Below are 131,934 nucleotides of genomic sequence, written 5' to 3' on the forward strand. Positions count from 1 at the left end.
CAAACTCCAACTTCCTGCAAAGCCACAGAAATTTGGTTTTAAACTCAAGGCGGTTTAGAGTTAAAGAACGGAAACTGAACTCAAACCTCTACTGCCTTGCCGGTATACTCACTCATGGCTGTGGATGCTACGTAGCCTCTTCCCAGATGGGACTGGGACAAACAGTCCATCTTCCGGCACATCGGTCCTCGATGGTAGGCTGGTGCCAGTGATGCAATGGGCACTCCTGACAACCCACAGTGGAGCTCTCCTGTCCGTGGGTGTGCAGTTTCAGTACCAAGCTTTGTTGTGCATCTGTAGAATGACATGAACATAGACTTTATCCAGTCCATGCAAAAAGGCCAATATTGGAATTGGTGAATTATTGTCACGTGTATCAAGATACAGTGGAAAAACTTGACTTACGTACTGTTCATACAGATCAAACCATTACATGGTGCAATGAGATAGAACAAGGTAAAACAACAACAATGCAGAATAAAGTTACTGTGAAAGTGCAGTACAGGTAGACTATAAGATGCAAGTTCATAATGACCAAAATCTACATCATGCTAGGGAACAATGGAATAGAAGTTCTTCCTGAGCCTGCACGTTCATTCTTTCAGGCTTTTGTATCTTTTGCCCAAGTGGAAAAAGGAGAAGGCGGCGTGTCAGAGGTTGGTGGGCACAGTATCAGGCCAAGCCCTGCCTTTTGTTTTTGATCAGGACCTTCATGACCAACAGATACACACCAGGCTTAAAGAACCAAGTTAACTCATCCTAGCCACAAACTGCTACCTATGGGCCTGTACTCACTGCAGTTTAAAAGAATGGGTGGGGCGGGGGGGGTTCTCATTGAGAGCCCAAAATGTACCAACCAACACAAATGTACTCCATGATCAATCTAACCCTTTACTCCTACACAGCCGATAACCCTCAATTTTCTCTCGCATCCAGATTGGACTATCTTAGTCACACGTACTTTGAAACAGTCAAATGCGTAAACTCCCAACACGCTGAGGATGTGCTGGAGGTAGCCCACATGTTTTATCATGCTTCTGCCATCAACATCACAAGCCTATTATTCACTAACCCCGACCTGAACGTCTTAGACTGTGGGAGGAAAATGGACATGGTCGGGGGAGAATAAACAAACTCCTTACAAAGAGCGGTGGGAATAGAACCAGGGTCAGCGATGCTGGAAAACATTGTACTAACCACTGCACTACCACGCTGACCTAAAAAACAAGTATTGAATGCTTCATGAATGTGGTCCTTTAAGAATCTTTTAATGACCCTATTGTATCAACATTTACCACCTCTCCTGGCATCCACCACAAAAACACCCACTGACATCTCCTCAAACCTTACTCTCCTCAACTTAAATGGATATCCTCTGGTATTGGTCATTGCTGTGCTGGGAAAAAGGCGCTGGTTCTCTGCTTCACCTATTCCTATCAATCTGGTCATTACCTTTGCCAGAATTACCCATAAATGTTGTTAATGACATTCTGTTCCATTTCATTAGCGATAATAACTCCATGAATTACAACCCATGGAGGAACCTCGCTGTGGAAATCCATCAGACCATGAACCCAGCAGGATATTTTGTTAACGATTTATTTCCTTATGATGTAAACTATTTCACATGAACAAAACAGATTGGGCAGTGTCAGCTGGATCTCTGCAATAACCTTACCTTTGCCCAGATTTGCAAGTGAATGTACATGCTCATGCAAAAAAAAAAGCAAGCAGGATAAGGTCAAAATGTAATTAGTATAGAATAATAATGAAACGAAAAGTTGCAATAATGAAGCAGGCATGGAAACCAATGTCCAGAGGTGTAAATTATTGCACAATACCAGGTGAGGGACAGAAGGAGAAAAACTGGCAAAGAGCTTTCTTAATCACCAGAGGGGTGCAGAGAAAATACCCTGTGTACTTCATGTAATTTAAAATGTGCACCAACCAAAGACTCTGGAGACAACAAAACTTGCGACTGAAGGAGGAGACTTTAAGGAAAGTTTTGTTTCTCCAACCAGTTGGCTCTGCTTGCTAATCTATCTTCGTTCCCCAATTATATTACATTTCAATTTTCCTTCCTTTAAAAGGTCACTTCGGTCTTGCTTTTCCCGCTGGTGTAGCTGGGCCGTGATGCCCTGTGGATGAACTGTGTTGGGGCTGAAAAACAATACCTCACTGGTTGCCTTGGGTGAGCAATTATTCCCACCCTCAAATAGATGGTGCAAGCCAGTACTCTGTTTCTAATTATGCATTCCATTCAGTCCAAAGAGTTTTGTACACAAAAAAAAATCAAGTTTTCACTGAGCATATTTAAGGTATCACCATTGCACAAGAGACCACATAGTGAATGTAAATTTGGGATGATCTGGTGCTGCTACTTCAGATTCCAGCGACCTGGCGGCACGGACTAGAAGGGCCGAGATGGCCTGTTTCTGTGCTGTAATGGTTATATGGTTACTCACCTCTGATTCTCCATCACACCAAAGTGAAAAGCCCTAGAACCTATCAACCTCCACTTTAAATGTACCCAACGACTTTGCCTCCACATCTGCCTGTGGCAATGAATTCCACAGTTTCACCATCTCTGGCTAAAGAAATTCCTCCTCGTCTCTGTTCTAAAAGAATATCCTTTTATTCTGATCCTGTCCTCCGGTCCCAGACTCTCCAATTTCCTCTTCAGGTCCACTATCAATATTCAATGAGGATCTTCCCCACTTTCCTCAGACTGTACAGCTACTCAGACTAGTTTCTCATCCAAGCTGCTCCAGTAACTCCAGAGGGGGACAACGGCAGCACATTCAGGGAACACGACCCGCAGGCTCTCCTTCAACTTGTGTACTGTCCAAATTTCAACACTGCTGGTCCTTCACAGTCACTGATCCAAATCTTGAAATCCTAGAAACGTAGAAAACCTACAGCACAATACAGGCCCTTCGGCCCACAAAGTTGTGCCAAACCTGTCCCTACCTTAGAAATTACTAGGCTTTACCCATAACCCTTTATTTTTCTAAGCTTCATGAACCTACCCAAAAGTCTTTTAAAAGACCCCATCATATCCGCCTCCACCACCATTGCCAGCAGCCCATTCCACTCACTCACCACTCTCTGCGTAAAATACTTACCCCTGACATCTCCTCTGTACCTACTCCCAAGCACCTTAAAACTGTGCCCTCTCGTGGCAGCCATTTCAGTCCTGGGAAAAAGCCACTGACTATCCACATGATCAATGCCTCTCATCACCTTATACATTTCTATCAGGTCACCTCTCATCTTCCTTCGCTCCAAAGAGAAAAGGCTGAGTTCAACCTGTCTTCATAGGGCATGCCCCCCAATCCAGGCAACATCCTTGTAAATCTCCTCTGCATCCTTTCTATGGTTTCCACATCCTTCCTGTAGTGAGGTGACCAGAACTGAGCACAGTACTCCAAGTGTGGTCCTATACACCTGGAGTATTGTGTGCAGTTTTGGTCTCCTAATCTGAGGAAAGACATCTTTGCCATAGAGGGAGTACAAAGAAGGTTCACCAGATTGATTCCTGGGATGGCAGGTCTTTCATATGAAGAAAGACTGGATGAACTGGGCTTGTACTCGTTGGAATTTAGAAGATTGAGGGGGGATCTGATTGAAACGTATAAGATCCTAAAGGGATTGGACAGGCTAGATGCGGCAAGATTGTTCCCGATGTTGGGGAGGTCCAGAACGAGGGGTCACAGTTTGAGGATAGAGGGGAAGCCTTTTAGGACCGAGATTAGGAAAAACTTCTTCACACAGAGAGTGGTGAATCTGTGGAATTCTCTGCCACAGCAAACTGTTGAGGCCAGTTCATTGGCTATGTTTAAGAGGGAGTTAGATATGGCCCTTGTGGCTACAGGGGTCAGGGGGTATGGAGGGAAGGCTGGATTCTGAGTTGGATGATCAGCCATGATCATAATAAATGGCGGTGCAGGCTCGAAGGGCCGAATGGCCTACTCCTGCACCTATTTTCTATGTTTCTATATAGCTGTAACATTACCTCTCGGCTCCTAAATTCAATTCTACGATTGATGAAGGACAATACACCGTATGTCTTCTTAACCTCTCCAAATATTTCATGTTCAGGTTCTTTATGCTGGGTTGGAGCAGCCATTCAGGTGTAATCACATTTAAGGTGAAACAACTTACTTACTCAATCACCCCGGGGCATAGGCCACTGGCGGTAGCTCACCACAGCCCTGTCCTGGGCCAGTCTTTCCCACTGATTCCAGCTGTAGTCCATCTTCCAGGGAAAGATCCTTCCTCTTCTAGTCATGAGGTCTCTGGAGCTTCTGTTGGCATTTCTGTAGCACAAGGTGACTGAAGAATGTACTGTATAATAAATACTGTAAATTCAAATCACCAAAATGTACAATTCCAGGCTTGCTGGATGCCGGAGGCCAGAGAAAACAGAACATCTTAGAGTTAGAGGACCATCTGTGTGTGGGTGTTGGGAGAAAAGGGAGGGGTAGAGACACTACTCGAGGTGTGTTGTTTGTTCATGCAAACGAACTTCATGCATTTCACTGCCTGTTTTGATGTACGTGATAAATATACTAGAATCGTCAGCAATATAAGTGTTCAGACTGTTGTTTAGAGTATTGTGGATATAGAGTTGCTGAGATAGTGAGGGTTCTTGTATTAATTGCCAAGCCCCTTACACATCTCAGACATGAAGATGGAGCTTGTAATGTGACATCTTATTCAAAACTGATGCCCTATCCAAGCTGTTGAATGAGTGAGGACAAGGACCGACTTTTCTCCAGATATGTGCTTCTCACCACCACACTGCGATGAGAGGTTCACAATGGCAGCCACACTTCATTACAGTTCTGCTTGTTTTTAAAGCTCGCAATGGACTGGACCGGAGTGCATCACAGTATCACTTTCGTTTTATAATCCTGCTTGAGCTCTCAGGTCTTCTGTCGGTCTCTTAAACATAAGGAATCTCCCTCAAAAGAAAATTGGCAGGTCAGTTTTTTTTTTAGAATGACACTCCTAAACTATGGAACTCAGTACCTAAATCTAAGACTCAGTTACACTTTTAAACACATACTTAGAAACTATTTATTTAATGTTGGTTTTAACTAACATCTTTTTGTCTTTTATTCTTATGTTTGGACTTTTTTTTTAAAATAGGCATCCGTTAGTCTCGTGAGACCATGGATCTGTGCCTGGAAAGTCTTCAGGGCGCAGGCCTGGGCAAGGTTGTATGGAAGACCAGCAGTTGCCCATGCTGCAAGTCTCCCCTCTCCACGACACCGATGTTGTCCAAGGGAAGGGCACTAGGGCCGATACAGTTTGGCACCGGTGTCGTCGCAGAGCAATGTGTGGTTAAGTGCCTTGCTCAAGGACACAACACACTGCCTCAGCCAAGGCTCGAACTAGCGACCTTCAGATCACCAGACGAACACCTTAACCAATTGGACTTTATCCCATTGTAAAGCACTTTGAACTACATTGTCTGCAATGAAAAGAGCCCTGTAGATAAGTTATTATTTTCTTCACCAGGTGCTATAGGTTACAAATCACATCAGAACATTCCTCAGAGATCCAACATTACAATTTTAATATAATAGAAAATTTATACAAAATAGTATTTCATGTGTTCATGACTTTCTAGACAAGATTGTAACATTCACTTGGATATCCTCCATTGCCATGATAGAATGCACAGATACCTCCATTAGACCACAGGAGCAGAAGGTGTAGAGAACATCCCATCAATGGTCCCAGACACTTGGTCAGTTTTACTACAGGAAGCTCAGTCTTACTTATGCAATGTGCATTTGTAATCCTCCCCCTCCAAACCACGACCCAGTCATGGGCTGCTGTAAACTTGTCAGGCAGTGTTGGACTTCAGCTGAAGAGGATGGAAAAAGGCTACAAATATCTTACTAATAATGTCTATAGCAACTTTCACTCAAGATCCCTGCGCCATAGGGCAGTGTTAATATCTTAACCAAAAAAAGTTAATAGAACCTTATAGACCTAATCCTTAAAGCAACATTAAATACTAAAGATCAAAATTTCTAAAAGTTATTTCTAGTTAACGTAGTACCAAGGTCAGAAATATTGTTTTAGAAATTCAGTGAGGTATTATTGTCCATTACACTGCACATTTCTAATATACATAGCTGGTCTTTGCAATATTCAACCTTTATTCCTGAGGGAGGAGAAGGAAAGTTTCATGTTCTCAGAATATGCTTTGTAACAATATTAACAGTGTGCACAGGAGCCATCAGATTTAAACCCCGTGTCTTGCAGCACTTAGTATTCCGGCTCCAAAAATCACTAAAATTCTAAATCTATAGGACAGGTGCAAGTCTCACCCCACGAGTCAGTAAATCAGTCAAGATATTCCAAAGAAAATTAGCTCATTGTAAACGTTCAGAAGTTTCCTTGACGAAATCAACTCAGAAAGGTCCACCTTTACACCTGGTTACACGACAGTGGCAGGTCTCACTGCAGAAGGTGCAGATATCCCTTCACTCGGTGTTGCTTGCCTATGGGCTACAGGAGCAGAGGGGTTTGTTCACCTCTAGGTGGTGGCTTGACGAAGATCTGCTTGAAAGCAGTCAGTTTATTCCGTAGCCGATCTTTCAGCGGAGGGATGTGATGACTGGGGTCCAAGACATTCGTTTTGCGGCGTTCCTGTTTACACTTCCAGGTTTGATACGGATGTGGCGGGAAAACCGGCTGGTCTTTCTCACGTACGAACTGGAAGACCATTCCGCTCGCCAACAAGACCACCCACACTGACAGCAAGATGTAATCTGCGTGAAGAAGCAAGCACAAGTTCATCCGAGAGCAAGGCCTCCTGTTCAAAGTAAATTTACAGAGCACCTATATTGTATGTCAACATTCCTCCGCCCAGGGCAGAAATGGTTAATACAAGGCGTAATTTTAAGGTGATGGAAGAAAGTATGGGGGGGGGGGGGAAGAAGAGGAGGAATGTCAGAAGTAGGTACCTCCACCCCTCCACACAGTGGAGGGTGTGTGGGATACCCTGCCAGGGTTGATGGTAGAGGCAGATACATTAGGGACAGTTAAGCAACTGACATAGGCACATGGATGACATATATAAAAAAATAGACGGCTACGTAAGAGGGAAGGGAGGATGTTAGAGTAGGTTAAAAACTCAGCACAACATCATGGGCCTGTACTGTGCTGTGAACATGCAATTTTTGCTCCATCACAATTTAATGTAATTTGCTTAAAAATCCTAGTGTTTCAATTAAGATCCTTTAATTCAGAGGGACTGTCTGACCCAAACCAAGCTTAGTTCTCTCCTCTTCCTCCATAGATCTTTAATTAGATTCTGCTCCTGGTCTTCAATGTTCCTTGTGCAGTTCACCAACATTCAGCAGAGTTCTTCCTGCACCTTCAAAGACACTGCAGCAAACTCTGGTGAAATTCCTCTTCTCCACCGGCACTCAGACCATGGGTGAACACTTCCTCCAGCACAGGGAAGTATTGCCACAACCTGTGATGGAGCTCACGTACAGTTTGAAGGATCACTGCACAGTACTCCAACCTGGAGGATGTAACAAACAAATCCACTAAGGATTTCCAGACTTTCAAAGACATCTCCCAACTATCTGGTTTGGGGTGGGGGGGGGGCGGGGGGCACAAGTGATCCTGCAGATGCTGGAAATCTGGTTCAACATTCAACATGAAATGCTGGAAGAACTCAGGTCAAGCAGCGTCTATGAAGGCAAATGAACAGTCAACATTTCAGTCCGAGACCCTTCGCCAGGACTGGAAAGGAAGGGGTCCCAAAATGTTTCCTCTTCATTTCCCTGCACAGATGTCGCCCGACTGAGTTCCTCCAGGATGCCATGCTGCCAGTTCATCATCCAGTGTCTGCTAAAGATCCCCCACAACACAGTCCAAATTAGATCTGTTTTCTGCCAAGCTGAGAATCAACACTTCACCTACGAATCTGCTGGGTCATCTATTGTATTCAGTGCTCCTGATGTGGCCTCCTCTACATCGGTGAGACCCATCGTAAAGCTGCTTCGTCAAGCACCTCCACTCGAAAAGCAGAACTTGTTGGTGGACAAACATTTTAAATCCCATTCTCATTTCAACCTGTTGGTCCATGGCCTCCTCTTATGCCACGAGGCCACCTTCCGGGTGGAGGAGCAACACTTTATATTCCATCTTGTCAGCCTCCAAACTGATGGCATGAACATCGATTTCCCCTTCCGGTTAAAAAAAATCCTTCCCCGCTCTGGCATTTTCCCTCTCCTCACCTGCCCATCACCTCCTCCTTCCTGTTCTCCTATGGTCCACTCTCCTCTCCTGTCAGAACTCCTACCTCTCCAGCCTTTCACCTTTCCTACCCACCTGGTTTCACCCATCATCTTCTGGCTAGCCTCCTTCCCCTCCCCCCATCTTCTTTATTCTGATGTCTTCCCCATTCCTTTTCAGTCCTGATGTGAAGGGTCTTTTCCCAAAACATTGACTGTTTATTCATTTCCATTGATGCTGCCTGACCTATCGAGTACCTCCAGCATTTTGTGCGTGTTGCTTTGGGAATCTGGCAAGTCGAATTTATGTTTACCCAAGGATCAGACAAGGCTGTTGCATGTTTCATGAAGATGGCAATAACCCGCATTGGACAGTGAACGCAAATGTGCGCTTTAGCCTTAGGTGACTCACAACTGACAGCCCACCCAAACAGCACCAAATCTCAGTCCACATTAGTCTAAGACACTGGATTACTTTGTTTGCTTCATAATGCTAGACTCCATCACTTGCCTCTTCCACCCCAGTTTTGATAAATTCAGTTATTATTAAGGTAGAACGCAAAGCTCACCTTGCATACTGCTCACAAGACAGCAGAGCAGAATCAGGCCACTCGGCCCATTGAGACTGTTCCACCATTCCATCATGGCTGATACTTCTTCCCTCTCAACCCCATTCTCCTCATAACCTTTGACCCCCTGACTAATCAAGAACCTATCAACTGCCATTTATTTATCTAGTGATACAGCGTCGCTCATCAACCCCGATCTAAATCTAACCTAATCACGCAACAATTCACACTGACCAATTAGCCGGTCTTTGGACTGTGGGAGGAAACGGGGGAAAGTCTATTCATTCCATGGGGAGGACAGATAAACTGCTTACAGAGAATGCTGGGACTGAACTCTGAACCCTGATGCTCTGAGCTGTAACATGGTCACGCTAACTGTATGCTACCATGACACCTCCTTTTCTGGTGTGCAGAGATGTAACAGAACAGAAAAATGTATCCAGTAAATTTAAATAGACCCAATGACTTGACCTCCACAGCTCAACAAATTCCACAGATTCACCACCTCTGACTAAAGAAATCCCTCCTCATCTCTGTTCTAAATGGACAGAACCTCTATTCCGAGGCTGTGTCCTCTGGTCCTAGACTGTCCCACTGTTGGAAACATCCTCTCCACATCCACTCTATCTAGGTTTTTCAATAGTCGATAAGTTCCTTCCCCACCTCAATCTTCTAAACTCCAGTGTATACATGACCAGAGCCATCAAATGCTCCTTATATGTTAACCCTTTCATTCATGGAATCATTCTCATGAACTTCCTCTGGACCCTGTCCAATGCCTGCATATCTTTTCTTAGGTAAGGGGCCAAAACTGTTCACAATACTCCGTGTGGTCTGACCAATGCCTTATAAAGCCTCAGCATTACATCTTTGCTTTTATATTCAGGTCTTCTCAAAATGAATGATGACATTGCATTTGACTTCCTTACCACTGACTCAACCTGAAAGTTAACCCTTACAGATCAAATTATAGTGCATCAATGTTAAACAAGGGAAAACAACAACAGATGCAGAATAAAGTATTACATTTACAGAGAAAGCACAATTCTGGTGGACAATAAGGTGCAAGATCATGATGATGTAGATTGAGAGTCAATTGTCCCCTTGCTACGAAACCATTCAACAGTCTGATAACAGTGGGGTAGAATTTGTCCTCGAGCCTGGTGGGATGTGCTTTCAGGCTTCTGTATCATCTGCCCAGTAGGAGAGGGGAGAAGAGAAATTGGGGTCTTTGATTGTACTGGCTGCTTTACGGAGGCAGCTAGCAGCCCAGGGAGGTGGTGGGGGTAGGGCAAAGGCTGGTTTCCATGATGTGTCCAGCTATGTCCATAACTCTGCCGTTTCTTGTGGTCACGTGCAGAGTCACTGCCATTCCAACACGTGATGCAACCGGACAAGATGGTTTGTATGTTGCATCAATAAAAATTAGCAAGTTTTGGAGGGGACCAGACGGATTTCCCCTTTCCCCACTTCACCTCCACAAATACCTCGAATCAAATGTCCCACAGTTCCACCTGAGTGAATCAGTCATCGCCCCAGCTGAGAGGGTAGAGTGGAACTGCAACCCCCCCCCAACACAGCTGACAGGGGGTGGAGTGTAACCCCCCCCAACAGCTGATGGGGTAGAGTGCAAGCCATTCCCCATTTCCCCCCCCACATTGACAGAGGGTGGAGTGCAACTGACTGCTTCCCACCTTCCCACAGCTGACAGGGTCGGAGTGCAGCCATGCCTCCCCTCCTCCCTCACCCCCAGCTGAAAGGGGTGGAATACATTTTAAAGATTTGACAATTTCAGCAAAATAAAAATATTAAGCATAACTGTACTGTGGCAGATTACCAAATGAAGCCTCATTCATGAAATGGTGGGGGGGCAAGGGTCACTGTGGATGTCCTCTTTACCCCCCACCCTGCAATCACGTTCATCCCTCACGACTTCGGTGCAATGATTTCACTGGGAGCACACCTCGCACAACCTCTCATTGTGGGAAGTGTTTTGGGACAATCAGGGAAAGCTCAGAAAGTAGAGATGTTGGTGAGAAGTTCTAGACCTTGCACATCTATGCTCACATCATTCTATAGGTGTGCTGTGTTGAGCATCCCAATAGGCTGCATCACTTCATGGTACAGAAACCACACTGCAGTGAACAGTAAGGCTCTACATCTGGTGGTCAAATCCCCCCAACACATCACCGGCATCAGCCTACCCGCCAAGGACCTATCTGTACAGAAATATACCAATCATGAAGGAACCTACCCACCTGCTCATGGACTGTATTTCACTCCCATCAGGGAGGAGCCTTTGTAGATCCACACCAGGGACACCAGACTCAAAAACAGTTACTTTCCCCGAGCAGTAAGGCTGATCAACCCCTCTACCCACCCCTCCACACCCCCAACACCACTACTTCATCATTTCCTGTCAGAGTACAGACACCCCTGTGCCTTGTGCCACTTTATGGACATACAATTAATGTACATAAGCTATCTTATTTATACAATACATTCTATTTTTTATTTTTATTTTATCTTGGTGTGTTATTTTTGTTCTGCATCGGATCCACAGTAACAATTATCTTGTTCTCCTTTACACTTGTGTACTGGAAATGACATTAAGCAATCTTGTCTCTTACCATTCAGCTGGAAGGGCACATTCGTGAAGGCAGCTTTGAAGTCATCATCCAGTGCGTGCTTGAGAACATTTAATGCGATGTAGGCAAGGCTGGTGAACACAAAGGCATGGATCGCGAGGATGACTGTGTAGGAGCCAATCAATCCACAGGCTGTTATATTCAACTGAAAAATATTCACAATTCAGTCAGCATGAAAACGCCAGCTCAATTCTTGCTCAGTTTAAAACACAAAGTGTATGGTATACACTCAGTGGCCACTTTATTAGGTACACCTGCTCATTTATGCAAATATCTAATCAGCCAATCATATAGCAGCAACCCAATGCATAAAAGCATGCAGACATGGTCAATTCAGTTGTTGTTTAGACCAAACATCAGAATGGAGAACAAATGCGATCTGAGTGACTTTGATCATGGAATGATTGTTGGTGCCAGATTGGGTAGTTTGAGGATCACAGAAACTGCTGATCTGGGATTTCCATGCACAATTCTCTGGAGTTTACAAAGAATGGTGTAAGAAACAAACAAAAAAAATCCAATGGGTGGTTTGCCTGTGGGCAAAACTTCCTTGTTAATGGGAGAGGTCAGAGGAGAATGGCATGACAGTAACTCAAATAACCATGTGTTACAGCATTGGTGTGCAGAAGAGCATCTCTGAACACACATCGAACCTCGAAGTAGATGGGCTACAGCAGCAGAAACCCATGAACATACACACATTGTGAAGCAAAAGCTAATACAGAAAGCAAGAGCAAGCAAAGCAGCCATTGTCTAAGTGGATAGAGTCGGGGTGGTGATCCTGAGGCTTCTGTGAATAGAGGCTTCAATCAGAGAAGGAAAATGCCTGAATATAAAGATGGTGGGGTGGAGGGGGAGGAAGATAGCTGGTGATAGGTGAAGCCAGGTGAGTGGGAAAGATGAGGGCTGGAGAGGAAGGGATCGGATAGGAGAGGAGAGTGGACCATGGGAGAAAGGGAAGGAGGTGGGGGACTCAAGGGAAAGCAATAAGCAGGCGAGAAGTGTAAGAGATCAGAGTGGGGAAGGAAGAAGGGAGGGAAAAATGTTTTTACCAGAAGGAGAAATTGGTATTCATGACATCAGATTGGAGGCTATCCAGAGGAAATATTAAAGTGTTGCTCCTCCATCTAGGCACAACAACATGGACCGACACGTCGGAATGGGAATGGGAATGGGAATGGGAACTAAAATGTTGGGCCACTGGGAAGCTCTACTTTAGGCAGATGGAGTGGAGGTACTCGAAGCAATCCTTCAATTTACGATGGGCCTCACCAATGTAAAGGAAGCCACATCAAGAGCACCGGACACAATAGAGGACCCTAGCAGATTTGCAGGTGCAGCATTCAGGGCCCAGAATGGAAGTGAGGGAGGAGGTGTAGCACTTTGGCTGCTTTAAGGAAGAAGTGCCGGGGGAGGGACAAATGGACGGAATCACAGGGATCCCTGTGAAAGTATGGCAGGGGGAGGAGGAGAGGAGGTAAAGATATGTTTGGTGGTAGGGTCCTGTTGAAGATGAAAGTTGCAGAGACTGATGTGTTGGATGTGGAAAGACAAGAGGAACTCTATCATGTTTAACACAGTTAGAAGATGGGGTGAGCACAGATGTCTGGAAAATGGAGATGTGGGTGAGGACAGCATCAATGATCTGCAGAGAAGGGAAACCCTGTTCTTTGAAGGGGGAGATCTGATGTTCTGGAAAGGAAAGTCTCTTTCTGAGAATAGATGCGGCAGAGACAAAGGAACTGAGAAAAGGAGACAGGGTGTGAAGAGGTATAGTCAAGGTAACCATGGGAATTGGTAGTTTATAGAAGATGTTGTTAGAGTTTGTCTCCAGAGAGGGAGAAAAGGGTAGAGAGGTCTCCAACGTTGACCAAGTTACTTTAAGGGCAGGGAGGAATCTAGAGGCAAAGTTGATGAAATTGATGAGCTCAGCATGGGTGCAGAATGCAGTGCCAAAACAGCTGTCATTACATTAATATCAACTTCGTTAAACAATGATTGAAATGTCTGGAGGAACTCACGGCTCGTGGACAACTGAAGGACACCAGAGGTACAAGTAAAGCCAAACATGTAAACGACACCCAGAAGACAAAATCATCCTGGAAGACTTCAATGTTTCCTGAGAAGTGGAGAAGTTAAATTCATCAACACCTAACTCATTTATGTGCTCCAATTTGACAACATTTTATTAAAAATAATTGTAGGAAATTTTATGGGATTTCTTCACACTTTATTATCCACGAACCTTACTGGGACACTGCCTCCTGTCTCATCACTAGTCATGGCCCCAGACAGTCCCTCCGGGTGAGGTGACACTTTATCTGGGAGTCTGCCGAGTTCTGGTGTGGCCTCTTCTATGTGGTGAGCCCCAGATATAGATTGAACACCTTCACTCCATCTGCCACAAAATGTAGGATCTCTCTGCACAAACACCTACTACTGTAACTTCTAGTGATTTCCCTCCCCCCTGGCCTTTTCTTTTTCTATTTCTCAACCTCTGACTCTTTTCCTCACCTGCCTATCACTTCCCTCTGGTCTCCTTCCTCCTTCCCTTTCTCCCATGGTCCACTCTCCTCTCCAATCTGATTCCTCCTTCAGCTCTAACTATTCCACCCATCACATCCAACCTTCTTAATGCACCCCTCCCCCACCCACCCTCTGCTCACCTGTTACCTGTAACCTTCAACCCCTCCCCCACCCACCCTCTGCTCACCTGTTACCTGTAACCTTCAACCCCTCCCCCACCCACCCTCTGCTCACCTGTTACCTGTAACCTTCAACCCCTCCCCCACCCACCCTCTGCTCACCTGTTACCTGTAACCTTCAACCCCTCCCCCACCCACCCTCTGCTCACCTGTTACCTGTAACCTTCAACCCCTCCCCCACCCACCCTCCACTCACCTGTCAGCTTCTACGCTGCCCCCTCAGGATCTCAGCTGTCAGCTACCCCTCCCTCACCCATAGATGCTGACTGATTGCTGAGTTCCTCCAGAGTTTTTGACCACAAGACACAGGAGCAGAATCAGGCCATTCAGCCCATCACATCTGCAGCCAGTCCATCATGGGTGATTTATTATCCCTCTCAAATCCATCCTCCTGCCTTCTCCTCGTAACCTTTGACGCCCTGACTAATCAAGAACACGTCAACCTTTGCTTTACATATACCCAATGGCTTGGCTCCACAGCCATCCGTGGCAATGAATTCCAGATTCACCATCTTCTGGCTAAAGAAATTCCTCCTCATCTCTGTTCTAAAGGGACATCTGTCTATTCTGCAGCTGTGCCTGCAGCCCCTAGACTCCCCACAATAGGAGACCCCCTCTCCTTGTGTGTGTCCTGCAGATACTCACCCACTGGTGTGAAGATGACCATCGAGAAGAGGAAACCGAGAACCAGGCCAACGAACAGCATGGAGAAATGAACAGATCCAAAACGCCACCAGCAAAGTACCAGCAGTGTTCCCCCAACAAGGCCCAGGATGGCAGTCAGACTCAGCATCACTGGGTGAAACCAGAGGAGCATTCATGAACACCACACCAACAGGAAAAAATGTACAACCTGTGATACACTTATAAACCACATGAGGGTGTATGGGGTGTCCAGGGAGGGGTAGCACCACAGGTGAAGGGGCTTGTCATGTCCATTCTGAGGTAGCTCACTTAGGGCCCCACTAGATCCTCAACTCTCATCTGTGGCTTCAAGTAGCTGTTTGTACGCGACACCAGCCGTACCCCGGTACAACACTTTGATGGGTGGGCTAAACCAGGTGAGGGTAGCCAGTGGGCCACGTACCCTGGTGAGACTGGGACAGGCCTGTCCTAGCATGTGCAGTCAGCTCCAGCAAACTGGGCGGATGAGATCTACGGTGAGATCCGATGGCCAGGAAGGTGGCTCTGTGACACCACGTGGAGAGCACGGGGCATGACAAGGCACAGAAGTAATCACAATCGTCCGCTGCAACCATGGCGGACCCCAGTCTGTGACGACTACTCATACCAGTGGACCAGACTCCAGTGTCGAGAGAGTAGAACTGCCCCAGTTCTCCACTTTAAAAACACTCCTGCACAGGTCTGCTGTCAGTGGATGTGATGGACAATCTTCACCAAACTCCAGGGACAAGCAAAGCTTTGTTTGGTTAGATTTAATGGGGTGAATGCTGATGGGTTAAAAGGTCCACACAATAGTAGTTATAGACATAGTCATACTTTATTGATCCCGGGGGAAATTGGTTGATGGGCCATGATGGGCCAAGATACAAGGATCAATTCACAAATGGGAGAAAATCTGCAGATGCTGCAAATCTTAGCAACACACACAAAATGCTGGAGGAACTCAGCAGGCCAGGCAGCATCTATGGGAAAATAAATACAGTCGACGTTTCGAACTGAGTCCAGCCGAAGGGTCTCGGCCCGAAACGTCGGTGTATTTCCCCCCCCCCCCCATAGATGCTGCCTGGCCTGCTGAGTTCCTCCAGCATTTTGTGTGGGTTGCTATTAGGATCAATGACGGTTAAGTGAGGAGGGTCACAATGTTTCACAGAACATAGAATAGTACAGCACATTACAGACCCTTCGGCCCAGTGTTGTGCCGACCCTCAAACCCTGCCTCCCATATAACCCCCCCCCACCTTAAATTCCTCCATATACCTGTCTAGTAGTCTCTTAAACTTCATTAGTGTATCTGCCTCCACCACTGACTCAGGCAGTGTATTCCACACACCAACCACTCCGAGTAAAAAACCTTCCTCTAATATCCCCTTTGAACTTCCCACCCCTTACCTTAAAGCCATGTCCTCTTGTATTGAGCTGTGGTGCCCTGGGGAAGAGGCACTGGCTATCCACTCTATCTATTCCTCTCATTATCTTGTATACCTCTATCATGTCTCTTATTATCTTGTACACCTCTATCATGTCTCCTCTCATCCTCCTTCTCTCCAAAGAATAAAGCCCTAGCTCCCTTAATCTCTGATCATAATGCATACTCTCTAAACCAGACAGCATCCTGGTAAATCTCCTCTGTACTCTTTCCAATGCTTCCACATCCTTCCTATAGTGAGGCAACCAGAACTGGACACAGTACTCCAAGTGTGGCCTAACCAGAGTTTTATAGAGCTGCATCATTACATCGCGACTCTTAAACTCTCTCCCTCGACTTATGAAAGCTAACACCCCATAAGCTTTCTTAACTACCCTATCCACCTGTGAGGCAACTTTCAGGGATCTGTGGACATGTACCCCCAGATTCCTCTGCTCCTCCACACTACCAAGTATCCTGCCATTTACTTAGTACTCTGCCTTGGAGTTTGTCCTTCCAAAGTGTACCACCTCACACTTCTCCGGGTTGAACTCCATCTGCCACTTCTCAGCCCACTTCTGCATCCTGTCAATGTCTCTCTGCAATCTTCCTCCATCTTTTCCCAAGGGTGGGGGAAAATCAAGAATTAGAGACCATGGATTTAAGGCGAGGGGAAGGATTTAATAGGAACTTGAGGAGCGACTGGTTTTTAGAAAATGAGCATGGCGTCTATGTAGAATGAGTCACTGAGGGTGGTGGTAGAGGCAGATACATTAGGGACATTTCAAAGACTCTTAGATAGGCACATGGATGATAGAAAAATGGAGGGCTATGTGGGAGGAAAGGGTTAGATTGATCTTGGAGTAGTTAAAAGGTCAGCACAAAATCATGGGCCAAATAGCTTGTACTGTGCTGTAATGTTCTATGTTCTACTTTGGATTGAAAACAGGAGGTCTTATTTAACCTGTGGATGCTACAGGGTGAGGGAAATGGTCAAGGTTATGGAGCAGAAGTAAAAAAGACTGAGATGTTGACCAGCTTGCAAGGTTCATTAACAAGTTCAAGTTTATTTTCATCTGACTATACATTATATACAACCAAACGAAAGGACGTCCTCTGCACCACAGTGTATCCACAAAACACATCACACACGGCACACAAACCAAAATCTATCCATAAATAAAAGTTCAAAATGTATGTAGTGCACAGCACAGTAAACTGTAAACAGCTCGCTGTCCTGGTGATGAGATCTCAGGGTATTCATTAGTCTCACAGACTGAGCAAGGAAGCTCGAAATGTGGTTTAACTACTTGAAATGGGAACTGGGGGTCGGGGCAGCCTCAATGGATGAAATGCTCCCATCAGTCGCACCTCCCCTCCATGCAGTGGTTTAGCTTAGAGTTTGCCAAGATTAACAAAAAGCAATACGTGCACCCAATGCAATCCCTCGAAACTGAGAGCACCAAATCTTCCCTGACCATTTAATAAGATCTTTAGAATTATCAACTCGTAAACACAACCATTGTGAAGATCAAAAAGCTGAAACTGACTGAAGTAGCATCATACAGAACCACAGACTCACCTCAGATGAACACCGCATTCACCGCACAGAGTGCGCGCGCATACGTATGGCTTTACAGCACAGCACAGACCCTCCGGCTCACAATGTTGTGTCAGGCTTTTAACCTACTCTAAGATCAGTCTAACCCTACCCTCACACTTGTGTCTCCATTTCTCCCTCAGTCACGCGCCTATTTGAGTTGAGTTGAGTTGCTCCTCTCCACGGCTTATGGCACATCAGGCAGCAACCTTGCTGTTTCTTTCGCAATTGTCTTTTTTTTTGTTTTTTTTAAAAAAAAAAGGGCCAAGTTGCGAGCTTGACGCTCATCCAGCATGGATGAAAAGCACGCAAGGAGTTGTCCGAATTCGAACCTGAACCACTCGCCTTGAAGTCTGGTGCGGATGCCACTGCACCACCAGCCGGCTATGTGCCTATTTAACTCTCCTAAATGCCCCTAACGTACACACCTCTTCCACCACCCCAGCAGTGGTTTCCACGCACCCACTGTGAAAAGAACTTACCTCTGACATTCCTCCCAATACATTCTTCCAATCACCTTAAAATTATGCCCCCCTCATATTAGCCATACCTGCCCTGAGGGAGATGCAAGTCTCCGGTTGTCCACTCGATCTATACCTCTAATCATTCTCAATCAGGTCACCACCCATCCTCCTCCACGCCAGAGAAACCTTTGATTTACACTGAATTCAATCTGGATTTTCATGACTTACCATCATAATCCAGTGAAAATGTCCGCATGAAAAAAATGAAGGATAGACATCCCAGGATTAAAAATCCCATGAAGAAGAACTCTGTGAGGCAAAGAAAACAGAATAGCAATTTACTAAGGTAAATCCAGAAGTACACACTTGTTCAAAGACCTTGAGATGTCACAGAAACTGATGAAAAAAACATTTCCCACCGATTAATAGTGACAGCATCATCCACTACCTGGGCCAGACCATCTTCACACAGCTGCCATCGGGCAGGAGGTACAGAAATCCAAAGCCCCACATCGCCAGACTCAGGAACAATTACTTCCCTTCAACCATTCAGTTCTTGAACAAACTGGCACAACTCTGATCATCCCCCAGTAGAGCAACACTGACCAGTGGACTTGTCTAATTGTGTTCTTTTTGAAAAGGTGCACGATCTTTTGATGGTGGTATGTGCCTGTGATGTTGCTGTGTTTGTCACATACTGTACTGTACAAAGTCTTGAGCACATGCTCTGAGATGGATTAGGTGAATGGGCAAAGAAATAGCAGATGGAATATAGTGTTAGGAAGTGTATGGTTTGCAGAAGAAATGGAAGGGTTGATTATTTTCTAAATAGAGAGGGAGCTCAAGACTTTTGCACAGTACTGTAGAAATTTCATGTTTTGCACTGTACAGTTTTTGCTGCCAAAAAAAAAAATGCAGACAGACAAACTTCATGACATGTGAGTGATAAACCTGATTCTGATATGGGTCTCTATTGTGGACTGATTTCCTGAAAGAAAATGAATCTCAGGTTGGTATATGGTGACGTAAACAAGGTTGTTACAGCCAGGAGTGGTAATGGAGACAAGCTCCCACTACTTATTGAACGCTCCTAATGACATGCGTCTCAGATAGCCCCGACAAACAAATCCAGCTCCTGGCGTTCATATGTGGCTGAGTTACTAAACCCAGCAGAACCATTTTTTTTTTTTTAAAAACGGACAGGAGAAGGGATAATGTTAAGTTACGGGTGCCCGAAAACCAGTTGCTTTGGGCAGATGGGACTCACCATCCGCAGTTGGCAGCTCATCTGGGAGAAGGAAAACTCTGATCTCAAACCTCCACTGCCTTGTGGCTATACCCACTCATGGGGAGGGCTTCGGGAGTAAACCCTGAGGAAAATTCTGGAGCTGGAACCAATTCTCTACACTGAGCTCAATGTTGACGGGTAACTCCTGCAACGCTGCTGGTGCCAAACTGTATCCGTCTCGCTGTTCAGCTGTGTGCACGAGCAACAGCTGGCATCCATATCGTACTGCCCTGGCTTGTGTGCTAGCTTCCCTATCGCAGGGGTCCCCAAACTTTTTCACACCACGGACCGGTTTAATACTGACAATATTCTTGCGGACCCAGGGGCGGGGGGGGGGGCGGTTTGTTTTTCAGTTAGCCTTAAACTCACCTCAACATGTCTTTTACAGTTAGGGTTGCCAACTTCCTCACTCCCAAATAAGGGACAAAAGTAGCAGTCAAATCCCGGGACACTTGTGTTTACCCCAGGAAAGACTACCATGACCATGAAGCCTTGCACGGGCACCTGTGTGCGCATGCGTGACGTGTGCATATGTGATGTGCGCGTGCGCATACGTGCAGATTTTTTTTTCCCCACAAATCGGTTTTGGCTTAATCTTCCCGACTATACTGTACATACATTATTTCTTCCTTATATAGGCTGTGTGTTTATCATATCATTCCTGGTTTTACTATATGTTCGTGTTGTTTAGGTTTATGTGTTATTTGGTATGATTTGGTAGGTTATTTTTTGGGTCTGGGAACACTCAAAAATTTTTCCCATATAAATTAATGGTAATTGCTTCTTCGCTTTACGCCATTTCGGCTTACAGACGGTTTCATAGGAACGCTCTACCTTAGCGGGGGAAATACGGGACAAGGGCAGTCTGGTATGGGACAAAACAATTTAGCCCGATATACAGGATGTCCTGGCAAATACGGGACAATTGGCAACCCTATGTTCAAATTCAACAGTGCGTGACAGGGAATGAGGAAAGGTGCAGCTGACTCCTATCATTTCCTCGCAGATCAGTAGCACATGCTTTGCGGCCCGGTGGTTGGGGATCGCTGCCCTATCATGTAGGCAGCTGGGATGCAATATCCACAGTCAACCCAATCAATGGAGGGCCTCAAATACTTACAGTACTTGGATAATAAATTTGCTTTGAACATTGAAGCCTCGCCCCACCCTGCTATAGAGAGCTGCTCAACAGACCAAATATCCAGAGTGCAGCTGCTCTTCCACATGAAACTCAAGATCGTTCTCAATCTGCTTTTCCTCCAATTGCTCCTCAAACTCAATTTCCAGAATATACTTGAACTTAATCTAAGATACCCCAAATACAGCTCTCAAAACTTTTCCCAGGACATACAACCTCCAAATCAACACTCATCTAATAATGAATTGAAAGAAATCAAGGACTGTCATTAGGTGTTACGGCAGCAGAAGAATGCTGTTGACATATACAATTAAGCAGTACTTTAAGGGTGGACAAACAGGAACTCACCCGTCTTCAGATACCTATGCCCAAAGAAACAAACAAACAATCCGACAAGTCCAACTACAACAAAAAAGGCTTTCGTTGAATTTCTTCCTAGAAAGGAAAGACATCCAGGATTAGCACTTTCAGTGTTTTTCCCCATCAGTGCAGCAGCTCCAACTTCCCAACGGCAGCTTTGAGTATCTGGACAGAGGCTAAACACAAGAGATCAAGAATGGGAAATGGGGAAGTAAAGGGGGAGGGGTGGAGATTAGAACTTGGAGAAATCAATATTGCCATCAAATTGGAGGGGGTTCAGACAGATGACGTGCTGCTTTCCCCACTGGAATTTGGCTTCACTGTGGCAGTAGAGGACTGACGTTTCGGAATGAGAATGGGAAGTTGAATTCAAGAGGGTGGACAAGGGGAAACAGTGCCCAAGGCTGCACAGGTACAGATTTCCTGAGATGATCTTCCAACAGAGATCATGAAAGGTGCAAACTCACCTGAGGGACTGCAGAGCAAAAAGGCGAGTACATAGGATTTGGGTACAGCTACTGAATGACTGAGTGGTCAAGGTTAAAGGGATGAATGAAATACGCAAGGGATAATACACACAAAATTCTGGAGGAACTCTGCAGGTCAGACAGTATCTGTGGAAATGAATAAAGAGTCAACATTTCAGGCTGTAAAACTTCTTCAGGACTGAGAAAGGGGGAAAAAGATGCCAGGGAGGGGAAGGAGGCTAGCAGAAAGGTGCCGGGGGGTGGGAAAGGTCAAGGGCTGGAGAGAAAGGAATCTGATAGGAGAGGAGAGTGAATCACAGGAAAAAGAGAAGGAGGGGCACGGGGGGTGGGGAGTGATAGGCAGGTGAAAAGGGGTAAAAGCTCAACGTGGGGAATGGGGGGGGTGGATTTTTGTGAAAATGGTAGGAGAAACCAACTTTCATGCCATCAGGTTGGGAGCTACCCAGAAGGAATACAAGGTGCTGCTTTTCTGCCCCTAGGATGACCTCAAATTCCACCCCCCCGGTTAGGGTTTGCGAGTTGTGGGCAGGTGATTTTATCACCAGAAGCATGGGAATACTTGTGGGCTGCTCCCAGCAGAATCCTCGCCGATTTTACGCAAACAATACATTGCACTGTATGATTTGATGTACTTGTGACCAATAAAGCAAATCGCTGATCTTTGGAAGCAGGGGTTGGAGGCAGGTATCCTGCCTACAGGAAGCTGTCAGGCAATGTGACTGCAGACGCACCAAGTTCATAGTTTCTCTGAGAAGCTGCATTTGGAACAAGATGGGATATGGAGGATGGCAGACAGTGCATGGCTCTGCACAAACTTGCTGCGTTTGTTATGCATTACAACAGCAACGCTGTTTTTATTCGGAAAGAAATGTGGGCTGAATATGTTAATGTCCTGAACAGGGAGGAAACCACAGGCTGCCAAAGTCAAACTATTCAAAACTTTAGAAGCAGTACATACTCAGCGTGTGGCAGCTGTCCAGTTGGGCTGTGAAGCTACACCCATACGTGTGAACGAGTGTGTAAGCTGCAGACGTATTCAACTCCAGATCCTTAACAACAACATTATAAATCACCCCTTGGCCACGTATCGAGGAGACGGTGAACGTGGTCTTGTCTTGTGTACCCAGGCTGCACAACTGAAATGGAATGAAAAAGATTGTTTGTTAATGGTTTCAAAATCAATGTCAGGCTCCTGAACTAGCACGGATAATGTCACTCACATCAACAATGAACTGACTCCACAACCTACTGACTCAGTTTCGAGGACTCTGACTCCAAGAGTACAGCATTAGACCATAAGACGCAGGAGCAGAATTAGGCCATTTGGCTGTAACATCTGCTGACATTCCATCAAGGAACACCTCTTTCTCCCCACAGTCCAAAGACACACAGGTTAGTCGGTTATTGGTCATCGCACATCGTCCTGTGGTCAGCCTGTGATCAGTAGGTGGGTTGCTGAGTAGTGTGGCTGGTTGGGCTGAGAGAGACTGTTCCACGCTGCACGTTCAAGTAATCTCTTACCCCTGTCCAGCCCACTCTCCTGGCTATCGCTCTACAAGTCACGTTCACACCCCTACTTATTTATTATTTTGGTTTCTTTTTTGTATTTCTCAGTTTGGCTTTTGCACATTGGTTGGTTGTCAGTCTGTGTGTGTAGTTTTTCATAGATTCTCTCGTATATTTTTGTTCTACAGTGAAGGCCTGCAGGAAAATAAATCCCAGGATTATATGGTGACATACACAGTATATACTTTGATAATAAATTTACTTTAACTTTGAGTAGTTTGCATGTCTAATGAGGATAGGTTGAGTGAGCTCAGGCTTTTCTCTTTGGAGTGAAGGAGGATGAGGTGACTTGATAGCAGTGTACAAGATGATGTGAGGTATGAACAGAGTAGACAGACACTTTTTCCCAGAGCAGAAATGGGCAACAGGAAGGGGCATTATCTTGAGGTGATCGGAGGAAAGCATGGGGAGGACTTTCACAGAGTAGTGGTGTGTGGAACACCCTGCCAGGGGTGGTGGTGGAGGCAGATACATTCGGGACATTTAACAGACTCTTAGATAGGCACATGGATGATAGAAAAATGGAGGGTTATGTGGGAGGGAAGAACTAGATTGATCTTAGAGTAGGTTAAAGGTCAGCACAACATCGTGGGCTGAAGGGCCTGTACCGTGCTGTAGTTTTCAAGCTCTAACAGTGGAAAAGTCAATAGGTACAGGTAAAAGGCTCAGAATGCTGGTCTTCAATATACTGTAGGTGCTTCCATGTAGATAACCCACAGTAAACACCCTGATCCCACCAGGCCAGATATTGTCCCATTTTCATACAAAGATATAGTTGGATCTGCAGCTCCCAACATTGCACTTTGGTTTGGTGGGGGGGGGGGGGGAGAAAGAGAGAGAAAAAAAAAAATCACAATGACAGGACAAATCTACCGCGCCAGATTTCAGGGTTCAATTCCGCCATTGTCTGTAAGGAATTTTATGTTCTTCCCGTGATGTACGGGTTAGGGCTAGTAAATTGTGGGTACGTTTTGTTGGTGCCAGAATCATAAGACAAAGGAGCAGAACTAGGCCATTCAGCCCATCGAGTCCGCTCCATCATTCCATCCCGGATCCCACGCAACCCCATACACCTGCCTTCTCACCATATCCTTTGATGTCCTGACCGATCAAGAAATGATCAACTTCCACCTTAAATAGACGCATGGACTTTGCATCCACTGCAGTCTATGACAGAGCATTGCACAGATTCACTACTCTTTGCAAAGAAAATTCCTCCTTACCTCTTCTAAAAGATCAACCATAAATTTTGAGGCTGTGCCCTCTAGTTCTGGATACTCCCAGCACAGGGAACATCCTCTCCACATCCACCCTATCTAGTCCTTTCAACATTCGGTAGGTTTCAATGAGATCCCCCCCCCCACCACTACATTCTTCTAAATTCCAGTGAGTACAGGCCCAAAGCTGCCAAACACTCCTCATATGTTAACCCTTTCATTCCCAGAACCATTCTCGTGAACCTCCTCAGGACTCTCTCCAATGACAACACATCCTTTGAGATATGCGGCCCAAAATTGTTGACAATACTCCAAGTGTGACCCAACTAGTGTCTTATAAAGCCTCAGCGTTATCTCCTTGTTTTTATATTCTATTCCCCTTGAAATAAATGCCAACATTGCATTTGCCTTCTTTACCACATGCTCAACCTGTAAACTATCCTTCTGGGAGTCTTGTACAAGGACTCCCAAGTCCCTCTGCAGATCTGACATTTGAACCTTCTCCCCCCATTTAGATCATATTCCACACTATTGTCCCTTTTACCAAAATGCATTATCATACATTTCCCACTGTATTCCATAGCCACTTTTTTGCCAATTCTTCTAATCTGTGTAAGTCCTGCAGCAATCATATTGCTTCCTCAGCACAACCTACCCTTCCATCTACCTTCGTATCATCCGCAAACTTTACCACAATGCCATCAATTCCATTATCCAAATCGTTGACAAACAGTGTGAAAAGTAGCGGTGACAGTTGCAGACTGCTGTGAACTGTGGTCATTAGCACAAATGGCACATTTCACTGTATGTTTGGCTGTTTCAATGTTCATGTGACAAATAAAGCTAATCTTTATCTCCAGTATTGTCCTGTAATTGGCATATATCAAGGACAGGAGGTCCCAGGATGGAACACAGTTAGGATGAAATCATAATTCCTTGTAGCAGAAAAATGAGGAGCCAGGTACAGGCACGGACCATAGGCTGAATGGTCTGCTTCTGTATATAAAGATGTAGATAATCTAGTCTTCTAAACCAGAGTAGAATCCTCAGCCCTTTTCCCCCTCTTTCTGGCACTACTTAATTAATTTAATATATTGTAATTTATAGTTTTTTTAAAATGATGTATTGCAATGTACTGCTGTCACAAAACAGATTGCACGACCTATGCCAGCGGTATTAAACCCGATTCTGAAGTCGTGGATACTTGCTACACCAAACCATTTACGGGTGAAATCCATTCACGGGAAGAAACAGATAACAGACCTTGACTCCATTTTCTTCCATCTTCTGAACTTCAACCATCTTCTGGAGAGACGTGAAGAGGGCGTCTTCCGACAGGTCGCCCTCTGGAAGGAAATACTGATAGACATCATATTGGAGTCTCCCAGTGTTTGCACATGGAGGTGGAGGTGCTCCCCTGCAACACAATTAATGCTCAGTTTATCGATCCCAGCACAGTCTAGAACAACCGCCGGGCATCACTAGCAAACCAACATTCGCTGATCTTCGTCCCTGATTACGAGAGCAGCAATGGTGGTGAGCTACTGCATTTAATCACTCCAGAGAAGGCATTCCCACCATCCAGAGGAACTGCTGCAGCGGTGATAGAACGTGAACATAGAACAGTACAGGCCCTTCAGCCCATGGTGTAGTGCTGACCTTTTAACCCTTCCCTCCCGAAGCATGCTCAGTGAGGTACATTGAGGAATAACTATTGGACAGGAGATCTGAGGAAACTCCACTATTCTGCTTTGGGATCATGGAACTAGGGACTTAGAGATGTTTAGATAGCTACATGAATTTGAGAAAAGTGGACTGATATGGGCACTGCATAGGAAGAAGAGATTAGTTTAGTTGGCAAGTTGATCACCAATTTATTTGGTTTGGCACAACATAATGGGCCGAAAGGCCTGTTCCTGAGCTGTACTGTCCTGTGCTCCATGAATTTTTTTACATTCCCATGAGAGGACAGTCACGGTCTCCATTCACACCTGATCCAACAGGCAGCACCTCAGTGCAACACCAGCTGTCTCGCATAGAACAGAGAACAGTACAGGCCCTTCAGCCAATGTTGGGCCAATATTTAACCTGGGTTGGTCTTCATTAGTCAGGCGATTGCATTCAGAGCTGAGGTAATGTTCCAGATCTACAAAACCCTGGCTAGACCACACTTGGAATATTGTGTTCGGTTCTGCTTGCCTCGTTATGGGAAGGTTGTGGAAGCTTTAGAGGGTGCAGAGGAGATATACCAGGATGATGCCTGGATTAGGGAGCATGTCTTGTGAAGAAAGGTTGAGTGAGCTAGGGCTTTTCTCTTTGGAGTGGAGGAGGATGAGAGGCGACTTGATAGAGGTGTACAAGGTGATAAGAGACATGGATAGGGTGAACAGTCAGCGACTTCCCCTTCCATTGCCACCCCCCCCCCCAAGAGTGGAAATGGCTGAAACAAGGTGGCATAATTTTAAGGAGATTGGAGGAAATTATAGGGTGGGGGGGGGGAATGTTAGATGCAAGCTTTATTTTAATACACACACACACACACACACACAAAGTGATGGGTGCATGGAACTCTGAACACTCAGGCATAGTGGTGGAGGCAGATACATTAGGGGCATTTAATAAACCCTTAGATAGGCACATGGATGACAGAAAATGGAGGGTTATGTGGGAGGGATGGGATAGATTGATCTTGGAATAGGTTAACGGGGGACTGGAGGGCCTGTACTGTACTATGTTCTACAGTAACAAAGGATTTTTTAATCTCCTAGTGGACTTGCCAGATACAAGTACAGTCCTGTGCTGTTGCACTGGGCAGATGCCTAACTCATTAGTTATGTGTGGACAGATGACTGGAGGAAAGTCTGACTGACGCAGTCACAACCAGCGAGTTTTATGGATCACAAGATCAGAGCTCACATTCCAAAGAATGTATAAATTATACAACCCTGAGATCTATCTGTCAGCTGGACTGAATCCAGTTGACAGTTCAGGAACATGGGTTTTCAGAATTGTGCAGCCACAGCAAACTACTTGCCTGGCAGAGGAGAGAGCAGCTCAATTGTTTGAATAGCGAGGCAGGACAGACAGCAAACAAGCAAAACCAGCTCATGACCTCCAGTTACAATCGAATAGGCTGGAAAATATCAATGTTTAAAGGATTATGTTAATAATTGTGCACCTTGGCAATGTGAGGGAAATCAGAGCCAACATTCCAAGAGATGAATCATTCAGAACATTGTACAGTTCAATTGAACATCTGATTTCATTTACATATGAATTCAGATTGCATTTGGAGTGTTGTGTTCAGTTCTGGTCACTTCATTATTGGGAGGATGGGGACACCTTAGAGAGGGTGCAGAGGAGATGCAAGGATTAGAGCATGCTTTATGAGGATAGGCTGAAAGAGCTAGGGCTTTCCTCTTTGGAATGAAGGAGGAGGAGAGGTGACTTGATAGAGGTGTACAAGATGATAGGAGACATGGATCGAGTGGACAGATGATTGGAGGAAAGTATTTAAGCATGTTGTCAGGACTCGAGGACATATTTATAGAGAAAGATTGAACAGGTTAGGACTTTATTCCCCAGAGAGAAGGAGAATGAGAGGAAATTTGAAAGAGATATACAAAATTAGGCCAGCTGGTAGCGCAGTGACATCAGCACTGGACTCCGGAGCGAAGGTTCCCGAGTTCGAATCCAGTCGGGCCGCTCCCGGGCACGCCTTCCATCCGTGCCGGGTTGAGTGTCGAGCTAGCAACACGACCTCGTAAAAAAAAACTGCGCTGTGAGAAGGACGTGGGGGACCACTCACAGAATCTTTCCTCCAAGACAACCACTTGAAAAAGTGACCGCAGAGGCTCTGGCAGAGTATGGCACGCACAAAAAAAAATACAAAATTTGAGGGGTATAGATAGGGTAAATGCAAGCAGGCTGTTTCCACCGAGGTTGGGCGAGTCTAGAACAAGATGTCATGGGTTAAGGGTGAAAGGTGAAATGTTTAAGGAGAATCTGAGTGGGAATTTCTTTACTCAGGCGGTGGTGAGAGTGTGGAATGAGCCATCAGTGGAAGTGCTCGATGTGGGTTTGATTTCAACATTTAAGGGAAGTTTGGATAAGTACACGGATGGGAGGGCCATGGTCTGGGTGCAAGGTGATAGTAACAGGCTGATTAATAGTTTGACATGGATTAGTTGGGCTGAAGGGGCTGTTTGTGTGTTGTAGTGTTTTCCGACTCTACGGAACATACATGCTCAAAACTGCAGCCACAGCCAATTGCCTGGCCGAGGAGAGGGGCTGTTTGAACAGTGAGCAGGACAGACAGTGAATCAAAACTAACTCATGACGCCAAGTTACAGACCAGCAGACTCAAAAATAGTGCTGCGATCATGTTTAAAGGGTTAATTGTGCATCTTAGCAGTGCGAAGGAAAGCAGAGCTCACATTCTCAAGAGATGAATCATTTGGAACATTACATAATAATTTGGAACATTACATAATTCAACTAAACTACTTATATAAGTTTAGACCACATTTGAAATACTGCCCCAACATTGAACTGTTCCTACAACTTATAGACACTTTCAAGGACTCTAAAACTTTGTCCGATATTTATGCTCATTTATTTATTCTTGTACAATTTGATGGCTTTTGCATATTGGTTGTTTGTCTGTCTTTGTTGTGTGTGGTTTTTTATTGATTCTATTGTGTTTCTTTGTATTTACTGTGAATGCCCACAAGAAAACAAATCTTAGGGTTGTGTATGGTGACATACATGTACTTTGATAATAAATTTACTTTGAACTATGAGCTTGTTTTCAGTTCTGGTCACCTCATTATAGGAAGGATGTGGAATTTTTAAGTGTGCGCAGAGGAGACTTACCAGGTTTTTGCCTGGATTCAGAAGCATGCTTTATGATTATCAGCTGAGTGAGCTGGGGGCAGTCCACTTTAGCAAAGGAGAATGAGAGGTCACTTGGTAGAGGTGAACAAGATGGCAAGAGACATAGATAAAGTGGATAGCCAGGGACTCTTCTCCCCCCAGGATGGAAATTGCTAATACAAGGAGACATAATATTATAGTGATTGGAGGAAACTATGGGGGGGGGGGGGAAACACCAGTGGAAAGTGTTTGGTGTTTTTTTTAAATAAAGAACAGAGCGGTGAGTTGATGGAACATGCTACCAGGGATGGGTGCAGAGGCAGGTACATTAGGGAGATTTCAGAAACTCTCGAATAGCAGGATACTTGGTAGTGTGGAGGAGCAGAGGGATCTGGGGGTACATGTCCACAGATCCCTGAAAGTTGCCTCACTGGTAGATAGGGTAGTTAAGAAAGTTTATGGGGTGTTAGCTTTCATAAGTCGAGGGATAGAGTTTAAGAGTCGCGATGTAATGATGCAGCTCTATAAAACTCTGGTTAGGCCACACTTGGAGTACTGTGTCCAGTTCTGGTTGCCTCACTATAGGAAGGATGTGGAAGCATTGGAAAGGGTACAGAGGAGATTTACCAGGATGCTGTCTGGTTTAGAGAGTATGCATTATGATCAGAGATTAAGGGAGCTAGGGCTTTACTCTTTGGAGAGAAGGAGGATGAGAGGAGACATGATAGAGGTGTACAAGATAATAAGAGGAATAGTTAGAGTGGATAGCCAGCACCTCTTCCCCAGGGCACCACAGCTCAATACAAGAGGACATGGCTTTAAGGGGTGGGAAGTTCAAGGAGGATATTAGAGGAAGGTTTTTTTTACTCAGAGAGTGGTTGGTGCGTGGAATGCACTGCCTGAGTCAGCGGTGGAGGCAGTTACACTAGCGAAATTTAAGAGACTACTAGACAGGTATATGGAGGAATTTAAGGTGGGGGGTTACATGGGAGACAGGGTTTGAGGGTCGGCACAACATTGTGGGCCGAAGGGCCTGTACTGTGCTGTACTATTCTATGTTCTATAGGCTCTTGGATGATAGCAAAATGGAAGGTCATGGGGGAGGGGAGGGTTAGATTGATCTTAGAGTAAGTTAAAAGGTTGGCACAACCTGTAGACCCTGTACTGTACTATAGTGTTCTATGTTTTATCTTCTTAATTGTCCAAGTGTTTACATGGAGGGGAATTCCCTCCCCTCCCCTCCCCATTTACCTTGCTTAAATTCACTCTGAGCTCTAGGTTGCCAGTCTCAAAATCTGCTCTTCTCTGCCATCTCCCCTGCGGGTTAAGATGCTCACTTCTAGTCAGACTCCCCGTCCTCAAAAAAACAATTACCCACTCACAAGCAGTCAGGTAGCTCGGGGAGGTGAAGTTTACCATGGATTCTGGCTTTAACTCCTGACAAGAGCCAAAAGCAGTCAGCTGCATCTTATTTAGAGTACAGGGCGGAACACGCCCTTCAGGCCCAATGAGCACACCACCCAGCAACCCACCCATTTAACCCCAGCCCAATCACAGGACAATTTACAACGACCAATTAACCTACCAACCAGTACATCTTTGGGATGTTGGATAAACCAATGTGGACACAAGAAGAATTACAAACTCCTTACAGACGGTGCCAGAATTGAACTCTGATCTCCAAATCCCTGAGCTGTGATAGCATTGTGTTAACTGTTATGCCACCATGGCAACCCCCCTCCCCCCATTCCTCCTCGAGTCCAGCTCCAAAGCAGGAGAGTGACATGGCTGAGGGAGAGATGCACAGTTGTCAGCACTCTAGTCTCAGACTAGAGGGTACAGCCTCAGATAAGAAGAACGTCCATTTAGAATAGATGAGGCGGAATTTCTTTAGCCAGAGGGTAATGAACCTGTGGAATTCACTGCCACAAGACAACTGTGGAGGCCATGAAACATCTACGTTGACTAGATGTTGACGTCGGGGGCGGTCAAAGGTTACGGGGAGGTGGCATCAGCAGATGCTACGAAAATGCAAGACCCTTTTGCAAAGCGGTGATGAGACCGCAACACACAGGAGCAGAATAGGGCTATTCAGCCCATCGCGTCTGCTCTGCCATTTGATCTTGGTTGATTTATTTGCCTTCCTAATCCCATTCTCCAGCCATCTCCGTGGGGCAGCATGGAGGCGTGGTGGTTAGTGTTGTGCTTTCTGGTGCCAGCTGACAATGGTGTCTGAAAAGAGGATGCTGTCCAAGTTGCATGCCATCTTGGACAATGTCTCCCATCCACTACATAATGTACTGGGTGGGCACAGGAGTACATTCAGCCAGAGACTCATTCCACCGAGATGCAACACAGAGCGTCATAGGAAGTCATTCCTGCCTGTGGCCATCAAACTTTACAACTCCTCCCTTGGAGGGTCAGACACCCTGAGCCGATAGGCTGGTCCTGGACTTATTTCCTGGCATAATTTACATATTACTATTTAACTATTTATGGTTTATTACTATTATTTAAGGTGCAACTGTAACAAAAACCAATTTGCCCCGGGATCAATAAAGTATGACTATGACTACTACTACTACTACTATGAGAACAGGGGTCCGTTCCCACTGCTCTCTGTAAGGGGCTCCTACATTCTCCCCTTGACAGTGTGGGTTTCCTCCAGATGCTCACGTTTTCGCCCGCTTTCCAAAGACGTGCGGGTCAGTGTTAGCATGCTAAGATGGCATTGGAAGCATAGTGACACTTGAGAGATGCCCAGTACAATCCTCGGCACTTCAACGCTACCAAAGGCAATGCCCTGAAGACCAGTCACAAAGCAATTCCTTTCATTTTTTTTAAAAAAACATCTTTCTATTTCAGATGTGGTTCTGCTACTGTTAGAGCTTGTAATTTACTTTGAGGTGGCGTGATTTCAGGCCGTTCATGCGATCTGGCGCTTTCCTGCCTGCAAGAGGGTTCCACGAGACTGTGACCAAAGCATGTGGCCTGGAGGTCGGGGAGCGGGCCCATGACTGACTCCATCTTTCACCGACTAAAGCACCAGGTACAGAAGTCAAATGTTCAGTACGGTCTACCGGCCTCCCTCTCACGGCTACTGGAGAAAGATGTCTGCGTGTGACGATCTCTCACTTGCTGCTCCCGAGGGAAGGTCCTTGTGTTCGAGTGACCTCTCTTCCCCCTCAATGCTGTCGATAGATGGGGCCAGAACAAGGTTTCATTGGCGTGGAATGTAGATTTGGATTCTCATTCAATGTTTGTGACAAGTTCTACTTCTAGTTTTGGTCGCTCTTTTTTGTTACTACTGTTGGACAATTTTTGAATCAGGTGGCATGCAGATAATGAACACAGAATGAACCTGTCACCTTTTTGTTTCTCCCTCCTCTCCCCTATCTCTTAACTCTACTCATCTTCTTTTCCCTCTCCAGTCCTGCTGAAGGGTCCCGGTCCGAAATATCAACCATACATTTCTCCATAGATGCTGCCTGGCCTGCTGAGTTCCTCCAGCATTTTGCATGTTGCTCCACTGTCACAATGAGGTCACACTCAGGTTAGAGGCTTAGATGAACAACACTTTATATTTCGTCTGGGTAGCCTTCAACCCAATGGCATTAACATCGATTTCTCAAATTTCTGGTAATGCACCGCCCCCACCTCTCCTTCACCAGTCCCCATAGTCTTTTCCCTCTCTCACCTTATCTCCTTGCCTGCCCATCGCCTCCCCCGGTGCTCCTCCCCTCCTTTTCTTGCTTCCATAGCCTTCCCATTAGATTCCCCCTTCTCCAGCCCTGTATCTCTTTCACCAATCGACTTCCCAGCTCTTTAATGCACCCCCCCCCAGTATCACCTACACCCTGTGTTTCTCCTTTCCCTCCCCTCACCTTTTAACTCCACTCATCCTCTTTTCTCTCCAGTCCCACTGAAGGGTTTCAGCCCGAAATGTCGACCATCCTCTTTTTCATAGATGCTGCCTGGCCTGCTGAGTTCCTCCAGCACTTATGTGTGTGTTGCCGAAGTATGCATTTAGTGTTTGATATTCTGTGTGTTTTTCAATTATTTTTTGTTGCCGTTTAAGAGATTTTTTTGTGCACTGGTGGTGAGGAGGGGAAATTGAGCAGGTTGGTTTCATGGTGGTTCTTTATTTTGAGACTGTCTGTGGGGAAGATGAATTCCTGAGTTGCATACTGCATACATACTTTGATAACAAATGTACTTTGAACATGTGACAAATAGAGCTAATCTCTTTCTCCACGTAACCTTTGACACTCTTACTAATCTAAAACCCATCAACATCTGCAGTTATATATATCTATTGTCTTGGCTTCCACAGCTGCCTGTGGCAACCGATTTTGCAGATTCACTACCCTCTGACTAAAGAAATTCCTTCAAAACAGATGAGGAGGGATGTCCTTGTAGGTTTTAATGAGGATCACAGAGACAAAATTTAGTAACCTTACCACATGAAAATGTGACTGTACCTTGCATAGCCAACATTGGCTGGAGAAAAACTAATTGTGGCTTCATACAGGTCGTATTCCAAGTATAGATTGGGATCAATCGCCATGTTTGACCCCAAATTGCATCCACCTGGGACTGGATCTGCCAAAGGATTGATAGGTATTAGTGACAGTCTTGCATTCCACGTACCAGAAACAAAAAGGTTCTCGGAAAACATTAGTGGCTAAACGTGCCAGAAATGTAGGTGACATACGTGACCACGCGGGTTTCATCCAGCTGCTCCAGTTTCCTCCCATGTTCCAAATACGCACTACAGTACAACGGTTAGGATTAGTACCTTATGGGTTTGCTTTAGCGGTGCTGGAAGCACCAATAAAGCATTTACCGGCTGCCCCAGCACATCCTTGATACAAATGATTTATTTTGCTTATGTTTTGATATAAATGCAGCAAGATTGGTGTTTGATTCCCACCGCTGTCTATAACAGTTTGCCCATGACAAAGATGTATGGATTAGGGTTAGTAAGCTGTAGGCATGCCATGTTGACTGTGAGACAGACAGACAGACACACACACACACACACAAAATACCCAAGACTTTTGCACAGTACTGAGGTTATTTTGCAAATTGCACTATAGTGCTGCAAAAAAAATCATGACACATGTGAGTGATGATAAACCTGATTCTGGTATGGGTCTCTTGTGGATTGTAAGTGGAAAGGAGGCAGGGAGAGGGGAATCATGGTTGGGAAAAGGGGAAAGGAGAGGGGAGGGAGCAGGAAGCACCAGAGAGACATTCTGTAATGATCAATAAACCAATTGTTTGGAATCAAATGACCTTGCCTGGTGTCTCAGTGCTGGGTGAGTCTGCACCTGTGCCACCTCCATCCTGGCACCACTCCTCTGCCACCCATCCCACACCCCTCCCATGGCATTCCACTTTCATCATTTCCAACATCCTTTGCTCTCGCCAGATTTTAAAACTTGCTCCCCGCTCCATGTGGACAAATTCCATACTGTGCAAAAGCCTTCATCGCCCTATGTGTCCACGTACCTAATACTTTTGCACAGTACTGTACATGTGATAAAGAAATCTGAATCGGTGATAAATGATGTGTATAAAACTGTAGATGGGCAGATTAGCAAGTTGGCAGGTAACAGAATTTGGAGTTGTGGTTGATAGAGGCAGTCAAGAGAGAAGTTGGCGATATGGGCAGAGAAGTGGCAGATGCAGTTTAATCCCAAGTGTGAGGTGTTGCATTTCACGTGCAAGGCAAAGTGTTTCCGGTCCCTTAGTAGCACTGACACACACAGAGACCTTGGGGTGCAAGTCCGTAGCTGTCTGAAAGTAGCAACACTGGTAGATAGGGTGGCAATGGCAGCTGTACAAAATTAACTTTGGTTGGGCCACATTTGTAGTATTATGTGCAGTTCTGGTCACTGTTTACAGGAAGGATACGGAGGCAGAAGAGGTTCACCAGGATGCAGCCTTCATTAGTGTTAGTTCAAGGGGAAATTGAACAAACTTCGATTGCATTCTGTGGGTTGTTGGAGGCTGGGGGGAGACCTGATAGTTGAAAGTTGAGAGGGTTAGATGAGATAGTTCAGAGCCTTTCTGCCAGCGTGGAAATGTCAAATACCAAAGGCATGGACTTCAGGTGCGAAGGGGAAAGTTTAAAGGAGATGCAAGGGGCAGCAAGGCAGTGTAGCATTCAACAGTTACAGCACCAGCTATTGTGATCGAGTTTCAGCCGCTGTCTGAGTTTGTATCTACTCCCAGTGCTCTGGCATCTTCCCACATCCCAGAGACACACGGGTTAGGATTAGTAAATAGTGGGCATGCTATGTTGTTGCCTAAAACATGGTGACATTGCAGCCTGACCACAGCACATCCTCTGACTGTGTTAGTCATTGACACAAACGAGATATTTCAACAGATGTTTCGATGTACATGTGACAAATAATCCTTCATCTTTAATCACAGTTATTATTTTTATACACAGTGATAGGTGATTGGAATGTGCTGTCAGGGGTGATGGTGAAAGTAGATAAATTCACCATTGCAAGTCCGGGCAGGGAATGGGGGGGTGGTGTGGGGAGAAGAGAGAGAGGGAGGTGGGGGAGATGGAGATCCGGACCATGTCTAGACAGGGAGCAGCCGGGGGTGGGGGGAGGGTGGGAGGTGGGGGAGAAGGTGATGGGGGAAAGAGAGGGGGAAGATTCAAACTATATCCAGTGAGGTGGATTTAAATTTAGTTTGGCATCATGGTCAGCACAGACATGGTGGGCTGAACAGCCTGTTCCTGTGTTATTCTATATTCCATATCAAATTCAAAGTAAATTTACCAAGGTACATATATATACCATATTCTGCTTTCCAATTCATTTGCTTGCAGGCATTTACTGGTAAAATGCAATGATTTATAAAAAAAATTTAAACAAACTGACAACCAATGTGCAAAAGTCAAACTGAACAAATAATGAAAACTATAAATATTGAGAACATGCACTGTTTCACACGCTACCCGTCATCAAGGACATATATACAAAAAGGTTCTGGAAAAGGGCCAGTAACATGAAGGCTCCCATTCACCCTGCTCATGGACTGTTCGTCTCACTCCCATCAGGGAGGAGGCTACGTAGCATCCACACCAGGACCACCAGATGCAAAAACAGTTACTCTGATCAACACCTCCACCCACTAACCCACCCCTCGACATCCCTAACCACCACTACTTTATCATTACCTGTCAGTCATCTTATGTATAAACACTCCTTTACCTAGCATCACTTTATGGACATAGAATCAATGCATAAAAGCTTTTATTTTTTATTTATTTTGTTTTTTATTATTGCATTCTTTTATTGTTTTTTTGGTACAGCATCAAATCTGGAGCAACAATTATTTTGACTCCTTTACACTTGTACTGGAAATGACATTAAACAATATTGAATCCAATTTATGTCCATTGCTTTATGGGAAATCTTATTAAAACTACTCAGATACTTCATTCATGAGGCAATCTTTTAGAACAGGGGTTGCTGATGTTTTTTATGGCTTGGACCCCTACCATGAACTGAGGGTCTGTGAACCCCAGGTTTGACACCCTGATACACAACAAGGCAGTGAGGGATGTCTATTTGAAGGACCAACTCCAGCAATTGTTCCACTGGTCTGCATTCTCCCCTTCTCTACCCAATCATCTGCCACATTGCCGTTGGTATTGTCTCACTGCCCAAATGTCATCCCAAAACCAACACGCTTTGCACAGGGTTTCTGCCACCATTTTCGTTTTAGCCAGATTTGAATCAGGTTCAGGTTTAATATCACTGGCATGTCATGAAATTTGTTACTTTACTGCAGTAGTACATTGCAATATGAAAGCAAGAAATACACTTTAAAAATAAATTAAATAAATGAAATAAAAAGAAAAAAACCTGAGGTAGTGTACATGGGTTCATTGTCCATTCAGAAATCTGATGGTGAAGGGGAAGCTGTAACTAAAAGGTTGAGTGTGTCTTCAGTCTAATTCAACTCTTTGCCAAACCTCTGGCCACGCATCTACTTTGCAACGTCCTGCATCTTAACTTTCATATCCTCTGTTCTTTTGCAACTTGCCCACAAAGAGCAATTTACAGAAACCAATTAACCCAGCACCATGTCATTGGGATGCAGGGGGTAGGGAGATTGACAAATATCAAGGCACGCACACTGGGGAAACCCCCACTCTTGGGAAAAGCTTGTAAAATTCCACACTAAACACTTTGTCCGTATCATTGATGCTCTCGAGATAAGCCAAAGGCCCCAAAACAAATCTCCACATGGCAACTTCAATGGCTGCTGTTCATCTTCTGTTCTGGTATCCACAACTCCCCAAGTCCTGTCTTCAAAGGGGCCTCTGAAGCACTTTAGAGTGTAGAGCGTAAACTGTGTAGCACAGAAACAGGCCCTTTGGCCACAATGTTGTGCCAAATTAATTAAATTAGTAATCAAATGGCCAACTAAACTAATCTCTTCTGCCTACACAATGTCCATATCCCTCTGTGTCCCTCACATTCATGTGTCAATCTAAACATCTCTAATGTATCTGACTCTACCGCCACCCCAAGCAGCACGTTCCAGGCACCCACTACTTTTAAAAAACTTGCCCCTCACATCTCCTTTGAAATTACCCCCTCTCACCTTCAATGCATGCCCTCTGGTACTAGACATTTTGACCCTGGGAAAAAGATGCTGTCGGTCTATTCTGTCTACCTCTCATACAGTGTTCCCTCTAATTTCTGATGACCAGTGTGTGAAAGAAACTTGTGCTGTGCAATTTTTTTTGCCCAGTGACAACAGTATGTGCGTACTGAATAATCTATTCAATAAAAACAATATAAACAAGCCAGTTCTAAAATCTGCAGACAAATCATCAGAAACTTCACGCCGTCAACAACACCCACATCAGAAACTGGAAAAGGAAACGTGATTGTGTACAATCCTGAAATATACTTAACAAGTCGGAGGGAGAGGGTGACAAGCTTTTGTGTGCAGTTTGAATTCCTTGTGTGCTAGTAGCAAATGTGCACACACACACACACCCCTCAGAGGGAACATTGCTCTCATAATCTCATAAAGCTCTATCAAATCTCCCCTCAGCCTCCTGCCATTCCAGAGAAAACAACCCAAGTTTGTCTAACCTTTTGTTATAGCACATGCCTCTAATCCAGGTAGAATAATCCTCTTCTGCACCCTATCCAAAGCCTCGACAGCCTTCCGACAAAGGGGTGTCCAGAACTGGGTGCAATACTCCAGATGCGGCCTAACTGGAGTTTTATAAAGCTGCAACATAACTTTGAGACTTTTGAACTCAATACCGCAACTAGTAAAAACGAGCGTGCCTAGTGCCTTCTTAATCACCCCATCAGCCCATGCAGCCACTTTTAGAGAGCTATGAACTTGGAGCCCAAGATCCCTCAACTCATCAACACAGTTAAGGGGCTTGCCCTTAACGCTGTACTGTTTCTTTCACCATCCCCATAGATCTTAAAACAACTCTGACGTTGTACTCCATGTGCTTGTTGAAAGTTTGAATGTAGAGCTTGGGTCAATGTTCCTATGTAAGCATTTAAGAACCATAAAGACAGGAGCAGAATTAGGCCATTCAACCAATCGAGTCTTCTCTGCTATTCCATCATGGCAGATTTATAACCATATATAACCATATAGCAATTACAGCACGGAAACAGGCCATCTCGGCCCTTCTAGTCCATGCCGAACTCTTACTCTCACCTAGTCCCATCGACCTGCACTCGGTCCATAACCCTCCATTCCTTTCCTGTCCATATATCTATCCAATTTAACTTTAAACGACAACATCAAACCTGCCTCAACCACTTCTGCTGGAAGCTCATTCCACACAGCTACCACTCTCTGAGTAAAGAAGTCCCCCCTCATGTTACCCCTAAACTTTTGCCCTTTAACTCTCAACTCATGTCCTCTTCTTTGAATCTCCCTTACTCTCAATGGAAAAAGCCTATCCATGTCAACTCTATCAATCCCCCTCATAATTTTAAACACCTCTATCAAGTCCCCTCTCAACCTTCTACACTCCAAAGAATAAAGACCTAACTTGTTCAACCTTTTTCTGTAACTTAGGAGATGAAACCCAGGCAACATTTTGGTAAACCTCCTCTGTACTCTCAATTTTATTGACATCTTTCCTATAATTCGGTAACCAAAACTGTACACAATACTCCCAAGTTTGGCCTTACCAATGCCTTATACAATTTCAACATTACATCCCAACTCCTATACTCAATGCTCTGATTTATAAAGGCCAGCATACCAAAAGCTTTTTTCACCACCCTATCCACATGAGATTCCACCTTCAGGGAACTATGCACCATTATTCCTAGATCCCTCTGTTCTACTACATTCTTCAATGCCCTACCATTTACCATGTATATCCTATTTTGATTAGACCTACCAAAATGTAGCACCTCACATTTATCAGCATTAAACTCCATCTGCCATCTTTCAGCCCACTCTTCTAACTGGCCTAAATCTCTCTGCAAGCTTTGAAAACCTACTTCATTATCCACAACGCCACCTATCTTAGTATCATCTGCATACTTACTCATCCAATTTACCACCCCATCATCCAGATCATTAATGTATATGACAAACAACATTGCGCCCAGTACAGATCCCTGAGGCACACCACTAGTCACTGGCCTCCAATCTGACAAACAGTTATCCACCACCACTCTCTGGCATCTCCCATCCAGCCACTGCTGAATCCATTTTACTACTTCAATATTAATACCTAACGATTGAACCTTCCTAACTAACCTTCCGTGTGGAACCTTGTCAAAGGCTTTACTGAAGTCTATATCGATAATTTATTATACCTCTCAACCTCATTCTCCTGCTTCCTCCCTGTAATCTTTGACACCCTTATTTATCAAGAGCCTGTCGACCTCCGCTTTAAACGTACCCCATGACTTGGCCTCCACAACCATCCATGGCAATGAATTCCACAGATTCGCCACTCTGGTTAAAGAAATTCCTCCTCATCGGGGTTCAAATGGGATGTCTTTCTATTTTGAGGCTGTGCCCTCTGGTCCTAGTCTCCTCCACTATAGGAAACATCCTCTCCACGTAGGCCTTTCAATAGTTGATAGTTTTCACTGAGATTCCCTCAATTCAATGGTACAACGTTGGACCCCTGCATGTTAAGGTACAAACTGATGATCCCAGTTAGCCTTTTTAGCCCGTCCTCCCCTCCCATGGCATACTCCTCCATAGCTCGGCAGAGTTCTTGGCGGACCAGTCTTTCAATTGGTCTCCAGGTGCGGCCCACCACAAGTGTTCTAAGCAAAGATCCTTTCTCTCCCAGGGATGAGGTCTCTAGAACTTCTGATGGCATTTCTGTAGCTCTAGGTTTTTACAGGCCGCTAGCCCCATGATCAACCCTCTTCCTCTCACAGCCGGGCTTGGGACCATCCCTGGCAAGGCAAGCCAGCCTAGTGTTGGAGTAATGTTCCAGTGTGCAGTGCAGTTCAAGCTGGAGAACATCCAGGAAAGATGCTGAAATGTAAAAACAAAGGCACAAAATAGGTATAAAAATTAAATGGCCCACCTTGTGCACTGTACGGGAGAAGGACTGATACTGCGGAAGCACTTTGAGCCTGTGTGTAGAGATGCCACTTGAACACACTCTGTCTTGGCTTTAGGTTCAGCAACAAGCCAAGGTCAGCACCCATCACCAACGGGCCTCTTCCAGAGCTCTGCAAACAACGGGAAGTCACAGGACCATTAACATGTCAAACACAGCACCACCTAATGCCTGAGAGAGTTTGATGACCAGTAAATATTCCCCAGTCAGTGGTCTCTCAAAAAACAAAAACACAAAATAAAAATCAGGCCCTTCAGAGGGAATGACTGTGCCCTCTAGTTCTAGACTCTGCCATTAATGGAAATATCCTCTGCGTGTCCACTCCATATGGGCCCTTCAATCTAAGCCAGCTTAATTGGCACAGTTGAGTTGGAGGTCCAGTCCAAGTTTCATTAACTTGTGGTAATATTTTGATTTACTTATGCGGTTAGTGTGACATTTATTGGGAACATTGTTTTATTTGTTTGTAAAATGTACAATCAGATGACATTAAACTGGAACTAAAGCCAATTTAGAGGAAAGAGATCCTGCGGATGCTGCAATCTTGAGCAGCACACTATGTTCCTGCCACTGTCTGTAAAGAGTTGTACGCTCTCCCCGTGACTGCAAGGGTTTCCTCTAACAGTCCAAACACACACAGGGTAGGGTTAGTAAGTTGTGTACGTGTTACAGCAGCATTTGCAGGCTGCTCCTAGCATATCCTTGGGTTGTAGTTGGTTGTTGATACAAATGGTCAATACATTAAAAGAGACTTAGATAAGCACATGGTTGAAAGAAAAATGGAGGACGACGGAGGATGGAATGGCTAATGTTGTTTTAACTGTAGGTTAAAAGGTTTTCAACATTGTGGGCCGAAGGGCCTGTACTTTGCTGTGATGATCCATGTTTGCATTTCAGCAGGCTGGTGTTTGTCCACCTCTGCAATTACATACGTCACTTCTGCAGAACGGAGCACGTGTAGGAAGGTGGTTGTTCATGGAGAACCGTGTGCCAGACTCGGCAACTCCTCCTCGGAGCTGGCCAGAGCCTCACTGTTCCAAAGTGACCGGCATTCGGCCCGTTAACTGCAGCGGGCAGCAGCAGTGGTGTAGATCACGCTGCGACCTCAGCTCCGGGAAGGAAAGTGCGAGTTCAAACTTGCAGTGCGGAGTCTGCATGCTCTCCCTCTGACTACGCACGTGGCCTCTTCCCAGCTGTTCCCATTTCCTTCCACACCCTCACAGACATCCCACCCCTCCCGGAACTTCCGGGAGTCTCCCACATATTAATAGTGGCTCCCTGATGCCTGCAAATTATATACAATATTGTGGCGACCCACTTTCTGGCACACACGAACCAGCTCACAACAGCGCGCGCGGGCAGAGGGCCGGCCCCAAAAAGGGCGCGCCAGGCCATCTTCACCAGCAGGGGGAAAATCCCGCGCGCGGAAAGGGTCTGGGAATATGCATTCCCCACAGCAAACCCACCCAGGGAGGGCGGGAATGGGAAGGCTTTAAAGCAGGCCACGAAGTTTGAATAAATCTCTTTCATTGCAACTCTAACTCACCGACTCCGTGTGGTTATTCTAGCGCTGTGTGTAGCACATCGCTACAATATCATGGAAATCAATTTTTTTGAGGGCGAGCGAGAGAAAAGCAAGAGAGAGCGCGAGAGCGAGGGAGGGAGCGAGCGAGAGCGCGCCACGGCAAGGTGTTCCAATAAAATATACGTCACCCCAGACTACACTAAAGTGTACCCATGCCTAATAGGGGTGAAAAATAATGAGTGTTGCTCACTGCACTGTTTGCAACAGTGACTTTTCTATTGCCCATGGTGGGTTAAGACTGTAAAAGACATGTTGAGGTGAGTTTAACAGGTGTCATTCGTTCATTAGCATAGCTAACGTTATTTAAACTAGCTGGCTGGCTGCTAAGGAGCTACTCTATTGCAGACATCCCACCTCTCCCGGATGTTCCGGGAGTCTCCCGCAAATTGATGGTGCTACGTCCCTGAAATGAGTTTTCGCAGGGTGGGATGTCTGCCCTCAAGACGAACTCTTGGTGGTTAATTGCTGCTGCCTGTGTAGGTGGCTGGAAGCAGACAGCATTAATAACAGCGTGGTAATATAGCAGTTAGCGTAACTCGGTTACAGGGCTAGTGCCCCAGGTTCAATTCCTGCTACTGTCTGCAAGAAGTCTGCACACTGTCCTCGTGACCGTGTGTGTTTCCCCTGGATGCCCCAGTTTCCTCCCACAGTCCAAAGTCCATGTGCCAAACTCGGCGTTGCCTCGGTAACATCTCCTCGGAACTGGCCAGAGCCTCACTCCCATGGTATCATGGGTAACTGGTCACATGGGTGTAATTGAGCGTTTCAGGCTCATTGGGTTGGAAGGGCCTGTTACCACACCATCTCGAAAGTTGCAACAGAACAGTACAGTAACGGTCCAATGGGTCAGCAGCTTCATGTTCCTGGGCTCCAGCATCTCAGAGGATCTACTCTGGGCTCAACATACCCAGGCAATCAAGAGAACAAGCTGGCGGCTGTACTACATTAGGAGTGGGGACTTAGTACAGAGCATTCTGACCCGTTACTTCACTGCCTGTTTAGAAAGGGCCAATGCACAGGACTGGAAAAAGCTGCAGAAGGTTGTAGGCTCAGTCAGCTCCATCATGGGCACTAGCCTCCCAACCACCAAGGAGGCATCCATCATTAAGGACCGCCATCACCCAGGACCTGCCCTCTTCTCCTTGCTGCCATCCAGGACGAGGTACAGGAGCCCGAGGACATACTATCACTGTTTTAGTAACATCTCTCCCTCCCCCATCAAGGGGTTCTTGAACACCACTCATTATTTTTCTCTTTCTGCATTACTTAGTTGATGTACATTTCTCGCTGTAGGTTACAATAATTTTCTGTCTCGCACCAAACCCTTCCAATTACACCAAATAATGGGGCAGACTTGATGGGCTGAACGGCCTAATTCTTATCCTAAGTCTCAGTCCTCTGTCTGCAGACCCCATATCCCTCCATTATCTGCATATTCATCTACCCAGGGGCCCCAAATGTCATCCGCTAAACCACAACCCTGGTAACGCTCTCGACGCACCCACCGCTATGTAACACCGCCCCTGCATGGCACATTCGGTCTTTCCTCCCTACCCAAAATGCACATCCTCTTGTACTTGACACTCCTGCCCCGAGAAGATCAGCTTGCCCACCACCTCCGAATCTCATCAACCTTTATTAGGTCTCCCTGCAGCCGCTGCTGTTCCCAGAGACAACTGAAGCTTGCCAAAGCTCCTACCACGGGCGGCACGGCAGCGTAGCGGTTAACTCAAATGTTTTATACTATCAGTGACCCAGGTTCACCAACCCAGGAGGTTGTACGTTCTCCCTGTGAGCGCATGGGTTTCCTCTGGGAGCCCCCGTACTGTACCGCAGTGCAAAGACGTACCGTTTTGTGGGTTAACTGGTCATTGTAAATTGCCCTGTGATCAGGCTAGGGTTAAATCGGGCCTGTTCTACGTGGCATCGCTAAATAAAGAAGTGCTGGAACAGAACTGCTCAAACAGCCAGCTCAGACTTGATGGGCTGAATAGCCTCCCACACTGAAATATGAAATACAAGATACACCAGTGTAACAAATTAATGCACATTGGGTTGAGAAAGTATTCGTGAAACAACATAGTACAGACACTTTGGGCTAAGACCTTTTAACCTACTGTAAGATCCCACGCAAACCTCCATTTTTCTTTCATCCATGTGACTATTTAAGAGTCTCTTAAATGTCCCTATGTATCGGTTTCTATCAGCACCTGTCAGCATGTTCCACCCACCAATATCCGTGTGAAGAACTTACCTCTGACATCCCCCTGTACTTTCTTCTAATTACCTTAAAAATATTCTCCCTTGTTTTAACCATTTCCACCCAAGGAAAAACTGATAGACCATTCAACCTATGCTTCTTACCATCTTCTACACCTCTGTCAAGTCACATTTCATCATCCAGGGAGGTTTCCAACTTCAAGTGAGGCAGTAGGGTCGGGGGCAGATTTGCAAAGGGAAAACTTGGAGATGTTTTAAATTAAGTGCAAAAAATACCCAGAGGACCATAACCACAAGATATAGGGGCAGAATTAGTCCATTTGACCCATCGAGTCTACTCTGACATTTCATCATGGCTGATCCATTTCCCTCTCAGCCCCAATCTCCTGCCTTCTCCCCGTATCCCTTCATGTCCTGACTAATCAAGAATCTATCAACCTCTGCCTTAAATATACCCAATGACTTGGTTTCCACAGCCGCCTGTGGCAACGAATTCCACACATTCTTTGGCTGAAGAAATTCCTCTGCATTTCCACTCTAAACACAGACATGTGTATGCCAGGAGCAAAGGTCCAATATTCACAGCAAGATGTGATTAAGGACAAGGAGGAGCCTGAGGAAGGCAAGTGATGAGATTGACACTGAACTGGAAATCCAAGCAGAACAAGTTGAATTCTTAGTGAAAACATACCTCCAGCGATAGAGTTGTATTAACGTACTGGGTGTGCACTTGGATGTTGATGAATGTTACATTGTTAGGAATGTTCCACAAAGAGGCTTCAAACGATGTGTTCCCTATTAAAGGTATTTCCTGAAATCTTCCAAGTTTAAATTCTGTTTGACCTGCAAAGAGAATTAAAGCAGATGGTTTCACTCAAGTTTCCTCTGGAAAGCGTTCACAACCTCAGGATGACACTCAGGGGCGAGATAATGAGGAGAACTCCCATGATCCATCATAGATACAACCCTCTCAACCACTGAGGACATCAAGGGGTGGCCTCCATCACCAAGAACCCTCGTCATCATGGGATGTGCCCTCATCACTGCCAGAAGGAGAGGAGGTACAGGAGCCTGAAGATCCCCACTCAGTGACCCAGGATCAGATTCCTCCTCTGCCATAACACTAGCTACCACGGTGAGTTACAGTCCAGGTGCTCAGCAGAACAACAATTTGACATGGACTAGATAGGCTGAAGAGCCTGCTTTGTGCTGTGGTGGCCTCTGTAACGACCTGTTTGTACACTGTTTTTGTGGCAGTAATACAGTGCAACACCAACATGACAAAATCACAACAATTTATCACATCTAGTAACATGTTGGCGATAATAAATCTGACTGAATTCCAAGTCCAGTTTTGTTGTGGGTATAGCCAATAAAGATCCCAGATTTCAATGCATGGACCATGGGATCAATAAAGTCATTTTGCCAAAAGCAACTTCAAATCCAAAAAAAATTGATCCAAAGGGCCTTTGTCACAATAACAAAATGTGCCGGTGTTCTGACAGAGGTAATATTAAACTCAAAATCCAAATCACCTCAGTTTTCGTACCCACACCTTAACTAGCAATCCTTACGAAATTTTGAAGATAGAATGAGTCTATGCAAAAACTGACCCACTGTACGGGCACCACGGTAACGTAGAGGTTGTTACAACCTGGAGTGTTTCAGCGTCCAATTCCAGTGCCGCCTGCAAGGGATTTGTATGTTCTCCCTCTGACTGCTTGGGTTTCCCTCCTGGGGCTCCAGTTTCCTCCCAAGGTCCAAAGATGCACTGGTTAGTAGGTTAATTGGTCATTGTAAACTGTCCTGTGATAAATTGCTGGAAAGTGCAGTTCCTTGGTTCAGAAGGGCCTGTTCTGTGCTGTATTGCTAAATAATTAAAAATACTAAAAACTTAGCACCACATTGGTGTTGGTTTGTTATTGTCACATGTACTGAGATAGTGAAAAGCTTGTCTTGCAAACTGGTTCTACAGATCAAATCATTATACAGTGCATCGAGGTAGAACAATAATGCAAAATAAAAAATGTACCAACTGCTGAGAAAGTGAGATGAAGGTAAACTATACAGTGCAAAATTACAATGAGGTAGATTGCGAGGCCAAGAGTTCATCTCATCGGGCATGAGGTCCATTCAGGAGACCGATAACACGGATAGAAGCTGTCCTTGATCCTGGTGGTTTGGCCTTTCAGGATTTTGTATCTTCTTCCTGATGGGAGAGGAGGGGAGGAGAGAGAGCACTCGCGTGGGAAGGGTCTTTGAATCTGCTGGCTGCTTTACTATGGCAGTGAGAAACATTAAATAAGGGCATCGCTGGCCAATCATCCTGCAATGCATTTTAAACTCCCCCCGTTACACAGAATGATCCCTGTAGGACACAGGAGACAAAAGCATACGAATGCAGACTGACATACTTTCACCTCAACATTAACAAATCTCTCAGTTTTAGATCTCAGCAATGCTTGGATTAGTATGATCATTTCATCAAATACATCTCTGTACAAACATGGCAGGAACTGCCAATGCTGGAAATCTGAAATAACAACATTGGAAAGACCCAGTCACAAACAGGAGAAAAACCTGCAATGTTGGAAATCGAAGTAACAGATGAGTTCCCCCAGCACCTCCTGTGCACTATTTGGAAATACCCAGGTCCTTGTTTCCTGAAGGTTAGCATAATCCGGGAGAGATTGGTGGGGGAGGGAGAAGTGGCAATAAGATCCCACTACCTATTAAATGTTCCCAATGACGTGCATCACAAATAGCCTCTGATAACTGTTCAGCTCCTGGCATTTGTGTGCGGCTTAGCTGCCAAGCCTAGCTGAAACATTTCTACTGACAGGAGAAGGGCCAAGGCCTTAAAACCAGTCACTCTGGGCAGATGGGGCTCGTCAGCCGTGGTTGGCAGCTCATCTGGAAAGAAAACTCTGATCTCAAACCTCTGCTGCCTTGTGACTATACTCACTCATGGGGAAGGCTTCGGGAGTAAACCCTGAGGGAAAACTCCAGAACGGGAGTCCCTAAGGTAGTCCTACATCGAGTTCAACGCTGACTGGCAACTCCTGCAACTCTGCTGGTGCCAAAGTGTATCGGCCTCTGCTCTTCCTGTAGATTGACCAGTTGTGTGGAGTGGGGGGAGGCTGCTGTGTGGGAAACAGCTTGCTCTCCATGTTGTACTGCCTTACGTACTGAACGCAGACAGCTGGAACGCAATATCCTTGGCAAGCCCAACCAACGGAGGGCCTTAAACTCAGGTGACAGAGCAATCCTGGAACAGTTAATGTTTCATGCCAGACCCTTTACCAGAACAAATTCTGTACCCAGAATGCTTCTCTCCACAGATGCTGCCTGACCTACTGAGCATTCAGCTGAAGAAAGATTACAGCACAAGATCAGAGCCTTTGGCCTACCACACTTGAGGATGAGCTGGGGACAGTCCAAGTGCAGCCACACATTCTGGTGCCAACATAACATGCCCACCATGCTCAGCAGAACACAGCAAGCAACTTCAGTAAAACAAGTCCCTTTCTTCTCCCTGCTATCCACCCATATGGGCAGTCCTTCAACTGCAGGACAGGCTTCCAGCCATTGACACACACCCCCGCCCCCAAGACTAGCCGATTATAGGACCATGAAGTCCAGCCTAAACAGGATGCTCAATTAAACAAAACCGTCTCTACATGCACATGTCCATATCCCTTCATTCTCTACACGAGGCCATTCAGCCCATCAAGTCTGCCCCAACATTTCATCATTTATTATCCCTCTCAACCTCACCCTGCTGCCTTCTCTGTATAATCTTTGATGCCTGACTAATCAAAAGTTCAAAGATCAAATTAAATTTATCACCATGGACGACCCTGAGATTCATTTTTCTTGTGGACCTACTCAATAAATCCAAGAAACACAACAGAATCCGTGAGAGTCTGCACCCAACAGGATGGGCAACCAGTGTGCAAAAAACAACAAACTGAAAATTCAAAAGAAAAATAACAATAAATAATCAATAAATATCAAGAACATAAGATGAAGAGTCCTTGAAAGTGTGTCCATAGATTGTGGGAACAGATTAGTGATGGGGGCGAGTGAAGTTATCCCCACTGGTTCAAGGGCCTAATGGTTGAGGGGTATAACTGTTCCTGAACCTAGTAGTGTGAGCATGATGAATTCTGCAGATGCTGGAAATTCAAGCAACACACAAAGTTGCTGGTGAACGCAGCAGGCCAGGCAGCATCTCTAGGAAGAGGTACAGTCGAGAAAAACAGGTACAGTTGATGTTTCTGGCCGAGACCTGACGAAGTGTCTCAGCCCGAAACGTCGACTGTACCTCTTGCTATAGATACTGCCTGGCCTGCTGTGTTCACCAGCAACTTTGATATGTGTTCCTAGTAGTGAGAGCCCTGCAGGTCCTGTACCTACTTCCTGATGCAGCAGCAAGAAGAGAGCATGGCCTGGATGTTGGGGGTTCTCGATGATGGATGCTGCTTTCTTGCAACAGTGCTCTGTATAGATGTGCTCAATGGTCAGGAGGGCTTTACCTGTGATGGACTGGGCCATGTCCACTACTTTTTGTAGGATTTTCCATTCAAGGGAATTGGCATTTCCATACTATGCCATGATGCCACCAGTCAATATACTCCCCACCACACATCTATAGAAGTTTGTCTAAAGTTTGAGATTTCGTATCGAATCTTCACAACTCCTAAGTAGAGATGCTGACATTCTTTCCTCGTACGTGCTGGGCCCAGGACAGATTCTTTGAAATGATAACACCAAGGAATTTAAAGCTGCTGACCATCTCCACCTCTGATCTCCCGATGAGGACTGGCTCATGGACCTCCGATTTCCTCCTCCTGAAGTCAATAAATAACTCCTTGGTCTTGCTGACATTGAGTGAGAGGCTGTTGTTGTGGCTCCACTCAGCCAGATTCTCAATCTCCCTCCAGTATGCTGAGGCATCACCACCTTTGACAGTGATGTCAGCAAAGTTAAATAAGCACAGCCATCAACCTCTGCTTTAAATATACCCAATGACTTGGCCTCCAGTTATCGGTGAAGAGGAATTCTACAGCTTTACCACCCTCTGGCAAAAGAAATTCCTCCTCCTCACTGTTCTAGAGGGTCATACTTCTGTTCTGAATCTGTGTGCTCTGGTCCTAGGACACCCCCCCCCCCCACTATAGGAAAAAGCCCTTTCCATATCCACTCCATCTAGGCATTATAATGTTCAATAGGTTTTATTAAGATTGCTCCCCCCCCCCACCCCATTCTCCTAAAGTTCAGTGAGTACAGGCCAAGAGCCATCAAATGTCACCAGAACAGTAACCCTTTCACTGCCTGAATAATTCTCATGAACCTCCTCTTGACTCTTTCCAATGCCAGCCCACTCTTTCTTAGAAAAGGGCCCAATACAGTTTGTAAACTTCCGTAAGATGGCAGCGCACCTGAACACAGCAGCCTCCCAGCGGCCTACAAAAGGTGCTTTTCTTTTGTAATTGTTTTTTATATAAATAATCACAAGACAATTTTACTCCAAGACCATCGGGTACTGCAGCCTACTCCATCGGTGAGCTGCTGGTTGATTGGAGGAGCTGGACTGGTGTCAGCAGTGGGGCTGGCTGGGACGTAGGAGAGGCTGACCTGGCTGCAGACTAAGGTTGCCAACGTTCTCACTCCCAAATAAGGGACAAAAGTAACAGTCAAATACAGGACACTTGTGTTTACCCGGAGAAAGACTACCATGACCATGAAGCCTTGCGTGGGCACCTGTGACGTGTGCACGCGTGTATGTGCCGATCTTTTCTCTACAAATCGGTTTTGGCTAAATCTTCCCGATTCTGTTAAGTGAAACTACACTGTACATACATTATTTCTACTTTATATAGGCTGTGTATTTATCATATCGTTCCTGCTTTTACTATATGTTAGTGTTATTTTAGGTTGTGTGTGTTATTTGGTATGATTTGGTAGGTTATTTTTTGGGTCTGGGAACGCTCAAAAATTTTTCCCATATAAATTAATGGTAATTGCTTCTTCGCTTTACGCCATTTCGGCTTATGAACGGTTTCATAGCAACGCTCTACCTTAGCGGGGGAAATATGGGACAACGCTGGTCCCGTATGGGACAAACCAATTTAGCCCAACATATGGGATGTCCCGGTTAATATGGGACAGTTGGCAACCCTACTGCAGACCGTATTGCTGCCAACTACTCAGATGTTTTGAAGTTGGTGCAGTATAACCATGGGAGATTGCCTCTGACATTTCACTTGCAACTGTAAGATGCTGTTGGACAGTGATAACGCAGGTTGCCGCAGGCCTGTTACTCTTGTCCGGTGGTGGGACAGACAACATGGGAGCTGTGTAGCCTTGGTTGTAACAAAGACTAGGCCCCAAGCCTCAGGCTTGGCTGCGGCTGCAGACCAGGTGAGGTGACTCGGAAACGTTACAACATGGCGTCTGTGCTGAGCTGGGACATGGCCTCTCCCATCGGAGCTGCCCTCATGTTCAAGCCACAGAATGACGGGTTGGATTGAATGAATCTGCACACTGCCAGGAGACTGTACTACTGATTGCAGGACATTGTTGCTCAGGATCTTGGATTATACGTTTCCTTTCTCTCAAGAGAAGGTGCTCTTTTGCGCCTGTTTTGAATTATGTTACTTGCTATTTTTAATGTTTTGCATCCTAGCCTGAGAAGAAAGCTGTCTCGTTCAGCTGTATCAATGTATGGTTTGAATGATAATTAAACTTGATTTGAAAACTACTCACAATGCTCCAAGTTAGGTCTCACCTGTGCCTTATTAAGCCTCAACATAATATTCTTGCTCTAATATTCTAGTTCTCCGAATGCTAACATTGCATTTGCCTTCCTTACCACCAACTCACCTGCTTCATCAACACTACCTGCCCCTCCACCTATCTTTGTATCATCTGCAAATCTGGCCACAAAACCATCAATTCTGTCATCCAAAACATTGACAAATAACATTTAAAAAGTCCCAACACAGCCCCTGCACACAACACCACTAGTCACTGACAGCCAACCAGGAAATTCCCTCCCCCTACTAGTCAGCCAATGCTCTATCCGTGCTAGTGTCTTTCCTGTAGTACCATGGGCTCTCATCTTGTAAAGCAGCCTCATGTGCAGCATCTTGACAAAAACCTTCTGAAAATCAAAGTACACAGCATCCATCGATTCTCCTTTGTCTATCCAGCTTGTTACTTCCTCAAAGAATTCCAACAGATTTTCCCTTAAGGAAACCATGCTGATTTTGGTCTACTTCATTAAATGCCTTCAAGTACCTGAGACCTCATCCTTAATAGAGGTGTACAAGATGATGAGAGGCATTGATCGTGTGGATAGTCGGAGGCTTTTTCCCCCAAGGCTGAAATGGCTAGCATGAAAGGCCACAGTTTTAAGGTGCTTGGAAGCAGGTACAGAGGAGATTTCAGGGGTAATTTAAAAAAAAAATGCAGAGTGGTGAGTACGTGGAATGGGCTGCCAGTGACGGTGGTGGAGGCAGATACAATAGGGTCTTTTTTTTTTTAAAAAAGAGACTCCAGGATAGGTACATGGAGCTCTGAAAAACAACTCTAGGTAATTTCTAATCTAAGGACATGCTTGGCACAGTTTTATGCGCTGAAGGGCCTGTATTGTGCTGTAGGTTTTCTATGTTTAATAATAGACTCCAGAATCTCCCTAGTTAGGTTAACTGGCCTATAATTTCCTTTTTCTTTTGCCTCCCACCATTCTTGAAGAGCAGAGTGACATTTGCAATCTTCTACCAAAATGATTCTAGAATATAGTAATCATTGAAAGATCATAACTAATGCCTTCAATTTCTTCAGCTACCTCTTTCAGAACCCTGGGTCCATCTGGTTCAGATGACATCTACCTTCAGAGCTTCCAGCTTCCTAAGCACCTTCTCCTTAGTAATAACAACTGCACTCACTTCTGCCCCCTGATATACTTGAATTTCTGACATACTGCTTGTCTCTCACAGTGAAGACTGACAAACTACTTAAGTGTGTCCACCATTTCTTTGCTCCCTCATTATTACATTTCCAGAGTCATTTCCCAGTAGTCCGATATCCACTCTCGCATATTCTTTACATACACACATTTGTGTGGATTTAAAATCTGGTTAATTTTCAATCAGCAGAACTTAATGAACATTTCCCCCCCCCACCCCCCATTGATGGAAGTGGGTGGTTTATGGAATCTAATGTCTTTCTTTTAATAAGCTCATCTGAGAAAGTGTTCAATAAATAGTTTAAAAAGTGTCAATTCAAATTTGTTAGATGGAAGCTTTGCGCTGTCATATTAAATACTTTTTGGCAAGAACCAGAACCACTCCTCGTCATGTCATTACTGGTCCAATCTTAATTTTAGTCAAAACAACCCCTTTATATAATCAGGTAACACCTAGCACCAAGGTTAACGGCACACAGTTCAAGAACAAAACCAAGATTTGTCAGAACTCAAGAAATCCTAACATCTCTGCTATATTTTAAAATAAAAGTTGAGGTCTTAGATTAATTTTTGATGCACCCACGATGAATCAGTTTGAGTCAATCTTCAAACAGAAAGGCAACAGGAAAAAGTGGTTTCAAAACCACGGAGATCAAGCTAGCCTAGCCCTCAGAGAAAAGGTCAACATGGAAAACATAAACTTGTGACAGATTTCACATAATTGGATTTCACTGCATCTTAAAACAGCCTAAGAAATTAATTTAGGAAACAATGCCCTTGATTTAGGATTACGCAAACCAAACTTCTAGCTAAAATGTCACAAGTCTATGCTTGATCATATGCCTTTAGAAGCCTGAACAAGAGAACATTATCTCTAGGTCGCATTGCATTTATGGGTGAATTTGCAACTGTCAGATTGGTGTGAAGTAGTTTCATATTTGCATATAGTGCTAACTGGGAATTGGTTTCACACTAAAACACGCAGTTACATAAATTCAGGTCATGGCTGGGTGTTCATTAGTACCAGAGTTTAGTTGAGCAAGTTCTGGACACAATCATGTTCTAGCAGGTCCAGTAAAAATTCTAAATTCAAAGTTCAATGTAAATGTGTTATTACATGAATCACCAAGATTCATTTTCTTGGAGGCATACTCAATAAATCCACAATAGAATAATAACAGAATTAATGAAAGCATTCAACCAGCGGGCAAAAGACAAAGAGTGATAATAAGTCATATATATCAAAAACATGAGATAAAGAGCCCTTAAAAGTGAGTCTATGGGTTGTGGGAACAGTTCAGTGATGAGACAAATGAAGTTGAGTGAAATTATCCCCACTGGTTCAAGAGTCCAATGGTTGAGGGGCAATACCTGTTCCTGAACCTGGTGGGGTGAATCTTGGGGATCCTGTACCTTCTTCCTGATGGCAGCAGCGAGAAGAGAGCACGCCCTGGGTGGTGGGGGTCCCCAGTGATGGATGCTGCTTTCCAGTGACAATGCTTTGGTGTAGATGTACTCAGAGGTGGGGAGGACTTGAGCCATGAACGACTGGAGCGTATCCACAACATCTGGTGGGATTTTCCATTCAAGGGCTTTGGTGTTTCTATACCAGGCTGTGATGCAACCAGTCAATATACTGTCCACCACATATCTACAGAATGTTGTCAAAGTTCACAATCTCCTAAGGAAGTAGAGGCGTGGCTATACTTTCTTCATAATGGCACTTGCATACTAGGCCCAGGACAGATCCTCTGAAATGACAACACCGGGGAATTTAAAGTTGCTGACTCTCTCCACATCTGATCGGCTCTTGGTTTCCTCCACCTGAAGTCAATAATCAGCTTCTTGGAGTTGCTGACATTGAGTAAGAGGATGGTGCTGTTGTGGAGTAGCAGAGTACAAAGAGCAGAATGATGGGAAACCATTATGAAACTGGGTGGCACTGTAGTGTAGTGGTTAGCTTAATGCTAACCATCAGCGGCAAGCTGTTTAATTCGGACTGTAAAGAGGTTGTACATTCTGTGCAGGTTTCCGCTGGGTGCTCTGGTTTCCTCCCACATTCCAAAGATGTAAAGGTGGGTAGGTTATTGGTAACACGGCTGTAATTGGGTAGCATAGTCACATTGGGTGGAGGGAGGGCCTGCTTCCGTACTGCATCTCTAAATAAAACAATGTAATACAAAACCTATCCAGATATGATCAGAGGTCTGTGGGAAAGCTGCCATGCCACTCAAACCTGCAATTATCTGTAAATTTACTCATTAGACCATCTACTCCCAATTCCAAAGATATACGGGTTAATGTTAGCAAGTTATGGACGTGCTACGCTGGCCTCAGAAGCGTGCCATTGACACAAATGACACATTTCATTGGATGTTTCGATGTACATGTGACAAGTAAAGCTAATCTTTATAAAAACTAATCCTAGTGTTCTTGGTTAACCACACGCCTCCTTTAAGGAAGCCAGCACAGAGGCAGAATTCGCAATGGAGAGGGAGTGTATAACTTGTCAAGTTTATGCTTTCGCTGTGAATGTTGTGTGTTTGACACTCCGAGCACGAGATGCTGCTGCGAGCGAGTTCATTGCACCTGTGCAGTGATGTGCTCGTGCGGGCACCTCAGCAGCAAAATGCTATTACAGCTCAGCTGGAGCCAGCGTTCATCTCCAACGTCACCTGAAAGGAGTTTCTGCAATGTGCGGATTTCCACAGTTTAAAGACATACCTGTTAGCAGGCTAATTAGTCATTGTAAGTTGTCCTGTAATTAGTCTAGGGTTAAGCAGGTGGGTTGCTGGTCTGTGCGGCTCGTCGAGCTGGAAGGGCCTATTCCATGCTGTGCCTCTAAATAAAAGGACAACAAACTTGACCTTGAACCTTTGCAAACATGGGATAGGAGTAATCTTGGATTGTCTAACTAGTCTAAAAGCAACCAAGAGCCGTCAACAGAAGCAACACACACAAAATACTGGAGGAACTCAGCAGGCCAGGCAGCATCTATGGAAAAGAGTACAGTCAACATTTCAGGCTGAGACCCTTCCTTCTCAGTCCTGATGAAGGGCCCCAGCCTGAATCATCACCTGTTTACTCTTTCCCATAGATGCTTCCTGGCCTGCTGAGTTCCTCCAGCATTTTGTGTGTGTTGCTGGATTTCCAGCATCTGCAGATTTTCCCTTGTTTTTGCCAAATCAATAGGAAGTCCTATAGAAAGGCCAATTTGTCTGTGATACAAGGGATTGTGGAATGGAATGCCTCCTCCTGATTGTTGAACTTGCATGTTGAGCCTGAATTCCTAATGTTCACAATCTCCATTTGTATCCCAGACTTCACCAGCTTCTTCTCCCATTCATATTTTGGCCCAAACCAGTTCCTGCAGGAAAACATTCCACATTGGTCCCACTGACTTGATTTAACAATCAAATTTATTTATCACATGTACACTGAAACATAGTGAAATACATTGGGTCTAGGTTTAACATGTCGATGCAGTTACAAAAAAAAGCACGATAGTAGGTACATTTCATTAGGAGTTGAGGAGATTTGGTGTGTCACCACAGACATTCGTAACTTTCTACAGCCGGACCGTGGAGAGCATTCTGACCAGTTGAATCACCATACGGTATGGGGGGGGGGGGTACCACTACACAGCATCAAAATAAGCCGCAGAAAGTTGTGAACTTCGTTAGCTCCATCACGGGCACCAGCCTCCCCAGCACCGAGGACATCATCAAGGAGAGATGCCTCTAAAAGGGGGCATCCATCAAGGATCCTCATCAGCCAGAGGTCCTCTCCCATTGCTACCATCAGGAGGAGGTAGAAAAGCCTGAAGGCACACACTCAGTATTCAGAAACAGCTTCTATATATATTATAATTCAGTTTTCATCATGTATTTCAATGTGGGGCTGCACATAACAAATTTCATGACACATGCCTGTGATATTCAACCCAATTCTGATTCTGCAGTAACAGCCAGCATCCAGAGGCGTGCTGGGGGCAGCCGGCAAGTGTTACCACACATTCCAGTACTAACATATCATGCCGCCAATGCTCGGCAGAACACAAGGAACAAACAACAGCAAAAACAAACCCTGATTTTCCCTCCCATCCACATTTTCCCCAAACCTCTAACCCCATGCAATACATTTTCATTAATATTTATTTTACACTTGCCCAAAGAGTCATAGAGCACTATAGTAACAGGCCCTTCATCCCATCTAGCTCATGCTGAACTGTTATTCTGCATATCATCAACACACAACTGGACCATATGCCTCCATATGCCTCCCATCCATGTACCCATCTAAACGCCTTTTAAATGTTGAAATCGAGCTCGCATGCACCACCTGTGCCAGCAGCTCGTTCCACTCTCACAGACCCTCTGAGTGAAGAAGTTTCCCGTCATGTCCCCCTTAAACTTTTCACCTTTCACCCTTAACCCAAGACCTCTAGTTGTAGTCCCACCCAACCTCAGTAGAAAAAAAAACTGCTTGCCTTTACCCTATCTATACCCCTCATAATTTTGAATACCTCTATCAAATATCTCTTCAATCTTCTATATTCCAAGGAATAAAGCCCTAATCTATTCAATCTTTCCTTATAAATCAGATCCTCCAGACCTGGCAACATCCTTGTAAATTTTCTCTTTCAACCTTACTTACATCTTTCCTGTAGGTAGGTGACCTAAACTGCACACAATACTCCAAATGAGGCCTCACCAATGTCTTTACAACTTCATAACATCCAAATAAAAAATAAGATTAGTTTTATCTTTAAAGATCAGCTTTGTGTGTCACATGTACATTGAAGCATAGTCTATTCTCTGGCTCTTCAACCATCTCCTCACTCAGACTTGCCCATCAGGTTCCTTCTGCAGCCTTTCACCTTTTCCGCCTGTCACCTCCCAGCTTCTTACATCATCCTCCTCTCCCTACACCCCTGTATTCACCTATCACCTCCCAGCTTCTTACATCATCCTCCTCTCCCTACACCCCTGTATTCACCTATCACTTTCAAGATCCTTCCCTTCCAGTCCTGATGAAGGATCTTGGCCCAAAATGTCCTCTCCATAGATGCTGCCTGACCTGCAGAGTTCCTCCAGCATTGTGTGTGCATTGCAGTGAAATGCACTGTTTGCATCAATGACTAACAGTGCGAGGACGTGCTGGGCAGCCCACAAGTATCAGCATGCTTCTGGCACCAACATAGCATACCCACAACTTACTAACTCTAACCCACGTCTTTGGAATGTGGGAGGAAACAGCAGCACCCGGAGGAAACCAGCGCAGTTATAGGGAGAAAGGACAAACTCCTTACAGACAGCAGCAGGAATTGAACCCGATTACTGGCAGCGTAAAGCGTTACGCTAACGGCTGCTCTACCTTGCCGTCCACATTCTTTGTCTCAGTAATAATCTGCAGCTTCCTGGGGTGCGGAATTCAGACTATTCATTACCCTTTGGATAAGGAAATCTCATCTCACTCCTCAATGGCCAACTCTTCATTCTGAGAAGGTGTTTCCTAGCTCCAGACACTCTAGTCAGAGAAGACAACTCTGCATCTACCCTCAGCTCCAAGTATGGCAGTGTGGATGATCCTGTTGTTCCACTCAGAGGCCAATGTGAGAGCATCCTCCAAGAGGGTGAACCTACGAAAAGCATCTGGCTGAATACTGAAGACTTGTGCTATTAACTGGCAGAAGTCCTTACTGACAACCTTCACCTCTAGCTTTGGCATTCTGAGGTACCACCTGCTTCGAGGGTACCACAGTAGCATTATAGTTGGTGTGATGCTATTAAAGCACGAGGCAGAGTTCAATTCTCTGGCATTCTCTGTATGTTCTTCCTGTGAACCCATGGGTTTCCTCCGGGTGCTCTGGTTTCCTCCCACAGACCAAAGACATACAGGTTAGCAGGTTAATTGGTCATTATAAATTGTCCTGTGACTAGACTAGTGTTAAGTCACTGAGCTGCATGAGCCAAAAGGCTGGATTTTAAATAAATAAGCAATAAATTTTTAAAAAGGCTTCAATTATGCTGGTGCCAAAGAAGAACGTGGTAACCTGCCTTAATGACTACCATCCAGTAGTATATACAGACACTGCGATAGATCGCTTTGAGAGGCTCATCATGAAATACATCAGCTCCTGCCCAAGGAGTGACTGGGGTCTGCTCTAAATTTGCCTACAAGCACAACAAGGTCAGCGGCAGATGCCATTTCATTCAATCGCAGGGCTCTGCAGAAAGTGGTGCGGACAGCCCAGCACATCTGTAGATGTGAACTTCCCACTACTCAGGACATTTACAGAGACAGGTGTGTAAAGAGGGCCTGAAGGATCATTGGGGACCCGAGTCACCCCAACCACGGTCTGTTCCAGCTGCTACCATCCGGGAGACGGTACCGCAGCATAAAAGCCAGGACCCACAGGCTCCGGGACAGCTTCTTCCACCAGGCCATCAGACTGATAAACTCATGTTGATACAATTGTATTTCGATGCTATATTGACTGTCCTGTTGTACATACTATTTATTACAAATTACTATAAATTGCACATTTGGAGATGTAACAAAGATTTTTACTCATGTGAAGGATGCAAGTAACAACTTCAATACTATTTGTGTTGTTTTGCACATTTTATTGATGGTCAATCACTGCTATTTATAGATTTTCATAAATTCTATTGCATTTCTTTTTTTCTGTAAATATCTGCAAGAAAATGGATCTCAAGATCATACATGGTACAATACAGGTACTTTGATAATAAATTTGACTTTGAACTTTGAAACAGGCCCTTTAGTCCATTAATACCCAAGATGGCACTGGTGAGACATGGCGACATTTTGTAGGCAGATAACAAAACCTCCAACTACTCTACTAAATATAATTATTCTGGACTACGATCACTGCAATCCAGAGCCTGTAATTTCCCTCTAGGGGTTGCTTTTGAACTGTCTGAACGACTGGGCATTTTTGCAGCATTCATCAAACTGGGCTCTCATGAATGCAGGTACGGGTGTGGTGGCCAGTGATGGAACTTTTTTTGGGTCAGGTTGAAACTTTGGGTCAGATTGAAGGAAAGGGGCCCGTCCCCCAGAGCAAAGGACAAACTGATGTTTAGCCGATTTAATTTGGTTCAGCACTTTAAAAGTTGAAGGTGCCAAGGGCGAAGGATGTTCAGCTCATTACTCTGAGGATTTACATGTTCGAGTGCTGGACTGACTGTGACTGTGGACTCTCTATTGGGGACTCTGCATTTCATGCTCTGAGTGTTGTTTGTTTATTCAATTTGATTATTTCCCCCCACACATTGGATATTTGATAATATTTGGCATGTGGGGATTTTTTTGTGGATTCCATTGTGTTTCTGTTTTGTTACTGTCTGTATGATGAATATGGTATACACACATTGAACTCTGTACCAACCTTTATTACCACCAAAATTACCCTGCCACACTCCCATGAACTCTCTCCAGATTCCCCCATCACCTACACAGCAGATCAGGGGGTAGATGAGATCAGACAGTTAACCCACTCATGCACAGACCCAGGGGAGGTTAGATCAGACAGTTATCCCACTCACCTACAGACCGGGAGTAGTTTAGAGCGGACAGTTAACCCACTCACCTACACCAGGGTAGCTCAGATCAGACAGTTAACCCACTCATGCACAGACCCAGGGGAGGTTAGATCAGACAGTTAACCCACTCGCCTACAGACTGGGGGTAGGTTAGAGTGGACAATTAACCCACTCACCTACAGACCAGGGGGTAGGTTAGAGTGGACAGTTAACCCACTCATGCACAGATCCAGGGTAGGTTAGAGTGGACAGTTAACCCACTCACCTACAGACCGGGGGTAGTTTAGAGCGGACAGTTAACCCACTCACCTACAGACTGGGGGTAGGTTAGAGCAGACAGTTAACCCACTCACCTACACCAGGGTAGCTCAGATCAGACAGTTAACTCACTCATGCACAGACCCAGGGGAGGTTAGATTGAACAGTTAACCCACTCACCTACAGACTGGGGGTAGGTTAGAGCGGACAGTTAACCCACTCACCTACAGACTGGGCGTAGTTTAGAGTGGACAGTTAACCCACTCACCTACAGACCGGGGGTAGTTTAGAGCGGACAGTTAACCCACTCACCTACAGACTGGGGGTAGGTTAGAGCAGACAGTTAACCCACTCACCTACACCAGGGTAGCTCAGATCAGACAGTTAACTCACTCATGCACAGACCCAGGGGAGGTTAGATCAGACAGTTAACCCACTCACCTACACCAGGATAGCTCAGATCAGACAGTTAACCCACTCATGCACAGACCCAGGGGAGGTTAGATTGAACAGTTAACCCACTCACCTACAGGTTAGAGCGGACAGTTAACCCACTCACCTACAGACTGGGCGTAGTTTAGAGTGGACAGTTAACCCACTCACCTACAGACTGGGGTGGGGGGGGGGAAGAGGTAGGTTGGACAGTTAACCCACCTACCTACAGAGCAGGGGTAGGTTAGAGCAGTTAGCCCACTCACCTATGGTGGGGGGGGGGAAAGAGGCGGGGGGGTGGGTGTGTGTGTGTGTGTGTGTGTGTGTGTGTGTGTGTGTCCCTCGCAGTTAACCCATCCACCCTCTGCTGGTCTGAGCAGCTCAGTGGGCACTAGGTAGCACAGTTGTCAATGTCATCCTCCTACAGCTCAGGACACCAGAGTTTGAAGGGTCAGAGCCGTCTCTATTTCCTGAGGAGACTGAGGTCCTTTAACACCTGCCGGACGATGCTGAGGATGTTCTACGAGTCTGTGGTGGCCAGTGCTATCATGTTTGCTGTTGTGTGCTGGGGCAGCAGGCTGAGGGTAGCAGACACCAGCAGAATCAACAAACTCATTCGTAAGGCCAGTGATGTTGTGGGGATGGAACTGGACTCTCTCACGGTGGTGTCTGAAAAGAGGATGCTGTCCAAGTTGCATGCCATCTTGGACAATGTCTCTCATCCACTACATAATGTACTGGTTGGACACAGGATTACATTCAGCCAGAGACTTAATCCTCCGAGATGCAACACAGAGCGTCATAGGAAGTCATTCCTGCCTGTGGCCATCAAACTTTACAACTCCTCCCTTGGAGGGTCAGACACCTTGAGCCAATAGGCTGGTCCTGGACTTATTTCCTGGCCTAATTTACATATTACTATTTAACTATTTATGGTTTTATTACTATTTAATTATTTATGGTGCAACTGTAATGAAAACCAATTTCCCCCGGGATCAATAAAGTATGACTATGACTATGAAATTCAAGTCCAGTGTACTTCGGAAGCAGGTGTGTATGTTCCTTCTCATACAGGTGTGGGTTTTCTCTGGGTGCTCCGGTTTCCTCCCACAGTCTAAAGTAGTACTGGTTGGTAGGTGGATTGGTCATTGCACATTGCGCTGTGACTGAGCTAGGATGAGATTTGTGGGTTGCTGGGCAGCACGGCCGAAGTGTAGGGAGGGTCTGTTCAGCAATGTATCTCCAAGACTCGTCACCCACCAACCCTCAGCTGATCTGAGCATCCAAAACCCACAGGCATTAGAAATAAACGTTTTCCAGAGATGCTGCATCATCTGCCCCAGGTTCCAGGAGACGTAGGAGCGGAATTAGGCCATTCAGCCCATCGAGTCTTCTCCGCCATTCCAGCACGGCCGATTTATTACCCCCTCAATCCCATTCTCTGGCCTTCTCCCCGTAACCTAGTGATTAATGCGGTATCGGTTGCTTCAAGCGTTTGCTGTTTTGATTTTCCGAGGATAATATAACAGCAAAAAAATCTCAGTCAAGACATTACCCATGCGATATTTGAACAGATATCTTTACAACGATATATATCGTTGCGCCAGTCTCATACTGGATACAGTTCAGTCATCGCCTCGCCTCCGTGTGCGCATGCTCGGAGCCGCTGGCTGCAGAGCATGTTTGTTACAAAGTTTAACCAGATTCTCAGGAGGCAGTCAAACACGGAATGGCAAAAACCGGGGATGATTGTGAGGAGAATTCCTTCACCGTCGGAACTTTGCCATCAGAGAGAGCGAGAACCACCCCCCGTCTCTTACAGATCCTTTCACTAAGTTCCAGAATTGGTGAGGGAGCTCTCCAAATTCTCCGTGATTTCATTAACGAGCGCGGGTGGGGGGCTGTTGTCTGTATCTTGTTTTACGGCAGTTGGCATCCAGCTTAATGGTGCATTACCGCTTGGGGGGCTGTTGGCGTGGGGAGGAGTTTATGAGGATCCCATTATGTATCACGGCGGAGCGCCCGGAGGATAGAGGAGACTTCATCGCAAAGGTGGGGAGAAAATGGACTCACCTGGTACGGGCTGGCACAGGACGAGCTCTAGGCACAGGAGACCGGCCCAGCCCTCGCTTCTTAACCCGAGGAAGGGCGACATGTCACTGGGCTAGCCGAGTTCTACTTCACTCCACTCCACTCCACTCCACTCTGCCACACGCCCGACTGCGGGGTGAGAGCACAGATTCAACCTCGGTCTCCTTACATCGAAACGAGCCCGCCTCCTGCGAGACGTGACCTAATTAACCTCATCGCGGCTGAGTTTGATAAGCGAATTCCTTGATTGGCCTTTTGAGTGGGACGCCCCGGTAATTATCGTCCTTTACCGCGTAAGGCTGGTTTGATTCGCGAACAGACCACGACAGATACACAAGAGATTCTGCAGATGCAGGAGATCGTGAGCAACGCACACAAAATGCTGGAGGAATTCAGCAGGTCGGGCAGCATCTATGGAGGGGAATGAACAGACGACGTTTCGGGCCGAAGCCTTTCATCAGGACTGGAACGCAAGGAGGTTGGGGAATAACCGTGCCAGTCCAGATGAAAGCTCTCAGTCCGACATCGCTGAGACATTTTCAGATCACAAACGAGAAAATCTGCAGATACTGGAAATCCAAGCAACACACGCAAAATGCTGGAGACATTTTCAATGTTTTGTTCACCAATTATGAAACCTTATATAGTGTTAAATTCCCAGTCGGAGTGGAGGGGCATTTGTTAGTTAAATAGAAATCAAAACGCAACCTGTTGTTGTCGCAAAACTAACATTAAGACGGACACAGGTAAATTAGTTTATTATTGTTATCTGTACCGAGGTACGGTGAAAGACTTGGATCTGCATGCCGTCAGTAGGTATCTCTGTGTATTGGGGTAGTGTAAGGTAAAACTTGGAGCGGCCTGGTTCAATTCTCTGTAAGGAGTTTGGACGTTCTCCCCGTGACCTCCCACACTCCAGAGAGGTACCAGTTAGAGAGCTAATGGGTGTAATTGTGTGACGTGAGTTCCCTGGGTCAGAGGGCCTGCACCATGCTGTATCTCTAAATGAAAGATAGAATGCAGTACAGACAGACAATAGGGGCAAGGGTCAACTTTATCACATGAATTGGGAATTTGGTATGTTGACATGACATGCAACAAAAAAAAAACATTCAACCATTACAAAGAACAAAATTATATAAAAATGAAGTTAGAAACATGGATATGGAATAAAATGTGCATAAATACATTAATACTAGCATGTATTTGCATGTAAATGGCATTATAAAATCTATAGTGAAACTACTGTCTTGACTATACCTCTTCCCACCCTGTCTCCTGTAACAATGCTGTTCCAGTTCTTTTGTATCCACCACATCTGTTCCCAGGATAAAGCTTTCCCTTCCAGGACATCAAAAATGTCCTCGTTCTTCAAGGAACAACATTCCCTTCCTTCACCATTGATGCTGACCTCACCTGCGTCTCCTCCATTTCTGGGACGTTGGCACTCACCCCATCTTCCCGCTGTCTTAACAGTGATAGCGTTCCTCTTGTCCTTGCCCACTGCCCCATGAGCCTCTGCATCCAACACACCATTCTCCACAACTTCAGTTTTCAATGAGATTGGGAATCAGAATTAAAATATTCGACACCACAGCACGTCTTTAGCTCCGCCCCCCCCCCAATTCTCCACTTTCCACAGGGAGTGCTTCCTCCACTAACCTTCCTCTTGACATACATTCCTGCAAGCAACAGAAATGTTACAGCTGCCCTGTCACCTTCTCCCTTACATCCATTCGGGGTCCCAAACAGTCCTCCCAGGTGAGGCAACATGTCTGCGAATCTGCTGGGGTTGTCTGTTGTGCCCAGTGCTCCCCATGGGGCCTTCTCCACATTGGCGAGACCCAATGTAAATTGGGGAACTGCTTTGATGAGCACCTCTGCTCCATCTGCCAAAAGCAGAACTTCCCAATGGCCAAATATTTTAATTCTGATTCCCATTCCCATTCCAATGTGTCAGTCCACGGCCTCCTCTTGTGTCACGATGAGGCCACTCCCAGGGCAGAGGAGCAAAACCTTATTTTCCGTCTGGGTAGCCTCCAACATGATGCCAACCTGGTAAGTTTTTTTCTCTCCTTCTTCCCTCTTCTATTCCCCACTCTGGCCTCTTCCCTCTTCTCCTCACCCATCTATCAGCTCCCCCTAGTACTCCTCCTCATTCCCTTCCTCCCATAGACTACACTCCTATCAGATTCCTTCCTCTCCAGACCTTACCTTTCCCACCCACCTAGCTTCACCTACCACCTTCTAGCTAGTCTTCATTCCCCTCCACCCCCATCTTTATATTCAGGCATCGTCCCCCCCTCCCTTCCAGTCCTGATGAAAGATCTCGGCCCGAAACATCAGCTGTTTATTCATTTCCATAGATGCTTCCTGACCTGTTGGGTTCCTCCAATACTTTGTATTGCCAGCATTTTAAAAAGTGGGGTAAATTGTTTACACTGCAGTGCTGGGGGTAATAGATAAACGGTGGTGGGTGGTCACTAGTATTGTTGATCAGATCAACTATCTGAGGGAAGAACTTTTAAATGCTGTGATTTTTTGTTTTAATAGCCCTTTTGAATAGTATTAATAGTGCAAGGTCATAACGAGATAGATTGTGAGGTCAAGAGGCCACCTTATCATACTAGGAGACCATTAATTAATCTGATAACAGTGCGATAGAAGCTTTGAGCCTGGTGGTACGTGCTTTCAGGCTGATGTATCATCTGTCCAATTGTGATGGTGGGGGAGGGGGGACATGAGAAAGAAGTGGTTACACCCGGTAGGTTAGGCAGCATCTGTGGAGAGAGAAAAAGAGAGTTCACAGTGTCCTTCCCCTCCCCCCACCTTTTTATTTTTGCATTGTCCCCCTTCCTTCTCAATTCTGATGAAGGATCTTGGCCCAAAACGTCAACTGTTTATTTCCCTCCATAGATGCTGCCCGACCTGCTGTTCCTCCAGCAGTTCTGTGTTTTGCTTTCAATGACCGTGCGTTATAACAGCCGTCCGGCAGTGCTTGCACAGTACCAAGCAGAAGGAGAAGCAATGTTTCAGGCTGATGGTTCAGCAGTTCTGATGAAGGATTTTTAATCTCAGATAATCTGGTGGCACCGAGTTGTTCTCCGATCTTGGCAATCCATGTGCAAACATTTCATCACCAAACGAGGAGACAGCATCAGTGTGCTGTTCATTTGTGCTGTGTCCTCAATGAAATGATGATGTCTCCTTGTATGGTGACGAAACATTTGCAAATGGATTGTCAAGATCGGAGAACAACTCAACACAACCATCAACCCCCCCCCCCCTCAACTGAGCTACACATTTTCCCAGGTACTTCTCAGATAATCTGTGTATCTCCGCAGACACCGTCTGACCTGCCTTTCTTAGGTTGGAGGAGCAACATCTTATATTCCATCTGGGATGGCATAAGCATCAATTTCTTAAACTTCTGGAAATTTCCCCCCCTCCCCTCACCATTCCCCACCTTACCTCCTTGCCTGCCCATCACCTCCCTCTGGTGCTCCTCACCCTTTTCTTTCTTCCATGGCCTTCCGTCCTCTCCTATCAGATCCCCCCTTCTGCAGCCCTGTATCTCTTTCACCAATCGACTTCCCAGCTCTTTACTTCACCGCCCCCCCAGTTTCAACTTGTCCTTCCAGCATTTTCTGTTTCTATGGAAGTTTTGCTTCAGATTTAGATTCACAGAAGGTGAATATTCAGTCTTTCATGATTCTGCGGGTGGTATCTCAATTGGATCAAGGCACACCAGTGGCTCAACTTCATTAGGAGTTTGAGGAGGCCCAGTATGCAATCAAAGGCTCTTACAAATTTCTACAGCTGTACAGTGGAGGGCATTCTGACTGGCAGCATCACAGTCTGGTACGGAGGCTCCAAAGCTTGGGATCACGAGGCTGCAGACCTAGTCAGCTCCACGTGGGCACCAGCTTCCCCACCATCGAGGACACTTCAGCACGCAGTGCCTCAAAAAGGCAGCTTCCATCCCTAAGGATCCTCGCCTTCCAGGACGTGCCTCTTCTCCCATCGGGGAGGAGGTACAGGAGCTTGAAGACCCTCACTCAACGATTCAGCAACAGCTTCTTCTACTCCGCCATCACATTTCTGACTGGTCCATGATCACTACGTCTTTATTACTTTTTTGGCACTATTTATTTTTGTAACTTATAGTAATTTACATATTTCACTGTACTGCTGCCACAAAACAACAAATTTCACATCATATGTCAATGATAATAAACGTGATTCTGACTCTGGTTTTGACCACTCGACAATGTTTCAGTCACACTTCTCTTGCCTCTGAGTCAGGTGTTTGTCACTTTGAGACCCGATGTGAAACCTCTAGTAAGCTTCAGGAATGCTGCCTGATCCACAGTGTTATTTATATTTAATGCCAACACATTGTTTGGATAAGTAAGATAGTTTCCTCCAGTGCACTGACCAATATTCCTCCATCATCAGAGGCAGTGTGGGAGAGAGCAGTGGTGTGGTGGGCATGCTGGAATCCACATTGGGTTGGGGGCTGGCCCCCGCGGCGAGCTCTCCCGTCAGTGCTGCCCTCTGGTGTTCATTCCCTGGAGAGCAGCCTGACAGGCTGCATCACTGTCTGGTACTGGGGGGAGCCGGGTGGAGTGGGCTACTGCACAGGACCAAAAGAAGCTACAGGGGAATGTAAATCTAGTGGGCTTCATCTTGGGCACTAGCCTACAAAGTACCCAGGACATCTTTAAGGAGCAGTATCTCAGAAAGGTACCGTCCATTATTAAGGACCCCCAGCACCCAGGGAATGCCCTTTTCTCACTGGTACCATCAGGTAGGAGATACAGAAGCCTGAAGGCACACACTCAGCGATTCAGGAACAACTTCTTCCCCTCTGCCATCCGATTCCTAAATGGACATTGAACCCTTAAACACTACCTCACCTTTTTATGCATAATTATTCCTGTTTTTTTTCCACAATCTTAATCTAGTTAATTTACGTATACTGTAAGGTGATTTATTAATTTTTTTTTCTTCTGCTATATTATTATGTATTGCATTGAACTGCTGCTGCTAAGTTAACAAATTTCACCACACATGCCGGTGATAATAAACCTGGTTCTGAAGACAAGCTGGATGGCCTTTGTCTGCAGCCGACCCAGTGCAAGATGAGGAAGTGCTGCATGCTTGTTCTTGTAGAAACATGGCTCTAAGACAACATCCCATTCACCATCAGGGAAGGTAGTGCACCCATGGCTGACAAGGGAAATTTGGGATAGTATCAATTCCAAAGAAGAAACATACAAATTAGCCAGAAAAAGTGGCTCACCTGAGGACTGGGAGAAATTCAGAGTTCAGCAGAAGAGGACAAAGGGCTTAATTAGGAAAGGGAAAAAAGGATTATGAGAGAAAGCTGGCAGGGAACATAAAAACTGACTGTAAAAGCTTTTATAGATATATGAAAAGAAAAAGATTGGTTAAGACAAATGTAGGTCCCCTACAGACAGAAACCGGTGAATTTATTATGGGGAACGAGGACATGGCAGACCAATTGAATAACTACTTTGGTTCTGTCTTCACTAAGGAGGACATAAATAATCTTCCAGAAATAGTAGGGGACAGAGGGTCCAGTGAGATGGAGGAACTGGGGGAAATACATGTTAGTAGGGAAGTGGTGTTAGGTAAATTGAAGGGATTAAAGGCAGATAAATCCCCAGGGCCAGATAGTCTGTATCCCAGAGTGCTTAAGGAAGTAGCCCAAGAAATAGTGGATGCATTAGTGATAATTTTTCAAAACTCTTTAGATTCTGGATTAGTTCCTGAGGATTGGAGGGTGGCTAATGTAACCCTGCTTTTTAAAAAAGGAGGGAGAGAGAAACCAGGGAATTATAGACCGGTTAGCCTGACATCGGTGGTGGGGAAACTGCTAGAGTCAGTTATCAAAGATGTGATAACACCACATTTGGAAAGCAGTGAAATTATCGGACAAAGTTAGCATGGATTTGTGAAAGGAAAATCATGTCTGACGAATCTCATAGAATTGTTTGAGGATGTAACTAGTAGAGTGGATAGGGAAGAACCAGTGGATGTGGTATATTTGGATTTTCAAAAGGCTTTTGACAAGGTCCCACACAGGAGATTAGTGTGCAAACATAAAGTACATGGTATTGGGGGTAAGGTATTGATGTGGATAGAGAATTGGTTGGCAGACAGGAAGCAAAGAGTGGGAATAAACGGGACCTTTTCAGAATGGCAGGCAGTGACTAGTGGGGTACCGCAAGGCTCAGTGCTGGGACCCCAGTTGTTTACAATATATATTCATGACTTAGACAAAGGAATTAAATGCAGCATCTCCAAGTTTGCGGATGACAAGAAGCTGGGTGGCAGTGTTAGCTGTGAGGAGGATGCTAAGAGGATGCAGGGTGACTTGGATAGGTTAGGTGAGTGGGCAAGTTCATGGCAGATGCAATTTAATGTGGATAAATGTGAGGTTATCCACCATGGTGGCAAGAACAGGAAAACAGATTATTATCTGAATGGTGGCCAATTAGGAAAAGGGGAGGTGCAACGAGACCTGGGTGTCATTGTACACCAGTCATTGAAAGTGGGCATGCAGGTACAGCGGGCGGTGAAAAAGGCGAATGGTATGCTGGCATTTATAGCAAGAGGATTCGAGTACAGGAGCAGGAAAGTACTACTGCAGTTGTACAAGGCCTTGGTGAGACCACACTTGGAGTATTGTGTGCAGTTTTGGTCCCCTAATCTTGCCATAGAGGGAGTACAAAGAGGTTCACCAAATTGATTCCTGGGATGGCAGGACTTTCATATGATGAAAGACTGGATTGACTAGGCTTATACTCTCTGGAATTTAGAAGATTGAGGGGGGATCTTATTGAAACGTATAAAATCCTAAAGGGATTGGACAGGCTAGATGCAGGAAAATTGTTCCTGAAGTTGGGGAAGTCCAGAATGAGGGGTCACAGTTTGAGGATAAAGGGGAAGCCTTTTAGGACCGAGATGAGGAAAAACTTCTTCACACAGAGAGTGGTGAATCTGTGGAATTCTCTGCCACAGGAAACAGTTGAGGCCAGTTCATTGGCTATATTTAAGAGGGAGTTAGATATGGCCCTTGTGGCTACGGGGATCAGGGGGTATGGAGAGAAGGCAGGTACAGGGTTCTGAGTTGGATGATCAGCCATGATCGTACTGAATGGCGGTGCAGGCTGGAAAGGTAGAATGGCCTAGTCCTGCACCTATTTTCTATGTTTCTCTCAATCTTCAGGCCGTGCTGTTCATGCCACTCATGGACCTGTGCTGATATCATTGTGTGACTGTATCTGCTGCTGTAACTGTTGGGCAGATGGGGCTCATCAGCCGTGGTTGGCAGCTCATCTCGGAGAAGGAAAACTCTGATCTCAAACCTCCGCTGCCCTGCGGCTATACCCAATCATGAGGAAGCCTTTGGGACTAAACCCCAAGGAAAAATCTGGAGCTGAATTCTGTAAGGTAGCCCTATGTTGAGTTTGAAGTTGACTGACAACTGCTGTGATGCTGCTGGTACCCAAACTGTTTAGGTCTCTGCTGCTTCTCTGGGTTCATCAGTTGTGTGCAGAGGGGGAGCTTGCTCTCCACATCGTACTGCCCAGGCTTGTTTACCTAGACAGCTAGGACACAACAACAAACAACAGGAATTCTGCAGATGCTGGAAATTCAAGCAACACACATAAAAGTTGCTGGTGAACACAGCAGACCAGGCAGCATCTCTAGGAAGAGGTGCAGTCGACGTTTCAGGCCGAGACCCTTCGTCAGGACACAGCATCCACGGTCAGCTCTGACTGACAGAGGCCTCGGAACTATAGGCTGGCATGGTGGTGTAGTGGTTAGCACGATGCTTTACAGGACAGGTGACCTGTGTTCAATTCCTGCCGCTGCTGTGGTCTCCCGATCGGGAGTCAGGGATTCAATTGCAGATGGAGGGACAGAGGTCCAGGTTTTGAATCTGTTTTTTTGATTTACCACCTCCGGTCAGAGTGCTGTCTTTCATAAGACTTTTGTGTGTTCTCCCCGTGACCAGATGGGTTTCCACCACATGCTCCAGTTGCCTCCCACAGTCCGAAGATGTTCTGGTTATGAGGTTAATTGGTCATTGTAACTTATCGTGTAACTAGGCTAGGGTTAAATTGGGGACTGCTGGGCAGCACGGCTTGAAAGGGCCTGAAGGGCCTATTCCTTTCTTTATCTCAGTAAATAAACACGCTCTGTGTGCTATGTGTCACTGTATGTACTGTGGTTTGCACTTTGGCCCCAGAGGACACTGTTTTGTTTAGTCATATACATGTGTATGTTTGAATGGTAGTTAAACTTGAAAAGGAACTTGAACTTTTCAAATTCAAATCCTTCGAGTAACTAAAACAATGCCCAGGAATGAATGATCAATAAGGCAAAAATATTGCAAAGGATGAACAAGTAAATGAAAGACAGCATTCTGACTAGAGATGGTAAACCAAAAAAAAAGATCCAAAACCTGGACCTTTGTACCTCCATCTGCAATGGAACCCTTGACTCCTCATCGGGAGACCACAGACAATGTGGATTGGAAATAACATCTCCTCCTCACTGACGATCAACTCAGATATCCCTCAAGGACGTGTGCTTCGGCCACTTCTGTATTCTCTCTACACCTATAACTGTGTGGCTAGGCACAGTTCAAACATCATCGATAAATCCACTGATAAACGCGACTATTGTTGGCATAACTTTAGACGGCGAGGAGGAGGCTTACAGGAGTGAGGTAGACCCGCTGCTGGCGTGGTGTCACAGCAACAAACCTGCATTAGCAAGACCAGGGACTTGATTGTGATTGATTGTGGTCTTCGGGGAGGGTAGGAGAAGGGAACATGCACCAGAACTTACCGAGCGATCAGCAGGGGGAAGGGTGAGCTGTTTCGTTTTCCTGGCTGTCAACATCTTTGAAGATCCATCCTGAGCCCAACTATTGATGCTATTACAGAGAAGGAATGACGGCAACTATATTTCACTAGAACTTTGAGGAAATTTGCTCTCCCGATGAGGAGTCAAGACTAGCAAAGTCTAGCAAATTGCAACGGGTGTGACGTGGACAGAATTCTAACCGGTTGCATCACTGTCTGGCACGGAGGCTCCACTGCACTGCAGAGAGTTCTAAACTCTGCCACACTCACAGCACACTGGAGGAACCCGGTAGGTCGGGCAGCATCCGTGGAAACGATGAGTCGACACTTCGTCCTGACGAAGGGTTCCGGCCCGAAACGTCGACTCATCGTTTCCACTGATGCTGCCCGACCTGCTGAGTTCCTCCAGCGTGCTGTGAGTGTTGCTTTGACCCCAGCATCTGCAGATTATTTTGTGTTTCTAAACTCAACCAGCTCCATCATGAGCATAGCCTCCCCACCATCAGGAATAGTTTCGAAAAGTGATGCATCAAGAAGGCAACATCCATCATGAAGGACCCCTGCCATCCGGGAAATGCCCTCCACTCATTATCACCATCAGGGAGGAGACACGCACACTCAATGATTCAGCCACCGCCTCCCCCCCTCCACCATCAGATTTCCAAATGGATAATGAACCCATGAACACCACCTCAGTGTTTTGCTCACATTTTGCACTGCTTGTTTATCTTTTACATTCCGTATTGTAACCTAGAGATTTTTAAATGTATTGTATTGTACTGTTCCCAGAAAACTACAGATTCCATGATATATGTTGGTGATAATAAACCTAATTCTGATTCTGAGTGATACACAAAAAAAGGCTGGAAGATCAGCAGGTCAAACAGCATCGATGGAAATGAATAAATAGTCGACATAAATGGTCAAAATGTATCATGCAGACGAAATGGGTTGAGCAACATCTGCTGAGAGTGGTGGTAGTGTCAACATTTCAACTCAAATTTCTGTACCAGGACTCGGCTCAAGGTGATCTGGAGGTCACTGTGCTTGCGGGGCCTTACTGAGCATGTCTTCTATGGAGTTGGTGCTGGAACATGAACTTGTTGGAATTTTGCTTTACAGAAAGATAAAAGAGCCAGAATCTTGTCAGACAAAAAGGGAGTTAACACCTCATCAAGGACAAAAAGATGGAGAGCTTGAAAACAACTTTTACTGGCTGTAAATGACCTTGCTTTGCAGGTGTTCAGCACAAGCCCCAGCCTCTGACATGAGCGAACAGTGATTCGGAGCTCAGCCTCTGAATGTGTGCGTTCACATATTGTCTTCAGTCTGTAGCCAGCTCCATCAGGGGGCACTAACCTCCCCCAGCAACAGGGGCATCTTCAAAAGATGATGCCTCAAAAAAAAACATCCAACATTAAGGACTCCCATCACCTAGGGCAAGCCCCCTCCTCATTGCTACCGACAGGGATGAGGTACAGGAGCCTGAAATCACACACTCAACAATTCAGGAACAGATTCTTCCCCTCCACCTTCAGATTTCTAAATGGACATTGAATCCATGAATACTACTGTTTTTTCTCCCTTTTTGCAATCCCTGTTTAATTTAACTTTATGGATAGATTTCTTATTGTAATTTATATATTTTTTTTAAAAATTATGTGTTGCAATGTACGGCAGCCCAATGTACTTCACCTGTGAATCTGTTGGGATCATCTACCGAATCCAGTGTGGCCTCCTGTATATCGTTGAGACCTGACGTAGATTGGGAGACCGTTTCACTGAGCACCGACACTCCATCCACCAGAAAAAGCGGGCCACCCATTTTATTTTCACTTCCCATCCCCATTCCAACATGTCAGTCCATGGCCTCCTCTACTGTCACGATGAAGCCACAGTCAGGTTGGAGGAGCAACACCTTATATTCCATCTGGGTAGCCTCCAACATGATGGCATGAACATCAATTTCTTGAACTTCCAGTAATGCCCGTCCCCCACCCCCCTTTACCATTCCCCATTCCTATTTCCCTCTCTCACCTTATCCCCTTACCTGCCCATCACCTCCCTCTGGGGCTCCTCCCCTTTTTCTTTCTTCCATGGCCTTCTGTCCCGTCCTATCAGATCCCCCGTTCTCCAGCCCTGTATCTCTTCCACCAATCAACTTCCCAGCTATTTGCTTCACCCCTCCCCTCCCAGTTTCACCTATCACCTCGTGTTTCTTTCTCCCCTCCCCCCACTTTCTAAAGCTGACTCCTCATCTTCTTTCCTCCAGTCCTGATGAAGGGTCTTGGCCCAAAATGTCGAGTTTCCTCTTTCCCATAGACGCTGCCTGACCTGCTGAGTTCCTCCAGCATTTTGTGTGTGACTTGAATGATATATGCCAGAGATACTAACCCTGATTCTGATTCTTTTGCCCAAGATTCTGTTCTCAGGATGAGGCTTTCCATTACAGAACTTCTGAGATGTCCTTCTGCTTCAAAGAACAGAGTTTCCCTTCCTCTACCACTGATCCTGCCTTCACCCGCATCTCCGATATTTTGTAGACATCCGCGCTCACCCCAACTCCCGGCTATCATAACAGGGATAGAGTTCCTCTTCCCTACCACCCCACGAGCCTCTGATTCCAGCACATCGTTGTCCACAAGTTCAATGGGATCCTACCACCAAACACATTTTAGCTCCCCTTCGCTCTCCAATTTCCACAGAGATCACTCTGTCACTCCCTTGTCCACCTGCCCTTCCCCACTGATCTCCCTCCTAGCACCTAATCCTGCAGGCAGAAGAAGTCCTGCTCCTGCCCCTTCTCCTTCCCCTCCATTCTGGGTCACAAGCTGTCCTAGGTGAGGCAACCCATTACCCATGGGTCTGTCAGGGTCCTCTACTGTATCCTGTGCTCCTAGAGCTGAATCTTTTAAATCGGTGAGATCCTGCAAAAATCGGGGGACCGCTTCTTCGAGAGCCTTTTCTCTCTCCACTGCAAATGACAGGAAACGCCAGGTGGACATCCATTTCAATTCAACTTTCCATTCCCATTCTGGCATGTCTATCCATGGTCTCTTCTACCGCTGTGATAAGCCTACACTCAGGTTAGGGCAGCAACACTTCATATTCCGTCTGGGTAGCCTCCCCCTTTCTTCCCAGTCCTGTGAAGTGTCTCGGCCTGAAAACGACTGTTACTCCCCTCTATAGACGTTGCTGACCTGCAGAGCTCCTCCACCGTCTTGTGTGTGTTGCTCGGGATTTCCAGCGTCTGCAGAATCCCTTGTGTTGGTAGTTAACCATTTATTGTGATCTTTGCATTTAAAAACTATAGTACATTGTGTCAGGAGAGTGCGACTCTCCCGGATTCTCTCTTCCCAAGGTTTGCCGTCAGAATAAAGACTTTTATACTTCACAGTTGCAACAGCTGTTTAGTCAGTCACAACAAACATAACAGTATTACCATAAGTTGACAGATATTTCGTCCAAGATAAGAGAACACTCACTAGTCCTCATAGAGGGATCAGAAGTGGAAAGGGTGAGCAACTTCAAGTTCCTGGGTGTCAGTATCTCTGAGGATCTGTTCTGGACCCAACATGCTGATGCAGCTACAAAGAAGACACAAAAGTAGCCGTACACATCAAAGTTCTGGTGAACGCAGCAGGCCAGGCAGCATCCCTAGGAAGAGGTACAGTCGACGTTTCAGGCTGAGACCCTTCGTCAGGACTAACTGTCTCAGCCTGAAACGTCGACTGTACCTCTTCCTACAGATGCTGCCTGGCCTGCTGCATTCACCAGCAACTTTGATGTGTGTTGCTTGAATTTCCAGCATCTGCAGAATTCCTGTTGTTTACAAAAGTAGCTGTAGGAGTTTCAGGAGATTTTGCACGTTACCAACAACACTCGCAAATTTCTACGGATATACTGTGGAGAGCATCCTAACTGGCTGCATCACCATCTGGTGTGGGGGGACAGCTACTGCACAAGATCGAAATGAGCTGCAGTGAGCTGTAAACTTAGTCAGTTCCATCATGGGTACGAGCCTCCGTAATTCCTAGCACATCTTCAAGGAGCAATGCTTCAGAATGGTGGGATCCAACGTTAATGACTCCCACTACCCAGGACATGCCCTCTTCTCATTGCTATCATCAGGAAGGAGGTACAGGAGCCTGAAGGCACTCACTCAGTGGTTCAGGAACAGCTTCTTCCCCTCTGCCATCCGATTCCTGAATGGACACTGAACCCATGAGCACCATCTCACTACTTTTTTTATGTCTATTTTTGCACTACTTATTTAACTATTTAATGTATATATATGGTTACTGTAATTAATTTTTTTATCTCTATTATATTACAATTTACTGTTGCCATAAACACAACAAACAAATTTCACAGCATTTGCCGGTGATATTAAACCTGATTCTGACTCTGAATAAGGAATCAAATGGCAATAGGGAACAGGTTGTTGGACCTTGAAGTGTGGGTGTGGGTCTTCAGGGTCCTGCACCTGCTACCCGATGGCAGTATCAGGAACCTAGAACATAGAACAGTACAGCACAGTGTTTGCCTCACTACGTTGTGCCTCTGAGTATGGGTGGACCCATGCCTGGACAACTGCTAAACTTCCACTTGGTGGCCACGTTCTTTCTTTAAAAATTTATTTTTTATTGAATTTCATCATCAAACAAACATTTCCATAAGATGTATTTCAGATACTGTACATATATATCATATAGTCATATTTGTCAGAAATCTCCACATAATATTTATCTAAGGTATACACTTATAGAAAGGAGAGGAAAGAAAGAACAGTCAAAAGAAGAAAACTATGTACAGAGCGGGGAGTGATCTTTTCTTTTACAACATATTTATTGACTTGTGAGAATAAAATCAGGACTATGAGGTGTTATGTAGTTAAACCATTTTTTCCAGTATGAATAAAATTGTTCCAACTTATGATTAACAGATGCTGTTATCTTCTCCATTTTGTAAATGTCCATTGTAATTTCCATCCGTACATTTAAAGTTGGGCTCTCCTGTGATAACCATTTCCTGGTAAGGGTCTTTTTACCATCCACCAGCAGTATATTCATTAAATATTTATCTCTTTTCAACCATTCTTGAGGTATATACCCAAAATATATGGTCTTACTCTCTAAGGGTATTGCACATTTAAAGATGTCTTGTAGGGCATTATGTATCCCACTCCAATAGTCTTTGATAACGGGGCATTCCTAGAAAATATGATAATGGTTTGCATTTTGATGTCCACAATTTCTCCAGCAAACAGGGGGGGTTACTATCATAATTGGATTTCTGAGAGGGTGTAATAAAATATCTTATCAAGTTTTTCCACCCGAACTCCCTCCATTTCTGTGAACTGGTACACTTCCATTGATACCTCCATATTATTGTCCAGTCTTCCTCAGATATTATTATCCCTCCTTCCTTCTCCCAATTTGTTTTAATGTATGAAGTCGAATGTGTTTTAAGACTTGACAAACTCTTGTACATGCTTGAAATTATTCTACTACCATTATCTGAATTATATGCTTTTCTAAATAGCTCTATCAGACATGTACTTGCCTTGGTTACATTTTTAACTGTCCTATTAACATACTGTCGCATCTGTAAATACTGATAAAAGTCTTGTTTTTCTAAAAAGTGTTTCTCTTTGAGCATTTCAAAACTGAACATTGTTCCTCCTTTCGTTATATTGCAAATAGCTGTTATTCCTTTAGCTGTCCAGTCCTTAAATCTAGCATCCAGTTTATTTGGCATAAAATCCGAGTCATATGCACACCATTTAAGAATTGCAATGTCTCTCTCTAGTTTATATTCTTTTATAATAGTTTTCCATATTTTAAGAGTCCATTTCACCCATGGGTTGTCAATATTATTTACGTAACTTTGTAGGTTACTATCAGCCAAAATTGCCTGTATGGGGATGGAGAGTATCCCCTCCTCAATGTTTTTCCATTGAGCATCATATGATGGGTTGCACCAGCATATCACAGCTCTCAACTGTGCTGAAAAATAATAATCTCTAAGAGAAGGTAGGCCCTATACCCCCTTTTCCTTGGCTAATTGCAAAGTTTTGAGACGAACCCTAGGCCTTTTACCTTGCCATATATTTCTTGATAGCATCTTGTTCCATTCATTGAATTGATTTTGGTTTATCTCTATTGGTAGGGTCTGAAAGAGATATAGAAGTCTGGGCAGTATATTCATTTTAATAGATTCAATCCTTGAACTGAGACCAAGAAAAGGAATTAGGTTCCATCTTGTTATATCTTCCTTAATTTTTTTTTATATATGGGCTTATATTTGCATTCTGATAATTTTGCCAAATCTTTTGGCATAATGATGCCCAAATATTTGACAGATTCTGTTTGCCGTGCCCAAGGATATCTACTTTCAATTTCTCTTGGTCGGCTATAGTTATATGAAAGTAGTTGGGTTTTATCTATGTTGATCTTGTATCCTGATAATTGGCCATATTGTTCAAAGGATTGCATCAATTTAGGTAAAGAGTATGTTAGTTGCCCTAGATAGATCAAAATGTCATCCGCGTAACAGGCTAATTTATGCTCTGTCCCTTTAATAGTAATTCCCCTGATATCTTCATTTTGTCTGATGTATTGAGCTAATGGTTCCAGATATAATGTGAAGAGTAGCGGTGACCATGCACAACCCTGTCTCGTGCCCCTTTCTAGGGTAAAACTATTAGATATTTATCCATTGATTTTAATCCTGGCAGTAGGATCGTCGTATTGTGCCTGTATAGTTTTAATAATTGTGTCATGTAGACCAAATCTATGTAAAACTCTGTAAAGAAAATTCCAATTAACCGAATCAAATGCCTTTTCAGCATCCACGCTTATCACTATTGCTTCAATTTCATTTTTTATATGATCCATAATGTGAAGTGTCCTTCGTATATTGTCTTGTGTTTCATGTTGTTGTATAAAACCTGTCTGATTATTATGTATCAGTGTGGGTAGAAACTCTTCTAATTGTTTGGCCATGATGGAGGTAAATACTCTATAATCCACATTAAGAACAGATACTGGTCTAAATGACCCACATTCCATTTTATCCTTGCCTTCGCTCGGTATAGCTGAGATTATCGCCTCCTTCCAGCTGGGTGGCATTTACGCCTTTCTCAGGGCCCAGTTCAGTGTGGGGAGTAAAACAGGAATTAACTCACTTCTAAACTCTTTATACCACTCTGCCGTATATCCATCTGATCCTGGTGACTTGCTTAATTTAAGCCTACTAATTGCAGTTTTTAGTTCATCTTCAGTTATGTCAGCAGTCATAGTTCTATTTTGTTCTTTGCTTAAAATGGGTAACTCTAAAGAATTCAGGAAGGTGTCAATTTAGGTTATGCTTCCCCCTGGAACTTTGGAATATAGAGTTTTGTAAAACATTTCAAAAGCTTCTTGAATTTCACTCAGCTTCTTTTTTTATCACTTTTGTTCTTGAATCCCTAATTCTATGAATCGTATTTTCTGCTATCTTTTTTTCCAGTTTCCACGCCAGTATTTTCATCGATTTAGATCCACTTTCATAGTGTCTCTGTTTCAGAAACTAAATTTTTTCTAATTTCTTGTGTAGCCAAACTATTAATTTCATTCCTAATTTTTAAAATTTCCTCTAGTGTATCCTGTGCCAAACTCAATTTGTTTTTTTTTCTAGTTCCTTCTGCTTATTTTGTAATTCCTCTAATGTTTTATTCCTTATTTTCCCTTATATGAAGATGTCGCTATTATTTTCCCTCTTAAGACAGCCTTCAGAGTATCCCATAGAATGGGAGGTGAAACCTCTCCATTATAATTGAATTCTAAGTGAAGAGACCAATTTCTTTTTTAATTTGTTCCTTAAAATAGGGATCATTGAGTAGACTTGAATTTAGTTTCCAAGTAGTATTCTTTGGTTGTAGGTCAAAATCAACAGATAAATATATAGGTGCATGGTCACTTACATCTATTGTCCCAATTCCACAGGCGATTATTTTGTCTCCAGCTTTTCCAAATGTTATGAAATAGTCTATTCTTGTATATACAGAATGGGGAGCAGAATAATGAGTGTAATCCCTTTTGTTGGGGAAAAGGTCCCTCCATATATCAATTAGACCAACATCCTCAAAAAGAGTCTATAGGAAGAGGCGCAGTCGACGTTTCAGGCCGAGACCCTTCGTCAGGACTAACGAAGGGTCTCGGCCTGAAACGTCGACTGCGCCTCTTCCTATAGATGCTGCTTGGCCTGCTGCGTTCACCAGCAACTTTGATGTGTGTTGCTTGAATTTCCAGCATCTGCAGAATTCCTGTTGTTTGTCCTCAAAAAGAGTGTTAACTTTCTTATGTAAGGACTTTGTTTCATAAGTTTTTCTATTGGAAGAGTCTAACTTCAGTCATAATTGTAAATTTAAGTCTCCCCCACATATCAAGAGACCTTCTATTTCCGTTACCATAATATTAGTCATTTTCTAGAAGAAACTAATATCACTTCCTGGGGAGGCATATATATTCAATAAAGTAACTGGATTTCCATCTACATTCCCCCTTACCAGAATATATCTGCCCTGCTTATCTCCCATTTCAAATACTTTTTCAAAATTTAGCTTACTTGAGATGAGAATAGCAACTCCACTTCTATGTCCTGATTTATATGAGGAGAAAAACAAATTAGTGAAGCCCATTCTCTTTAGTTTTCCATGCTCATTATCACTTAAGTGAGTTTCCTGTAAATATACTACATGGGCTTGTTCTTTTTTCATTTTGGATAGAATTTTACTGTGTTTGATTGGATTCAACAGCCCATTGACATTAAAAGAAATGAATTTTACTTTGTCCTTAGCCAAGTGTATTTATCTGTTAGTATTTTGAAATTTGCAGAATATAACTTAATCGATCTACTCCCTGAACAAATAAGAGCCAAGAAACGTGAATAGTAAAAAAAAAGGTGACAAAGGAGTGATTCCAAGGCTGGGGTCTCTAGATGACCCTGGGTTGGGCTAGAAGAAACGTCTAGCTGTGGGGGATGGCCCCTCCTACCTGTGAGTTGAGGGCCTCCGCTGCAGTACCTATAAAAGTAAGTAAAAAAATCAATGTCCATTACACAAAAATGATTTCCCTGTGTACTCCTCCCATGTATATATTCTCATTTAAGTGGGGTAAAAAGAATGAATGAATGAATTTTTAAAAATTGAATAATATTAAATCCGCATTATAATATGTATTTCTTGAGATAGGTATATCACCGTCTGTTTTTGCTTCCGTTTAGTTTCTCAGCCCTTTTAAAGTTAGCCCAACCTTATGGCTCTTCTGGAGGAGGTGAGGGCTGTCCTCGGAGAACTCACAGTCTCTTCCTAATTTCCTTCTCTCATCCTCCTCCCGCCCCCTGCTTTCTCAGTTCTCTTACTATTTCTCCAGCAGATCGGGACAACTGCTCAGCCAGACTTTCCCTTGGTTTGACCATGCTAATGGGCAGTCCTCTGTTCTTCAAGTCTGTAGTCGCCTCTTCCACCGTCTGATATAGTCGTATCACTTCTTGGTAAAATACTCTCAGTTTAGCAGGGTATGGGGTTTGGAATTTAATCTTTTCTTGCTTCAATATTCATTTTGCTTCGGAATATTCCTTTTGTTTCTATCAGACCGCTGGGGGGCAATCTTGATTGAAGTATATTAACTTCCCGTTCCAAAAAAACCTCTTCTTACCCCAGGCCCTTCATAGAATCTCCGCCTTGCTCTTGAATCGAAGGAATTTAAGTACTACTGAGCGCGGCTTACTTTCTCTGTCTTTGGGAGGCCTCGGAACAGGCGAACGATGCGCCCCCTCAATTTCAATCTCCAGTGCATCCCGCAGCATCTTTTCTACAAAGTCCATCATCGACCATCCCTCCGCTCCTCTGGGAACATTATAAATCCTGATACTTTTCCGTCGTGATCTTCCCTCCTGGTCAAGCAATTTACTTTCTGTCTGTCTGTCTGTATCTTGTTTTACGGCAGTTGGCATCCAGCTTAATGGTGCATTATCGCCACCCTCTGCTCCAGAATGTGCACTAGACATACATTCTAAATCCCTTCACCCAATCACACACACACACACACACACACATACAAACCTACACTTCACCCTCCCATCTTTGACCATCCTAGTATCCTATTCCTGTTTATTCGTCATATTCTATAAAAAACCCCTGTACCCCTTAAAAACGCTAAAAATACCCGGACTTGTGCTCTCTCACCCATGCCCAGCAACCCTTTTAATGTGAATTCCTGCATCCCCAACTCCCTTAATTTATTTCTCATCATCTCTCTCTGTATCCCATACTTGCTGCAACACAAAACTACATGTTCTACTGACTCCTCTTCCTGACATTCCTCACACAATCCTGTCTGGTGTTTCCCTATCATTTTCAATGTTTTGTTTAATGCACAGTGCCCCAGCCTTAACCTAGTCCACACAATTTCCTCTCTTCTGTTTCCATTACCTACCCTAGTAACTGCAACACTCTTTTGTATTTGATATAAATGCCTCCCTTTCCCCTCCCTGTCCCACCTTTCTTGCCACATTCGATTGACTTTTTCCCGGATTACACACTTAACCGCTGCTTTACTGATACTAATGTGCATTTCCACATTTTCTTTCTTTAACGCCCTCTTTGCCAACTCATCCACCCTCTCATTCCCCTTCACCCCTACATGTGCTGGAACCCATAGAAATTTTACCTGACCTCCCTGATTTGCAATTCTTGTAACTAACTGAAGGACTTCATAAAGTACATCTTGCCGACTGTTTGTGTGAAAAGACCTTAAACTTGCTAGAACTGAGGATGAATCTGAACATATCAATGCTTTGGCTTGTCTGGCTTTCTGCACCCATTGCAACGCAACCAACACTGCCAGCATCTCCACTGTAAACACCCCTAACTTATTAGATGTTCTTCTGCTGATTCCAATTTCTTTTGCTGGTATTACCACCCCAAACCCTGTCACTCCTGTTTCAGGTTCCTTCGCACCATCCGTATAAATGTGAGTATAATCACTATACTTTTCCATCACATGACAGTTAAATGCATTTACCAAATCTGTTTTATATCTTTCTTTCCTTTTTACCTCTAACAAATGCCAGTCTATGTCAGGCCATACAAGATTCCATGGAGCTACAACCGGATAAACTACTGAAGGACTTATCCTCAGATCAAATACTCCACATTCTTTCGCGATATCATTCCCTACCCAACTAAAGGTATCCCTCTGAAACCTCCCATTTTCCCAGCACTCCTGCAACACTCCTTTAGTAGGGTGAGAATCATTGTGCCCCTGCAAGTTAGCCCAGTAGTTTGCCATCAGTTGCATCCTTCTTAGTTCCAAAGGCATTATTCCCATTTCTACCTGTAGGGCTGACACTGGTGACGTTTTAAAAGCCCCACTGCACCACATCCAGTTTCCTTATAAGAGACCTAGCTGCTGATCCATATGCTATATTTCCATAATCCAATACAGATCTTACTAAAGCCACATACATTCTCCTCAAAGCTGAACAACTTGCTCCCCATTCCCTACCAGTTAAACATCTCATCACAGTTATTACTTTTTTACATTTCTCCTCAACTTTCCTGATATGGTCTGCCCATGTTAATCGTGAATCAAATATAACTCCCAGAAATGTAAATGATGCAACCCTTTCTAATTCAACCCCATACATCCTTAACTTCTTCCCTACCTCAACCCTTTTCCTGGTAAAAAATACAGTTTGAGTTTTATCTACTGAAAATCTACATCCCCAATCATAACCCCACTCCACCACTTCATCAATTGCTTCTTGTAGTTCCCTGATTATATGGTCCATGTTCCTGCCTCTTTTCCACAAGGCCCCATCATCCGCAAACAGTGACCTACCTATATCCACTGGTACCTTTGTGAAGACATCATTGATCATAATGATGAAAATTAATGGGCTAATCACACTACCTTGAGGTGTGCCATTTTCCACTATGTACTGTTTTGATAATTCTGATCCAATCCGAACTTGAATTTTTCTACCAAACAAAAAATCTTTAATCCAATTAAAAACTCTCCCACCAACCCCCATCTTGTGCAGTTTAATTAATAATCCTTCCTTCCACATCATATCATAGGCTTTTTCAATGTCAAAGAACACTGCCACTACTGACTCTCTATTTGCCTGGGCCTTCCTTATTTCAGTCTCTAACATAATCACTGAGTCCATGGAATTCCTTCCCTTTCTAAAACCACTCCGATAACTTGCCAGCATTCCCCTTTTCTCAAGCTCATATGATAACCTTTCTGTTATCATCCTTTCCATTATCTTACATATACTTGATGTTAATGCAATTGGTCTGTAGCTAGTGGGTTTTGACGGATCCTTGCCGGGCTTCCTTATTGGAATTACTACTGCTTCTTTCCATGCACTTGGTAATCTTCCCTCCTCCCACACTCTGTTATAAAAATGCAGCAACTTCAAGAGCGCTCCTTCTCCTAGATTTTTTAGCATCACAGAGCATATCAGATCTTTCCCTGGGGAGGTTGGTCTCGATCTCTTTATTGCTCTCACCATTTCTGCTAATGTAAATGGATCATCAATTATATCATCTGTTCCTTCCCTCCTGCTTAACACACCTGGGTGTTGGCTCATTATTCTTTCCCTTCTTCTTCTCCCTTCTTCAGACAAATTTTCTGAACTGTGTATCAGTACAAATGACTTGGCCATGACCTCAGCCTTATCCCTACTGGAGACTGCAGTTTCCTCCTCAGATATCATTACTGGATATTCCCATTCCCTTCTATCTCCTCCCATCCTCTTAATCATTCCCCATATTTCTCCCACAGGTGTTGTTCTTCCTACCTTGTCGCAAAAACTCCTCCAACTTGCCCTTTTAGCTTGACGTATAGTTCTTCTCACCACTGCCTGTGCGTTCTTATATTGAACCAAATGCTGCATATTATGGGTTCTTTTAACTAGCTTGAATGCTTTATTTCTGTTTTTTACAGCCTGACAACATTCCTCTGTCCACCATGGTACCAGTTTTCTATTCATCCTATTTTTACTCCTAGGTATAGATCCTTCTGCTGCCATGATAATTGCTGAAGTCACCTGACTGTTTAATTCATCTACATTTCCAGAAATATCAATCTTTATCAACCCTTCTTCACTCAATTTCTGGAACTTACCCCAATCAGCTTTTTCAAACACCCACTTTGGGGTTCCGCCACCTGGTCTTACTTCAACTCTTTCACCCACTGAACACAAAACTGGGTAGTGATCACTGCCTACTGTTGAAGCAGTCCAAACTCCCCAGTTACTAATGCCAGCCAAGGTATTAGACACTAACGTAATATCTAACACTGACTCAGTTCCTGTTGTTATATCTATCCTTGTGCCGCTACCATCATTCATACACACCAAATCCCTTTCTTCCATCAAATCTTCAATTACCTTTCCATTTGGATCTGTAATCTGATCCCCCCATATTGTGCTATGAGCATTGAAATCTGCACACCACACTACTTTATGTCTGTTTTGTCCTTGTATCTTTAATAGGCTGTCCAAATCCAACCTTTTACATGGATTGTAGTAGTTAATTATAACCACTCCCTCCCCTCTCTCCCACACTTCCACCACTATGTATTCCTGATCATCTCCTTTTTCCAGTACCCTATATGGTATACCTTGCCTGATTAACATAGCACAACCCCCTCCTCCCCCTAGATTTCTATCTTTCCTTATCATTGTATACCCATATACCACAAAGTCTAAAGTTGGTTTCAACCAAGTTTCCTGAATACACACTACATCCGGTTTTACAACCATTTCTTTAATAAAGTGCTTGAATTCCTGGCTATTGGCCAGTAAGCTCCTTGCATTCCATTGTAAAAGAATCACCATAATTAGTATTAACCAACACATGACACTTCCTGGCTTGACTGATTACTGAGGTTCTCCCTCACTTCCTCCCATGTCAGTCCTACTAACCTTAAATGGTTTACTGCTGCTTTTACCACCAGCTGAATTTTGTCACTTTTTGACTTTACCTCAGCCGTACTATTAATCACTCCTGCAATGAATGTTACTAGAGCCTTTTTGTCTACATAAATCCTGTCATTTGTTCTTTGTTGCATCTCTCGTATCCCTGTTGCTCCCTGTTCATTAGGAGCATTATTCTGTTCTCTTGACATTCTTACAGCTTCTGCATAAGTGATCTTTCTTTTCACTCTTATTTCTTGAATTTTAGTCTCCCGTCTGACAACCTCACACCCACTATATGCAACATTATGAGCTCCTCCACAATTGCAGCATTTTAGTTGAACTCCTGTTCCGCACTTTCCATATTCATGATCACCCCCACATCTAGCACATCTCCTCTGCCTTTTACAGTTTTTAGCCACGTGTCCAAACCTTTGACAATTATAGCACCTCAATGGCTTTGGCACATACACCCTTACTGGGTAACTCATGAAACCCAGGAACACCTTCCTTGGCACTCTTTCTTCTTCAAATTCAATCAATACTGATTCACTTTCCTTTTTCACTCCCTCCTTTGTTGCTTTCAGTCTTTGAACATTCATTACTTTCCCTCCTTTGATATTCCTCTTTATCTCCTCCATATTTATACTCATTGGTATCCCCGTGATCACTCCTTTGCAACCACTATTTTGTGCTCCCACCCTCCCAGTATATTCCACCTTGCATTTTCCTATCTCTTTTAGCTTGAGTGCTTTCTCAAGTTGTTCCTCATTCGCACATCTTACCAATAAGTTGCCATCATTAAGGACTTTTGCAAATACTATTTCCCCTATCTTATTTGTCAGAGTTGTTGTTAGCACAAACGGGTTAATTTTCTTCATATGTCCCTGAGCCTTCTCATTAAACCTAATTATGACAACACCTCCTCTCTGAGCTTGTTCATCTTCCTCACTTTCAGAGCTTTCTCCACTATCATTTCTTATTCTTTTATTCCCTTTGTCTTGGTTTTTATTCATCCGACCCCTCACTACCTCCTCATTCCCTTTATTTCTCCCTTCACAATAATCCACCTCTCCCCAGCTGCCTACCTCTGGTCCCAAGTCTCTATCCCTCTCCTTCTCCACTTTCTTTCCCTCAACCCCGCCTCTTATCTTGTCCGCCATTACCGGACCCACACGACCCCCCCCAGCAATTTCCATTCCTTCCCCACTCTCTTTCCCTCAACAGGTTCCAAACCACATTCACGCATCAAGCAAAACACAGCCAGCTTCCAGTCGAGCCAACTCAGCAGCTGGACCTTCCACCCGAGAGCCCTCGTATCCTCCTGGAAGAGTGTCTGCAACCAGCAATTTACTTTCCTGTTCATTTAATATTTTTATCGTCTTACTTAGTATCCGTTCCACGTTTTGCATGCGATCTTCCACCTTCTCAATTCGAGTCTCTGTCATCGCTATTTCCTGATTGACGTTGGCGAGTTCTGACTTTATATCATTGAGTTGCTGCTTTATATCTTTTTGGATTTCCCTTATCTCTTCCAGAATCCTTATCATATTTGCCGCTTCGCCTGAACGAGGCCCAGTCAGCCTCGCCGCCGCGCGAACGTGTAGGAGAGCTGCTCATTGTACCTCTCTTCCATAGGCTCCGCAGTGATGCTTTTTTAATCTCCATTCTTTCTCCCCATTCTTGCCCCCCTTATCAATTCAGATATTTTCAAAAGATCTTATACTTGATGGATTAACAGGGCAAAATATGCATTTCTCCGGAAGCTGCCATTCTGAACGATGATGTCACCGGAACCCCGGCCAGGTTCTAACGTACCTCCTGTATCTAATAAAGTGGCCACTGAGTGTATGTTGGTGGTCTTCTGCTGCTGTAGCTCATCCACTTCAAGATTTGATGTGTTGTACATTCAGAGATGCTCCTCTGCACACCACTGTCGTAACATGTAGTTATCTGAGTTACTGTCACCTTCCTGTCAGCTGGAACCAGTCTGGCCATTCTCCTCCGACCTCTCTCTTTAACGAGGCGTTTCTGTCCACAGAACTGCCGCTCACTGGATGTTTTCTGTTTCTCGCAACATTCTTTGTAGACTCTAGAGACTGTTAGTGTGAAAATCTCAGGAGGTCAACAGTTTCTGAGATATTCAAACCACCCATCTGGCACCAACAATCATTCCACAGTCAAAGTCGTTTATATCACGTCTCCTCCCCATTCTGATGTTTGGTCTGAACTACAGCTGAACCCCTGGACCACTTCTGCGTGCTTTTACTCTTGAGTTGCTGCCACGTGATTGGCAGATTAGATATTTTCATCAATGAAATAGAAATAGGCATCCATTAGTCTTGCGAGACCATGGATCTGCGCCTGGAAAGTCTTCACTCTCCAGGGCGCAGGCTTGGGCAAGGTTGTAAGGAAGACTGGCAGTTGCCCATGCTGCAAGTCTCCCCTCTCCACGACACCAATGTTGTCCAAGGGAAGGGCAAGGGCCGATACAGCTTGGCACCAGTGTCGTTGCAGAGCAATGTGTGGTTAAATGCCTTGCTGAAGGACACAACACGCTGCCTTAGCTGGGGCTCGAACTCACGACCTTCAGATCGCTAGTTGAATGCCTTAACTACTTAGCCACGTGCCCACAGTTTCATTAATGAACAGATATAACTAATAAAGTGGCCACTGGTGTATGTGAACAGCAACATATACTGGTGATATTAAATCTGATTCTGATATTCTTGTGACTCTGTACACGGTCAGCAAATGGGTCTGGAGAGAATTTCCATGGTGACTACAAGTGCTGAGACTTGGCATGGTCCCTGTGGCCAGAGGGACTGGAAGGAGTGGACTCGGGCAATACCTGTGTTAATGAACATCAGCAGTGACTCAGGCTGGACATGGTGGGGGGAAACACCACCAATGGTGTGGAAAACAACAGTGAGCACAGAGACTGTGGACACAGGCAACAGCACCAGTGACCACAAGGAGTGAGCACCATGGACAAGGGGCCATCATCAGTGACTGCAGGGAGGAGACATGGGGGACACTAGTGACCGCAGGGAGGAGACACAGGGGACACTGCAGAGTGACCGCAGAGTGTGGACATTGTGGACACCACCAGTGATTCAGGGAGTTGACAGTTGGGACACCGCCAAAGACCACAAGGGCTGGACTGAGACTGTGGTGGGAGTGGGCATTGGTGCCACCTCCAGTGCTGGATCTGTTGTGGTGGGGATAACCTCCCGACGGGATGCTGATGGACGACTCCATAGTTCTCACTGATCAACCAGGAAAGTTCAAATAAGATTGGGTCAATAACTATCACCAAAGAGGTAGTACTGAGCAAACTTGAGGGCCTGAAGACAGCTAAGTCCCCTGGTCCTGATGGAATGCATCCCAGGGTATTGAAAGAAATGGCAGAAGTTATAGTAGAGGCTTTGGTGAAAATTTACCAAAATTCTCTGGATTCTGGGCAGGTCCTGGCAGACTGGAAGATGGCAAATGTCACGTCACTGTTCAAAATAGGATGTAGACAAAAGGCAGGTAACTATAGGCAAGTTAGTTTAACATCTGTAGTTGGGAAAATGCTTGAAGCTATCATTAAAGAAAAAATTAGTGAAACATCTGGAATGAAATGGATCCATCAGGAATATGCAACATGGATTCAGCAAAGACAGGTCCTGTTTGACAAACTTACTGGAGTTCTTTGAGGATATAATGAGCGCAGTGGGTAGAGGGGAACGGATAGATGTTCTTTACTTGGATTTCCAGAAGGTGTTTGATAAGGTGCACATAAAAGACTTATCCATAAGATAAGGATGCATAGAGTTGGGGGTGATGTATTGGCATGGATAGAGGATTGGTTAACCAATAGAAAGCAGAGAGTGGTGATACATGGGGGTTACTCTGGTTGGCAATCAGTGGTGAGTGATGTGCCGCAGGGGTCAGGCTGGGCCCACAAATGTTCACAATATACATTAACAATCTGGAAGAGGGGACTGAATGTAGTGAATGTAAGTTTGCTGATGGCACTAAATTGAGTGGAAAAGCAAATCATGCAGAAGATACGGACAGTCTGCAGAGAGATATGGATACGTTAAGTGAGCGGGCAAGAATCTCGCAGATGGACTACAATGTTGGTAAGTGCGTGGTCATCCACTTTGGAAGAAAAATGAAAGATCAGAATGTTATTTAAATGGTAAAAAATTGCAGCACGCTGCTGTGCAGAGAGACTTGAGAATGCTTGTGCATGAATCACAAATGGTTGGTTTGCAGGTTATCAAGAAAGCAAATGGAATATTGGCTTTCATTGCCCAAGGGATTGAATTTAAGGGCAGGGACGTTATGCTGCAACTGTACAGGGTACTGGTGAGGCCACACCTGGAGTACTGCATGCAGTTCTGGTTTCCTTACTTGAGAAGGATATGCTGGTTTTGGAGGCGATGCAGAGGAGGTTCACCCAGTTGATTCCAGAGACAAGGGGGTTAGACTATGAAGAGAGATTGAGTTGCCTGGAACTGTAGATTTAGGACGGAGATGAGGAGGAACTTCTTTTCCCAGAGAGTGATGAGTCTGTGGAATTCTCTGCCCAATGAAGTAGTGGAGGTTACCTTAGTAAATATATTTAAGCGACACACACAAAATGTTGGAGGAACTCAGCAGGCCAGGCAGCATCAATGGAAAAGAGTGCAGTCGACATTTCGAGCCAAAACGGTTTTGGCAGGACTGGTATATTTAAGGCAAGGTTGGATAGATTTTTGCATAGTAGGGGAATTAAGGGTGATGGGGAAAAGGCAGGTAGGTGGAGATGAGTCCACGGCCAGATCAGCCATGATCTTATTGAATGGCGAGCAAGCTTGACGGGCCAGATGGCCGACTCCTGCTCCACTTTCTTATGTTCAAAGGTCAACACAAAAGCTTGGGAGCCACTTGATTCCCCGAGGTCGTTGCCTGTTACGTTAGGTTTGGTTTTCTCGGACTTCAGTAAAAACACAATGCCTCACTTTCATTGGCTGAACGTGTAGAGAAAAATGCAGGCTCGTAGATAATCTAATTTTAATTGGCTGCTTTTGGGACGCTTTTTCCCATCACTAATTGCTAATTGGGTAACTCCGGGAGGTCTATACATAGTAGATTCTGTTTGGTTAACAGGTTCTCCTGTAGGCCAATCAAATCTGATTGATTCGGGAAGGCGGTTTCTATTGGTTAATAGACTCAATCCAGTGATCACAGATTGGCTGTTTGGCGCTTGGAACACGGCGAAGTGCGGAGACCGTGCATTGGTTGGTCGTTGCTAGGTGTTTTCCACCAATAGTAAGGCGGCTTGTTGCTGCTGCTGAAAGATGGCGGACCGGTTGACTCAACTGCAAGATGCAGTTAATTCGGTGAGTGGCGGCTGCTTCTCTCACCACCCCCCCACCCAGTATTCCCTCCCTTCCCTCCTTTATCAAACCTTCTATACCTCACTGCAAAGACTTTTTTCCCCTTCCACTCCTCAGTGCTCCTCCCTACTTCCCTCAGTTCTATAAAATCTGTGACCGTCTCTCGACTAAATACAGAATAAATAATCAATTTAAGATATTACCTAAATGCTTTGACACCACGCATAGATGACTAATTTAATGGGGTTATTTTATAGCTCGACCAATTGTCAGCAGGATTAAGAGGAACAAATTTGTAGAGAGAGAGAGAGAGAGAGAGAGAGAGAGAGAGAGAGAGCAGACAACTACAGTGTACACGAGATTCTACATGGTTATCATAATGGACGATTTTAACTTGACAGTTATTGACTTTTTACAGTATATTCTTGTGTTGTAAAAGGGATGGATAGGATAGAGTTTGTTAAATGTGTTTAGGAGTTAATTCAACAGTTTTAAAGGATTGCTTTTATGTTTATTGTATGCTTTTATTATACTGCAGCAAATCCTATTTTGATTTTTTTTTACATTCGTGTACTGATCTTGAATCTTGAAAGTTTCTCTAATCAATAGATAGATGTCCCAACTAGAGAGAGTGCAATACTGGATCTCCTGTTAGGGAGTGACAGGGCAGGTGACAGGGGTGTGTAGGGGAATATTTTGGATCTAGTGATCATAATATCACTAGTTTGAAGGTAACTGTGGAAAAGGATAGGACAGGACCTTGGGTTGAGCTTCTAAATTGGAGAAAGGCTGATGTTGATGTCATCAGAAAAGATCTGGCAAGTGTGGATTGGGATAGGTTGTCTTTGACAAAGAGAAGCTTAGTAAGTGGAAGTCCTTCAAAAGTGAAATTTTGAAATTTGTGCAGCCCACAAATGCAATCACACTTCTGGTGCCAATGTAGCATGCCCATAACTTACATTACTGATGCTACAAAGTGTTGTGCTAATCGCTACGGTACTGTGTTGCCCAATGGGTGTGAATGGTGAAGGTAGATTGGGACAGTCATTCAGAATTGGAATGGGAGTTTCTTTCAGTTCAGCTATAAGGCATGCTGACAATTCCTGGTGTAAACAGGGACTTTAATTCAACTTGGTTAGTTGAATTGGTTAGCTCGATTGGACGAAACTATAGGGGAGATGAGATTTTTACACAGAGAGCGGTGAGTGCATGGAATTGCCCTCCTAGGGCTGGTGGTAGAATCAGATATGTTAGGGGCATTTAAGAAACTCTTAAGATAGGCACGTGGATGATAGAAAAATGGAAGACTATGTAGGAGGGAAGGGTTAGGTTGACCCTAGAAAGGAGGTTAAAAAATTGGCACAACATTGTGGGCCAAAGGGCCTGTACTGTGACGTACACGTTCTACGTTCCAATTCTAAGTACTAAAAAGCAAAGCATGAAAATAAGTTTCTGAACATAAACAAGGAGTCTAACACGATGATAGTGTTGAAACAGTAATTTAGCTCATAGTTATCAATTCTGTGGTTCAAGTTCAAGTTGTCATTTCAACCATACGCATGAGTAGGGCCAAACAGAACAGCATTCATCTGGGGCAAGGGGCAAAGGGCAAAGCACAGTCCCAACAGCACAGAGCACATATAGCTCCGATAGCAGAAAAACATAGTCACAAAATGACTTCCATTTTAAAACTCAAACTCAGGGCTGTCTTTCAATTTCTCAAGATGTTCCAATCAGTCTTTTTTGTCATGGCGAATCTGTGCTGTGATCGCTCTGTTATTGTCATCTCTAACCCCTGTTTAAACAGGTTTGCAGTAATTTGAGTTAATACTCTTTCTTCAGCTGGCCGACCAGTTCTGCAATGCCATCGGAGTCTTGCAGCAGTGCGCTCCACCAGCATCATTTACAAACATTCAGACAGCCATAAACAAAGATCAGCCGTCTAATCCCACAGAAGGTAAGCACGGGTGCATGGCACTACTTCAGTCAGAGCCAGGTGTACTATCACTGGCAAGTTGTGAAATTTGTTGTTATGCAGCAGCAGTACAATAAACACATAATGAAAGCTGTGAATTACATTAAGAAATATATACAGTTGCAAGAAAAAGTTTGTGAATCCTTTGCAATTACCTGGTTTTCTGCATTAATTACTCATAAAATGTGGTCTAATCTTTATCTAAGTCACAATAATAGACAAACACAATCTGCCTAAACTAATAACACGGACAATTATATTTTTTGTTGTCCTTATTGAACACATTGTTTAATTTTTCCCAGACCAGGCTGGAAAAAGTATGCGAACCCTTGTATTTTATAACTGGTAGAACCTGCTTTAGTGGTAATAACCAGAACCAAACATTTCCTGTATTGCTGATCAGACTTGTACAACAGTGAGGAGGAATTTTAGACCATTACTCCACACAAAACTGTTCCAGTTCATCAATATTTCTGGGATACCCTGCATGAACAGCTCTCTTCAGGTCCTGCCACAGCGTCTCAATTGGGTTAATGTCTGGAGCCTGTCTTGGCCATTCCAATACATGAATTTTCTTCTTTTTAAACCGTTCTGTTCTTGATTTACTCTTGTTGGTTGATCGTTGTCTTGTTGCATCCTTCAACTTCTATTAAGCTTCAGGTGACGGACTGCTACACTGACATTCTCCTGTAAAGTGTCTTATTTTAATGATGAATTTTTGAATTCATTATTCCTTCAATGATTGCAAACTGTCCAGGCCCTGAGGCAGCAAAACAGCTCTAAACCATTATACTCCTTCGCTGTGCTTCAGGTTTTGGTGTTGGTGTGCAGTGCCGTTTTCCCTCCAAACATAGCAGTGAGCATTTCTGCCAACTTCTGTCTTGATGCTGCACAGAACATTGTCCCAGAAGCATTATGGAAGATCCAGGTGGTCTTTTGCAAACTTGAGAAGTGCAGCAATGTGTTTTTGGAGAGCAGTAGTTTCCTCTGTGGTGTCCTTCCATGAACACCATTCTTGTTTAGTGTTTTACTGATAGTGGACACAAGAGCAGAGATTTTAGCAAGTTCTAGAAATTTCTGCAAGTATTTTGCTGTTACCCTTGGGTTCTGGCTTTAGCTCGTCGAGGTCTCAGCGAAGAGAAGCTTCGGTCAGAGAAGGAAAAGTAAAGCTCAAGGTCAAGTTTTTTTTAATTTCCCTTTATATCTGCTCAGTTAGGACAATAGAGATGTTAAGCAGGATAGTTGAATGCTCTCTTGCAGGATGTGGGAAGGCAGGGAGACCTCCAGTGTCCCTGAGAACTACCAACTGCAGTTTCTAACAGTGTTAAGGATCTGGAGCTGGAACTGGATGAACTCTGGATCATTCGGGAGGTTGAGGGGTGATAGGTAGGACATATAGAGAGGTAGTTACACCCAATGTGCAGGACACAGGAAACTGGGTGACAGTGAGGAAGGGGAAAGGGGTTAAGGAGCAGTGCAGAGTACCCCTGTGGCCACCCCCCTCAACAAAAGGTGTATCAGTTTGGATACTGTTGGGGAGGACATTGACCTAACAGAGGAAAGTCACAGCGGTCGGGTCTCTTGCACTAAGTCTGCGAAGGTCGGGGTGGCAAAGGGGCACGTTTGTAGTTAGTGATGGGGGATTTGTTAGTTAGGAGAACGGACAAGAGGTTCTGTGGGCGAGAATGAGATTCCAGGATAGTATGTTGCCTCCCAGATGCCAGGATCCAGGACATCTCAGATTGAGCCCTCAACATTCTTAAGTGGGAGAGTGGAGGCCATGGCCCATGTAGGTACCAATGACATGGGTAGGATGTTGGGTGCCAGGTTAAAGGGCTAGGACTACCAAGGTTGTGATCTCAGGATTGCTACCCATGCCACATGCCAGTGAGGCCGGAACTAAGAAGATTATACAGTTTAACATGTGGCTAAGTAGTTAGTGTAGGAGGGAGGGCTTAAGATTCCAAGGAAAGTGGGACCTGTACAGGAGGGATGGTTTGCACCTGAATTGAAGGGGGACTGATATCCTAGTGGAAAGATCTGTTAATGCTGCACAGTGAGGTTTAATCTACAGTTGCAGGGGGGATGGAAACCAGGTGCCATAACGGTTAGTAGAGAGGTTGTGGAGGCAAAGTCGGGAATCAAAAGGTTGGGTGTGGTGTGACTAGTCTCCTGACCTATGTATGTTTCAATGCAAGAAGTATTGTAGGAAAGGCAGATGAGCTCAGGGCATGGGTCAATACCTGGAATTATGACATTGCAGCTGTTAGGACTGTTTTAGATGTGACAGCAGGAGGGATTAAAGAAGAAGGGGTAGCGTTATTAGTCAAGGAAAATATTGCAGTAGTGCTCCATCGGGACGGACTGGAGAACACGATGAGTGAGACATTATGGGTGGAACTGTGAAATAAGAAAGGTATGACCGCGTGAATGGGGCTATATTACAGACCACCCAACAGTTCTAGGAATTGAGGAACAGATTTATAAAGAGATCACAAACTGTTGCAAGAGATATAAGGCTTTCATAGTAGATGATTTTAACTTTCTACATATTGACTGGGAACCCCATACTGTAAAGACTAGATAGGATAACATTTGTCAAATGTGTTCAGGAAAGTTTCCTTCATCAGTACATAGAAATCCGAACAACAGAGCACGTGATACTGAATTTGTTATTAGGGAATGAGATATGACAGGTGACAGAAGTTTGTGTGGGGAACACTTTGCATCCAGTGACCATAATGCCATTAGTTTCAAAGTAAATATGTAAAAAATAGATCTGGTCTCCAGGTTGAGGTTCTAAATTGGAGAAAGACCAATTTTGATGACATCAAAATGATCTGGCAAGTGTGGATCGGGACAGGCTGTTTTCTGGCAAAGATGTACTTGAAAAATGGGAGGCATTCAGAAATGAAATTTGAGAGTACAAAGCTTGTATGTGCCTGTGAGAAAAAAGGGTAAACGTAACAAACGTAAAGAACCTTGGTCTTCAAAAGACGTTGAGCCCTGGTTAAGAGAAAAAGGGAGGTACCTAGCAGGTAGGAACAAATGAGGGGCTTATGATGTATAGGAAATACGAGAGAACACTTAAAGAAATCAGGAAGGCTGAAAGAGGGCATGAAGTTGCTCTAGCAGACAGGGTGAAGGAGAATCCAAAGGGATTCTACAGGTATATTCAGAGCAAAATTGCTAGGAACAAATTGGTAAATTGGTCTTCTGGAAGACCAGAATGGTAATCCATGTGTAGCCAAAACAGATGGGGGAGATCTTAAGTGCACTCTTTGCATCAGGAGATGGATACAGAATCTATAGAAGTGAGGCAAAGTGGCATCAACTTCATGGATCCTGTATAAATTAGAGGATGTGGTGTTCGCTACTCTGAGGCAAACCAGGATGGGTAAATTTTCATAGCCTGACAAGGTGTTCCCTTGGACCCTATGAAAGGCAAGTGCAGAAATTACTGGAGCCCTAGCAGAGCTATTTAAAATATTTAAACATCCTTAGCGATAGGAGAGGTACCAGAGAATTGGAGGATAGCCAATGTTGTTTTGCTGTTTAAAAAAAGGCTTCCAACAGAAACCAAGAAATCATAGGCTGGTGAGTCTGACATCGGTTGTGGGAAAGTTATTGGAAGGTATTCGAAGGGACCGGATTTGGATAGACTTGAAGTAAAAAGGATGGTCAGCATGACTTTGTGCATAGTAACCAATCTTGTAGAGGTTTTTGAGGAAGTTACCTGGAAAGTGGATGAAGGCAGTTGTCGTCTACATGACTTTAGCAGGACATTTGACATGGTCCTGCATGGGAGGCTGGACAAGGAGGTTCAGTCACTCGGCATTCATGATGAGGTACTAAATTGGATTAGACATGATTTTTGTGGGAGAAGCCAGAGAGTGGTAGTAGAGGGTTCCCTCTCTGACTAGCTTGTGACTAGTGGAGTGCCGCAGAGACCAGTAAATGGTAGAGCACTGAGGACTGTTGTAGAACAGAAGGATCTGGGAATACAGGCATGTAATTCATTGAAAGTGGTGTCACAGGTTGATAGGGTCGTAAAGAAAGCTTTTGGCACATTGGCCTTCATAAATCAATGTATTAAGAACGGAAAATGGGATGTGATGTTGAAGTTGTGTAAGACATTGGTGAGGCCAAGTTTGGAGTATTGGGTGCAGTTTTGGTCACCTACCTATAGGAAAGATGTAAACAAAGTTGAAAAGTGCAGAGAAAATCTCCAAGGATGTTGCTGGGTCTGGAGGACCTGAGTTATAAGGAAAGATAGAATAGGTTAGGACTGTATTCTTTGGACTGTAGGAGATTGAGAGGAAATTTGAAAGAGGTATACAAAATTATGAGAGGTTTAGATAGGGTAAATACAAGCAGGCTTTTTCCACTGAGGTTGGGTGGGGCTGCGATCAGAGGTCATGGGTTAAGGGTGAAAGGCGAGAAGTTTAAGGGGAATATGGGGTGAAACTTCTTTACTTGGAGGATCATGAGTGTGGAATGAGCTGCCAGCAGAAGTTGTGTATGTGAGCTCGATTTCAACATTTAAGCGAAGTTTGGGTAGGTACATGGATAGTACAATCATGTGGCACCAATTCAGTGCATAAAAAGCATGCAGACATGGTCCAGGGGTTCAATTATTGTTCAGAACAAACATCAGAATGGAGAAGAAATGTGATCAAAGTGGAATGATTGTTGGTGCTAGATGGGGTGGTTTGAGTGTCTCAAAAACTACTGATCTCCTGGGATTTTCACATACGACAGTCTCTGGAGCAGGGGTTCCCAACCTGGGATTCACAGACCCCTTGTTTAATGGCCTTGGTCCATGGCATAAAAAAATTTGGGACCCCCTGCTCTATAGGTTATAGAGAATGGTGCGAAAAGCAAAAACATTCAGGTGGGCAGCAGTTCGGTGGGCGAGAAAGCCTTGTTTATGAGAGAGATTGGCTAGACTGGTTCAAGCTGTCAGGAAGCCGACAGTGTAGTCAAGTAACCATGGGTTGCAACAGTGGTATGCAGAAGGGCATCTCAACATCGAACCTTGAAGTTGGTGAGCTGCAGCAGCAGAAGACCATGAACATACAGTGGCAACTTTGTTAGGTACAGGAGGTATTTTATAAAGTGACAACTGAACATATATGTACTTTGAAAATAAATTAACTTTGACTTGAGTCAAATGTCTATCCATGATACTACCTGCAGTGTGTCACAAAGAGTAAATCATCAGTTGTAAAACAGTCAGGGGCAATGAAATGGGCCACGTTATAATCCCATCATTTTTATTAGCTATTTCATACTGTGGTGTGACTTTACAGAAACTCTGTTAATTACCTGATTCTGTATTTTCCGTAGAATATGCACAGCTTTTTGCTGCACTGATAGCAAGGACTGCTAAAGATATTGATGTGTTAGTGGACTCGCTGCCAAGTGAAGAATCAACAGCAGCGTTGCAGGTAAGAGTGACTGCCTGAGAGATTCTGTCATTGAGAGCTAGGTAACTGGTGGGACAGTTGTGGAGTTATCGGTAGAGTGATTGTCTACTTAAATTGGTCAGTTTGCACCAACCAAACCACATGCCTGATTTGACCTACTTGCTGCTCTCAAAGTTCAAAATAAATTTATTATCAAACTACACAGATGTCACCATATACAACTCTTGAGATTCATTTTCTTGCAAGCATTCACAGTAGAACAAAGAGATGCAATAGAATCAATATAAAGTTACACAAACAACCAATGTGACAAAGAAGACAGACAATGCAAATACAAAAATTAATAATAAATAAATGTAATCCTGTCACCGGGCTGGTATGCAAACTTAGCTTGTTAGCCAGCTCTGCAAACAGCCATGGGACTCTGGTAAGAAGGCCATCTTTCATTAACAATGTACATCTAAGGTCAGTATGACTTGGGGTTCAGCCAAACAGGAAGTCCATGATGTTCCAATTAAAGAAACCTCAATTTGAGCGAATGCAGTGTAAATACTGCCCATACTCAATTATTGGTCAGTAAGAAATAACAGATCAAACACGGCATAAAATTGTTAGACCATAAAACAGAAGACATGGGAGCGGAATTAGGCCATTCAGCTAATTGAGTCTGCTCCTCCATTTCATCATGGCTGATCCCAGACCCCATCCAACCTCATATACCTGCCCTCTCACTATAACCATTGATGCCACAACCCCATCAGAAATCTATCAACTTCCACTTTAAATGTACCCAAGGACTTGGCCTCCAATGCAGTCTGTGGCAGAGCATTCCACAGATTCACCACTATTTGGCTAAAAAAATTCCTCCTTACTTCTGTCTAAAAGGTCTCCCTCAATTTTGAGACTGTGCCCTCTAGTTCTGGATACTCCCACCAGAGGAAACATCCTGTCCACATCCACCTTATCTAGTCCTTTCAACATTCAGTGTCTTTATAATGAAATTATAAAGAAAGTATATTTACAAATTTCAGCTTTATCAAACAGTAGGAAAGAGAAAAGAAAATAAAGGGCCGGGCCGGCTGGTGGCGCAATGACATCAGCACCGGACCCGGGAGCAGAGGTTCCCGGGTTTGAAACCAGTCGAGTCCGCTCCCGAGTACACTTTCCATCCGTGCCGGCTTGAGTGTCGAGATCGCAACTCGACCTCGTAAAATAAAGGGAAAATACTGCGAAGATGTCTGTGTGAGGAGTGGTGCTCCACACAGTTTCCCTCTCCCTCTCCCTCTCCCTCTCCCTCTCCCTCTCCCTCTCCCTCTCCCTCTCCCTCTCCCTCTCCCTCTCCCTCTCCCTCTCCCTCTCCCTCTCCCTCTCCCTCTCCCTCTCCCTCTCCCTCTCCCTCTCCCTCTCCCTCTCCCTCTCCCTCTCCCTCTCCCTCTCCCTCTCCCTCTCCCTCTCCCTCTCCCTCTCCCTCTCCCTCTCCCTCTCCCTCTCCCTCTCCCTCTCCCTCTCCCTCTCCCTCTCCCTCTCCCTCTCCCTCTCCCTCTCCCTCTCCCTCTCCCTCTCCCTCTCCCTCTCCCTCTCCCTCTCCCTCTCCCTCTCCCTCTCCCTCTCCCTCTCCCTCTCCCCCTCTCCCTGCCTTGTAAAAAGCCATGAAAAAGACATCATCACGGACGGACGCATGCACACAGGCACACACACACACACACACACACACACACACACACACACACAAATAAGAAAATAAAAGGGCCCATTACAGTTAAACCAGTCCAAATGTGCACATAAAGTTGGAGCTCATTCTGGAGTTGTCTTTTTACTCACGCGCTGGACCCACGGTTTACGTGAAAGCACACACCACATTCTGAACCACTTGAGATCCATCTCAAACAAACGGGCTCTCTTTCGAGAGTATTGGCCCTTCCCTTTTGAAGCCTTTCGTCTGCATGTAGCACTTAGTGCAACAGGGCTCTCCTTCCCACGGCAGTCGCAGTCATCTTCCCTCCTGCCCTGTCCGCAGCTCCTGCCCAAAAAGCACCGCGAGCCACACTGTCTGTCACCAAAACTGTCTAGAACTTTCTCCTGTTGGCTGACATGAGTATAAGTAATACTGAGAACATGAGTTGTAAAGTTCTTGAAAGTGAGTCCATAGGTTGTGCTATCAATTAAGTACCGAGGTGATTGCATTAATTCAGGAGCCTGATGGTTGAGGGGTAATAACTGTTCCTGAACCTGGTGATGTGGGACCACCTCATCCAGGCATTTTCTGAATGGTTGGATACACCTGAGGAGGTAGATGGGCATTTAGCTGTAGCAGGATACTAGTTTTTAAGCTACTCATGCAACCACTTTGTGGCAGCCATGAATACAACACTGTAAGAGCAAGTCAGAGAATGGGCATCTTGTGACAGTGCACTGAAGTCTTTTCGCCATTGACAGTACCATTATGCTTTACAGCACCAGTGATACCGATTGGGGTTTGATTCCCGCCACTGTCTGTACATTTTCCCTGTGACTGTGTGGGTTTCCTTTGGGTGCTCCAGTTTCCTCCCACGTTCCAAAGATGTGCAGGTTAGGGTTAGTAAATTGTGGGCATGCTATGTTAGTGCTGGAAGCAGGGGAATACTTGTGATCAGCACTTCTCAGAGTGTGTTGGGCAATGATGCAAAAGACACATTTCACTGTATGCTTTGAAATACAAGCTAATTGTATCTTTAAATCTGGGATGTTTGTGTGATGGAATAATTCCTTTTTGTCTGGACGAAAGCAGCTCCAGTATCTCACATGAAGCTCAACACCAAGGCAGATTTACTAACTTTATTATTACATCCCACTCAACATGAATTGCTTCCTTCCTCATGTGCATTGCTCTGCAACAGCACCTGCCAAACCCACAACCTCCACCACGAGGGTTGAGTTTTCAGGTGCGTGGGAGCACCACAGTCGTCATGCCTGTCTCTAAGTGGCACATCATCTTGTCTCCGTTGCCCCTGGCTATCAATTCTGTAACTAACTTTGAGTGTATCTGCCTCCACACCACGCCTGGCAGGACATTTGAAAACATTTAAGAAACTCTTAGATAGGCACATGGATGATAGAAAAATGGAGGGCTATGTTGGAGGGAAGAGTTAAATTGATCTTAGATTGAGTTAAATAGCACAACATTGTGGGCCGAAGGGCCTGTACTGAGCTGTTGTGTTCTATGAACAAAAGCTGAAAATCTGTGGTCTAGTTGAGCAAGACCACAGCTTGAATGCTGAGATTTTTGTAAAGATACAATCAATGGCCCAAAAGACTTCAGAGGTGTGAGTGAGCCACTGAAGTACTCTAGTCGGGCCACAGTTTGAGGTTTATGTATAGTTGTGAATTGCACTGAGCAGAGTGCCGAGATTTGAGGACGTTTTCAGAACTGGAGAATGGTGGCTGAGAGGAACGAAAAATCCAAGGGTATCTTTGGAACAGAATAATTAAGTGAGCTAGCCGCTGCTCCAGAAGGCATATGGCTGAGAGAAAAACCAGGACAAATAGACTGAGGAACAGCTTCTATCCCAGAGCTGTGGCCTCCATCACAGCACCCCCCCCCCCCCACCACAGAACAATGACTGAAACTGTGAGCAGACACAAGGACTCAAATACTTACTCTAATGGCACTTTGTGCGTTACTGTGATATTCTGCTGCTGCTGCTGCAACTTTTTGTCTGCTTCTTATCTATTTAATACTGTTTTTCTATTACTATCTTGTTTTTATCTACTGATTTATTTAATTGCCTGAGAGGAAGCCAAACAGAGTTTCATTGTACCTATGTATAATGACAATAAAGATCATTCAATTCAATTCAAAAATAGTGGGCTATGTGGAAGGGAAGGGTTAGATTAAACTTGGAGTAGGTTAAAAGCTGCACAACATTTTGCGTGGGAGGCTCTGTGCTGTTCTGTCTTGCACTGTTCTGTACATTGTATCTGTGCTGAATGAGAAGAGACTTAATTGGAGTGTATAAAATTGAGGACCCAGGAATAGCCTCTAACCTGATGGCATGAACATTGAATTCTCTAACCATGTAAATTCATCCCCCCCCCCCCTTCTCACATTCGGGTTCCACTCTTGCTCCTTCTCTTCTCCTCACCTGCCCATCACCTCCATCTGGTTCTCCTCCTCCTCCTCTTTCTCCCATTGTCCAGATAAAAGTCCTGATGAAAGGTCTCGTCCTGAAATTTTGACTGTTTATTCCTTTCTATAGATGCTGCCTGTTGTACTGAGTTCCTCCAGCATTTTGTGTGTATTTTCCCTTTGTTCACTGTCTTTTCCTATTAGGTTCCTTGTTCTCCAGCCTATCCCCTCCCAGCTGCTTATTCTGGTCTCTTTCCCCTTCCTTTTCAGTCCTGATGCCCAAAACATTGACTTTTTCATTCCTCTCCATAGATGCTGCCTGACCTGCTGAGTTCCTCCAAAGTTTTCCTTTGATAGAGGTGACCACGGCAGCCAATTAGTTAAAATACGAGGATTAGATTTAAGCTGAAAATGGCATGCATCTAGAAGTCTCAGTTTGAAAGGATTGATGTGGAAACCCTGACTGCGTTTAAATTGTACTTGAATGTGCCTTTGAAGAGTTGTAATCTATCAGATGATAGACTGGAAAATGGGACAAGCTGGCTCATTCCTCTTCATTCAGCACAGATAAATAGACAGAAGAGTGCAAGGTAGAACACTGAACACTACATCACAGTACAGGGCCTTCCACACACAATGTTGTGTGGCCTTTTAACCTCCTCCCGAGTTTAATCTAACCCTTCCACCCCCACCATAGCTCTCCGTTTTTCTATCACCCACGTGCCTATGGAGTAGTGGTTAGCACAACAATATTACAGCACAGGGCATTCCAGAGTTAGAGTTTAATTCTGGCACCATTCTGAAAGGAGCCTCTGCATCCTCCCTGTGGAATGTGTGGGTGTTCCCTGGGTTCTCCAGTTTCCCCTCTCAGTCCGAAGATGTACCAGGTAGGTTAATTGGTCATTATAAATTGTCCTGTGATTAGATTAAGGTTAATCTGGTTTCTCGGAGGGTTGCTGGGATGGATTGTCTCAAAGTGCCGGAAGGGCCTACTCCGTGCTGTATTGCTAAATAAAAACAAATTAGTAATGTATCTACCTCTATCACCACCCTTATAGGCATTCCGTGCACCCGCCACTGTGTTTTAATTAAAAGGCTACCTCTGACATAACCCCTGTACTTTCCTCCAAACACCTGATAGAGTCATACAGCACAGAACTAGGCCCTTTGGCCCATCTGATCCGTGCCGGCCAAGATCCCCATCTGAGCTGGTCCTATTTGGCGCATATCCCTAAACCTTTCCCGACCAAGTACCTGCCTCAGTCACTTCCTCTGGCACCTGATCAATATACGGACCACTCTCTGGGTGAAAATGTTGCCCTCAAGTTCTTATGAATCTGTCCCCTTTCACCTTAAACCTGTGCCTTCTAGTTTTTGATTCCTCAGCCTTGGGGAGAAGTCAGCAAGTATTCACCTTGTCGAGGCCCCTTATGATTTTATCCACTTCCCTCAGACTCCTATGGTCAACTGAAAAAAGAGAATCCCAACTTGTTCCACCTTTTTCTGAAAATCAGTCCCTTGAACCCCAGCAACATCCTCATGTCTCCTCTGCGCTCTTTTCAGTTTAAATGTTGTAAGTAAGTTTATCTTATGAAAATTGAAACTGTACACGCACTTGTGCCTCCTTGTATTAGCCAGTTATGCCCCGGGGGAAAAGGTCTCTGACTGTTCCCTTGATCCATGCCTCTTACCATCTTGTACCCCTCAATCAAGTCACTTCTCACCTTCCTTCACTCCAAAGAGAAATAAACCCAGCTCTCTCAACTTATCCTCCTAAGACATGCTTACTAATCCAGGCAGCATTCTGATAAATCTCCTCTGCAGTCTTTAAAACTTTCACATCCTTCCTATAATGAGGTGAGTAGAACTGTACATAATACTCCCAGGTGTGGTCAAACCAGAGTTTTATAGAGCTACATTACCTTGCGGCTCTTGACCTCAATCACCTGACTAATGAAGGCCAACACAGCATTTTTTCTTCTAGTTCATTATCTTGACTCAGGTTGTGAAACTTAGTGATGACTTTGCCCATGCCTTTTCTATGCTGGAGGCTGTAGGTTTGGTAGATATTGCAGGTTTATTTATTTGTTAAAGTTATCTATTCATTACAAAGCCACATCCTATTTTGTGCTGAGGTGGTAATATGAAACGTGTTTGTCACATAGCTTCACTTTACATAGACTGCAGTCCACATCCTGTCTTGTGAACATTGTACATCTATACAAACCCCTTTCTGAACGACTGTCTGAATTTAGAATTTCTATGTAGTAATCTCTGTTGTTTCTGCACCTTTAACATAAATATGCCCTTCTCTTCCTATGTCATGCCTCCCATTTTTTAATCAACCTTCCTTCCACCCCTATCTGGGCACCCTGGTAGTTTAGTAGTTAGCGCAACGTTGGAGTTCAATTCCAGCAAGTTTGTGTTCCTTTGCATGTGCATGTGGGTTTTCTCTGGCTGCTCTGCTTTCCTCCCACAGTCAAAAGATGTACAGTTAATAGGTACATTAATTGGTCATGATAAGTTGTCCTGTGAATAGGCTACAGTTAAGTCGATGGGTTGGTTGGTGGTGTGGTTCGAAGGGCCTGTTCTGCGCGCTGTATCTCTGAATAAACCCCGCCATCCACCACCACCACACTCCAGTGCAGAAGTTAATCATGTGGGACAGAACATATAAACATCTATGCCACATTATCTCCGGTCTAGAGTAGGCTTTTCTAAACCTGTCCACCTCTAGTCTACTTCTTGTTTCCTCAGAGTATTGGTGTCTTTGTGGGTTAGAGTCAGCACAAACAGGATGAGTGCTATCGGGGCAAGAGAGGAGATACCTTGTCGACATAGAGACATTCTCATTATATTCAAAACACCAATAGACCTGTAAAGAGAAATGGTGTTTCAGATAACTAAACACGTTGAACATGTTTCGTCATGAGCTGAAAGGCCTGAACTGTGATGTCATGTCCCATGTCCTACACTCAGTGGCCACCACATTCGGTACAGGAGTGGAACCCAGCATGGTCGTCTGCTGCTGTAGTCCAACCACTTCAAGGTTCAAAGTGTTGTGCATTCAGAGATGCTCTTCTGCACACCACTGTTGTAACTGTCTCCTTCCTGTCAGCTTGAACCACTCTGGCCATTCTCTTCAACCTCTCTCATTAACAAGGCATTTTCACCTGAAGAACTACTGCTCACTGGATGTTTTTTGTTTTCACACCTTTCACTGTTATCTCTGGAGACTTCCCATGGTTCGTCACCCCCTCCTCTTTCTCCCATGGTCTTCTCTCTTCCCCTATCAAATTTCATCTTCTTCAGCCCTTTATCTTTTCCACCTATCACCTCCTAACTTACTTCATCCCCACCGCCCCCATCCACCTTCCCCACCACTTGGTTTCACCTATCACCCATCAGCTTGTCCTCTTTTTCCCTCCTTCCACCTTCTTATTCTGGTTTCTTCCCTCTTCCTTTCCAATCATGATGAAAGGTCAACTGTTCATTCCACTCCATAGATGTTGCCTGACCTGCTGAGTTCCTTCAGCATTTTCTGTGTGTTGCTTGAAGATGTAAGGAGGCTTGTGGGGACCATAGAGCAGCTAAATTGTTTCCGTGTTGTAAATTCAGATTGTAAAATTTGGTAAGGAGGGGAGTGGTTTGCGTATAGTTTGGAGGTATAGATGTGTTTGTGCCTTTTGAGCAGGTTGTATGAATCGAGTCCCATCACTCCCTTAGGTGACATGAGAAGTCTCTGTTTCCAGTTGGATCGTGACCATGTCAGTGATCCTGCTGCCATTTGTTGTACAACACTCACTGCTGATTGGATTACTCCTTATGACCCCCAGTGCATTAAAGATGAGATTTATTTGTCACATGTAAATTATCATTCTGGTTTGGCTTCTGGGCTTGCTTGGGTCAGGTACAGAGAGCTGGAGAGAGTTGGACAGAAGAAAAGAGGTCTGTCAGCTAAATTTGCATTGATCTTGTATTTTTCCACTGATTCTACTTTAAGACATTTTATTCCACCCACATTGCAAAATCTTATGTGGTTGTGAGACGTTAGTGTGATCTCATCTTTACTTTGCTGCTTGTTAATAACTTTGCCTGTTGCTTTTTAAAATTTATTTAGAGAGACAGTGCGGAATAGGACCTTCTGGCCCTTTGAGCCTTGCCACCCAGCAACCCACCTATTTAGCCTTTGTCTAATCATGGGACAATTTACATTGACCAATAAATCTAGTAACCGGTATGCCTTTGAACTGTGGGAGGAAACCGGAGCATCTGGAGGCAACCCATGTGCACATAGGAAGGAATGTACAGACTTGCTTACGGAGGATGCTGGAATTGAACTCCAGGCTCCGACACCTCAGCAGTGAGCTGTAACAGCGTTTTGCTAACTGCTGTACTGCCATGGTGCCCCTTTCAGAGCTGGCTTCCTGTCTGCTTTTGAGTGAACCTCTGAAACAGTGGGTTTGAGAGTTTACTGCCATTAGGAAGGAGGTTCAGGAGCCTCAGGACCCACACCACCAGTTCAGAAACAATTAATACCCCTTAACCATCAAGCTCTTGAACCACTGTGGATAACTTCACTCACCTCAGTACTCAGCTGATTCCACAACCTACAGACTCACTTTCAAGGACTCTACAACTTGTGTTCTCAATATTTATTCTTTATATTTTGTTATTTTTTTACTTTTTTCTTCTATTTTGTATTTGCACAATTTGTTGTCGTTAGCACATTGGTTGATTATCTGTCTTTGTGTGCATTTCTTCATTGATTCTATTGTTCTCGTTTGTATTTACTGTGAATGCCTGCAAGAAAATGAATCTTGGGGTAGTCTATGGCAATTAATTTACTTGGAACTTTGGCTCTCCCTGACAGACTTGTTGGAAGGGGAAATCAGTGCAAGTTGGAATAGGGTTTTGTAATTTTTGACATGAGCGCCATCTTCTGGAAGTAGTTTTAAACCAAGGCAATATGTGCAGTTCCGCCTGATACCGTAGACAGCAGGATTAGTTTATCCCCGCTGACCTATGACATGACATTTGTTGTTTCAAAGCTGCATTGCAAGGTAGAGAAATTAAAAATTACTATAAATTACAAAAATAAATTGTGTAAAAAGGAAAAGAATAACAAGGTAGTGCTCATGGACCATTCAGAAACCTAATGGTGGAGGGGAGAAAAGCTGTTCTTAAAATGTTGACTTCAGGCTCCTGTACCACGTCCCTGATGGTAATAATGAGAAGAGGGTATGTCCCAGATGTTGAGGGTCCTTAAGTGATGGATGCTGCTGCCTTGAGGCACCGCATCTTGAAGATGTCCTCAGTGGTGGGGAGGGTTGTGCATGTGCTAGAACTGGCTGAGTGTACAACTCTCTGCAGCCTCTTGTGATCCTGTGCAGTAGCAAGCAGTCAGAATGCCCTCTACTATACATCCATAAAACATTGTAAATTTTTGTGACATGCTGAATCTCTTGGAACCATTGTGAGAAGTAAGGCAGAGAGGATTTGTGGTGGTTAATTGTACATTTGAACCTTAATGACAGAGAAATCAACTGTTCATTGCATTATTGTTTATGGAATTGTTTTATTTATTTCGAAATACAGTGTGGAACCGGTTCTTCCGGCCCAAGGAACCGTGCTGCCTAGCAACCCACCAATATAGCCCAAGCCTAATCACAGAAAGATTAATTAACCTGCTAACCAGTATGTATTTGGACTGTGGGAGGAAACTGGTGTACCCAGAGGAAACCCACACACTCATGGGGAGGACATACAGACAGTGCTGGAATTGAACTCCAAACTTTTTTTTAATATAATTTTTATTGAGTTTTCAAAGTGATACATGAGAAAAAAAATATCTACCCTCCCCCCTCCCCTTAACCCTCCCCCCCCGATATATACTCCTACCTAAAAAGAAAAGAAAAAAAGAAAAAGAAAAGGAACCGCCTGAATATTGGAAGGTTTGCACATGCTCCATGGGATAAAAATAAATTTAATATATATTTGTTACTTTCCCCCAAGGAACCAAGATCTTCATCATTGGAGCTATAAATAAGGGCTCCAAATATTCAAAAATGTTACATATTTATCTCTTAAAATCTAAAACATTACTTAGCTTCTCAACTCTCATAGTTCCCTGGGGAATCTCTTTGAACTTCACCATGTTGCTATGTGTTTCCCTCCCAATCATCCAGGCAAAAAGAAAAAAAGATAGATAAGATACAAAAAAAGAAAAAACAAAATACCCCCCCCCACTAATGTTGTGAATGAAAGGATACACAACACTACCCCCCTCTTGCACACATGAATAACGTAGCGATTGGTCAGTGTTTCTTCCAGCTCCCTGTAACAAAAAATTATATATATATAGAAAAAAAGTTAATGTTATTATTCCCAGCTAATATTCCTCAAATTTTAACCTTTCTTCCCCTCCCTTATATAAATATATTATTAATTATATATTCCTCCGCCTGAAAATTCAACAGGCCTAATCCTTGATCCAGTCTTCATCTTCAATCCATCTCGCTCCCCTAAGTTTGTTCTTGTATCTGGTGAATATTCAAAGAATCTCGCACAAACTCCTCCGCTTTCCAGTAATCGTCAAAAAATCTTTTTTCTCCACCAGGCAAAAAAATCTTCAAGGTTGCAGGATAACGCAATATAAATTGATAACCGTGATCCCATAGGGCTTTTTTCACTGGATTAAACTTCTTCCTTCTTTTCAAAAGTTCATAACTTATGTCAGGGTAGAAAAAAATTTCCTTCCCTTCTATCATCAGTGGCCCTTTTCTCTTCTTGGCAGCTTGGGCAGCCGCCTGTAGAGTCCTTTCTTTGTCTTGAAATCTGAGAATTTTATTAAAATTGATCGTGGATATTGGTCATCTTGTGGTTTTGGTCTTAGAGCTCTATGTACCTGCTCAATTTCAATTGATCGGTCTTCCTCTTTCATTTGCAAGGTTTTCGGGATCCATCTTTGAAAAAATTCTATTGGATTATCTCCCTCTATACCTTCTTTAAGACCAACAATTTTAATGTTATTACGTCTACTAAAATTTTCCAACACGTCCACTTTCTCCAAGAGTCGATTTCTTTCCGTGTTCCAGACAAGCACATTATTTTCTGTTTTTTCCACTCTATCGTTAATATGCTCCATTGTTCTTTCCATCTTCTGAAGTTTCTTATCCATTTTATCCTGTCTTTTCATAGCTTTATCATAGCACATCTTCACGTCTCTAAGCTCTGTTCTTAATTTTCTTAGTTCAGCCGTTAATTACAATAAAGCCTCTCTTATGTCTCCGTCGTCTCCTTTACTTCCAGTCTCTTCCAGTTCTTCCTCCTCCTCTTCATCTGTATTCTCTGCGATATCCAATTCTGACTCACTTTCAGTTGCAGTGGCCGTCGGTCCTTGTAGTTTAAGTTGTGTCGATTTGCGAATGCGTACTTCTTTGTGCATGCGCAATTCCGGCATCTTCTTCCGAGAGACCGCTACCGCCGCCATTGCTCCCCGTTCTTCTACGCCAGAGATAAAATGCGTCTCCTCTGAAGGAGATCCAACCTGAATCCGAGGCTCCATCGCTGCAGTAGGCCCTTTTTTCTTCCCATCTCGCGGCGACTTCACAACAACAGACTTCTTCTGTTGCGGTTTACGAGGCATATCGTACAGTAGTCTTACGAAGTTTATAAGTAGTTTTTGGAAAGTATTTATTAACTTTGTTTAAACGGTACTTTGCTGATTTTTTACGGGAGAGCTGGATTTACACATCTCAATCCCACGTCATCACATGATGCCCCTCGCCCCCCCGAACTCCAAACTTCAATGCCCTGAGCTGTAATGGCATTGTGCTAACCAGTGCACTACCATGACACACAGAATGGGGATTGAACCTGGGACCGCATATATGCAAAGTATGCGCTCTGTCACTGAGCTATATCCCCTATCTCTGTACAAAATCTGTTGTACAGCATGCTTCATATTACTGCATTGAACAGCTATGAAATTGGAGACCTAATTTGAGGTAGAAACTGTGTGTCACATTCTCACACTCACATAATCAGCTAATTGTCAGTTCAACACACACAAAGTGCTGGAGAAACTCGGCAGGTCAGGCAGCATCTAAGGAAATGAATAGATAGTTGACGTTTCAGGCAGAGGCCCTTTTTCAGGACTGAGAAGGAAGGGGGAAGATGCCTGAATAAAAAGGTGTGAGGGAAGGAAAAGAGGCTAGTTGGAAGGTTATAGGTGAAGCCAGGTGGGTGGGAAAGCACCTTTGCACCATCCACCATAAGTGGAGTTTCCTAGTGCCTAAACATTTTAATTCAGATTCCCATTCCCGTTCTGGCGTGTTGGTCCATGGCCATGTCTTGTGCCAAGATGAGGCCACTCTCAGGGTGGAGGAGCACCACCTTATATTCCGTCTGGATACCCTCCAATGTGATGGCATGAATATCGATTTCTCGTTACGGTAAACAAATTTCACCCCCCACCCCCACGTTCCCCATTTATTCTTCACTCTGACTTTTTACTTCTTCTCATCTGCCTATCACTTACCCTGGGTCCCCTTCTCCTTCCCTTTCTCCCTTGGTCCAGTCTGCTCTCCTATCAGATTCCTTCCTGTCCAGCCCTTGACTTTTTCCACCCACCTGGCATCACCTATCACCTTCCAGCCAGTCCTCCTTCCCCTCTCCCCTCACCTTTTTGTTCTGGCATCTTCCCCTTTCTCAGTCCCGTTGAAGGCTCTCGGTACAAAACTCCAACTGTTTATTCATTTCCATAAATGCTGCCTGACCTGAGTTCCACCAGCATTTTGTGTGTGTTGCTTTGGATTTCCAACATTTACAAACTTTCTCGTCTTTGTAATTGATAGCTTGTGGTCACTCACTTTCAGTGTCCCATGAAATGAGAAATATTTGGTTTTAAGATTTTAATGTAATTTAGTTAGATAACAGCACAGCCTGTATGTGACTTGCCCACCTGTGGTAAACAGAAAGGAAAAAACTGAACCTTCTTTCATGTCCCCTTATGTTTTACATGATCCACAGTTCTTTGGAGTTTGAAGCAGTTTTTACTTATCATATTCAATGGCATTTAATGTTTTGGTTTTGAAAGAAATGATAACCAAGTTGTTAGCATGGTTTATAGAAATTAATCTTTGTTTAAGTCTGGAAAGTGACATCATCTCAGAATCAAGCTCATTATCACTGTGCAGTGACATTTGTTTTGTGGCAGTGGAACAATGCAATACATTAAAAATTACTATAAGTTACAATAAGAAATATAAATAGTGAGAAGTGAAGTAGTGTTCATGGGTTTCATAAGACATAGGAACAGAATTAAGCCATTCAGCCCGGCAAATCCACTCCACCATTCCTTCATGGCTAATTTATTATCCGTCTTAATCCCATTCTCCTGCCTTCTTCCTGTAATTTTTTTTATGTTCTGTCTAAACAAGAACCTATCAATCTCCATTTTAAATGCACCTAATGACTTGGCTTCCACAGCTGTCTTTGCCATTGAATTCCATAGATTCGCCATTCTCTGGCTGAATAATTTTTTTCTCATCTCTGTTCTAAAGGGATACCCTTCAATTCTGAGGCTCTGTTCTCTGGTCCTTGACTCCCCTCAATATAAGAAACATCTTCTCCGTGTCCACTCTATCTAGAATTTCAATATTCGATAGGTTTCAATGACTGTACTCAGCATTTAATACCGTCATTCCCACAATCCTGATTGAGAAGTTGCAGAACCTGGACCTCTGTACCTCCCTCTGTAATTGGATCCTTGACTTCCTAACCAGAAGACCACAGTCTATGTGGATTGGTGATAACATATCCTCTTCGCTGACAGTCAACACTGGCGCACCTCAGGGGTGTGTGCTTAGCCCACTACTCTTCTCTCTGTATACACATGATTGTGTGGCTAGGCATAGCTCAAATACTATCTACAAATTTGCTGACGATACAACCATTGTTGGTAGAATCTCAGGTGGTGACGAGGGGGCATACAGGAGTGAGATATGCCAACTAGTGGAGTGGTGCCACAGCAACAACCTGGCACTCAACGTCAGTAAGACAAAAGAGCTGATTGTGGACTTCAGGAAGGGTAAGACGAAGGAACATGTCCCAATCCTCATAGAGGGATCAGAAGTGGAGAGAGTGAACAGCTTCAAGTTCCTGGGTGTCAAGATCTCTGAGGATCTAACCTGGTCCCAACATATTGATGTAGTCATAAAGAAGGCAAGACAGCGGCTATACTTTATTAGGAGTTTGAAGCGATTTGGCATGTCAACAAATACACTCAAAAACTTCTATAGTTGTACCATGGAGAGCATTCTGACAGGCTGCATCACTGTCTGGTATGGAGGGGCTACTGCACAGCACCGAAAGAAGCTGCAGAAGGTTATAAATCTAGTCAGCTCCATCTTGGGCACTAGCCTACAAAGTACCCAGGACATCTTTACGGAGCGGTGTCTCAGAAAGGCAGCGTCCATTATTAAAGACATCAAGCACCCAGGGCATCCCCTTTTCTCACTGTTACAATCAGGTAGGAGGTACAGAAGCCTGAAGGCACACACTCAGTGATTCAGGAACAGCTTCTTCCCCTCTGCCATCAGATTCCTAAATGGACTTTGAAGCTTTGAACACTACCTCACTTTTTTTAATATGCAGTATTTCTGTTTTTGCACATTTTTAAATCTATTCAATATACATAATTGATTTACTTGTTTGTTATTATGTTTTATTTTAGTTTTTTTTTCTCCCTGCTAGATTATGTATTGCATTGAACTGCTGCTGCTAAGTTAACAAATTTCACGTCACATGCCAGTGGTAATAAACCTGATTCTGATTCTGAATCCCACCCCTCATTCTTCCAAACTCCAGTGAGTACAGGAGCAGCGCCGTAATACACTCTGCACATGTTAACCCTTTCATTCCTGGAATAATTCTCGTGAACCTTCTAATGCCAGCACATCTTTCATATATGAGGGGTATTTAAGAGAGTCTTAGACATATGGATGAAAACTCAATGGAAGACTTGTTGGGAGGGAAGGGTTAGATTGATCTGGGAGTTGGTTAAAAGTTCGGCACAACTTTGTGGGCCAAAGGGCCTGTACTGTACTATGGTATTCTATATCCTTGCATTCAGACCTAATCCTGTTTCTCAATATCCAGGCTGCAAGCCTACGCCAGCTGGAGGAGGAGAACCACGCAGCAGCAGCTCGACTGGAGGAGGTTGTATTCCGAGGGGACTTGCTGCTGGAGAAGATTCAGTGTGCATTAGCCGACATTGCCCAGTCACAGCTCAGCACAAGGAGCAGTGGTTACACCCAGCGTGCCCCCGAATCTTAGCACAGGGACAGGCTCCCTGCTCAGACTGGCAAGCCAAAATAGAACCACCGCATTTTGTTTCAGTGTGGAATGGTGGCAGATGGTGCAAGAGGAAGAGATATGGTGAAATAGTAAGACTGAAATTGTTGCCTTTTTTACAATGGACTTGTAAAATCTTTGCAAAGACAAATTAATTTTGTTTACACTGTACTGCTGCTGCAAAGCATCAAATTTCACATCATGCATTACAGTGATTGATAATAAACCTGTTTATCAGCAAGAATCTCAAACTATGTGGAAGTTAGCTCACAAAGTAATTATAGTATATATTATATAATATTGTACAATAATATTACACTAATATACTATACTATACTCTCCTGGCTTAGCTACTAAGCCTTACAAAACTGTTTCTGTTGACACAAGAATGGGCAAAGGTGGGTTACCAGCATCTTAAAACCATTCGCTTTGGGCAGATGGGGCTCATTGGCTGTGGTTGGCAGCTCATCTAGGAGAAGGAAAACTGATCTTAAACCTCTGCTGCCTTGTGGATGTACCCACTCATGGGGAAGGCTTTGGGAGTAAACCCCAAGGGAAAAATCTGAAGCTGGAGTCCCTAAGGCAATACTACATTGAGTTCAATGCTGACTGGAAACTCCAGTGACACCACTGGTACAAAACTGTACCAGTCTCTGCGGTTCGTTTGGGCTCATCAGCTGCATGGAGAGGGGTAGCCTGCTACATAGGCAACAGCTTGCACTTCACATCATACTACCTTGGCTTTGCGTATGTAGACAGGTAGGACGCAACATCCATGGTCGAGCCTGACCCACAGAGGTCTCAGAATATTAGACTAATAGTATATTATTGGTGTCATAACCTCCAGCTTCTGCCCATAATGCTTCATTTACTGCCCCAACCTCTAATTCCCCCTCATCCTTGCCCCTGAACCCTAATGTAACCCCTACATCCTCGCACTGTCCCAAAACCCATCCCAACAAACCTTAAAAAACAGCCCTGACCTTGACAGACATCGCAGCTCGGAGCCATTCAGACAGGAAGTCATTATTAAATAATTGTTAATTAATTATGTCATCTTGGATGCCATCATGAAAGGAAGTCGATGCTAAATCTATTGTGAGTATTCACATTAAATTAAACCTGGCTGGCAGTTCTGTTTAGTTTGCGAAGATGTGATTTAATTTAAGATTCAAGATTGTTTAATGTCATTTCCAGCACAGAAGTGTAAAGGAGAATGAAATAACTGTTCCTCTAGATCCAATGCAGCACCAAAAACACAATGAGATAAATAACACAATAAATAGAAAATGTAAGATGGCTTATAATCATTGATTGTATGCCCGTAAAGTGGAGCTAGGTACAGAAATGTCTGTCCATAAGGTGACTGTACATTAGTTTCCCAGATCACAGCTACAAAGCTAGCTACATGTAGGCCAGAGAGGTTCTGTAAACAGCAGACAGAATTATTGGAATAGGAAATCTTTTGAATTGGTGTATTTAATAGGCTCTTGATTAGTAAGAGCATCAAAGGTTACGGGGAGGAGTGTTTAATGGCCTGTACTTGCTGAAGTTTAGAAGAATGAGGGGAAATTTCATTGAAACCTACTGAATATCAAAAGGCCTAGATAAATGGGGAGAGGATGTTTCTTATAGGGAGGGTACAGCTTCAGAATAGAGAGATGTCCATTTGGAATGGAAATGAGGAGGAATTTCTTAATCAGAAGGTGGTGAATCTATGGAATTCATTGCCACAGACAGCTGTGGAGGTCAAGTCATTGAGTATATTTAAAGCAGAGATTGATAGATTCTTGAATAGTCAGGGCGTGAAGGGATAGGGGGAGAAAGGAGAATGGGGTTATAGAATATAGAACCATAGAAAACCTACAGCACAACACAGGCCCTTCGGCCCACAATGCTGTGCCGAACATGTACTTACTTTAGAAATTACCTAGGGTTACACATGGCCCTCTATTTTTCTAAGCTCCATACAAAAGTTCGGGCACACCTGGTCAAAATTTCTGTAACTGTGAATAACTAAGCGAGTAAAAGATGAACTGATTTCCAAAAAGCATAAAGTTAAAGATGACACATTTCTTTAATACTTTAAGCAAGAAAACTTTTTTATTTCCATCTTTTACAGTTTCAAAATAACAAAAAAGGAAAAGGTCCTGAAGCAAAAGTTTGGGCACCCTGCATGGTCAGTACTTAGTAACACCCTCTTTGGCAAGTATCACAGCTTGTAAATGCTTTTTATAGTTAGCTAAGAGTCTTTCAATTCTTGTTTGGGGGATTTTCACCCATTCTTCCTTGCAAAAGGCTTCTAGTTCTGTGAGATTCTTGGGTTGTCTTGCATGCACTGCTCTTTTGAGGTCTATCCACAGATTCTCGATGATGTTTAGGTCGGGGGACTGTGAGTGCCATGGCAAAACCTTCAGCTTGCACCTCTTGAGGTAGTCCATTGTGGATTTTGAGGTATGTTTAGGATAATTATCCTGTTGTAGAAGCCATCCCCTTTTCATCTTCGGCTTTTTTACAGACGGTGTGATGTTTGCTTCCAGGATTTGCTGGTATTTAATTGAATTCATTCTTCCCTCTTCCAGTAAATGTTCCCGGTGCTACTGGCTGCAACACAAGCCCAAAGCATGATCGATCCACCCCATGTTTAACAGTTGGAGAGGGATTCTTTTCATGAAATTCTGCACCCTTTTTTCTCCAAGCATACCTTTGCTCATTGCGGCCAAATAGTTCTATTCAAAAGGTTCAAAGGAACATCTAAACAAGCCTGATGCATTTTGGAAACAAGTCCTGTGGACTGATGAAGTTAAAATAGAAATAAAAAGTAGGGGTGGATCGATCATGCTTTGGGCTTGTGTTGCAGCCAGTGGCACGGGGAACATTTCACTGGTAGAGGGAAGAATGAATTCAATTAAATACCAGCAAATTCTGGAAGCAAACATCACACCGTCTGTAAAAAAGCCGAAGATGAAAAGAGGATGGCTTCTACAACAGGATAATGAACCTAAACACACCTCACAATCCACAATGGACTACCTCAAGAGGCACAAGCTGAAGGTTTTGCCATGGCCCTCACAGTCCCCTGACCTAAACATCGAGAACCTGTGGATAGACCTCAAAAGAGCAGTGCATGCAAGATGGCCCAAGAATCTCACAGAACTAGAAGCCTTTTGCAAGGAAGAATGGGTGAAAATCCCCCAAACAAGAATTGAAAGACTCTTAGCTGGTTACAAAAAGCATTTACAAGCTGTGATACTTGCCAAAGAGGGTGTTACTAAGTACTGCCATGCAGGGTGCCCAAACTTTTGCTTCGGGCCCTTTTCCTTTTTTGTTATTTTGAAACTGTAAAAGATGGAAATAAAAAAGTTTTCTTGCTTAAGATATTAAAGAAATGTGTCATCCTTAACTTTATGCCGTTTGGAAATCAGTTCATCTTTTACTCAACCAACACACATCAAAGTTGCTGGTGAACGCAGCAGGCCAGGCAGCATCTCTAGGAAGAGGTACAGTCGACGTTTCAGGCCAAGACCCTTCGTCAGGACTAACTTTGATGTGTGTCGCTTGAATTTCCAGCAACTTTGATGTGTGTTGCTTGTATTTCCAGCATCTGCAGAATTCCTCTTGTTTTCATCTTTTACTCGCTTAGTTATTCACAGTTACAGAAATTTTGACCAGGGGTGCTGAAACCTTTGCATACCACTGTGCCTATCCATGAGTCTCTTAAAAGATCCTATTGTATCCGCCATGAGAGGGATAATAAAATCAGCCATGATTGAATGACAGAGAAAACTCCAAATGGCCTAATTGCCAAATTCTGCTGCTATGTCTTATGGAAACGTTAAGATTATCCAGGAACCCAGTGGGTTGAGCAAAGTTCCTTTGGGAGGAAGAATGAATTCTCAGCATTTTCAGATTTCCACCCAAAATTCATCCCCCCCCCCACCCCCTCAGGTGGTGCTCAACCTGGTAATTTCACCTAGCCCCTTTTTCTTGCTTCAGTGCAATCACATAATTTCATCCTCTTTATTGTGTGATTATCAGAGCTGCACGCAGTACTCCCGACCATGTTGTACCTTAATCCCCCAGTCTTCTGTGCCTTTATTAATGAATGCAGTGATATTTATTTACTTAGAGGTAGAGTGCGAAATAGGCCTTTCTGACCCTTTGAGCTGTGCCGCCCAGCAACCCCGATTTAACCCTCACCTAATCACAGGACGATTTACAATGAGCAATTAACCTCTTCACCGCTACATCTTTGAACTGAGAGAGGAAACGGGACCACACAGAGAAAACCCATGCATTCCACAGGGATGTCCTACAGTTACTTTCCCCAGGCAGTGAGGCTGATCAACACCTCCACTCATTAACTCCACCTCTGTTTTATTATCTCCCATCAGTCACCTTGTGCTCACCCTAGCATCACTTTATGGACCATCTATGGATATAAACTAGTACATTTATATTGTTTTTATTCTTACTGTTTTTAATTTTTTGTGCTGCATTGGATCCAGAGCAACAATTATTTTGTTCTCCTTTACATGTGTGTGCAGGAAATGATATTAAGCAATGTTGAATGTTCAGTCAACACACATCAAAGTTGCTGGTGAACACAGCAGGCCAGGCAGCATCTCCAGGAAGAGGTACAGTCGACGTTTCAGGCTGAAACTTACGTCCTGACGAAGGGTCTCGGCCTGAAACGTCGACTGTACCTCTTCCTAGAGATGCTGCCTGGCCTGCGGTGTTCACCAGCAACTTTGATGTGTGTTGCTTGAATTTCCAGCATCTGCAGAATTCCTGTTGTTTGAATGTTGAATCTTGGTTTCCCACTAACAAGGGCCATGCTCATTGTCCTTGATTCATCCTTACCTCAAATGATCAAGTCCAGTAGTATACTGTGGGATCAGTGGTGGTTGTCTGCTGTGTTTGACAATGATGGGAAACTTGTACGGGAGAGTTTTTTTAAGTGGAAAAGCCGTTGCACTGGAGCAGTTCTGCTTTCTCGACCTCTGAAATCCTGGTCCAGTGACACAACTGGTATCTTCCTTGGTTGCAGTGGGTGACCACGACTATATCTGTGCCTCATTATGTTCTCTCCTTGGACCTTTACAGAGCCACCTCACTGTAGATCTCATCCCGCTCCAGTCCACCAGAGCTGTCTTTGCGTGCTAGCCCAGCCATGTCCCTGTCTCACTGGGGTATGTGGCCAGCTGGCTACCCTCACCTGCTTCAGCCCGCTGCACTGGCTCCTGCTAACAGCTGCTTGGAGCCAAAGGTGAGAGCTGAGTGTCCAGTGGGGACCGAAGGTAAGAGAGGTGTCCTGGAATGGACTTGTCAGGCCCCTTCATCAGAGGTGCTACCCCTCGCTGGACAGCTCCAGCACCCCATTAACCCATTGTAAGTTAGGTATTGAACACGTGACTGTCGTAGTTAGTTGGGACGGATCTTCATTTGTAGTTCGTTTGACTTTACAAACTTGTTCTGCTGTAGGCTTCCTGCATTTCCATTCTCCAAAGGTCAGTTTCACATTTATTTTAGAGATTCAGCATGGTACAGGCCCTTCTGGTCCAACAAGCCTGCCCTGTCATATTACGCCCATGTGACTAATTAACCTACTAACGGGTACATCTTTGGTATGTCGGAGGAAAACGAAGCACATGGTCACATGGAGCACGTAGAAACTCCTTACAGGCAGTGTCGGAATTGAACCTGGGTCACTGGTGCAGTAACAGTGTTTCACTAAATGCTAAGCCACTGTGCCACCCCATGGCTTTAAGTCGAGGACACTTGCGTTATTACTAGCTTGCGTGATTCAGTAGTTTTTCAGGAAGAATAAAAGGCTGAATTTGAATTAGCGTTTTTTAAAATAGCATAACTGCAAGATTGATTATGCAGCTTTACAATCTTCGCACCTGAAATTATTTAAGCATAGTTTTTAAAATCTAAGACTCCTCTCTTAACGTATTCCTCCTTCAGACGTGTGCCTTTTCCACCTATCCTCCCCCCACCCCACCCAACTTCCACCACCCCAGGTCTCACCTATCACCTGCCAACTTGTACGTCTCCCCCACACACCCACCTTCCTCTTTCCCAGGTCTCACCAATCACCTGCAAGGTGGTATGCCTCCCCCTCCCCCACTTTTTTTTCGTTCTGGATTCTTCCCCCTCCCTTTCCAGTCCAGGTGAAAGATCTTGACCTGGAATGTTGCCTCCATAGTTGCTGCCTGATGTGCTGAAGTTTCTCCAGCATGTTCTGTGTCTGTTGCGCTCTAACGTGTAAGTCAGGATTATATTACATTCATCATCGTCCTGCAGTCTTATTTAACAGAAGCTAATGGTTAAAGTGTAGTGAACTCCCACACTATTAGAGCTCTCTCCTCTCATTCTCTGAGTGCAGTGATAAATAATGAACAAATTCCAACATTGTTTACACAAGGGAAAACTAAAAGGCACAGATTCAAGATGCGAGGAGAGAGACTTAAGAGACCGGAAAGAAACTTCTTCACACAGAGGGTAGTGAGTACCTGGAATGAGTTGCCAGGGGACCGGTCGAGGCAGGTCCAATTGCAATATTTAAGAGACATTTAGATATTGTGGGGAAGTCCCTTCAGAACAGAGGTGAGAAATTTCTTTAGCCAGTGGGTGGTGAATCTGTGGAATTCATACCCACAGACTGCTGTGGAGGCCAAGTCACTGGATATATTTAAATCAGTAGTTGATAATTTATTTATTAGTAGCGTCCTAGGGAAAAGGCAGGAGGATGCAGCTGAGTGGGATAAGAAATCAGCCATGATGAAACGTGGAGCAGGTTCAATGGCCTGAATGGCCCAATGTCTTATGGTACATGGTGGGGAGGGGCTTGAAGGGTTCAAAAGTTCAAAGTACATTTATTATCAAAGTATTTATACAAACTTGAGATTCATCTCCTTACAGGCAGCCATAAAACAAAGAAACCCAAAAGAACCAGTTTAAAGAAGACAGTCAAACACCCAATGTGCAGGGAGGGAAAAAAAACATCATGAAAACAATAAAAGCAAGCATATAGTGTTCTGAACTGAAATCCACAAAGGGTCCATCTACAGACTCTTCGTTCAATGCAGAGCGGAGTAGCAAGCGGAACCAGCCCCTCACTTGCCTCGGGCCCCGACACCCTGACCTTTTCAATCTGACCCAGTGCCTATATCGTTGCACAAACATCGAGTTCTGTCACTTCGATCTGCTCTGGAGCCTGGAACCAGCTGCCTCGATTCGGTGTGTACCTGACCTTTCCAATTCAGCCCTGTGTTTAAATTGGTCTGCATGCAGGCAACTGAGACTAGCAGGGAGGATGTTGTGTCAACATGGACTGTTTGGGCTGAAGGACCTGGTGCTGTGCTGTGTTACTCTCTGAACTCAGTCCATGGAGTGCCTGGAGAGATCAATAAGGGACAAATACCTGCACCATTCATACAAAAGGAACTTCTATCCGGAAGTAAACACTTGGATTAAACCCAATTAACCTTTGCAACACAGTAATGTTTGGAAGTATTACAGATATTTACAAACTAATTTCACATTCACCCTCTTTGGGCGATGCAGTGCCGTGGCAGTTAGCGTGACTCTTTACAGCGCCAGCAACCGGAGTACAATTCATGTGCTGTCTGTATGGAGTTCATAGGTTCTCCCCGTGATTGCAGGGTTTCCTTTGGGTGCTCCAGTTTCCTCTCTCAGATCAAAGATGTATGGCTTAATAGGTTAGTTACATAGGTGTAATTGGGTGGTGTGGGCTTGCTGGGTCAGAAGGGCCTGTTACCGTGTTGTATCTCTAAGTAAAAAATATATATACTTCTCTAAAAACTTTGTCCTCTTGTATTAGCCATTTCCACCCTGGGGAAAAAGTCTCTGGATATCCAATTTATCTGTGCCTTTTATCTTGTCCACCTCTCTTCTTCCTTTGCTCCAAAGAGAAAAGTCCTAGTTTGTTCAACCTATCCTCATAAGACACGCTTCCTAATCTAGGCAGCATCCTGGTGAATCTCTTCTGCACGCCCTCTAAAACTTCCACTTCCTTCCTATAATCAGGAATATCCTTCCTATAATGACTAGAACTGTTGACGGAAATCAGCTTGAGTAGCATTAGCGGCAGGAAAGAAATTGATGATGTTTAAAGTTGAAACCTTGGATCAGGACTCTTCCCTTCCATGGATGCTGCTCAACCCATTGAGTTCCTCCAGCTGATTGGTTATTGCTCCAGATTCCAGCTTCTGTGGTCTCTGGTGTCGCCTCTGCCCTAAAGAGAGGTTGGACAAACTTGGGTTGTTTTCTCTGGAGCAGCAGAGATGGGGGAGAGATCCGATAGAGCTTTACATGATTATCAGAGGCATAGATGATATTTTTCATCCAGCATGGAAATGTCTAATACCAAGAGAACATGCATTTAAGGTGAGATGGGCAAATTCAAAGGAGATATGTTGGGCAAGTGTTTTACACAGGGTGGTGGGTATGTGGAATGTGCTGCCAGGGTTGGTGTGGAGGCAGATACATTAGGGACATTTAAGAGGATCTCAGATAGCGACATGAGTGTGCAGAGAGCGTAGGGATATAGACACTGTGTAGGCAGAATGGATTAGTTAGCAATTAATTGTTAGTTTAATATCTTCAGCACAACACTTGTGCACTGTTCCTTTCGGGCGGGAGGAGAAGATGGCGGTGTGCCTGCGTGTGCGCAGCCCTCCAGTGAAAAATGATATCGTATCTGTTAAATAGGGGCTGTGGACAATTCTGATTTGATGGAGAATGGACGTGAAAGCACAGAAGAACATCTGGATAAATTTCTGAAACGCCCATTTGCTGCTGTCGTTACTGTGTGGTTGGGAACTTTTGGAGGGTAGGCCTCAAAATCCCCGGCCTTCCCTGCTTTTGGTGACCGAGAAGGAGGTCGAATCGTTCGGGCAGAGATGGCGCTCAGTACTCGGTGTCGGAGAGCTGATCAGAGCTCGAAGTTTTCGGATGGCTCAGAGTCGGATTGTGGTCGGCATGACAGGGAGAGTTTTTCTTCCTTCTCTCGTCTGCGTGAGATGTGGGACATTTGAGAAACTTTGAACTTTACTGTGCTCACGGACTTCTTTATCATGTTATGGTATTGTTACACTGTTTGTAACTATATGTTATAATTATGTGGTTTTGTCAGTTTTTTCAATCTTGGTTTGTCCTGTGTTTTGTGATATCACACTGAAGGAAACAATGCATTACTAAATGACAATAAAAGAGGACTACGTGTCTTCATAATCACATTGTATGTAGAGATACAGCACAGTAACAGGCTCCTTCAGCCTGCACTGCCCAACTACACTGTTTGGACCAATTAACCTCTGTTAGATTCGGCTGTTAAATAATTGTTGTTGTCCTTGTAGTTTAACTTTCTTATGCCTGTTTGTATTTTCATCGTTATTGGCTGTTAGAATAATAGTTTTTAAATACCATCAGTTGTCTGTGTATGTGTTCAAAAAAACTATCATTTATAATTGGCAAGAAATAACAGTTTTGCTCACTGTGTTTTCAAGCTTGGAGATGCCAGAAATGGCTGGGAGTGAAAATGAAACGATTTCACTACTTCAACAAATTAGGAATTATAAAGAATTTGAAGGTATCGACAATTATCTTGAATGTTATGATGAAAATGAAGATTTGGAGGATGAAGTTGTCAATGGCATTGTATGGAGGCCATCCATTTTTCTGCAGTAAGTGTCTGCACTGCTTTTGTTCATTGCGTACACTGGATGAATTCCTCTGCCGAGAACTAATACCCAGTTTTATAGTACTGTAATCCTATTAGTAGTGTTCTAATTTGTTCTGTATTTCATTTAAGTACATAATTTGTTACTCGGTTTGTTTGTCTTTTTTAAACCTTTTTAACTATTTCCATAAAACTTTGGCTAATTGCCACTTAATTGGGCCAAAATGCACTTGTTCCAGTGTGCCCTAATTAACCAGAATCTACTATAGTTATAATTGTTCAGTGTTTTCTAGTGGTTGCAGTTGCTTTTGTAAGAACTTGGTTGCAGTTGTGGGTATCATATTATTTGAACAGGGGCTATCTTATTGGTTGAATGAAGCAACAGAATTTGAAAGATATTTACTGCTATTAACAAATTGGTTTAAGAAGGTTAAACCACATTGTCATGGCCTCTTTTTCACCTTCATTTTCTTTCGCTATTAGGCTCTGCTTTTGATATTCTCCTTTCCTAATCCCTTTGTGCTTTTAGCACTTAATAAATGATTGTAAGCAACAAGTTTAATGCCTCATTCTTGACTTCCGAAGAATGTCAGATCAAAGACATCAGCATCCAACTCTAATCCATATGTCTTTGGAATGTGTACTTCAGCGCTGCACCCAGAGAGCCACACTGGTGAACGTTCAGGTGAGCTAGGATGGTTACGGGAAGAACAAATTTCTCTTTTGTTGGTGATAGGGGCAGCAGAAGACCATTGATTGCTGTAAATGGCATGGTTGCTTCAGTATCTAGGTTTATTTATTTCTCACATGAGCATCAAGAAATACAGTGAAATGCATTGTTTGTGTTAACAACCAACACACCCGAGGATGTGCTGGGAGCAGCCTGCAAGTGGCGCCAATATAGCGTGCCCACCACACTCAGCAGAACAGCTCAAGCAACAGCAAAATGAATCCCTTTCCTCCCCTGTACAGACATGCACACACAAGATCTAGCCATTGCGCCTCAATTTCCGGAAATAGTTCTTGTAGTTTTTCAGGGTTGTTAACGGTCACCTGAAAATATAAACATGAGGTTCTGCAGATACTGGAAATGCACAACAGCACACACAAAACACTGGAGGAACTCTGCAGGTCAGACAGCATCTGTGAGGGGAATAAACATTTAACGCTTTGGGCCGAGACCCAATAACCTTCCCCCTCGTTTGGATTCTCTGATCACAGCCAGCTCTGATTCCTTCCCTTCCCCCACTTTATTTTGGCTTCTTCCCCCTTTCTGGTGCTGATGAAGGGTCCCAGTCTTGAAACATCAACTGTTTATTCCTCTCCATAGATGCTGCCTAACCTGAGTTCCAACAGCATTTTGTATTAGTTTCCAAATGTACACTCATTGGCCACTTATTTGGTACACCTGCTCATTAATGCACATATCTAATCAGCCAATCATCTGTCAGCAGCTCAATGCATAAAAGCATGCAGACATGGTCAAGAGGTTCATTTGTTGTTCAGACCAGACATCAGAAGGGGGAAGAAATGTGATCGAAGTGACGTTGACCATGGAATGATTGTTGGTGCCAGATGGAGTGGTTGAATATCTCAGACACTGCTGACTTCCTGGGATTTTCATACACAACCGTCTCTAGAATTACAGAGAATAGTGCGAGCAACAAGATGGTGTGAGTGGCATTTCTGTGGGTGAAAACACCCCGTTAATAAGAGGTCAGAGGAGAAAGGCCAGAGTGGTTCAAGCTGACAAGAGGGCAACAGTAACTCAAATAACCACACGATACAACAGTGGTGTGCAGAAGAGCATCACTGAACACACAGGGTGACAAACATTGAGGTGAATAGCTAACAGCAGCAGAAGACCACACTGGGTTTCACTCCTGTACCTAATGAAGTGGCCACTGAGTGTGTGATAAGCATTATCTCATAGGCATTAATGTGTTTTCATTGCTGCTGCCTTGCCAAGGTTAATGAGTTTATTCACAGTGGTGGCTTCCTAATGGAAATTCCTTTTGCATAAATAATGATAAAGTTTTCCCTTTATTGATTTTGCTATACAATCCAGATGATGACATCAGAGAGTTTTCATCGTCTAGGAATTCAGTGCACTGTACGCATTAGATTCTATTGATTAACACTGTAGGATAATATAATGTATCTTGCCTTGTACATTAGAGACGCCTTTTAATAGAAGCTTTGATGTGTTTTGTATTACCTTATTGGGCTGACAGAAACAACAGTGAGGTTAGAACAAGAGGTCATAGTTTAAGGGTGAATGGTGACATATTCACTCAGAGTATGGTGAGAGTGTGGAATGAGCTGTCAGCAGAGTGGTGGATTCAGGTTCAATCTCAACCTTTAGGAGATAGTTGGATAAGTACATGGATGGGAAGGGTGTGGAGGGCTGTGATCTAGGTGCGAGTCGATGGGACAAGGCGAAGTAACAGTTTGGCATGGACTAGATGGGCCGAAGGACCTGTTTCTGTGCTGTATTGCTCAATGATTCTAATGGTGGTGGCATGTTAACCAAGGAAACTTATTAGCCACGTCAATAATGACTTGGAGATTACTCATGAGGGAAAGCTACAGAAGTTGTATTGTTCACTTTGGAACTGTGTGGAGCGAAATGCTTTTTTCCAGTATTAGGAAGGGAATTGTATGAGAGATGCAAAGTACACTAGTAGCTTGGAAATATGATTGAATATGTGCAAGGTAGTACAAGGAAGTTTTGGTGTAAGATTTCACTCTCGGAGTACTGTGACGCAACATAAGTTGCTATGTTTACATGTGCTAATCGAAGCTGCGTACTTGATTAGTCAGGGCATCAAAGGTTATGGGGAGAAGACAGGAGAATGGGGTTGAGAAAGAAAATAATTCAGCTTTGATCAAATGGCAGAACATACCCGATGAGCTAAATGGCCTAATTCTGCTTCTATGTCGTAACATCTTGTGGGTAATTCACTATTCTAACCTCTCAAATCATGCTCATCATCTTTAATGCAGATTTGAAGTGTGTTGGGGAAACTTCTTCCCCAGGTCTAGACTATTGAGCCAGCTAAGAATCACCTCTCAATCTGCCAAGCTCTAAAACACTGTGACCTCGGCTTCTCAGTCTCTTTCCTTATGACAGACTCATCTCTCCAGACTGATGCTGACACACAAGGACACTCACCCCCATCCAGGCCATTCTCTCCTCTCTTCTTGCTGCTGTCATCAGGAAGGTACAGGAGCCTCAGCTCCACACCACCAGGTTCAGGAACAGTTATTACCACTCAACTATCATGCTCTTCAACCAGAGGCAATAACTTCACTCAATCCAGCACTGTACCGTTCCCACAGCCTATGGACTCATTTTCAAGGGCTCTTCATTTCATGTTCTTAATATTTATGCTTTGTTTATTGTTATTATTTTTCTTTTTGTCTTTGCACAGTTTGTTGTCTTTTTAACATTGGTTGGTTGTTCATCTTGTGTGCTGTCTTTCATTGATTCTATTGTATTTCTTTGTATTTACTCTGAATGCCTGCGAGAAAATGAATTGCAGAGTTGTATATGGTGATATATCTGTACTTCGGTAATTTAGTTTGAATTTTACAGCAAGTATATAATTTAGGAATGGCGTGTACAGAAGCATCAGTAGACGTACGTACACAGCTTACACCCTGAGTTCATCAGTGACAACCAGGAAAGACTGGGTGACAACCGCGAAAAGAGTGGTGATGACTGGAGAGTCAGTGACAGCCTGGAGAGACAGCAACCGGGGCAGAATGGGCTGGCAACCCAATCTGTGTCCTCTGAGAGGAGGCCCTCACAAAAGCTACGATGAATCTAAGGAAAAGATACCCCCAGGGGTGCCTGAGAAGGGGGGAGGATGAGCACCTCAGTCGGATGGACACAATGACATCAGACCCAGGCAATGAACAAATGACGATGAGGAAGCAGTGTGCATGTGGCAAAATCTGCAAGAACGATCGTGGCTTGAGGATCCACCAAGCAAGGATGAAGTGTTTGGCGGGAGCAGAAGCAGCACAAAGCGCAGGTGTCCAACCTGGTGAGACGAAGGAGGGGCCAGGCCCGGAGTCACCCCATAGTGCCCGGAACCTCCAAGTGTTGCAAACTAATCCCTCCAACATCAAGTCTAACAGGAGGTGGATCAAATGGCCCGCAGCTAACACGACTTCACTGTGGAAGCAGTTTGATGAAGATGTCAACCAAATTTTGGAGGCAACGGCGAAGGGAGGGGTCGATAGGAAGCTACAAGCCATGACGACAATCATTGTCAGCATTGCAGCTGAACGGTTCGCAGAAGAGGAGAAGGAAGGCTCCAAAACACCTTACTCGAAGAACCAAAGAGCACTGAGGATCCACAACACCAGGCAGGGGTTGAAAGCGCTGAAGTCCCAATACAAGGAGGCAGGAGAAGAGGAGCGCATTGGCTTGGCCCAGCTGATGTGCATACTACGAAAGAAGATCAGGGTCCTCCGCCGGGCAGAGTGGCAGCAGGGGCGGCATCGTGAAAGGGCCCGAAAACGTGCTGCCTTTATCGCCAACCCCTTCAAGTTCACCAAGGAGTTGCTAGGGGAGAAGCGCAGTGGGAAACTGCCCTGTTCGCAGGAAGGCATAGACCAACATCTGAAGAAGATATATAATGATCCTGAAAGAGAGCAGGAGTTGGGAGAGTGCGACATCCTAATAGACCCACCTGAACCGGATGTGCAGTGCAACAGGTCAGAGCTGCAACTAAAGGAAGTCAGAGAGGTCGTCCGCAAAGCAAGGGCAAGCTCGGCTCCAGGACCAAGCAACACCTCGTACAAAGTGTACAAGAACTGCCCCAAATCCTGCTGCGTCTGTGGAAGATCCTGAGAATCTTCTGGAGAAGGGGGAAGATCCCAGAACAGTGGAGAGTGGCTGAAGGTGTGTGGATCCCGAAGGAGGAAAATGCCACCCAGATAGATCAGTTTCACATCATCTCCCTGCTGTGTGTCGAGGCGAAGATCTTCTTCAGTGCAGTTTCTAACCGGCTGTGCACCCACTCAGCAAAGAACACCTATATTGATACATCAGTCCAGAAGGGTGGCATTTCAGGGATGCCGGGCTGTCTGGAGCACATCGGTGTGGTGACACAGCTCATCAGGGAGACCAAAGAGAACAAGGGCAACCTGTCAGTGTTGTGGCTCGACCTGGCAAATGCATATGGCTCCATTCCGCACAAGCTGGCACAGCTCACACTGACCAATTATCACGTCCCCAGCAGAATCAGAGACCTTATCACTGAATATTACAACAACTTCAGGATGAGGGTCTCTTCAGGAGCAATTACATCAATCTGGCACTAGGTGGAGATCGGCATCATCACAGGGTGCATTGTCTCAGTGACACTGTTCTCCCTAGCCATGAACATGCTCACTAAGTCTGCTGAACCGGAGTGCAGAGGGCCCAGAACGAATTCTGCTCAACGGGCAACCACCTATCAGGGCATTCATGGATGACCTCACAGTCACCGCAGAATCAGTCCCAGGCTGCCGGTGAATTCTGCAGGGGCTCAGAAAGCTGGTGGAGTGGGCCTGGATGCGTTTCAAACCAGCCAAATCAAGATCTATAGTGCTGAGGAAAGGGAAGGTGGAGAACAAGTTCCAGTTCAGCATCGCAGGCACAGCCATCCCAACCATCACAGAAAAGCCAGTCAAAGTTTTTGACAGCTCTTTAAGGGACATGACATCCACATCCAGGTGACCTGCACTGAGTTGGATGGCTGGCTGAAATCTGTGGACAAGTCTGGCCTACCTGGGAAGTTTAAAGCCTGGGTGTATCAGCATGGCATTCTTCCCAGAATCCTGTGGCCCCTCCTCGTCTATGCAGTTCCAATCTTGACAGTCGAAACCTTAGAGAAGAGGGTTAGCAACCACCTCAGGAGATGGCTGGGGCTGCCAAAGAGCCTGAGCAGCATCGCAGTCTATGGACACCACAACAAACTGCAACTGCCCTTCAAATCCTTGGAGAAGTAATTCAAGGTAACAAGAGCCAGAGAAGTGCTACAGTATAGGGACTCAAGTGATCCGAAGGTGGCTAGAGCAGGGATCCAAGTGAGAACTGGCAGGAAGTGGAGGGCAGAGGAAGCTGTTCAGGAAGCAGAGGCAAGGCTCCTGGTGGGAGTGGTCACACGAGGCCGAGCTGGGCTAGGATCCTTTCCAACTCCCCAGATGGACACCAGAGGGAGGGAAAGGCCTCGTCTAGTTCAGGAGGAGGTGAGAACAGTAGTGGAGGAGACGAGAAGCTGCAAGGCAGTAGGAATGAAGCAACAGGGAGCTTGGACAAGATGGGAGAATGCAGCTGAGAGGAAAGTGACCTGGGGTGACCTTTGGAAAGCCGAACCACACCGCATCCAATTTCTCATCTAGGCAGTGTACGATGTGCTTCCAAGCCCATCAAACCTGCACACATGGGGCAAGGCAGAGTCATCTGCATGCCCACTGTGCTCCAAGTGAGGAACTCTGGAGCACATCCTCAGCAGCTGCGCAAGGGCACTTGGTGAGGGACGGTACAGGTGGAGGCATGATCAGGTCCGGAAGACCATCGCTGAAGCTGTCAGTGCAGGAGTTGAGTGGCGAAGCGGTCCCGACCCTCCAAGCAGACCATTGCCTTTGTCAGAGCTGGGGAGCAGCCAATACCTGCCAAAAGAATATCTGCAGGCATTCTGACCTCTGCAAGGGACTGGCAGCTGTTGGTGGACCTCGAACAGCAGCTGAAATTCCCCAACCATATCGCAGCCACCACCCTGCGACCAGACATTGTCCTAGTATCTGAGTCTACTAAGCAAGTGGTGCTGCTGGAGCTGACAGTCCCATGGGAAGATCGCTTAGAAGAGGCCTTTGAAAGGAAGCTCTCCTTGGTCAGCAACTGTCAGCAGGCTGGATGGAGAGCGAGGTGTCTCCCAGTGGAGGTTAGTTGTAGGGGATTCGTAGCCCATTCTTTAGTTAGAGCCTTCAGCATTTTGGGCATCGAGGGAGAGAGGAAGAGGAGAGCCATCCGCAGTACCACTGATGCAGCAGAGAGGGCCTCAAGATGGCTGTGGCTCAAAAGAGGGGAACCATAGAGTCATAAGTAGCTAGCCATCTGGACACAAGCTGGGGTCTGATCAGCCCCGGCTGGGTCATCTGGAGGAGGTTGTATGATGTTGAAAGACCCGAAACACCCGATGATTCCAGGAACATCACTGAAGATGTGTCCAGAGGCATCAGTAGATGTATGTACACAGCAGGAAAGGAGGCTCAGATTAAAACAGAACATAGAACATTACAGGCTCTTCGGCCCACAGTGTTGTAATAAATTTTTAACCTATTCTAAAATCAATCTACATCCTTCATATAAATTTGTGAATCAATTTAGTTTTGGAGGATGATAACCAAGCATCCAGTACCTTCTTGGGCAGCCTGTCAACACTCTGGGATGTAGATCGTCAGTTGCTTGTGATTTGCCATGTTTCAGGCTTATCACCTTCTCAAGTAGGTTTTACAAATTTTCATCCCATCATTTCCCACTAACTCGACAGGTGATAGGTAAGACCAGGTGAGGGAGAAGGTGGGTGGATGAGGGAGGATGATGAATTGAGAAGCTGAGAGGTGATAGGTGGAAGAGATAGAGGACCAGAAGATGGAACCTGATAGGAAAGGAGAGTGAACCATGGGAGAACGGGAAGAAGGAGGGGCACCAGATTCTGATAATGGGCAGGTAAGTAAAAGAAAGGATTGAGATGTTCACCAGAACAGGGAATGGAAAAATAAGGCAAGAGTTACCAGAAGTGAGAGAAATCGGTGTTCAGGCCATCAGTTTAGAGGCTACCCAGACAGAATTTGAGGTGTTGCTCCTCCAACCTGACAGTGACTTCATCAGGGCAGTGGAGGAGGCCATGGACTGACATATTGGAATGGGAAGTTGAATTGAAATGGGTGGCCACCAGAGATCCTGCTGTTAGCAGCAGATAGAACGAAAGTGCTCGACGAAGCGGTCCCCCAGTCTGCATCAGGTCTCAACAATGTAGAGGAGGCTGTACCAGGAGCACTGAGAAGAATGAGA

The 131,934-nt window shown here is 44.5% G+C and overlaps 2 protein-coding genes across 3 annotated transcripts; one reads left to right on the forward strand and one right to left on the reverse strand.

Annotated features, from left to right (window-relative positions):
- Positions 1–5,574: 5,574 nt before the first annotated feature.
- tm7sf3 (transmembrane 7 superfamily member 3) lies at positions 5,575–64,795 on the reverse strand. Of its 2 annotated transcripts, XM_063057613.1 has the most exons (12): positions 63,015–64,795; positions 45,397–45,548; positions 40,865–41,012; positions 33,759–33,879; positions 25,666–25,819; positions 22,578–22,755; positions 21,120–21,206; positions 18,574–18,654; positions 14,838–14,987; positions 13,509–13,606; positions 11,470–11,632; positions 5,575–6,791 (listed from the first exon to the last, which is right to left on the reverse strand). In XM_063057613.1, the coding sequence occupies exons 1-12, from the start codon at positions 63,094–63,096 to the stop codon at positions 6,529–6,531; spliced, it is 1,677 nt and encodes a 558-aa protein (XP_062913683.1). In that variant the 5' UTR covers positions 63,097–64,795; the 3' UTR covers positions 5,575–6,528. The 2 variants fall into 2 exon arrangements, with proteins under 2 accessions (XP_062913683.1, XP_062913684.1); XM_063057614.1 differs by lacking the exon at positions 45,397–45,548.
- Positions 64,796–91,149: 26,354 nt separating this feature from the next.
- On the forward strand, positions 91,150–116,184 carry med21 (mediator complex subunit 21). Its single transcript, XM_063059591.1, has 4 exons — positions 91,150–91,287; positions 93,127–93,241; positions 98,609–98,709; positions 113,957–116,184. Exons 1-4 carry the CDS (start codon positions 91,246–91,248, stop codon positions 114,131–114,133), a joined length of 435 nt encoding a protein of 144 aa, XP_062915661.1. The 5' UTR covers positions 91,150–91,245; the 3' UTR covers positions 114,134–116,184.
- Positions 116,185–131,934: the final 15,750 nt, after the last annotated feature.

Source organism: Mobula hypostoma, chromosome 9 (assembly GCF_963921235.1).
Source record: "Mobula hypostoma chromosome 9, sMobHyp1.1, whole genome shotgun sequence".
Classification (NCBI taxonomy): domain Eukaryota; kingdom Metazoa; phylum Chordata; class Chondrichthyes; order Myliobatiformes; family Myliobatidae; genus Mobula; species Mobula hypostoma.

What these genes read in the sequence shown, in the direction of transcription:
- tm7sf3 (XM_063057613.1), bottom strand. Translation starts at nt 63,096, where the DNA reads ATGTCGCCCTTCCTCGGGTTAAGAAGCGAGGGCTGGGCCGGTCTCCTG. An exon ending in TGGAAGAAAATGGAGTCAAG is followed by an intron (nt 22,756 to 25,665) that starts GTCTGTTATCTG and finishes ATTCCATTTCAG; the next exon opens with TTGTGCAGCCTGGGTACACA. An exon ending in GGACAGCTGCCACACGCTGA is followed by an intron (nt 21,207 to 22,577) that starts GTATGTACTGCT and finishes TTTCCTTTCTAG; the next exon opens with GAAGAAATTCAACGAAAGCC.
- med21 (XM_063059591.1), top strand. Translation starts at nt 91,246, where the DNA reads ATGGCGGACCGGTTGACTCAACTGCAAGATGCAGTTAATTCG. An exon ending in TGCAAGATGCAGTTAATTCG is followed by an intron (nt 91,288 to 93,126) that starts GTGAGTGGCGGC and finishes CTCTTTCTTCAG; the next exon opens with CTGGCCGACCAGTTCTGCAA. An exon ending in GCCGTCTAATCCCACAGAAG is followed by an intron (nt 93,242 to 98,608) that starts GTAAGCACGGGT and finishes TATTTTCCGTAG; the next exon opens with AATATGCACAGCTTTTTGCT.